Source organism: Myiozetetes cayanensis, unplaced genomic scaffold (genome assembly GCF_022539395.1).
Source record: "Myiozetetes cayanensis isolate MyiCay16 unplaced genomic scaffold, myiCay2020 scf31, whole genome shotgun sequence".
Lineage (NCBI taxonomy): Eukaryota > Metazoa > Chordata > Aves > Passeriformes > Tyrannidae > Myiozetetes > Myiozetetes cayanensis.
In genome coordinates, this window is record NW_026087533.1 from 3812135 (window position 1) to 3949716 (window position 137582).

General features: G+C 49.9%; 6 protein-coding genes and 1 long non-coding RNA gene across 14 annotated transcripts; 3 read left to right on the top strand and 4 right to left on the bottom strand.

The window, feature by feature from the left end:
- Positions 1-5559: 5559 nt before the first annotated feature.
- LDLRAP1 (low density lipoprotein receptor adaptor protein 1) lies at positions 5560-48180 on the bottom strand. 3 transcript variants are annotated; one of them, XM_050326572.1, is made up of 13 exons: positions 47247-48180; positions 46008-46187; positions 40658-40794; positions 29870-30761; positions 28495-28658; positions 20048-20190; positions 18429-18541; positions 15658-15772; positions 12932-13004; positions 12429-12512; positions 11068-11198; positions 9466-9500; positions 5560-7657 (listed from the first exon to the last, which is right to left on the bottom strand). In XM_050326572.1, exons 6-13 carry the CDS (start codon positions 20141-20143, stop codon positions 7513-7515), a joined length of 792 nt encoding a protein of 263 aa, XP_050182529.1. In that variant the 5' UTR covers positions 20144-20190; positions 28495-28658; positions 29870-30761; positions 40658-40794; positions 46008-46187; positions 47247-48180; the 3' UTR covers positions 5560-7512. The 3 variants fall into 3 exon arrangements, with proteins under 3 accessions (XP_050182529.1, XP_050182527.1, XP_050182526.1); XM_050326570.1 differs by lacking the exons at positions 28495-28658; positions 29870-30761; positions 40658-40794; positions 46008-46187; positions 47247-48180 and adding an exon at positions 22722-22857 and having other exon boundaries at positions 11068-11195; XM_050326569.1 differs by lacking the exons at positions 28495-28658; positions 29870-30761; positions 40658-40794; positions 46008-46187; positions 47247-48180 and adding an exon at positions 22722-22857.
- Positions 42037-51620, top strand: LOC126645788 (uncharacterized). The gene is made up of 3 exons (XR_007630159.1): positions 42037-42086; positions 48169-48317; positions 51503-51620. It is a non-coding gene; the product is annotated as an uncharacterized LOC126645788 (long non-coding RNA).
- MACO1 (macoilin 1) lies at positions 49220-76786 on the bottom strand. 2 transcript variants are annotated; one of them, XM_050326564.1, is made up of 11 exons: positions 76463-76786; positions 67926-68067; positions 67139-67265; positions 65280-65403; positions 63359-63537; positions 62365-62860; positions 54838-54996; positions 54003-54185; positions 53121-53241; positions 51524-51698; positions 49220-50462 (listed from the first exon to the last, which is right to left on the bottom strand). In XM_050326564.1, the coding sequence occupies exons 1-11, from the start codon at positions 76540-76542 to the stop codon at positions 50260-50262; spliced, it is 1989 nt and encodes a 662-aa protein (XP_050182521.1). In that variant the 5' UTR covers positions 76543-76786; the 3' UTR covers positions 49220-50259. The 2 variants fall into 2 exon arrangements, with proteins under 2 accessions (XP_050182521.1, XP_050182520.1); XM_050326563.1 differs by having other exon boundaries at positions 62365-62863; positions 76463-76785.
- Positions 76787-77744: 958 nt separating this feature from the next.
- RHCE (Rh blood group CcEe antigens) lies at positions 77745-87539 on the top strand. Of its 2 annotated transcripts, XM_050326566.1 has the most exons (11): positions 77745-78531; positions 78711-79185; positions 80338-80524; positions 80734-80884; positions 81266-81407; positions 82724-82881; positions 83319-83456; positions 83688-83818; positions 84456-84535; positions 85475-85548; positions 85854-87539. In XM_050326566.1, the coding sequence occupies exons 2-11, from the start codon at positions 79050-79052 to the stop codon at positions 85878-85880; spliced, it is 1224 nt and encodes a 407-aa protein (XP_050182523.1). In that variant the 5' UTR covers positions 77745-78531; positions 78711-79049; the 3' UTR covers positions 85881-87539. The 2 variants fall into 2 exon arrangements, with proteins under 2 accessions (XP_050182523.1, XP_050182522.1); XM_050326565.1 differs by having other exon boundaries at positions 77745-79185.
- Positions 87540-87640: 101 nt separating this feature from the next.
- On the bottom strand, positions 87641-90523 carry TMEM50A (transmembrane protein 50A). 3 transcript variants are annotated; one of them, XM_050326575.1, is made up of 7 exons: positions 90428-90523; positions 89868-89979; positions 89098-89210; positions 88933-89000; positions 88699-88791; positions 88229-88289; positions 87641-88126 (listed from the first exon to the last, which is right to left on the bottom strand). In XM_050326575.1, exons 2-7 carry the CDS (start codon positions 89958-89960, stop codon positions 88081-88083), a joined length of 474 nt encoding a protein of 157 aa, XP_050182532.1. In that variant the 5' UTR covers positions 89961-89979; positions 90428-90523; the 3' UTR covers positions 87641-88080. The 3 variants fall into 3 exon arrangements, with proteins under 3 accessions (XP_050182532.1, XP_050182533.1, XP_050182534.1); XM_050326576.1 differs by having other exon boundaries at positions 90412-90461; XM_050326577.1 differs by having other exon boundaries at positions 90419-90442.
- An 84-nt stretch (positions 90524-90607) lies between these two features.
- On the top strand, positions 90608-95522 carry RSRP1 (arginine and serine rich protein 1). Of its 2 annotated transcripts, none has more exons than XR_007630158.1 (6): positions 90608-90786; positions 90925-90980; positions 92115-92705; positions 93056-93210; positions 93999-94490; positions 94999-95063. XR_007630158.1 is itself a non-coding variant. In XM_050326568.1 (6 exons), exons 1-6 carry the CDS (start codon positions 90716-90718, stop codon positions 95182-95184), a joined length of 1143 nt encoding a protein of 380 aa, XP_050182525.1. In that variant the 5' UTR covers positions 90621-90715; the 3' UTR covers positions 95185-95522. The 2 variants fall into 2 exon arrangements, 1 of the variants encoding a protein (XP_050182525.1); XM_050326568.1 differs by having other exon boundaries at positions 90621-90786; positions 94407-94490; positions 94999-95522.
- Positions 95523-96305: 783 nt separating this feature from the next.
- On the bottom strand, positions 96306-98934 carry SYF2 (SYF2 pre-mRNA splicing factor). The gene is made up of 7 exons (XM_050326573.1): positions 98857-98934; positions 98664-98771; positions 97901-98026; positions 97540-97657; positions 97339-97429; positions 96803-96901; positions 96306-96696 (listed from the first exon to the last, which is right to left on the bottom strand). Exons 1-7 carry the CDS (start codon positions 98911-98913, stop codon positions 96531-96533), a joined length of 765 nt encoding a protein of 254 aa, XP_050182530.1. The 5' UTR covers positions 98914-98934; the 3' UTR covers positions 96306-96530.
- Between the last annotated feature and the right edge of the window lie 38648 nt (positions 98935-137582).

Below are 137582 nucleotides of genomic sequence, written 5' to 3' on the forward strand. Positions count from 1 at the left end.
TAAATGCTGAGAGGCTGCTAAAGTTATTTTCTGAGGGATCACAGAGTCCCAAACAGGTTTGGGTTGGAAGAGAAGTTAAAGATCACCCAGTTCCACCCCCTGCCATGGGCAGGGGCACCTTCCCCTAGCCCAGGGTGCTCCAACCTGGCCTTGGACACTTCCAGGGATGGGGCAGCCACAGCTTCTCTGGGCAACCTGTGCCAGGGCCTGCCCACCCTCACAATAAAGAATCTATTTCTAATATCTAATCTCAGTTTGAAATTTCAGTTTGAAGTCCTTCCCCCCTTGTCCTGTCAGCTGGGAGTTTGGAAAAGATAAAACACAAACAAGACTGAGGCCAGCTCAGGTTTCCTGCTGCTGCAGGCTCAGTGATCTTCCTCTTTCCCCTCCTGCTTTCCCCTGATCCAAGAGAATTTACATCAGCTGAACTCCATGGAAATTCTTCAGTTTCACATGGGATGACCAGGAGGCACAAAGAGCAAGCCTGAAAACCCCCTCTCTGGGCAGCCAAGTGTGCTGGCAGTGACTCAGTTTAGATCTTTCTGTAGGTAGTGTATTGATATACACTGTGTATACACTTGTTTGTTTGCAAAAAAGGTTAAAAAAAAAAAATCTATTAAAATCTTGCACCTCTGGGACTGCCTTTGAAAGGCATGTGATGTGACTCTAGGAGAGAAGTGATCAGCCTGCAATAATTTAGATGTTCCTGTTGCTATGGATACTTTCTTTAAGTGAAGCATACCATTATAATTTAAATTTCCAGTAACAAAAAGGGGGGGAAAAAAAAAAAAAAAAAAGAAGAGAGCATATTAAAAGTAATAAAAAATGCCAGAGACATAACTGTTTTATTCTTTGCTGTCAGTTTTACTTGTGCTGTGACAGCGTATAGAAGTGATAAAATTGCCGTGTCTGAGCAGATTTAGTGCTTTTACACATTTTATTACATTAATTAGACCTGAGGTTCATACGTACGAGCGTGTGATAGAGGCAATAGCCAAGTGACAGGCCGGGTGCTGGGATGTGACACTAAAAGCAGGGGAAGCAGGAGGGTTGGAGCTGAAACAAGAGCTGACAAGCAGCAAGTTTGAGGGTTTGAGGGGGATTGTTCCAGCGAGATCAGCGGAGGGAGATGGAAACACAAAGGTACAAGCCAAATAACTCCCTGCAAAGTATCATCATCGAGGCTTTTGAGCCAAAACTTCGCCTGGAGTGGTGTTGCCATCCGTGGGATTGTAAGAGTTGAGGCAGAAAGTGCCGCTGTGGTTTGCAGGGAAGGGCGGGAAAACCCCGGCGTGGAGGTTGGAGTTTTTTGCTGGGCGAGAGATTGCTGATGGTGATGGCTGGAAAAGGTGAAAAAAAAAACCAACCCCAAAACCTTGGAGGCAGAGAGTGAGGGATATGGAGTGGAATCTGGCTGGTTTGAAAGGAGAGGAATTAAAATCCCCTGGGTATCACCCGTGGGGCCGGAGAGATGATGGCTTGGTGATTCCAAAATGGAAACCGTGATGGCAAAAGTTTGGGGCAGGCAAGGTGCCTGGGGAATAAACTGGTACCCAAACACTGGTTTCCCTCACATCACAGCTCAAAAGATGCATGTGCCAAGGAAGAGCAGGCAGCAGAATCACTGCTTGGCCACGGCCTGACGTGGGTGGCTGTTTTATTCCAGTTGTGACCAGCAATGTTGTTCCCACCCTGTTCCCTCAGCCAGGACAGGAGCCTTGGCCTGAGCCCGTGGGCTTTCAAGCCAAGCTTTTAGAAAACCCATATTTTTCCCTCCTCACTTCTCTTTTCCCAGCCTCGAGCAGCAGCCGGGCGAGCGATAAATCACAGGAGTCGCGCGGGGATTTCAGAGCCAAACCTTGACGGGGTTGACGTTCCCAACCTGCCCCTCCTGATCCTTCCCTTCGCAGGGAGAGGAGCGCGGCGGCCCTGATGACGTGGGAGCAATGACGCTGGTGAGAATCACCCACCTGGCTCCCGGAGGGAGAAGTGGAAGAGAAGGGCTGGGAGGTGACGCGGTCCCTGCCCGTGGGCGCAGCCGGCACCGCTTTGCCCGCTGCTCCAACGTTGGGTTTGCTGGCACAGCCCGGCCCCCGCGACTCCCGGCTGCCAAAGACCCCGCCACGGGGAACAAGGAGCGAGCTCTCACTTGCAGAGACACGTCTGTGCTCACAGCCCAGGCCGACAGGAGAGGCTGGAGCTGCCAAAGGTGAGCGGTGCCAGCCGGGTGCTGGGCGGGAGGGAGAGCTCCAGGCTCCGGTGCCCTGCTCAGACACGCTGGCCACGGGCCAGCAGCGGCTGCTGGTGGCGCGTGGCCCCGATAGCAGAGCTCCTAATCCGCTTTCCAGCCAGGGCTGAAGGTCCCTCTGGCTCTGCTGGCCAAGAGCCACCACCCTGAGAGCTGCTTCAGAGCCAGGAGTGAGAAGGAGTTGCTCCCAGTGAAGACCAGAGCCCAGCAGGGATAGGACCAAGCGTGTGGTCAGCGTGAGAGGCCGGTGGCACTTAATTAACCAGGCCCTTGGTCACTAATTACCTTCTACCTGCACATTTCCCTGTGCAACTGCCTCTAGTCTTCCAGCTCTTGCTACATCTGCTTTCTTGGCTCCAGCTCTCTGGCCCCATTTCCACTCCCACCTCAGAAGACTTCCTCTTCCTGCAGCTTTTAATGACTTGACATCCCTCCTTTTTGTAAAGCCAATGTTCCTCCTCGGAGCCAAGAACCAGCTGGAGATGTCTGCTTTTAGCAGGGAAGAAAAATAACAACCAACTCCCAGCAATCCCCAGAGCTCTTTCCCATTGTCCTTCCCCTGAGCATCGGAGGAGAGGTGTTAAATAAATGAAGTAATGCAATATTAAGACTCCCTCTGTCATAAGCAGAATCCACTCACTCCTGATAAATTGCTCGCAGTCAGATGCTGACTTGCTGCTAAAAGAGCCCCTGAGCTGAGGGCCCCATTCTGCTCCAGGTTATTCCATCAGTCTTTGCTGCTGCTGTGTGGGATTCCAGGGTTCCCTCTGTGCTGTGGATGGGGAAAACCTCTGGGTCCTCCCAAGCCCATATTGCATCTTGCTTGGCTCCAGGTGTCCGACAGAACGTGGGCACCACTGACCACAAGTTACCAGTGACTTGATGAATCGATGCCCTGGCTTTCAGGGCATCACAGAATCATGGAATATCCTGAGCTGGCCGTGACCTGGGGAGCCTGGGATGGGTGGGACAGGATTTAGGGGCATAAAAGTTAAGGGAGGGGGCGTAAAAAAGTTAATTTTTGACCAGTTTCACAGATTTTTGGCACTGAAATTATGGCTTTTCTCAGAGGGAGATGCTTTCACATGCAGAAACACCCCTCATTCATGCAGAAACACCCCTCATTCATGCAGACTGAGGGTGGCTGTGCTGTGGGGTGACCCCTGCACCGAGCGCTGCAAACCTGGGGAGAAGTTCAAAAGCAGAGGCAGCGACACACTCCCAAAATACCCCCCCAGCACTGTGTGCTGACCCGTGGGGAGCTCCTCCTGAGCCAGCCCTGCCCTGGGCCGTTGGCAAACACTGCCTGTGTTTTCTGGTTCAGCTCCTCTTGGCTTGCACAGGACAAATCTCATCTTCACAGGCAGCCGTCACGCAAGGCTGACGCCTCAGAGGGGGGAGAGCAGCGCTCAACCAACCCCCTCCCCTTCCCACCCAGTCCCCCCTCCACCCCCAGCCAAAAGGCACTTGTGCTTCTCCACGAGGACTATTATCTCCTGCTTCAGAGCACAGGAAGCCTGGCAGGGCAGCCCAGGGCTGGCTGTAAAGGCCGTAACTCAGCATTCAGGTGTTCAGATGAAACGTGGCTCTATTTGTGCGTGGAAGAGAGAACAATCTGGGGGGAACCAAAAACAGCTCTGCAGCTTTCGCTCAAGCTTGGGCACGGAGCTACGAACCCTCTCGGTGCTGTGAGGAGAGGAGAGAGGTTCAGGGCTCGGTACCTGTCACACTGCACAGCCTCGTGCTCAGCAGCTCAGCACTCCCCCAAAGCAGCTGGTTTGTAACCTTCGAGCTGGGTTTGGCCTCGACTCACAGAACAGCAGCCATCGCTCAAGAGCCCTCGCTCGGCAGATGAAACAGCAGCGCTCCACAAACCGAACATCTCTGCCCTTAAACCCACCCCGCAACTTGGCAGCAACAAGCTGGGTCCGCTGCTGCACTTTTGGGGATGCTCTGGAGGAGTTTTAACGAGAGTTGCAGCACCAGCACTTAAAAACAGCGAGCCCTGAAGCAGCGCACGGCTCGTGCGAGCTGCAGGTTCTGCTCCTCTAGAGTTGAATTGAGAGGGAGGCTGGAGACGGGCTCTCCGTCAGCTCCCTCGCCCACGCCGGCTACCGGCTGTGGGATGGATGGAGCTGTTCCATCCCCCCGTGCCAGCGCAGGGTGACAGACCAGCATTTCGCAGCACAGCCCACGCTGACACCTCTGCTGCTGCTGCGGCTGCTCCGAGGGAGGGAACGGGCAGCAGAATCCCTGCCGTGTCCCCCCCGTGGAAAAACACAGGGCTGGGAGGAACCACCAGCTCCCCCAGCTGCCCTGAGCCCACCTTTCGTGCCAGAGTTGCCCCTCAACACAGAGAGCCCCCCCTGCCCCTCTCGCAGCCATCAGAGGGGAAGGAAACGGATGCTGGAAGTTCCTTAACCGGCAGTTAAAAAAAGGTCACATCCGAACCGAAAGATCAATTTGTTCCTCAGCGTCGCCATCAGTTATGCATGAGGGCGCAGGCTGCCAGTACTCAGCACTCGTAATCTGGGACAGCTCACCCTGGAACTGGCAATTTAAACTGAAAAATGAACTTTTAGTCCTTTTTTTTTTTTTTTTTTTTGTTAGCACCATGGGATGAGAGGTGTCTCTGCAAAGCCCCTCTGCTCCAAGACCCCAAAGGGAGTGGGTGGCACAGGCAGGTTAGACCTGTCAGCACCCCAGATGGGGCTCTCCATGCACTTCCCAGACAAGGTTGGCAGCGAGGGTGGCTGGGGAAGTGCAGGAGGCCAGGAAAGGCAGGAATTGCAAAGGGATGCTGAGCACACAGGGCCGTGCTGGGCTCTCCAGGGCTGTTTTTATTTAAAAAAGCAGCTGTACAAATTCAGCTCCCCCCTCGCCAACAGGGAGAAGCACTTTGTGACTCAGAAATTCTATAAATTAAAGAGGTTCTGGGATTTGATGCTACTGGCACCACCTTTCTCTGCAGATGAGCCTGAAGCACCGACCTCCCTCTCCTCACTCATCATCACCCCCTTACCTGAAGGCCAGTGCAGGGACAGACTGTACACCCCTCTGTGCATCCCATGGGGCCACATCCAGTCCTATAAGCATTTCTTGGAAGCAGCACCACGGACTAGTGTCTGACTGCAACCTTATTCCCACCTGGATGGCACTGGAATCAGCTGTCCAATGGACACAACCTCCCAAGGATGCTTCCAATCACTCCCTGCTGTGCATCAAGGGACAGGCAGAACTTAACCACAAATACAAAGACTTCTACACATTAAAAGGGCCCCTGTAAAAATAAAATCACTCGGCAGAGATGCTCCAAAAAAATGGTAGAACTTTTATTCCCCTCAGTACAGGTTTTTTTTACAGCATCAGGTTTTCTTAAAAATACTATATACACACATATATAGTGTTGTGCACTTCAGTATCTGCTCCTGGAGTCTCTAGAAAAAGGAGAAAGATCAATGTACAAAGAAATCCTCACAGTCCATCCTACAGCCCGGGCTGTTTTCTGGGAAGATCAGAACTCCTTGAGTCGGGACAAGGCACTGGCAACAACCCCTGCTCGTGCAGGAGGTTCATGTCTCTCCCCTGTGCCTCTGCAGCAGGGACAAGCTTTGATAGTTCCCTCAATCCCAAGAGGCTGGTGCTGCACACAGGATCAAGGAAGTCGCGGGCACAGCCATCTGAAGATGTAAAAGTGCTTTAAAGCCCACTTTGCAGGATACAGAGAGCACAGGTTTTATTAAGAGACATGATGAGTCAGCTCCACGAGTCCTCGACACCTTCTCACACTAACACTTAAGGGGGAAGAAGAAAAAAATCTCAAATCTAAGTCAGAGTCACTCAGCTGCTTCCTAATGAATTCTTTCAGCTGACAGAGAGGGTTTTTCTTCTTTCCTGCGAGCAGTTTTAAGAGAGTTATAAAGAGCTATCTGGGGAATGAATTAGTGCTTCAAACCCAAGTTACAAATCTATAAAACAGATTAGTATACTTCACATAAGGCCACAAACACTGCAAACTGTCAGTGTGACTATTTAGGATCATTAAACTTAATCTTTTAATTAGCATAAGCTTTATACCTCCATTACTTATTTTCAGTTCCAGGAGCAGATGAAGCAGCTTCCTGAGCCTCCTGGGAGCTGTGGCTGTCAGGGAGCAAGGGGATCCAAGTACCTGGAAGGGGCACCTCTTGCTAACTGAACATCCAGGTATTGGTCTTGCCTAATCCAATTCCACTGGAGTCTATCGAGTGAGCAACAACCAAATGGTTTTGAGGCAGTAAGAAGTCATGGACAGGCAAATCCACTCAGCCAGGGTGAGAACACAGATCTATCCTGCTGCTGGTCCACCCAAGCTGCCACTTCCAACACGCTTCAGCAGAACAAATCGTTCCTCCTTGGCGGTTTTGCTTTCAAAGCCAACAGTGCAACGGAGCTTTAGGATTTTCGAGTCGCATCAGAGATGGTGGACGTGAGGAATCAGCTTTGAAACAGAGCTGCAGCATTGCCAGGCTGGGTTATTTTTGGGTAAATAGCTTCTGAAGAGAAAATACAGGCACTGCTTAGCTTGACAACTCGGACCATTGCTTTCAGTTCAAGTTTTAAAGTGCAAAACTTCGTAGAGTCTTTGGGTTAAAAAAAGAAAAAAAAAAAAGTGTCAATTCCCACATGGAGCTGGTGAAGAAACAGCCAGAACCCGCAGGGGTGATTGACAACTGTGAGAGTGTCACAGACATTCATACAAAAGCAAGATCTCTGCTACCTCTTTGATTTAACACTGTCAGCAGCTGCTGCAAATCCCCTCCCCTCGCCCAGGCAGGTGACGTGTTGTTCAAGAATCAGTGGATTAGTAACACTTGTGCTTGGGTCTGCATTTGCATCTGCAGACCTTTGTCTAGAGGATCAACACAGAGGGACTTTGGTGGTGCACAGTCTGTTTTCAGAGAGCAACAGGCACTGCTGAAGGTTCTTCCACGGTATTATTGCCACGTAATCCTGTAGATGCTCTCCACACCTTCCAATAACACATGTAAACGGTAACGGCTGGGAATAAATATGTCCAAGAGCATCTCGTGGTTTAGATAAAAAGCAAGGTATAAAAATCTGCATCAGGTTTCTAAAGCTTTGGTCTAAACTGCGCTGTAACATCACCTCATCTGGCGAAGAGCCCTTAGAAGAGCCCCCTGGGTACAGCACCTGCAACAGCACGATCCAGCCCAGAGACTTTTAGTGGTTATTCTCCAGTCAGCTCTTCGATCCACTTGACCTCAAAACATGAACAGATCATCCTTCTCACCCGTGGTGGAATCTATTTTGTTCCAGTCTACAGGGGAGAGCGTTTCTGCACTCTGGATGTCCTGAGCTGTCAGCCCCGTGTCCAGGACGTGAGGGTTTGTTCTCGACTGAGCCAACCTAAGGAGGAGGTTGGGGGGGGCGGGTGGTGGAGAAAAACACAAAGTAAGAACCCAAATCCTGGTGGTTTATAGCCCTGATGCATCCATAACACTGCAGCTCCACATTTCAACACCCTCCAAAGGAATTAGGTGGTTCGGGAAGGGGGGAGCTGGCACAGAACATTTGCGACGCTCGAGTCCACTGCTGGTTTGTCCTGGCATTTCCCCTGCAGGCATCCAGGGAATTTGCAGCCTGGACATCCCATATCTTAAAGGCCTGGCTGTTTTCCTCCCCGGAGCTACGGCTGGGATCTGATCTCTGCTGCCCAAAGGAGCAGCCTCAGTGCAGTGACTCAGTCTCTGTGTCTGGACAGGCAGCGTGTGCCGTAGCTCTGCCCCAGCATTAACTCCTCAGGTTAAGACACAGAGGACTCAGCTGATGTTTAATAGCTCCCAGGATCAGCATTTAGGAGCTTTTCATCCCAGATGTTCCGCAAAACCTAACGAGCCCCAGTTTGTTGCTGTGTTATTAAACACCTCTGTGAAAAATGCAGCAGTGCAGCATCGACTCTCCCCGGGCTGAAGGTTAACTCAAATATTTGGTGCTTCATCCAGGGGAGGCACAGCGTCAAAAAAAGCCTCAGATGAAGCCATGCTTTTTAATAAAGAAGAAAAATGTCCAGTGATGATGATGATGATGTGGCAGGAATGCTTCTGGAAGCACCCGCCTTGGAGGATGAGCAGCCCAAACACTGAGTCACTGCCACAAGGCCGAGGGTGATGTGACAGCTCAGCACCCAGCAGCCCAAAAAAACAAAGCCCACAACCAGCAACATCTGCTTCATTAAGTAGGGCAAGGAGCAGGGGGTGAGGAAAACAGCCAACATCAGGACATAAATTGAAGCAGCCCCTTTTATCAGCCACATCTTGGGACAAGGCTGCTGTGGAAGTGGAAGCTGTAAATCATCCCCCAGAGCCAAACAAGACCCTGAGGGCTGTTTCCTTAGGGCTGAGCAGGCAGTTTTGCAGTGCTGCCAACCCTGGCACAGGGAAATGGTTCTCAGGGAAGGGACAGTGTTGGGTCAGCCCTGCTCCTCCTGCCCAGCTCCCTCCTCCAGCACCTCCCAGCCAGAGGAGGAGGAGGAGAGGAGGAGGAGGAGGAGGAGGAGGAGGAGACCTGGCAGCTCCCTGCTGCCTCTGGCATCTGCACCCAAGGCAGCTTTGCCCAAACTGGGGCCTCCACACCTCATGGTGGCTTCACACACTGACCTGGGGGATGAGACCCTCATAAACCACACCATTCCCACCGCCCCACAGGGTGGTCCCCACACCAGAACAAGCAGGAAAACCCACCTGAAAAGAAATGGATTTGTTTAACATTGCTGGATTGCTCGGCATGCACGTGCAGGGAAGCTTTTAATTTGGATTAGAAAGAGAACTAAACCCCTTGAATGGATGGCCACACGCTCTGAATCCCTGAGCAGAGGAAGAGTAAAGCCCCCAGTGCCAAAGCTGGGACCAGCATCACAGGCAGCCTGAGAAAGCCTTGGCAAGTGGGAGCAGACACACCAACTGCTCGGGGAATTAAATTCCCTATCACACACAGCCTCTCTCCACCCTTTAAAAGGTTGTCAAAATATTTGGCTTATCAGCCAACCTCAAAGCCTATCTTTCAATTACCAGCTGAGGCACTGATGGGGCAGCTGCCTAGGTCAGATCATGGCACTGATCAGATGAGGAGCATTATTAAAAGCCAGTCCCCAGTCAAGTCTCTGGGGCTGCTCCCCAGTGGTGGAGTGAACTGGTAAAGGGAGTTGTGAGAATTACCTTGAAAATGCCTCGTCGAGACCATCATCCATTTCCTTTGTTGAAGAGATAAAAAGAGAGACAAGTAATTGCTAAGAGAACACACAAAAGTGTTATTTAGAGGTCTGGCTCTGCACTTGAGCACGGCAGACAAAAAAATGTATGTATATATTGGCTTCTGAGAGCCCAAATCAACCTTCCCTCTGCAATCTGCCTCCTAGGGCAGGTTTTATCTCTCTCTTTCTCCCTCTCTGCACAAGTCCCAAGGTAAGAGGTGTAACTCTGGGTGGCCCAGGCTTCCTCAAGGCAGATCCCAGGCATCCCTGGAGCTCGTCTGGATCAGGAACTGGAAAGCAGCTCTGCACCAGCACAGGGTGGACCTTGAAAGCAGCCCTGGGACCCTTTATCTCTGATCTGCTCCTAAGGTGTTCCAGGGAAAGCACTGGAGTTGCTCGAGGGACAAATGCAGGACCGTGGGCTCTGTGTGAGGGCTTTGCTACAGACAGGCTGGACTGCTCCCAAAATCCCGTGATGCACTTACAGACTTAATGCAATTAATAAGTAAAGTATGAAAACTCTGTAAGCAGGGAAGGATTGGAGATTGCTGATAAGCCTCCAGGATTTGATTTAAGCTTCGAGCTGATCTTCAGGTTTAACCTGGAAAGCCTCAGGCTCAGGCCCGCCAGGCTCAAGAAACAGGCCCCAGGCAAAGGCATTTATTTATCCTTCAATTCTCCAAAATTCAGCAGACCAGGGGTTTCCAGAGAGGGCACAGGTTGGTGATCACAGAATGGTTTGGGTTGGAAGGGACCTTAAAGACCATCTTGTCCCAACACCTTCCACTATCCCAGGTTGCTCCAAGCCCCGTCCAACCTGGCCTTGGACACTTCCAGGGATGGGGCAGCCACAGCTTCTCTGGGTAAACCTGTGCCAGGGCCTCCCCACCCTCACAGGGAAGAATTTATGCCTAATATCCAACCCAAACCCACCCTCTTCCAGTGTGGAAAGGATGCTGGAGCACTTGGGCAGGGAGGAGGAGGAGGCTCCCTGGGGGATGCACACCCAGCACATGGGGCTGCATCACTATTTCTCTGTTAGTGGTCCATGACACAATTAAGCCAGATGACTGAGGACCTTTCCAGAAGCCATCCATGCTCCCAACAGCCAGATACAGCCACAAACAAGAGTGAGGGAAAAATAAGAGTAACAATGAACATAAATATAACCTGGTTTTAGTGAGCAGTAAACAAAAGCCATCAACATAATGATTTTTTCCCCTGAACAGAGCAGTTAGGTGGTCTCCCAATTAAGTGACAAACCACTGAGAAATGCTGCTCCAGAATAAGAAATATTCAATTACCTGACAGCAGCGTTTTTCCCAGCACCTCACAATCCTGTTCATTTATTTACCGAGCCTAAAAAGGGCAGCAGGTACTCGAACACTAAGTGATCATTTCAAGTAGGACACCGAGCCCCAGCTCACTTGGGCACCTCTGAAACCCTCCCTGAGCAGCTTGACCACCCCACAGCTCCCAGGGGGAAGGAGTTATCCAAGGAAAAGCCCTGTGGTGGGACCTGGAGCACACCCATGGAGGTGGCACCGCACCCCCAGCTCGCACTTACCCACACCACGTTGTTGTTTACAGAGGAGCTGGGCCCAAACACGCTGTTATCCAAGTGTGGGGGGTCTGGGCTGCTGCTCAGGGGTGATTTGGCAGGATCCTCAAAATCCAGCAAGTTCCCCGTGGCTGCTGCTGTGGACGGAGTGGAGAAGGAATGAGGAGAGGGGAAAAGAGACACACGACCAAAAACTTTTTGCAGCAGTAGCTTCCTATCAAGAGTGGAATCAAAGGGTTGCATCGAATTTCATCAGGATGGCCCCAAATTTGAGCATGGAGGAGCTGCATTCACCCCAGTGAGGGCTGTGATTTATCCATGATGTCCAGATCAGGCACCTGAGAACCTCTTAAGAGGGATTCAGGGGAGGACCAGCTCTGTCCCTCCAGCAGCCAGTGGGAAGGCTCCTGGGTGCCCACTTATGCTCAGGACAAATCAGGATCAGCCCAGGGTGGGAACAGGTCCTCAGCTCAGCCCATGGCACCAATTCAGCATCTTACAAACCTGCATCAGTATTTATAGAGCAAATCCTGCACTGGGCAGAGAACAGTTCAGAGCTTGGGGGTGTTCAGGGAAGCCTCAAATCCCTCCCATCAGCCTGCACTGGGGGGGGGATGCAGAAATGCCCCCAACTCCAGAGCATCCCCCAGGCAGACACTGGAGCCCATTCCTACACCCATGGCAGCCCCCAGGGCCACACTTGTTCCGATGTGCCACCGTCTGTGACAGATTCCTCCAGTTCTGAGCCTTCACAGGAAGAAGCAAGATGTGCCAGCCTGGAAGGAAGCCCAGTTTAATGCTATTTTCCTGTGTGCCAAATCCTCTTATCTCCGTGGCCAGCATGGAAGAGAGATTAGCCTTTTGTCCCACTTCTCCCTGTCTTTCGTCTCGGAGGCAGCAGAGGACCCACGGCCAGGCACTGAATTATGAGGGGATTTACTATTTAATTGTTTTATTTCACACACCTCTCCTTCCTCGGGGAGCTGGAGGCACAGGGGCTGCTGGACATGCCCCTCCCTCAGCCCGTGGGATGGCGAGTGCTTTGGGTTTGAGACAGACCCAGAATCAGGCTCGGGATGGGGAGATCCACACTAAGCTCTTAAGGACATTATGGCCAATTTGCCTGGGGCAGAAGTAACCAGATTTGGGGTGGTAGCAGCTGTGCATGAGGGGCTGCAGGAGGTATTTAAGGGGGAGAAGGAGCAGCTCAGCTGAGAACTCTGCCAGGGCAACATCTCTGCCACGACAAAAGTGTAGCTCCTTGTTGGTCTTCAGAGCCTTCTCAGGAGCTTTCCCTGTCCAGGGAAAATCCCCCAGCCCTCTCCCATCCCTGAGCCTGGAGCAAAGCTCTGCTGGGGGTGACTTACATGTGTCAGGGTGGGCAGGGGCTTCTGAGCTGGGGCTGCTCGTCCCTTCTCCTTCCAAGATGGACCTCTCCCGCTTTTCCTTCTCTGAAAAAGAAGGAAATCCCATCACTGCCCACAGAGTGCTCCCCCACAAGCTTTTAAGGAAGGGGAGGGATGTGGGACAGCTCGGATGGGCCACCTCTGCAGCAGCCCAGGCTCTGGGTGTGTTTCACAATCTCCTGGAAGGTGAAAGCAAAAATCCTGAGAGTGGCAGCAGAAATCCTGACAGTAGCAGGTCTCTGAGGCACCACAGCCCAGCACCAGGTCCTCCAGCGAGAAAGGAGCCCAGCCAAAACCTGGCTGGATTTACAAGGCTGTCGAGAGAAACCTGGACGATGCCTCGCGCCAGCCTTGGAAGCAGCCTGGAAATTCGGGAGGGCAAGGGGAAAAGGCACTTGAGAGCTGGAAAAAGCCCAAAGTCATCCCTTGAAAGTGAAGAGTGGGAAGAGGGGAATAAAACTCACCTTCCTTAGCTGCTTGCCAGAGCTCAAAGGCGATTTTGAAGGCCTGTGCCACGGTGAGGGTGACGGCCTGTGCCTGGAACGAGAGCGGTGAGGCGGGATGTTAATCCCCACGTAGATTTAAATCACTTGGAGGTTTTGCTTTCCAGACTCATGTTAAACCTGGATCCAACCAGTCCTCTGTTCCCACCTGGCTGGGGAGGGGAATCAAATATTGATGGAAGCAGAGCCTTGCTCCATGTAGGACACACAGCTCGTCGTAGATGCATCCTCAGGTGTAATGGGGAGAGGCAGGAGGCAGGGACACGGCTGTCACAGCCAGTGTGGTGATGGATGGGGAGACAGGAGCTGCTCCTGAGGGCAGGGAATGCACAGCTCCTCCTGCACCCCACACCTCAGCCCCCTGCAGGAGCTGCACGGACCCAGGCTCGTCCTCACAGCTCCCTGAGGGATGTGGCTCCCCCCACACTGCGGAGCATCACCCATGAGAACACCACCAGCTCACAGGGATCAGCGCCTGGGATGAGCCCCGGACCACAGCTGGCCACACAGGGCTGGGAGGGACAAGCAGAGCTGCATCCATCCTGTCCTGGCACGACTGGATGACCAGGATACCCTGAGAGCAACAGGAATTTGCTGCTCTCTCCACCTGGGAGCAACCTTAGAGGTTCTTCCCCAGGGTGTTCCCTTGGCTGGGGTCTCGCTGGCTTAGACCACCAGCACGGGTTTGTCCTGCTCCAGCCCTGCCCCAAGGCAGGAGCAGGGACACCATCCCTGAGCCTGAGCAGCACTAAACCCACCCACCACCACCTTCAACAGCACGAGCTGCTGGAGATGTATAAATAGTGACATAAATGCCAGTTTCATTAGGAGCAGGCACAGCTCAGGAGCAGCTTAAAGCACCAGGAGATAACGAGGAACACTCGGCACGGCGGGCGCTGCGGGAGCCTCCAGGCCCCAGTTTGTTTCACCAAGTTGCAAACCGAACAAGCCCAGATCCAGGTCAGGAACCTGCAGCCCTGGCAGCTCGGAGGATGGAGACGTGGAGGGACACAAATGGGGCACAGCATCCTGTGCAGGAGGGGCGAGGAGACCCCCAAACCCATCAGTGCCAATTAAGCCTGGAAAGCAGGAGAGCTCATTTGAATGTCGGAGCTATTTACATCTTTGATGGAAGTGCAAATGCTTTATGGCAAAAAAGCCTTAAATATGGTAATTAAGTATGAAACTCCTCACAGCTGTTTACAATTTAAGCTGTCACATCTGAATCAAGTTTAATAGACCCAGCTACCGTTGAGAATTACCCACGAACTAAAAATATGGACTAATTATATACCATGACTGGTAACTGTGGTACATGCAGGGACCCTGCCCTGGGGAGGGATGGTTCCCAATATGGGAGCAGGGATCACCTTACCAGCAGGATGTTTATGCATTTTATAGACTAGGAGGGGAAAAAAAAAAAAAAAATTATTTCTAGTTTTTGCCACAAAAGGCCTTGGAGAACTTTATTTGGAGGGAGACGCACTGAGCTGATGTACCACTGAGATAATTCTTTTAGCACTGGAAAAGATTTAAATTTTAATTTGCAGAGTGAGGCTTATCTTTGCCGTGCAAGGATGGGAGCACACGCCGTGGAACGGAGAGACAACTTGTAGCTTCCATTATTCCCTCCATGGAAAAAAAAAAACCAAAAAAAAAAAAAACGAGTTGGGAGAAGCACAGAATATTAACAAGAGCGAGGTGGCTGCACTCCAGGCACAGGAATGCTCCTGAGAACCCAGGAATCACCACGCTGGGACGCAGCGGGTGGGAACGGCTCTCAGCGGGTTTTTGTTTCCCTGTAGGTTTGGGAGATCCCATTCTCCACGTGGGCCCTGCAAGAGGCACTAGGGGAAGGATTTATGGGGGCAGAGAGGTCGGGCCTGCCTTTCCTCTGCCCTAAAGCCCCTTCCTGTCACAGGGAGGGGGCTCAACTGGCTCCAGGAGAGACCCCCAGGGCTCTCCTTGCCCCACTTGCAGCCGGTGCCCACTGACCCGCTTCCCTCCCTCACCAGCTCTGGGTCCCTGCCTGTCCTGGTGCACTGAATCAGCAGGAAAAAATCCCACAAGTAGGTTCAAAGCAAGAGCCAGAGACTCTTTTCTACACACAGGTGTCTGCTCTGAGCCCCATCCCTGGCACACAGCGGGGTGATCCTGCGGGAAGGACACGGCCCCGGCTACAAAGATGCCGCTAAACACTGGACACAGAACTTGGATGGCGAGAAATGGAAGGGAGCCAGGGAGGGCAGCGAGCCCAGAACAGCTGGGCTGAAAGCCTTCCCCATTGGGGTACCCCTGGGCACCTCAGTGGGAGCCTCCCTGGAGACCTCCCTGCCTGCCTAAGCCTCTCCACACACCGGGCTTGGACCGGCTCTGGCAGCCCAGGGAAGTGGATGTGGAGCAGGGAAGAGTCCCAGCAGCTGGGAATGCAGCATGGAAGGGCATTTCCAGGTGCTGGTGCAGGGTCAGGTCTTCTCACTCCCACCCCAGAGGGCAGAGATGCTTTTAGGTGCCAAGACAGCGGGCTGAATCCAGCCTGGAGTTAACGGATTAACGGCAGCAGGAGGGTGGGAGCTCTCCCGTGGCCGTTCCCCCCTCGCTCTAAGTGGGGGCAGAGCTGTTATCTCACCACTTCAGCCCCTCTCTGCTTCCTCCTCCTACATCCCCACTTCTTCCTCTGGACTGACCATTTTCCGTTTGGTACAGAGGAAGGCATGGCACTCCAGGTTCTCATTGAGCTGGTTCTGGGCAATGTAGGCAAACACTTTATCGTGGATCTTGTCTGCCGTGCAGTAGGATATCCTGAAAGACAGAACGAAACGTGTCTGGGGCACTGAGCACGAGGCAGAGCCACCAAACCCCTCCTGGGAGCTGCCAGCAGGCCGCCTGCCCCGGGGCTTTCCATCTCCAGGGCTGAGCAGGGAAGGCAGAGGGAGCACAGGAATGTTGCCAGGCCTCAGCACAGCTCCTTCCCAAAGTGGAGGAGTCGATGCCACGGGGCTGAGAGTAAGAGAAGCCACAGCATGACCCACGTGCACCACACGGGGAGGCAGGAGAGAAAAGAGAAGAGGCAGTGATTCACCTTGTGGGGAAGGACAGGTTAGAGAAGGTAAAGATTCCAGCAGGCCATCCTGGGACTACACCTGACAAAGGCTCTGCCTTCAGAAGAGAGACTCGCTCAGAAGGTTTTTCCCCGGAGGAAAGCTCGCAAGGAGAGAGGGGGTTGCTCTCAGCCCACGATTTAATCTGGAGGCTCAAACCAGAGGAAAGAAACCGATGCAGGAGTGCCCAAGAAAAGCTGTTGGAAAGGCTGAAATTCAGGCTGGGAGATCTGCAGTAGCAGATGCATGGGATGCCCTGAGCACACGGGATGTGGGGAGGGAGGCTCAGCCCCCTCAGTGGAGCACCCCCAGGATGGCAGAGTCTCTCCCAGCCCCTGGGCAGGTCCAGGCTGACTCTGAAATGCAAAACAAGGCCCTGGAAGAACAACAGGCTGGGGAGATCAGGCTGTGATTGAGGGCTCAGCTCCCTTCTGCAGGGCAGCAGGTCCCTCAGCATCAACCTCCACCACCTCCCATGGTCTGTCCCTGCCAGGAGCTGCAGGACTGAGTGTCTTGTCAAGCACAGGTTTAGTGCAAGGTGGCAGCCAGCAAAGCCTCTTCCCTGGGCACACAGCAGATCAAACAGGTGTTAAGGAAAGAGAAAACCCGAGGAAAAAGTGCGATGCTTCAGTGAAAGTTCTCCCATGGCCCCATTTTGCCCCTTCAGCTCCTGCTCTTGCTGCTCCTCAGAGTTTGCAGGGAGGGGACTGGAAGGTCCCAGTTCCCAGCAGATGCTGGGACTTAAAAAAGCCACATTCAAAATTTATTTACACTGCATTAGTTTCTTACATGTGAGGATGCCTCTGCTCAATGGCCTACATTTTGTTTTCCAGAGCTGAGCTGTGCTCTGGTCTTACCAAAGAGGCGCTTGGAAGTTCACTCTTTTCTCCCATTTCTCACAAAACTGCACAGTCACTCCTTTAATAATCATGACAAAGCCAAGCCAAGTCATCTGAGCTGGCACATGGCCCTTCCAGCACCCCCTGGCTCAATGCTGGATGGTCATTAATTTCCAGGGACAGGATAACTCACACCTGCCCCTGAAGTGAGCCAGTTTTAGCCTCTGGCAGCAGCACATCCAGTGACAGTGGCTGCGTTTTACCCACGGCCACCCCATCCTGCCCCAGCTCGTGATCCAGGGAAGAGCTCAGAGCCATCCCAGTGGACAGAGAAGCCAAGGAGAAGACAGCAGAGGTGTCAGAACAAAGCCCTGGGCCTGCCACTGGTGGGACACACTCCCAGAGTGGGTAGAAGATCCCCCCATGCACACAGATCCCACCTGTCACCAGTAACCCCCAGCACCAGCATCCCTGGGGAGCAGTGACAGCCCCCAAAACAGCCTGTCTGGGATGGGCTGGCTTCAGTCAATGAATCAGGGGCTGCTCACACTCTGGTGCTGACAGGAACAGCTTTATCGACAGCTGTTAAAGTGCCTGGGGAGAATTTAAGGCAGCATCTAAAATCCCTGATCCCACAGCTCTGCCTGCTCTTCCCCCAGCGCAGGGATCCCCATTTTGGCACGGCTGCTTTGCCCAGCTCTGCTTTAGCAGCAGGTTTATGTCCTGGGCAGGGCTGGGCTCTGCACCCCTGGCTGTGTGTGACTGCTGGGCTGTGGAACTGGAGAAGAGCAGGTGGGTTAGTGGTGTGGTCAGAGAGAACCCCGAGCCCCTGCTCCCACTCCCCAGGTCTAGCACAGAGCAGCAGGTGAAGGACAGAAGCAGAGTGGGAGGGGAGATGCAGAGGGAAAAGGGATGAAGGAGATGGAAAAGGCCAGATTCAAACTGAGCTCTGCTCCACCAGGCCTGTGCCCACCTCCTGCCACTCTGGAAGAAAATGCTTCCAAAAGAAGTATCTCCCAAAAGCCAGAGGAGGGGGTATGGGATAACCCACCCTTGCCCTCCCCATCCTGCTACCGTGTCCCAGCAGCTGCCCCAGCCCTGCTCCCTGTCAGAGCCTTTGAAACACAACAGAGACACAGAGCAGGCAGTGAGGGGATGCAGCCCCAGCTCAGGGGTGCTCTGACCACCCTCTATGGTGCCCTCACCCCAGATGCTTTGGCATTTCTGCTGCCACAAACAGGCAGCAAAGCCACACGTGGCCACGCAGTGCTTGGCTGTGGGCCTGCAGGTTTTTGCACACACCCCACACCTCCAGGCTCGTCACCTCTTTCCTTACCCCCAGCAGGACACATCACACCCCACGTAAATCTACCTTAAATTTATCACCCACCCTCCTTCTCCCAGCTTTGCTTTCCACCCAGACGTGGTGGCCAGTGAGGCAGCAGCTCAGACCAGGTGGGGATGGAGCAGAGGAGCAGCTCTGGCACAAACCCCCACGGAGGGCACCCCAAAACCCACCTGTATATGGAGATGTTCTCGATCAGCTCGTTCGTGCTGCTGTCGTTCAACACGATCCCCCGGGGAGACACTTTCAGAGTCACTTTCTGCAGCTTCTTTCCACTTGCTTTTGCCTTTGGAAGGGAAAGAGGGAGGGGGGAAGTTCCAGGCTTTTAAGGCTGATGCCTCCAAAGGCACGTGAGCAGAGACTCCAGAGACTCACATTAATATCACTCGTTACCCCTAGAGACTGATTTTACTACCAGGTGTGATAAAGCACTTGTTAAAACTTTTCCTGCCCTGAAGCCATGATTTTCACTGGCACCAACGAGACAAGGGCACACACCGCCCACTCCATGCTGTGCACAGGCACTTCCAGCCCAGCACCTCCACAGGGATTTCCCCGTGGCCACCGGCACGAACTGGCGGCTGCTCTGGCCGAGCCGTGTGAGCTCCTGGGGAAACTCTGGGGAGTTTTGCCTTTAGGGCCAGTTCTAGAGCAGAGGGGACACCAGCACGAGTGAGGGAGCTGTGCTGGGAGCAGGATGGTCCTGGACAAAGTGGGCTCCCAAGGAGCTGGCTCCAAGCTGTGCTGCTGGGCCCTGCTCCCGCGGCAAAGCATCCCTTGTGCGAGGTCACGATGCCAGCTTAAAAAGTAACTTGACTTTCATGTGCCACTTTCTCTTATTTACTAGTCTCATGCTTTCAGCCTTCAGGTTACACTCAGCTCACTGCCCAGCCTGCCTCCAAAAGAAAGAGTACACGTCCAGCCAGCTCCAGACTGCAGAGCTGGATCCTCAGCCCTGCTCCCTGGTGGCCTCATGAGCCACATCCAGAGCGGCCAGTCCTGCCCCTCTGAGGCTGCCTCAGCCCCAGGGCTTTATTTACAGGCTCAGTTCCCAGTGGATCAGAGCAGATGTGGAGGGCTCTGCCAGCAGCTCGCGCTTCACGCGAGCGCTTCCCTCCGTCCGGCTCGGCACATGCCAGGGAAGGATCCAGCACCACCCCACTGAGCTTTACAACAGCTCATGGCACAGCTGGGGCTTTGCCTCCTCCAGTTTTATAAGGGCTTAAAGAAGTGTGGATTTCACTGGGAGCTGGGGGCTCAGTGCTGGAGGGTGGCTGAAAACCAGGCCCTCTTGCCTCGGAGGTTACGGTGGGACAGCGGCTGCTCTGGCTGGGAGTTGGAGCAACCTGCCCTGCTCCCTTCCTCTCTTAACCCTCCCAATCCTGGGAAGGAAAAGCCAGAACTGCGCTGGCCACGCTCCAAACGCTGTCCCTGCCTTGTGAGAGGAGACACAGCGCCAGGGCAGGCTGATTGCACCAGGTCAGAGGCTTCTCACACACCCAGGGTCACCCAGGCTTATCAAGGGGATCCAGAGCTCAGACACTTAACACCAGCTTCCCACAGCCTGCCCCATCCCAGGGTCAGGGCTGGCCCCAAGGGCTTTCCAGTGCCGCTGCCTGCAGTTCTACCCACACCACCAGACACCTGCACGCCCCTGGAGGGGCTGGACCTGCAATCCTGACCCCCCCATAGCACACAGTTGCCTCCAGACCTGAGGGTTTTGGAACTCTCCCCAGTGACAGGTTCGTTTGAAGAGCAGGAGATGGGGCTCTGCTCCAACACAGACACTCACAGTGGCCACGATCCTTTTGACAGCAGCTGCAGAGAGCTCCTCTCCCTTGGGCTGCTCCACCAGTGTCATCCCCATGTACTTGAGGCTGAAGAGCATCCCCTCCAGCAGCGTCTCGCGGGTGTCAGTCCAGTTCTCCGGGAGCTCTAGAGAGACAACAAAGAGGCTCTTGGATTCCCAAACACACAAGGGTATCCCTGAGGGTTTAGGCACAGGCAGGGTGTTGGTTTAGCTGCTGCCTGGACTCCCAAGCCTGAGCATCTGGGAGCTCAGGGAAGGAGATGGGGCAGAGAGCCTGGCTCTTGGAGGAGGCAAGAGAACACTTCAACCACGCAGCACCCACGAGGTGCTCACGTGGGGAACCTCATCACCAGCCCCTGCAGCTCTCCAGCACAGCAAAAACAAATCCCAAAATGCTTTCCACAAGCCACAACAAACAGAAGCAACCTTTTAGTTTAACTGTGAGCAGCCAGGCCCACACCATAACCAAGGGGAGATCCTGAGCCCCAGCCCAGTGCAGGGCTCAGAGCCACCCCACGCACAGCAGTGGCCTTACCCTGTGCAAACCATCACCTACACACACACTCAGGCTAAGACAGGATTTACTGCTAAGCCCAGGCAGCTGCCAGGATCCAGGTGAGGTGCTGTGACCTGCTAAATCGGTCACCTACAGCCCTGAGGAGCCCTCACACAGGTGAAGCCTCGGCAAGGAGAGGTCTCTGCTCTCCCCTGGAAGCTGCCAAGGGGACTACTGGCCTCTTCCCTTAAGTGCAGGGAGGGTGGGAAGGAGTGTTCTAAACACAGAGCTAAGTTTGGGACCAAAGGGAAAGTCAGGTGGGTGTTTCTAAGCCTGAAATTACACCGCAGGAGCCAACTTGCAGCCATGGAGCTGGCAACCCAGGATGTGCTGCTCTTGTGTTTTAAGGAGGGTTTTGCTTTCAGCAGGAGGCAACAAACCACATCCCTGGGGAGCGAGGGGGCTCCCAGAGGCTAAACACGTCCCTGAGGCTTTGCTGCCTCGAGTTCAGCCTCCTCCAAGCAGTGGGGCCAAACTCCACAGCTCCCTGCACGCCTGCAGGGCAGGAGGGGCAGGCTACAGGGATGTGGGGGACCCGGATACACCCCTGGGAGAACCCCCAGTGACTCAGCCTCCCTGCAGAGGCAGGGCTGGAGATAAGCCATAAACCCCAGCACCACTCCCAGCGCCGGGCGGTGAGACACCGGCACCGGCTGGAGCGGGAGTGACGGAATCCAGGTGGGAGTGGTCCCATGGGGAGTGCAGGGCTTCTGTGCCCAGCACACAGCTCCTGGAGAGGGAAAGGGGGGTTAAAAACAAGGACAGGTGGGATGCTGTGTTAAGCTGGTATCCCAGAGGGTGCCAGCACAAAGCCTGGACTTCTCAAAAGCCAAAGGGAACTGCCACTGTCCTCCCGTGAGCACTCCAGGATGGTTTGTGTGCCATGGACAGGCAGCTCCCTGCCCCACACTCCCTGCCCCACCAGCCAGGCACTGGTCCCGTTATCACTGAGCCCAGGGACGCTCCAAACACCCCACAGTGCCTGGGGTGATGCCACCTGCAGCCAGGCCCTGGGCACCCACAGCCCCCGCGGGCCCGGGACGGAAACAGAGGTGGTTTAAGCAAAACCACTGAAGTGCTTTCAGAGAGGAAGGAGCAACCCGGCAGGACAGAGACACTTCTCCACACATCCTGTTCTGCACCCTCTGCCCTCACCCATCCTCCCGTTAGCACACAACCATCACCCAGCGAAGGGCACGGGGGGGGGTGGGCAGTTTTCAAGGTCACGGCATCTCGAGGGGCACATCCTCCCAGGGGCAGGTTGGGCAGCATCCCATCCCATCCCACCCCACCCCTCAAGCCCCGCGGCTGCACCCCCAGCCCTCCGTGTCACTTGGCGGCCGCTCATCCTTAATCCCAGGTGTAACGACGCCGGGTCAATCCCATCAGATTACCAACGGCAAGAAGTTTGATCTCGCCGCGGGTGCTGAGGGGTGAACCGGGGGCAAAGCTCCCCGTCCTGGCGCTGCCCCGCTCGGGGGGCAGCCGGGCCGGTCCCCCCTTCGCCAGGAGGGCGCCTGGCAGGGACCGAGTGGCCGCTCGCCACGGGGCCATCGATCGCGTGGGGAAACCAACCGCGGGACGAGGTCAGAAACTGCCCGCCGGGCTCCAGCCCTTGTCCCAGGATGGGGGACGGGGACAGACCCCCACCCACCACGGGGGGACGGGGACAGACCCCCACCCATCACCAGGGGACAGGGACAGACCCCCATCGCCCATCCGACCCCGCCGCTGCACAGGGGAGGAGATGCAGGGGGGGAGCGAAGTGCGGGGGCAAAAAAGGGAGCTAAAGAGAAAAGTTTAAAAAAAAAAAAAAAAAAAAAGGGGTGCGGGAGACAGAGAGGAGCAAAGCAGAACAGGGAGTACAGGGGGGGTGAGAAAAAGGGGGGAGAGAGGACGGGGCAAAGCCGCGTGAAAACGGGGCGCAAGAGGGAGAAAGAGGGGGAAGGGAGGGAAAGTGGGTGCAGAGGGGCACGAGAAGCGGGATAAAGCCGGGAAGGAAGAAAGGCGGGATGCAGGACAAGAGGGGGGGTGCAGGGAGAGCGCGCTGGACGGGGGGGTGGTGGGGGGGGGAGTAAAAAGAGGGGCGCCGGGTCTCACTCTTGTGCCGGCCGCCGGCCCAGGAGGGTTTGTGGACGCTGGGGCTCCGCAGCAGGGCACGACCCGCCGACTTCAGCGCGTCCATCCCGGCGCCTCCCGGCCCGGCCCCGCCGCAAACTTTGCTGCGGCGCCAGCGCTGACCGCGTCCGGGGGCGGGGCACATGCAAATTTTTGGATTATCGCGTCATTCTTGATCACGCCCCCACCGCCACGCCCTCGTCCCAAAATCGGCACGGTCCCCCAGAGGGATGCGCCACCCCCGAGTCTGCCGGGATGCTGAGATTCCTCACACATCCTCTGGTCCCTCCCCCGGGATTGCTCCCACTGGAGCTTCCCCCACTGGAGACCCCCGCCCCGAGCCCCCCAGGGCCGCCCTACAAACATCTATGTCCCAGCTCCACGGGGATCGCCTTCAGCCGGCATCGCCACTGTGATAAATATATAAATAATATATATCACACCGTGCTCAGTCACTTCTGCACAGCCCTGCTGCTCCTTCCTCTGGTTCCTCCGCAGCAATTCCACCTTTCCCAGGGGGATCCCACCTTCCCCACTCAAATTCCATCACCAGAGGCCAAATATATCACACCATGCTCAGCGACCTCTGCACTCGCACAGCCCTGCTGCTCCTTCCCGCTGGTTCCTCTGCAGCAGCTCCACCTTTCCCACTCAAATTCGGGGCAGGAAACCCCTACGACCCAAATCGTCCCAGTTCAGCATACTCAGTTTGCTGAACACCAAAAAATAAAAAAAGTTATGTTTGCCCCATGAGGTGTTCGACTGTCCCCATCCTGGGACGAGGAAATGCGATAGGAAATTTTAACAGCCTGTTTGATCAGGTCTGGTCTCAGCACACGCCGCCCCCTCCGTGTCACCACGGCCACCAACGTGCTCTAAACTCAGCCTGAGCATAATTGAATGGAAGATTAAGGCCTTCACAGGCTTTCCGAAATTAAAGGGATAATAATGAGGAGGTTAAACCCCATATTTAGGATTTGTAGAATAATGCCTCACAAAGCCTATTATTCACAGAAACATTTGTGTGATTGAAAATCCCTTTTTAGTTCAATTTTAGCATTCCCCTCTCACGTTTGTAGCCGGGAGCCTGAGGCACAGGAGCCACACCAAGTTCCTCTCCATGGGACACAAGAAGGTGGTGGAAGGGTTGAGCTGAATTTCTCACCCCAAAATCCCAGTCTAAAGCAGGATGGAGCCAGTGGTACATCCCCCCTTTAGTGCCTGGTTTGAGTCTGAGCACGTGGGGTTGAGCTGCCTCCCTGAAAGTCATCACTGGAGTTTAAAATACCCTTGTGGTGGTAAAAAACTACAAGTGTCATCCCCCTGAGGAAGGCAGAGCTCAAAATCGCCTCTCCACACCCATCTCCCTGAGTGGGATACCAGGCTTTCCTCCTGCAGGAGATGCCCAGGGGCAGGTGGGTCCTGGAGGCCAGACAAGCACAGTCCAACCTATTTATTAATTTCCGAGTGCTGAGCGCAGCAGAGCAGCGATTTTTTAAGGAAATCTACTTGTTTTTCTCCCTCTCGTGGTGAGCAGCACATGCCTGACCTCTCCACCTCTCCCTGCCTGGCCATCACCACCCATCCATCTCCCGGTAATTGTCCACCCTCCTGCCGAGCTGCCGGCTCCGCACGGACTCTCCTCTCAAGGTTATTTTCAGCTCTGCAGCGTCACTGGAACACACACGAGTTTGCAGCTCCAGTTTTGCAGCAGTGGGGCTGCACCCTCTCCACTGCTCCCAACATCCAGCATCGTCTCTTTAGTCTGGGAAACACAAACAAATCCTCGCCACTCTTCCTCGCTCTTCTTCCCCGCCACGGCATTTGCATCCACGGGTCGCAATTAAAGAAATGCAGCTTTTCAGGGAAACTTCTGTGGGGTTTTTTTTGTAGCAATCTTTACCATGAACGTGCAGCCCTGCAGGTAAGTCCAGTGACAAGCTTTGCTGGGAGGGTGGGTGCTCGTTCTCTCCCTGCTTTAATTATTGAAGGCAGCAAAGCTGTGCTGTCCCCCAGCCGTGGACACCCACGTTCCCGAGGCTTTGCTCGTTCCCTGCCTCTCCATGTTTACAGCACAGTGCATTTATAGCACATTAACATCTCTGGGGGTGGTTAAAAGGTGATCACTAATGGAAATCTGCGCTCCTTCCACTCTGTCAAACCCAGCCGCGTTTGCCTCCTAATAAATTGGCATCTCTGCTGAGAAGGCCCGTGTCTAACTGCCTGTGTGATAAAAAGACCAATTGCTGACATTTTCCGCTGTTTTCCCCTTCCTTTGACATTTCATTAAGGAGAAAATAACACCAGCAACTACAAATGTGCTCTCATTGACATTTGTTGGCCGTAACGTGGCGAGTTGCCCTGATTAAGAGAGGAGTTGACGAGCGGGACATTCCCTGTCTCCAGGACCACAGAACTCCCCCGAGTCCTCCCACGGCCCTGCAGAGCCTCAGAGGATCCTGAGCCTCTCCCCCCATCAGCTGCCCAGCTCAGGAATCACCTCAGCTCACCCCACTGCCACGAGGCTGAGCTGTAACCAACCCAGGCCTCAGACCCTGTCAGTAAATCTAATTTATAGGCATGCTTAGGACTTCAATTACCACAGTCATTAACAATTTGTTAATGAGTCGATTAACATGCTTTGGGGATCTATGGAGAAAGGGCATTATAAATATGATAGCATCAAATATTGCAGAAATAAGCATCTGGCTGTACCAGGACTGGGCCAGGAGCTGCTGTTGGTTGCAGGGTGTGTGTTCCCTGCCCCATCACAGCAGTTGTGGTGTCACCTGTTGCAAGGGGCTCTCTGGAGATGGGATCAGCTCCAGCATCACCCTGATGCCAGGATGCCCAGGATTGGTGCTGGTTTAGGAAGCAGCACCAGGCTGGAGGTGGGAAACAAAGTTTGACAGGAAACACTCATTTTACCTGCAGCCAGGTGGGTGCTGTGAACCCCAGGGTGGGGCTGTGCCGCTCTCCTGAGGTTTTTCCCATACAAACCCCAAGAGCAAAGCCCCAGCTGCTGCCCCCCTGTACAGCCCCCCCCACACAGAGGGGCAGCAGTGATGCCAAATGAACACACTGAGTACCATCCCTGGTACTAAAACCATCCTCTCCTGCTCCCCCAAAACACCACGGCCCGAAGTTTCTGGTTTTTGTGACCTCTCATAGCACACTCGTGTTTCTCCCCCACCCCACAGCCCAGCTGCTTTCGCCTGGATCACGGGCACAGCCAGGCTGTGCAGGCTGAGCTGATGGAAAACAGGCCCAGGGCAACGAGCAGGAGCTACTTAATTACAATCAAAGCCCATCAGCCTGGTCAGTGTGTCCCATCAGCTGCAGGGACAGGGCAGGACTGAGCTGAACATGCAGCGGGGACGCTGGGGCTGGGGGGCCAGCACAGCACCACCTGCACAGCATCCTGCTCCCAGGGATGCTCAGTGCCAGACACTACAGAGGGTGGGGCAGATCATCTCCTAATCCTTAGCAGTTAAAGCCTGGCTTAAACTTGAAAGCGTAAGGTTTAACGTCTCTTAAAATTTCATATATTAATTAGCCCAGCTCTGCAGACTCCTGGGTACCAAGAGGTAAATCTCACTCTTCTTGGGAGATCTACACATTTTTTGGTCTGAACAGTGTCCTGCAGAGGAAAACCCACAGCACAGCTGCTCTCTATGGCCAGCACCAGTCTCCAAAAATCTGACGCCAAAGGAGCTCTCGTGTTTTGCCCTGGCAGCAAATTGTAAATGAGGCAGGAGCTCACGAGAAAAACAACCTCCCTCCCTGCTCTGCTGCTGGTGGAGGCAGGAGGTGCCTTGTACACCCTGTCACTGAGCCACAGCCCCTTCCTCGGAGGGAAGAAAGGCTCTTGTGACCGGAGGGAACCGAACTGAGGAGCTGAGTGTGACTGGAGGGATGGAAAATCCACATCAGCACTGCTGCCGTCCAGGGAAATTAGAAGCTGTGCTTGTTCCCAGTGTGTGTTTGTGGTTTGTTTCCCTGCAGACTCGCTTTCCCTCCCTCTGCAAACACAGTCTGCACACCCAGCACGCTGTTCCCGGCTCTCCAGGGGATGGCCCAGCCCAGCCCGGGCTGAGCTGAGTGTGCCCTGGGATGCTGGGAAGCAATCCCGACCCAGCAGGCAGCAGTTGGGGGAGCAGATATCCTGGGCATCCCTTCCAGCTCCACCTCACCTGTGGCTGGGAGCAGCTTCAGGAGAGGCTGGAGTGGTCCTTTCCCATCCAGGGTCACGTTATTCCTCATGTGGCATCTCCAGTGGCTTCACCAGTTCCAAGTTTTTGGGAGGCTAAACCACAGGGTGCAAACTCTCCTGGCATACACCAAGGATGTGGCAGAGAGTGAAAATTCCCTCGTGCTGATTGGAATTAATTTTCCAATTAATTGGAAAACCAAAGGGTACTCTTTGAGGAGTCCAGTCATTTATTTGGGTTAATTCTGCTTTTTTATCACAAGGAGTTCAACCCTCATCTAAGGCTTGTGTTAAACTGGATTAGCTTTACTGACAGTGCTGGAGCTTCCAGATTGACACCAGCATAACTTCTTATATAATGCAGCCAAGATAAAAATACAGCAGGTTAAAATATCAACTGTTAGAGGAAATAACTGGAGCACCCACACATTTAATGCATTCTGAAGAAACAGGGAGAGAAATCACGGTGCTGTAACCCACAGTGTTCTGGGCATCTTTTATCAGAGGGTATCAAAGCACGTTACAAATCATTACTTATTTAAGCCTTGTCACATGCTGGTCACAGAGAGAGCAATCCTGGAGCAGGGCACGAGCCCAGGAAGCATCAGCAGAGACAAGGAAATACTTAAACCAAAGAGGTTTCCAGTGGGAAATGCTGTTCCAGGGCGATTGAAACATTTTGGCAGAGCGTTTTGGTGTCGAGAAAGTTTTTAGCAGGACAATTTCCAAGCAATCCAGCATCAAAATGGGACCTGGTGGGAGAGGGGCTGGGGGTTTATTTTCAGAGCAAGTTCTACTGTGTCATGTGTACACCCCTTGTAAATAGTCGTGGCTGACCTTTGCTGTAAATGTTTCTTCTCAGTCTGGTGTTTCTGAGCCTGGTCCAAGTATTTAATTCCATGAACTGCAGGAAGTTGCTGCGAGTTTTCAACTCGATCTGGGAAAATAAACATCCTTTGCAGTACCAGGCTGCCCCTTGCAGCTTCAGTAAATGCTCCTTCCTCAACCTTCCTCAGCTCCTGTGTCACCCACAGCCCCTCTCCGTGCCCTGAGCAGGAAAGGTCCCTTTCTTCCACAGTTAAAACTGGGCACCTGGAGCTGCCAGGGCACCCAAACGTGCCCCTGTGCCAGCACTGCCACTCACCAAACCCATCACAGCCCCCTGTGCAGCAGCTCCTGAGGGATCTGCCCCTGAGCTGCTGCAGATGACACATCCCTGCCTCGGGGGTGCCACATCCATCAACAGGACAGGGATAACCAGCAGGCTGCTTTTAATCCACCAGCACATGTCTTACCAGGGACCTCTGTGAGGCCAACATAAATCAGCAGAGTTCTGGGGGAGGGAGAGTGGTGCTGTGCTGATTTACAGCTGCTGAAAGCACCCCCTGGTCCTGTGGGCTGGTGACATCTCCCTGCAATCAGCAGCGAGGCTGGTTTTGGCCTTGCCACAGAGACAACCTTTGTGGTGGTGTGATTAAAGAGAGAAAGGGCTCAGCAGAGAGCCAGGACAGAAGACAGGGATGTATTTCCATCTCTGCCCCTCACCTGCAAGGTGATCTTGCCCTTGTCACTTGAACTGCTCATTTTGCTTCCACCTGTCAAGCCTGTGGTTATTTCACACCAGGAGCAGCTTTCCAGGTCAGACTGAGCCCAAGCATCAGACCCACTTCCCGATGTACTCAAGGTTCACTCAAGGTTTTCAGTGACTTCTGGGAGAGAGAAAAAGACAACAGTCATCTTAGAACGGTCTTGTCTTAGGGCTATTTCAGCTTTTTAAACCTCTTAAATTATTCACCAGGAGCAAAACAAAACAAAACGTTCTGTTTTGAGACAACTCTTTGAAATGTTCTGCTTGGAGAGGGGAAAAAAAAAAACCAGCATCCAAAAAACTCATCTCTGCACTGACAGTCCCCCCTCCTTTCCAGCTGAAATTTCTCCCCCTGTTCAACCCCAGAGGGGGGAGATTTGCAGGGACATCCTGGACTGTTGGGATTTTGGGCTGCTCGTGCTCTCATCCCCCGAAGTGTCAATGTGTTTTGAAAGAGTTGAATATTGTGAGATGAAAAACAGTGAGTTTGTGAGGCAGGAGTGGTTTAGACACATAACCCCCCACACAAACAACCCTCTGAGACTGCACTGAGCCCAGCATCCTTCCCTTTCAGAGGCAATATTTCCCCTTCAAAACAGTCTCACTGCTGAGGTGAGAATTATTTTGGAAAGAGCCTGCAAAGTCCATCTCTTGATTTTCCTGTATTTCCTTTGAAAAAGGTTTCATCCTCTTCCCATCCCCTAAAGGAAGCTCCTGGCAGATTCTCCATCCCTCTCCTCTCCCATCCTCGGCTGCTGTGGCAGCCCTGAGCAACATTTCCCCGTCAGAAGGGAGCAGATGTGGATGAGGGAATTTATGACACAGATGCCAAGGGAGTCAATTTGACCTGTGTGAAGAGCCGTGACCTCCTGGTGTAATATCACCACTCAGCTCAATTAAATGTGCTCTTAATTCTAACCATTTTTCAGTGTTCTCCTTAAGAAAACCCTCTGGGCTGCCTGTTTTCCTTGCCCAGCAGTGCTGTCTCCTCTCTCCTGTTACATTACTGCATTTCTGAAGCTATTTCTCTCTTTGCAAGCTTGTTTGTTTGTTTGTTTTAGGGCCCTTCTTCCCCAGCCAGGCAGCTCCACTCCACTCCCTCCAGCACTGCATCACCAGGGTCAGGTTTTGCTGTGGCTGGTGTTGCTTTACATTCAGGTTGCACCAGAATATCACATTTAAGGTGCAGGCAGGAGCAAAACCACCGGGGCCCTGCAGACCTAAAACAACAGATGGGCAGTGCCTCGCTGTTTTCTGGCTGGGCAGATTTTGAAGCTAATAATAATTGTAAACATCTCTCTCCATCGTGTTTAATCCTTCTAATCTCCTTACCCTGCAGTCTGGATTGTTGTTTTCTTTGTGTGCTGAGGTTGTTCCTCCTAGCTGGGACATCTCTTGGTGAGGTTCAACCAACCATCCATCCAGCCACGACTTCCTCGGGGATTTCTTCCCCAAACACAACATCCTTCCCGTGAAGAAGAGGCAGGCAGGGCTGTGGCAGTGAAGGATTGCCAGCAGGCTAAAATAGGAAGTAAACATTTCATGCTGAGTGCATCCAGAGAGCAGGGGTCACGTTTTATTCCTGGTTTTGCTCTGGGTGTGCTTTAAGCTGTTGGAATGGCCTGCTCGGACGAGCCTCGTCGTTTTTATACCTATCAGATTACGAGTCTCCCTTTCCATTAAAACATGAGGCTTCTGGATTTTTGTGGTTGAAAATATGAAGAGCAGAAATTCAAAAACCCAGATATCAAGCAGAGAAATTGGACTTTTTTTTCCTTTTTTTTTTCTTTTTTAGTCTTTAGACTTGGGGGAGGAGCTGACTCTGGGGTTTTGAGCTTTTAATAGTAATCCTGGAATCTGCTCACGTGGCTGAGGAGCCCTCCCAGAGCTGAGTGCTCAGGTCTCAGCTGACCACAGAGAGAAGGGCAGGCAATGACCACTCTAAAACTTGGTCACTGAACCCTTCTCTGGCAGTCTTGGCTTTTGGTGGCTTCTCTTTTTTGCAAAGCAAAATAATTTTTATTTTAAAGCAGTTTGAGGTGGCTGTGTGAGGGTGCAGCACTCAGTGGTGATGAGGAACCTCGTTCTCTTCTTCTCTCACCCTCAAGCAGAGCCAGTGATGGGAGGCAGCTCCATGGACTTGGCCAACAGCAAATCCATCCACTGCATATCCAAAATACAGCATCACAGGAGCAGCTGCTTGACCAAAAAGAGGCTCTGCAACCTGGGAGACAAAGATCACATCCAATTACTGAAGGATGAAGCAGGATAAATTCAACTCAGAGTAGACTGAGGTTTTCAGGAATGAGGGTAATTGGAGCAATTTATCAAGAATTGGGTTGGATCCCCCAGCAGTGGAAATATTTAAGCTGAGCCTGGATGCCTTGCTTGAAAGGGAGAATTAAGTCCTGTGGCTTCTGCTGTTCAGGAACTCAGAGTGGCAATCCCAAACTCCTCCCCTGACCTTTAATTCACCGATCTGGCTGCACACTGGGTTTCAGGCTGTTCCATGCTAGGTGTGTCAGATAATCAGTTTGTCCCGAACCCATCCTCCTTTTCCTGCAGCTGCTGGTCTCCTGACTGTGTGTCAGAGCTACACATCCACCCATGCCCCTGAACTGCCCCTCCAAGGGCTGCTGGTACCCCCACCATCCTTATCCCTGTGCCTCAGATGGTGCTGATTCCTCCTCTGCCTCAGTGCTGGGCATCAATCTGCTCCTGTTTGTACTGAATCCTTTGGAAATCCACGTGCTGTGAACCCTGCTAGGAGATAACAACAAACCAGATGAGGGGCATTGATAATTCCATGTTAATAACTTAAAAGGAGGAAGAGAACTGTCCTTGAGCAAAGAGAGGTGTTACAACAACCACCTCCCCAGGGCAGGGATTATCGAGTTCCTCACGAGCATCTTTGGCACAGGGAGGGGTCCCTGCTCTGCCTCTGCCACAATGATCCAGCTGGATACTCCAGGCCTTTTCCTCCAGCCCTGGGATCAACAGGAGCTTTACTAACCCCAAAGGAAGCCAGACTGGTGCCCTTTGCAGCTTTGAGCACCACACTGAGGCAGCAGCCGCCCTGTGTGAGTCCCATCCCGGGGCTCAGCCTGGTCCCTGCAGCCCTGGGGGATTTGCCACCCTGGGACAGGTCCTGGTTCTCCAGGGACTGCCTCTCCCACACTGGGAGCAGTTTGGGGCAGTGGCTGCCTGTGTTAAGCCCTGCTGCTATTTCTGGTGCTGTTTCCAGGACAGACAACAATAATAATCTCACCCGAGGAGTGCGTGACCACCCCAACCACAGATCTGGGGGTTGAGCCGGGACTGGCTCGTGCCAAATGCTGGCTCAGGCTGCCTGACTTGGATGTCCAGGGATGCCTGAGAGAACAGGGATGGACTAATGTGAACCCTCTGGTCCTGTCCCCCCACCCAAAAAAACCCAGTTCCCTTCTGCTGCCTCTCTTGTGGGAAGTTCCTCCGGCAGCCTCGGTCCGATTGCGTGTTCCTGATCCACCAAAAGCAGATTATTTCTGCTGTACCATATGCAAAAGCTGCCTGCGTGTTTGCAAAAGTCCATTATTTCCTCTTTACAAGCTCCAGCTCCCCCTTCCCACCTCCCTCCCCAGTTCCAGCTTTTCTGAGCAGGGAAAATAAAAGAACGGAGAGCAGATACCTGGAAAACAAACAAACAAACGAGGTGAGAGCCGAGGGAGAGGGAAGGAGATGTCAGTCCCATAGCAACAAGAGGTTTCAATTAACCACGTGGAAACTGGGATGTGGTGGGATGTGCAGGGAAGGCACCTGGTAGGGTGCTTGGTGGCACTTGGAGAGGAGAGAACTGGTGTGGAGCTGTGCCCTGGCTCTGCCCTCTCTCTCTGGCCACCAGCTCTGGGTTGCAGGTGGTCACTTTATCCCCCAAATGTTTGACTGCCTCAGGTGCTGCTGGGAACCAGTCCCTCAGCTGGAGCAGGACATGAAATGTTCACCCCACAGCTACAGTGGCCAAAGTGCTGAGCACAAGTCACACCCTGGAGCCCCCAGGCAGTGGAGAAACCCCCAAAGTCATGCAGCCACACTAGGGGATCTCCATTTCCCTGCTGACCCTGGGGATGGGGGTCCTGGTGGGTTTTCCCATCCAGGAAGGAGGGAGTTCCTTTCGCTGGTGCCACATGGAAACCAAAGCAAGTCCCTCTGTCTCAGGAGAAAACATCTTCACTGTTCAATCAGCATTCTGGAGGAAGCCTGAGCTGCCCAGCAGGTGACAGGAGTGCCTGACTCCCTTTTGCCAAAGCCCCACGGGGTTTGGTTGTTCCCAAAGGTGGCGTTTCCCTTTGCCAGGGGCTGCAGGTCGGGCGGTGCATCTCCCTCCGGGCTGCCTGGGAAGGGATCATCAAATATTGATTATTCTCAGCGCTCTCTTGTCCTCCAGACATTTAGCAGCTCACTCTTCCTGCCACCCTGAGCAAACCCTTGCTGGGTGAACGGCAGTGCAGGGACAGGTGAGTCGGTGAATCCAAGAACAGGAAGGGCTTTGAAACACGCGGGGCTGGGTGGTTTAATTTTTAATGAGGGAAGAAATCCAGCAGCTGAGAGGGTTGTAGGGGCTTGGACAGCTGAGTGTGACTGCATCCCTTTCCTCACAGCTTCCCTGGGGCACTGAGCAGCTGCCTGTGGAGACAGGAGCACTGAAGGGACTTGTCCTGGCCTGCCAGCCACCAGCACAGACCTCCTGGATCACATCCCTTGCTCTTGCCCTTGGGCCTTCCTGCCTTCCACAGATCCTCTCTCAGTAAATCCTCTAGGAAGTCAGACTAATCCTTTCAGGAGAGCCCAGCTTTGGTGGAAAACTTTGCTGAGGTGCAAAGCAGCCGTCCCTGAGCCATCTTTGCAGCTGAGTGCCCCGATCCCTCCAGCTTGTGGGTCCTGATGCAGCTTCTTCTCCTCCACACCCTGCAGTCCTGCTGCTGAGCAGCAGCACTGTCCCCCTGGGGAACTTTGGAGCAAAGTGCTTGTTCAAGCCCTTTTCAGCAGTGCTTCAGGTGCTTCCCAGAACACTTCCCAGCTGCGTTTGTAGCATCTGGTTCTACCTGGCTGGGCAGGACAAACCCCTGCCCATCTGCTGCCACCTGAAACATCCCCCTCAGTCACTTTGGGAATGGAACACAACAACATGGAAGGGAGAGAGAGGCTGCAAGGGATGGGGAAGGGACCAGGCCAGCAGCCCTGGGTTAGGTTTGTGGGCTGCAGGGGACACAGAGCCTGCCCCAAAACGCTCCCATCTAATCCTGACACGTGATCATGACTAATGAATGATGAAGTGATGAAGAAAAGACATAAAAAAGATGAGGAAAGACCAAAGGAGGCAGCAGTAACCCCGACAACTCACTCAGCTCTGATCCAAGCTCCTTTTGACAATTCAATTATAACACGGTGCTAATTACTGAGTTGATGGCATCGAGTGCCAAGGCAGAAGGGGCACTGCAAGAAAGGGATGTTGACAGGGGAAGGTGGCAGCAGTAGCACTTCTCACCCAGAGAGATGCCAAACTGCATCAAGGGAGCCCTGAAAAGGAGCCAAGATCCGGGGTGGAGTGTGGCAGGGAGCTGTAAGGCTGGATGACAGCTCGGAGCTGGAACGATAACGAATGTGATGGTTGCCTCAAACAGAGGCTGATGGTGCACAGGAAGAAGGCAATTAACCGGGAGAGGTTTGGGATCCAGGCTGACGGGGATGTTTCTCTGCTGTCAGCCCTTTCAAACCTGCACTTGCACTTCCCCTTTCCAGTCTGGTGCTCCCGACTGAGCACAGGCACCACACTGGGGTCAGGGAGCAAACCCAGACCTCTGATGGGATGGAAAAGAGCTGAGGAGCTTGTCCTTAACCTGAGAAAAACCACTGAAGGGGTTAAAGTCTCTCCACTGTGCCTCAAGTCCCATTGCTCACTGCAACATGCACAGCAGTGCCTTCCCTGGAAACAGGGTCACCAACACGCTCACTTTCACTAATTCCATATTTAAAACACGACCTCTCAATCAAAGAGATGCTATTACCCACAAAGCAGCTTAAATTGTCCCTTAGATTTAAATACAGCCTGTTGCATAAAACATCTTTTTTATCAATTTCACTTAGGGCTGACAAGTGCTCCCTCCCTCCCCCCATCCTTTAATAACATCCTGAGCTTCCCAGAGCAGTTAAGTGCATTCCTTTGGGAAGCAAATACCCTTAAGGGCATTTTTTTTGGTCATTGTTCCTTTTCTCCAGCTGCTGACGAGGGATGGTGGTGAGAAACCTGAGCTGCTGTTGCATCATGTCCTGGGAACTCTCCCTGCAACTTCCAGGTGGGAGGAGCGTGCCATGCTGGGAGAAACGTCCGGGATATTGGGATTCTCCTCCAGCCCAGCATCGTCCCACTGAGAAATCCACGCTCTGGCTGTGTCTGGTGTGAGCGAGGAGGAATTCAGAGCATTGTCACGGCGAGGACAGACCCTCTGCCTCAAGGGTGTTCTCATCAGCAGCAATCCTGACACCGGGACAAACCATTTCAGCCCCAGCTGCCCGTTCCATTCTTGTCACAGGAGCATCAAAAACAGCCACTGTGGCTCTGCTAGTGCTGTGTTGCTTATTTACCCCAAGCGTTGTGCTCTTTGACAGAGCAAGAGGCCCAAAGTTTTGGGGTGGGTTGGGGGAATCATTTGGGAGTCAGGTGAGTGTAGCACTCTGCCACCTGAAGAAGAATCAAAGGGAGAAATAAGGCTAATTTTATCAAATTTTAGAGGGAGAACAGGATGGAGGCAGTGTTGCCTCGTGGTTAGTGCACTGGCCTGGCACGTGGGGGAAATCTGGTTTATTTTGGCTTGTGCTGATGGGCTCCATGGACCACAAATGATGCCCTCTGAGTTTCACCTCCTCCATCTGCCAAGTGAAGAGAACAAGACAAACGAGCTGATGGAGAGCACCGTGTAAGAGAGACATTATGTGGTTAATTAGCGGTGGCAGGAGTTCAAGGTACAGCCTTTCATGACATTTTCTCTCAGGCCACAGCACTCTCCTCACTGCAGGGTGGAGGGGGCTGGCTCAGTCGGCAGCTCAGCTGCTTCCCCCGTGGATCATCCATCCCTGCACCCAGCCCAGCCTGGCTCTGGGCACAGGCTTGATTACAGCATCACAGGCACTGCCAGCAACAGGGGACCAGACAGAAAAGGCATTGACTGCTCAGGCTGTCAAAAACTGCTCACTGCTGGCACAGCAACCTTGAACAGCACCCGGACACGGGGCTGGACTTCTCAGCAGCTGCTGTGCAGGAAGGTTGGGGATGGAAGGGGTAGGGAACACAAAACCAGTTTTTAAATGCAAATGAAAGGAGGCTTTTTATTTTTTTTTTTTTTTTAAAGACAAAAGACCACCCCAAACCAAACCAAACAAACACAAACCTCAACTCATTATTATTTTCAAAAATTCCATCAGGAACGCAGTGGAAAATCTGTTTTGTCTGCTGTGTAGTTAAACAGCTCCCAACTTGTCATTAGCTGCTGGAACTTGGTTTATCAGAAGAGCTGAGCATCTGTAGAACAATTGTTTTCAGATTAACACCCACAGGCTCACTGCCAGGCAGTTGTGCTCTCCATCAGTTTTTGACCATCTGTGTGCCCTTTGGGGTTTTTTTTTCCCCCCTCCCTTTCCTGAGCCTCAGGCTGACATTTGCTCTCTAGGATGAGGAGGTTGCCACCTTCATCACTCTGGAAGAGAGGTTTTCACCCCAGAGCCTCCAAGCCCAGCTGCCAAAAGCAGTAAAATTGCTTGTGAGGGGCTGCTGGGGAGCTTTTAAATCTCCCTGCAGTTGAGGGGGTGTGAGGATGCCCCTCTGCAGGATGTGAGCACGGGCAACCATCACTGCCTGCCTTGCACTCCACTATTCTGGCACTAAACTTGGTATTGGATTTGGGAATGAAGCAGAAAAGGGAGCGTGAACAGACCCTGGAGAGGGAAGCTGAGGGATGGGAGGGGAAGATCTGGGGTGTGAGAGGAGGAGGATGAGCTGATGGTCTGTGGAGCTGCAGCCAGGCAAGGTTTCAGGTGATTCCTGCAGAGCCCCGTGGCTGTTTCAGGTATCAGACATCTGGTCATCGTCTCAGCTGTGAGCCCTCTTACTCCCTTTCCAGAGGGAAAACCAGTGTCCTCAACTGCAAGGCTTTGGTCAGTTCTGCAAAGACAAAAGCTTTTTGTGGTGGTGATGAGAAAACCCAGCAAATTCTTGTTTTACTTGGGAGGAATTCTTGCCATTATTTTAACCTTGCTGTGTTTGAACTTAAAATATTGCTGTGATGGTGGGGCTCGATGATCTTGGAGATCTTTTCCAGCCTTAATTGGTTCTGTGGCTCTAATTGTCCTCTGTGTTGATAACATATGTTAAGCAGAGGTTGCTGATGAGGGTTAGCACTGAGCTGTGACAAATTCCTCTCTTTGGGATGTGAGTCCTTGGCTTTTTTGGTCCCATAGCTCAGGATTGCAGCTGCAACCCTGTGAACCAGCGGTTTCCCTGCAAACTGCTCATTTCTTGAAATGAACAGCGGGCCTTGTGTTGCTTGGGATTTAAAAAAAAAAAAAAAAAAGTCCCCAAATCTCTCTCTCTCCTCCAAATATTCATTATCTCAGCAGTGCCAGGGACTCCTTGAAACCATCTCACCAACAGCCCAGGTACTGATGCAAACAAAGCTTGTTCACAGCGAGCAGTGTCACAGCTCTCTCTTGGATGGAGGCTCAGGCTTGGCAGGGCCAAACCTTTGAGAAATCAATTTTCTACTTTTCTTTTTGCTTCCCCTTTCCTTTACAAAGAGAACTCCAAAGCCTCTGTGTGTCTTCCTCTGCTTCCTGGCACGTCCAAATGTCCTTCCCACCCTCCTGCCACTGCAGAGGGGCAGAGTCCACCGGGCAGGGCATGACCCAGGCAGGTTTGGGTTGGCACTGGAGTGGTTAAGTGGGCTGATGGATGCTTTTAATAAGCCCAAATGCTCTTCCTGATGCCTTTCAGCCAGGAATCAAACCCACCATCACTTCATTTGACAGCTGGGATACTGCAGTGGGCACGTGGGCATCCAAGGGCACTGGAAAGCATTGCAGAGGTTTATGTCTTGACTTTTTTGTTTTGGCCTAAGGCTCAGTTGTGTCATTAGTTTATTGGTTAAAATGCTTTTTTCTTTTTTAATTAGTAACTCTGTTTAAGGTTGTGTTTTTCAAACACTGGGTGGGTTGGAGTATTCCTTGTTAGTCCAAGAGAGATTTTAAGGCCAGTCATGGATGTTGGAGTAGCCCCTCTCCAGGTTTGGGTGAAAACCAGAGGGACACAATCCCCTCTGTGCCTGCAGCCTCCAGATGGGATATCTGAGGTCAGACAAGTCAACCTGTGGCTACAGCTGATTATTCCTTTAGATTTACCACTACTGGCTACAGGCTCTAAAACTACAAGTTTCTGGGGCAAGTCAGGCAACAAAAGGTTCCTTAAAATAAAGTGGGTTAAAAGGTCACCTTTTGCTTTGCATAGATGACTGAGAGGGGCAGGGAGAACTCAGCTTCCAGGCATTTATTATTGTAGTTTTTCACTGCTCTGCGACAATTTAAATTTTTGCATTCATTAAATCAGCATTGCCAATTCCCAGCGTTACTGCTTGCCCGTTTCCTCTCTCACGGAAGAGCTCGATTTATTCCAGTCAAATCCTCAGGGACAGCTTCCTCTGTCCCCTCTTCAATGTTTAACTCTTCTCCTGGTACCCCCCAAACCTCCCAAGGACCAGGGGTCACCAGACTCGCTGCCCTGTGGATCTCCCAGCCCTTCCATCTCTGGATGGGGAAGGAACAGCCTGTTCCCTGATCTCCAGCCCCTGCCTTCCTTTGCCTCCTGGGTCAACTTCTCCACCTGCAGCCCCCTCTGTGCCCTTTCTCCGTGGCTTAGGCATGAAGTTGGTCTCTCAGCTGTGATAAGGGGGCATCAAGTTTGGCACAGCCCACGGGCACGGCCCCATCTCCCCTCCACCGGGAGATTTTCCCACTGTCTGCTTTGGAAAAGAGGGAAATCGCGTTTGGAACATCGAAAGCATCTTAAAAATGAGGTGACATTGTCGCTGCTGGTGCTTCCATGGCAACCTGCATTTGTTTCTCAGAGCTGTTTCATAATAATTAATACAGCCCTTCCACTCACGTGGCCCCCGCTCCGAGTGCATGGACTGGGAAATATTTATGCCAAAGAATCAGAAGAAAGAACTTTTTCTGGCATGTTCTGGTCGCTGGGACAAAGCAGTGACACACAGACATCTGACCAGCCCCCTGCAGGACCGTATTTGCTGACAGCAGCTGGGCAGAGCCCGCCAGGACATCCCTCCCACGCCATTCCAGGGCAGCCAGAGAGCCCCATCCTGCTGATGACACCAGCAGGGAACAAGGCAGGGCTTGTTACACGCTCACAGGAGCGAATCCAGCACTCTTCTTCATGCCCTGGCAAAAACAGGAGCTTCCCAAACCTCGCCACGCCGTGCTGAGGAGCCTGGATGAGGCCAAAAGAGCGGGGATTTGGGGATTTTTGCACCAGCAAAATCCTCAGGTGTGGAGTAACTGGCGTGTCTCTCATTCCCCCCGTGCTCTGGGGGGGTTCAGGGGAAATGTGGATCAAAAAAGGCAGATCTGAGCAGAGCCTGTGATCCTGCCAGATTCCACGTGGGAAGGAGCAGGGTCTCAGCTGGCAGCACCTGGATGGGGATTTAAAGGACTCCAGTAAGAGGTCTCTCCCTTTCACCACCCTAATTTACACTTGTTGTTGATCACTTAATATTCCCCATTTCCAGGGGAAGTTCTGGTGCACCAGCTGTGGTTTGGAAATCCAGAGGAGCTGTGACACAGGGGGTTTGCTGCTCCAGCAACTCCAGCCTTTCAGGGGATCCATAAAACCCAGTGGCTGGGCCCAATATAGCTATCAAATATCCAGTGGCACTTCCACAGGAATAGGAGGAGGGTTGAGCCCCAGGGTCCTGGCTGAACTCCAGTTTAGATAATTATGTTCTGCCAACCTCCATTCTTTCTGCAGCTTCAATTGGATATGGGAGTTGGAGGCTTTTCTCTGCTGAGATGTGTTTCTGGCTCTTTTTCCTGCTGACTAGACTCTTAAAATAAAAAAAAAAATTAAAAACCCCCAACCAAACCCCCAAATCCCCCCCACCTCCCTGTGAAGCCTGTCCTGCACTCTACCAGCATTCAGTCTGGGAAGAAACCAGACATCATCCAAGGCTCTGAAAGGCACTCACAGGTGAGGTCTGTGTCACTCTCTGTCACTTGGTGTCCACATCCTGCCACGAATAAGAAGCTCTGCCCACAGGCACGTTACAAACACTGAACCCACTCCACAGCTGAAGCACTGACGCTCTTCACCAGGCACTGCGAAGATCCACAAGTGTCAGCCACTTCCCAAAGAGCCTGGCACAGCAGATGTGCGAGCCAGGAACTCTGCTCCTCCTCGTTGACCTCCCTTCTGCCGAGCAAAGCGCCGGAATGGGGAATATTAAGTGATCAACAGCAAGCGTAAATTAGGGTAGTGAAAGGGAGAGACCTCTTGCTGGAGCTGTGCCCTGGTGTCATTTAAACAGGCTGGGAGAGGCTTAATTGCAGGCTCTGGCAGGGAGCACAGGCTGCTTCACCCCCTGCTCGTGTAGCCACAGCTACGAGCAGGAGCTGCCCCAGCTCCCGGAGCCACACAGACATTCCCATGTTCCTGGGAGTTACAGTGAAGAAAGGGCTGAGAAGTCTCAACTGGCTGAACACACAAACCCCTCGAGTGGCAGACAGTGCAGGTTTGTTCTCTCGTGGCTCCTGTGGTCGGGGCCTGTCAGGAGTTTCCCGCTGGATTTCCCTGCCACGGGAGCACGTGGAGCCTGGAGTCGCCTCAATCCCCTTTCATCGGCCGGGTTGAGGCTGCAAAGCAAGGGGCCAAAATCCCAGGGGACAGAACTGGTCCTCTGAGCCTGCCTGTGAACACCTGAGAGGGTGATGAAGAGATCCCCAGGTTGCCACGGTCGCGTGGACAGTCCGTGAAGCTCTTGCACTTCACGGCGTCAAAAGGTCGGAATTATTTCACTTCTCTCCCACCTGATGGGTTCGCCACGATCCTTTGACAGGCTGACAGGGCTTCTCCTGGTGCCTCGTGTCACAGGAGAGACATCTCATCCTTTTCCTCCCGGGAAACAATGCTCTCAGATCAGACGCTTCCAAAGCCTTTGTCAGTTCTGAAAGATAAAGCGGCGGCTTTTATTTCTTCGTGTCATCAACAACGCCTTTCCGGCTGTTTTTACACAATGCCTGCCTTGTTTACTGTAAAGAACATTCTTGTGTTGTGTCCCTTGTTTCACTCGAGGTGCAGCTGCACCAGAGAGCGTTTGGCTGCTCCCCTCCTTTTTGTTTCTGCCTCTTCACCTCTGGCAGATTCTCACCTCTTGCTGTTCCCCTCTCCCGGCTTCCCTTTGCAAAACACACAACTCTCATCCCTCTGACGAAGCAACGAACTGGAGAGCCTCTACAGGGACTTGCAACATTTATTAATGCCTAAAACCCAGCAGCTACATGCAAGGCTTTCCTCAAAGAGAGGTTTGTTTTAATTTGTAAAGTCAAACATCCGTTCCTCTAACAACTACAGGACTTGGCAGAGCTGTGACAACGCCCTTCCTACGAGGCTCTCGAGGGTTTTATGTTATCATCTTCATTTTAAATGGGGGAAAAAACCCAGTTCAAAGCAAAGACAGGTTAAATGCTTTGCCTGAAACCACGAAGAGAGTGAGTGGCAGGGCTGGGAGAAGCTGAGGTCTCTTCCCACCCTTAGTACTGCAAACCATCATTTCAGGAAAATCACAGTGATAAAGCTGGATTCTTGCTGCCCTTTCCCAATTAACTTTCAGCAGAGGAAAACACTGGAAATGCAGGATTCAGCATGGAAACACCCCCACGGGCTCTGGCAGCCTGCAGCTGGCTTGTCCCCATGAGGCTGGACCAGAAAGGCTCAACCTTAGACCTGGGACTGGGAGAGAAGCTCCTTTTCCAGCTGGAGCACTGGGATGCCCATCTGTGCAGGTGCCATTCAGCCCAGTTACACCTGAATACTGGCACACAGGCAGGGGTTTGGGGATGACACAGCCCCACTGCAGGGTGAGCTCTTGCAGCACAGATAAATGTTAGGCATTTCTGTCTCGTTCCAGCACAGATTGGGGGCACAAACCCAGCATCCACTCGTTTCCTCTGCACCTGTGCCACGTGATAATCGAGCTCTCAGGAAGCTGTGCAGTGCAGCAAAAGCCCTCCCAGTCCACGCCGAGCCCAAGGCAGAGTTTCAGGCAGGGTTACAGGATGAGGTGCCCGTTGCCTCGTCCCAGGAAGAGCAGAAGCAGATGGGATTTCTCCCACTTCATTAAAAACCGTGACCTCTGGGGGTTGTGACCGTCCCGTGGCAGGTCACGGAAGCCTTCCTCCAGGCTCGTTGTTTGGGTGGAGTGCAGTGGAGAGCACCAGTGCATGGCATGAAGAGGAGGTAATTGTGCTTTCACCTGCTATTACAGAGACAGGTTTTCTACTCAGGCTTGCAGATGACCTTCTCCAATCAAACATTAACTTTGCAGCAAACAATCATTAGGGAGCATTTGCTGGCTTTAATAATTAACGCTTTTATTAATCCACTGACTCCACTCCAAGCAACAGGTCTCTCCAGAATTAATTCTGTTGTCATTTAGAGGAGAAAGAAATGAACACCATTTCAAGGCAGGGAAGGAAGAAGGTATTTAGATTCCCCTGCACTTGCTGAAGGTACTGGATCTGCTCCTAGAACTGTAATTATGCAGCTTATTAACTGCCAAACATAAGGCTAAGTAATTTTCAAAGCCTGGGCTTTGAGAAATAGTATTACTGGCAGCCGTGCAATCCAAAATGCAATCAAGAAAGACTACAAACTTTCAACAGACTGAAACTCCATCAGCTGCTCGTTGGCTGCAAAAAATGAAGAGGTCCAGCCAGGCAAATGAACTCCTTGAAATAAGGGAGCAGCTCCTCTCAAGAGCCAGGCAGTGAGTGGAGGGAGCTGTGCATCTTCAGAGCTCTGCTGCACGGAAAGCCCACCTGGGAGGGAATAACTTCTACCTGTCAAGCGAGATATCTCAGCTCAGTGGTTGTTTTGGCTTGTGGGACTTGGTAGTTGTGCTGAGAGCCCCAGGAATTAAAAAAGGATTGGGGGAAAAAAAAAAAAAAAGTGCCAGAGGGACCCCAAAACATGCTGTTGGTGAGTTGCCAGGGATGATTTCGATTCCCTGGCCAGTAGCTCTTTGAAGTGCTGTGACAGAACAAATAAAGTTGCTGTTTCACAAGCTCATTAGAGAGTCAAGCAGATCAGCCACTCAAGCTGGGAAGAGCTCAGTGGTGGTTGTTGCCCTTCCTTTATTCTGCTTCCCTGAATCATCAGCTGTTTCAGGGCAGGCACGAGGGAAGAACAGAAGAATTGAGAGGCAAACCCTGCTAAGGGCAGGAGGGGATCGATACGTGTTGGTTCATGTAACACCTATTAAACATCAGCTCTGAGAAAAACGGGGAGGAAGTGCTGAGAAAATCCTGCTGTTTAATCCTTCCCCCTCCTATGTCTCCCCAGATCAGTTTCTGTGGAGCAAGAAGCATTTCCCAGCTAAAAAAAAACCTTTTTTTTTTTTGTTTTTTGCAGCAAATCCCAGTGCCAGAGCTGGGGGCAGAACCCAGCCTTGCCCTGGGCTTTGCAGAGCTCTGCTTGAACCACCAGGTAGTGCTGCCTTTTGAGGGCTGAGGTACCTGTGGGCTGATTGAACAGGCTCCCTCTCCAGTGAATAACTCTTGCCTTTGTGTCTGAACACTTGAGGGTCATTTTGACTTCCTAAGTGTTGGTGCCATTTAGCAGCACAGCACGAGGATCAGGCTGTCAGTGCATTATCTGGGGCTGTAAATGGAGTAAAACTGCCGGGTTCAGTTCCTCCAGCCTCTCCCCTGGCCAGGCCTGAGCTGCTCCTACATTTCCTTCCTTATTTTCCTTCAGCTCTGCCAAGTCAGAAACGAATTAAAAAGACGGGGATCAGAAGATACCAGACTATTTCATTTAAAATATATGCATAATTTAAGCATTCCTTTTATTGTTACTAACGTTTTGCTGCTGTGGGCAAGATAAGACCCAGGAGGAAGCCAAATATTTTACAAAATATCTGCCAGAGAAATTCCTACCTGTGAACTATTCCTGTATGTCGGGGCCCAGCAAAGCTGGCTGTAGAAACCTCAGCATTACTGATTTGGAGTCTGGTTTTAATGGAAGCCAACAAATGGAATTGAAATTATTAATTTGAAGTAATAGAATTAAAGTCAGATGAACGGAGCAAAAAAATAAATTAATAAACTCAAAATTAAATGGCTAAAATGAAAATCAAATGAATAATTTAAGCGGAATTGAAATTTAATTGACGGTAACAAACCGGTTTGAAAATTGAGCTGAAGGGGACAAAACCATCCAGCCATTTACTTAAACTCTGGAGAATCCCATTTAGATTAGGAAGCCAAAGGAATGAGCTGAAGAAGGTCAGATCCACAACAACAGGGTGTTAACAGGACGTCTGACAGCACTGGGCTGTGGTTTCCACTGCTGGGGCTTGGTTAAAATTTAGAGTAAAGTGTTAATTTGTCTAAAGTTGAAAGAGGATTTGTAAACATGGAGTAGTTTTAGTGTAGTGACTGTTGATGCTGGGCAGCATTTACCATAAACTGAACTTTATAGGAAGAATTATTCTCAGCAGAAATCTCAACCAGCTCCTCCACAAGATCCACCCTCCGTCCCTCCACAAACAATTCCAGCTGCTTGTTTTTAGCCCTAAGAAGTCAGGCACTGGATCATAAACTAAACGACTAAATGCGTTTCACCTGCTTTTCTAAATGCCTAGATAATAGAAATGACAATTTCCACTTCTGGATGGCAAAGGCCTCATGACCTGTAGGATCTTTCAAGGTATTTAAGCTGCAATATTGGTGTTCCCGAGGGGAAGGTTGGAGAGACCAAAATAAAAATTTCCTGCATTTACATCTGACTTCAATCAAGGATCTACGCTGCTTCAGATTCTGGATGTGGAGAGTAAGACAAAGGTTTCTTGCTTCCCTGTTTTTGGATCTCCATAAAATATCCCGTGGAATGTTTACACATTGATGATGCTTTTGTTATGGCACAAAATCCACGTATTTCTGAGCTCTCCGGGCTTCCCAGGATGAACCCCCCGTTTCTTCCCTGGGAAATTACATTCACACTTCTGCTTAAGGAAAAATGGAATATTTTTTTTTCTCCCCCTCCCAAGCCTGTCGGGCTGAGGAATTTGCTTCTCCGAGCAGGGCCGGGCTCATCCAGGCATCCTGGGCCCTCTCGTGGCTGTTGGGGAGAGGACACGAAGGAATTTTCCTCCCTGCAAGTTCTCACTTGCAGAAAAACTCCGGCACTTTTCTCAGCGGGTCCTCCGGACCTGAAATACTTGAACTTCAAACCGCTCTGAACCACAACATTTAGTTTCAGATCCAAATTTACTTGGAATTTTTTGGGGTATTTTAATTATTTTATTTTTTTTTTCCAAGCTAATCACCAATAAGAGACTAATTCATGTCTAATATTTTTTCCCCCGTTAAAACAGTTCAATATTTTAAAAGCTAAGCCTCCACAAGCAGATGAAGCACAAATCCTCCCGTGATAAAAATTGCTGGTAATTATTCTAACGTGGCAGTTAATTCAGAGAGAGGTCAAAAAAAAAACCCAAAAAAACCCCACCCCGAGCCTAATTAAGGAAAAGAAATTACAGATAAACAGATGGTTCTGTGCCACAATACACCCAAAGAGGTTACAAAAAAATCATGGTGAAAGCAAATTGTTTAGTCAAGGTTAATGAAAGTTGGGACGTCGTGGCAAACACGCGAGGAGGCAGATCAGATTAAGCGAGCACTTACGGAGATAAAGGTTGTAAAATGCTGGTTATTTCAATCTTGCAAGAATCCCTCGGGTTCAGCACCGTCTTAAATCGGCTTTAAAATGCTTGTCGTGCATTCTGGGCAGGGAACGTTTCAATCAGACCCAGAATGGAACGGCTTGAAAGGGGAGGGTGTGAGAAAATCCACCTGAAGCTGCCGCTGCGTTTGTGATCAGGGAACTGCTTTCCTTCCCCCCACAAAAAAAAAAGTATTTCTGGAGCATCTGTAAAGAGAGAAGCCCCTCTTTCCCTCACTGTCACTATTATTTTATTACAATCCAACCATTATTGTTCGTCCCAGCTCCATTTTGATGGGAAATTTCACGTTAATTATGCAAGACAATATAAAGACTTTCACTGCCAGCAGTAAACCCCCAGTATTTTCTGAGCCTGACAACATGGGCTAGAACGGCATAATCACCACTCAGATTGTAGGTAAATGAGCCACTTACATCTGAACTTGATTAAAATGGATTTTTCCTGCCTCTTCTCCTTTATTGGGAATGCTTCAGTCACAGGGATGGGGGTTATTTCAGTGATTCACTGAAGATAGTGTGGCATCTCAGCTTTCATTGTTGTAATTTATGATGTATTAACTTGCTGAGGGTTCGTTTCTGACCTTGACTTCCAAACTGTAAGAAAAGGAAGTGTCCAGAAAGAAAGAAACACATCCCCACTGCCCCCCAAATCCTGGGGGAGTGTTCAATAACCACTGAGCTTATGTCTAAAACCTGTAAGCTTAAAAAAAACCCCACCAAAACCTAAAACTGCAACAATTTGCTGCTGCAGGTGATCAATTTGCTGTAGTACAGCAGTGCACAAACCCTGTTTGGGTGAGTTCAAGTGCAGATTTTGGGTTAAATTCTCTTTGTGCTCTCAGCTATTAATCTTGGGACCGGTTTTATTCTCAATACCAGGCCCTATTGGAAAAGGAAAAGGGTTAAGCTGTTTAATAGAGCATTTTTCTATCAAATGTTTATTTCTAGCTATTGGGAGGAGACAGATTTTGATTTTGAAGTGCAAAAGAAAAGGAAAAAATCCATCTGTTTCACAGAAATGTCATCAATAATAACATATTTGGAGCAGGCAGCTCCTGGACACAGGAATGGCAGGACCAGGAAATGCCAAAAGGCACATTTTTCTTGGCCTAAGAAACTGTCTTGGAGCCAGTTCCTCCAGGGGGTAATTCCAGAGTGCTCAAGGCAACGTGTGGAGGGGGAAGGAACGACTTCCAAACCTGATTTAACAGTTTAGGAAGAGAAAGCAAAAACAAAGCACAGGTTTGTGCTGCTTGAGCCCTTCAGAGGGAACAGGGCCTGGAAGGGAGGGGGGAGCTCACTGCTCTCCTGCTCCAAGGTGGGATCTCCAGCTCCATTTCCAGAGGACATTCCAGTCCAAGCAGGTTTTTCTGTGTTTGTTTTTTTCCCTTTCTGGAAGTTGTTTGCTGAAGGCAGACTGAGTTCAATTCAACCCATGCTTTTAAAGCCTTCCCTTCCCCACCACCACAAAATATGCTAAGGAAGAGGAGCCAGTTCAGCTTGGCACAGTTACAGAATAAATTCTGTGAGTAAAGGAGCTTTTTTGTTAAATATTAAAATGACACACTGCTTTCCGCTCTACTTAGACCTTTTAGTGAGGATAAACCCAGAGGTACCCAAAGCCATCACACACAAGCCCTGCCCCTCCCTTACCTTTGCTCCCCAGACTTAATGCTGGCTGGAAAAACTCCTGGATATTTAAGTTTTATTTTGGCAGAGCTCTCCAGAGTATTTATTCCTCAGTCACGTCTCAGAATTGACTGTAAAAAAAAAAACAATTGGAAAAAAAACCCCAAAATACCCTGGGTGACCCTTCTGCACAGTTATGTGCTTGAATTCCCCATACACTGCTCCTGCAACTACAATTTATGACGAGTCATTAAAACATTTCCCATTTCTGGCATTTCAATATTTAAACACCCAAGGGCTTGGCTGGGGGGAGATTTGATGCTTGAATTATCTCCCTGCCCCGGTCCTGGTGCCTGCAAATCCCTGCACCCTTTCCTGGAGGAGCATTTCCATTTGGAGCTGAGAGGAGGGGCCCCAGAGGGTCTGTTCAAACTGTCAGCTCATCTCTGATGGGTTTTGATTGGGAAGGGAGCTCTGTGTGCCACAGAACAGCCATAAAATAATCAAGTGACCTCAGGGGAACTGGGAGGTTCAAGGCAGTGCCTGCAGCAGGATCATGGGATAGCTGAGGCTGGAATTTCTTGGTACCTGGAAAATGCCACCTGCAGGTTTAGTGCAGGCTGAGAACAATCCCCTGTCAGGAGCCAAAGCAAGGAGGGGAAAACCCAGCTCATTTACACCAAAATCAGATTCCCAATAAGACATTTGCCAACAGGAGCTGTGGCTGCTGAGAGAATTGGGCAGAAACACTGAAAACAAGGGAATAGTTGGGGTTTTTTTTGTTTGTTTGTTTTTATCTAGGCAAGGACAAGGCATAAACCTCTAAACTGCCCAATCCTGGCCTTGCTTTTGCAGGAAGGATGGCTGGAAAGAAACAGGCTAAGCTTACAGGCTTCTGCAATCCTCAAGAAATTCAAATTTACCTATTTCTCCTCTCTTTTTTTAGAGCCCACGGACAGGGGAACGTGCTCAGTTTCTACATGAACACAGAAAAACATCTGTTCTTCCTTCTGTTTGGCTGAACTGCAGAAGGGACTTACCTGGAATAACAGGGTGCTCTTTAAACAAAACCTGTTCTTTATACTTCTAAATCAGGTCAGTTAAAAAGGCCAAAAAAAAAAATTTTTATATATATATATATAAAAAAAATAATTATCTCTTTTTATCTGCAAGAAAATGTTTATTCTTTGTAAACCCCACAGAAAAAAAAAAAGAATGCAGCCAAGACCAAGTATTGAACGAAAACTGTGCCCGAGTGGGCAGCAAAATGGGGGAAACCTCAACACAAAAAAGTCAGTGACAATATTTCATGTTTTGCACAAAGATGGAAAACCTATGACATTTCTGAGTAACACTTTCATGGTGACAATTACACAAGATGATTCAAAAATGCAAATGACAGCAACATGCACACCTGGCTAAAGCTAGAAATTGTATCCCAAAGGAATTATCTGTGATTAAAAGGATGTAACTTTAATGCTTCTATTGACTTGCTTGTCCTACTTCTTTTTGCTTTTCCCCATGAGGCAACATGCCAATTAACACCATAATTTAAAAAAAACAAAAACAAAAACCACAAAAATCTTTTCTTTTCAGAAGAACTTTGTCCTTCCAGAGTCCACTGCACATTTGCAAAATCCTAATGTTGGGGTTGTTTTTCTGCTTGTTTCCCCCACACAATTTGGCTTCCCACCCCTCCAACCCCCCCCAAAAGCTCTGAAACACTTCAGAATTTGCCAGTGCAAACACTTTCTATCAATGTATAATATACATTTTTTAACTTAAACCTTTGTGCGATTTATGAGTTTCCTTTAAAACTCATTAGAAAAAAAAAACCAAACAAAAAAACAAACACCCCTCCCAAAAAAACCAACTCCTTGGCACCACAGCTGAAAAACATTCAGCTCCATTGAAACTGTCCAACACAAGGTGATATAATAAAGTGTAAATCACAGCTGAATAAAATAAAATAATAATTAAAAAAAAAAAAAAAAGGAAAAAAAAAAAAAACAACCCAGAACTGCAGGTTTTATTAGCCAGCTTTACAGTCTCTTGTATACAGTACATTGCACAGCTCCACCTTCACGTTAACGCTTCTGGATTAATATTTGTGCCTTCCACGATGCAGAATAATCAAGGCAAGTTACAGAACACTGCTGAGTTTATATCAAAATAAACAGAAGATGTAACCTTGGTTTACCATGAACATCCAAATTACCATGTACAATTTGCAGTAGACTCTGTAATGAGCTTGATATATAAGATAGATGACAGTGAAGGGGGAAAAAATAGTTTAAACTATCAAGTTTCCTCTTGAAATGTCTTTTCCCAAGGCACTGTGAACAAGACTGTCAGCAATTCTCAATGACTAAAAACACCAATGGGAATATAAATATTTCACACAACAACCACCGTCACATCATCATCTATTCTCTTACTCTTTCCCTTAAACAACGCCCCTGAAATTTGTTTGGTCCTTTGAGGGGGGGTAAATCAAATTATCTTCTGCAACATCACGTATTTGCATTTAATACATCTATAAATCAAAGCTTTGTTAGATTATTTAACCCTTTCACTGGAAGAACTAAAGATTTATTTTTTTTTTCCCCTCACTATTTCTGAACGAATCTGCAAATTCATTTTGATTATCAAACCAAAAAGAAAAAAGAAGAAAGGGTTCAAAATCAAGCAAAGCCCTGTATTTTTTCAAGAGGAAACCATGCAAGAGTACATAAAAAGGCAAAATTGGCTACTTGAAAACCAAGAATTGTTTTTAATGCATTGGCCAAGGAAAATAAAATTGCAAAGTTCTGTGAGGTTCTCTAAAAATTTACAAGAAAAAACTGATGGGCAGTTCTAGTCAATCCAGATGTTCTTTTATCCTGTTTTAAATGACAACAAATACAGTCTCACACAATACAATTTCATCTTGACTGCAAGAGACACTCCTGTGTGATGCCTTCAGCATGACAAAAATCACTGGGAAAAAAAAAAAAAAAAAAAGAAAAAAAAAAAGAAAAAAAGGAAAAATTGGCATTCATTTCTTCAAGGGCTGATAAACAGAGGCATTGGGATCGAGTCCAGAAGGGCTGGTCTCCACAAATTTGGAAGAGTAATGTGGGGAAACAGGACTCAGAGTGCTGGTGGCTGCAGTGTATGTTATGCTGGGCATTACTGCCATGACTTCTGCAATCTTCTGTTTTAGGTCCTTGATTTCCTGATCTTTTTGAATGATTTGCCCTGGAAACAGCAAAATGACATCACTTTAGAACCAGCAGCGTTTGCCACGTCCCTCCCCCACCTCCACCAGCAGAAGGGGGAGCTGGTGAAGTGCAACACTCCCAAGGCAGCCAGTTCTTTATCCTGCCATCAGTAAAAGCACAACCTGTGTAACTCCTGCTCGTGCTGAGGAGCTGTGTTTAATTCATTACCCCTAATTAGCCCACACCATAACTAAAGGCAGCTCTTCCACGATAATCTCACGCTGTTGGCGCTCACAGCTGCACCACATCCAAAGATTGTTTCTACGGCTCAACAATTGCCTGCACTTTTCCATTCCAGATTTTCCAAAGTCCTCACAAAAACAGAAGTATTTGTTTATTGGATGTGTTGTTTATTTTCAGAACTGTCCCGATTCCCGTCATTTTTCTAACCCCCCTTCTGTGCACGCTCACAACCATCACTGCAGCAATTTAGGAAACCGGGGAAAGAATGACGCCAGGGAGACGAAACAAAACAATTTCTCACCCTAATCAAATTTTTTCCTGCAATCAAACAAACTTCTGCAGGGAAATTAAACGGGTGTTAAATCCAAAGGTTATTTAATTTTGCTCCGAGGTTTGCCCAGCTGCGCAAAGGCCGGGCTGGGCAGGGTTTTTTCTGCTGGTTTCCTGCTCCCCCTGGTGGCATCACCACGTTTGAAACAGGTTGGGTGTATTCCCCCTCCAATTTGGGTTTTATTTACTTCACGAGTCATAAAATATTATTATTATTACGAGGATTCAAAAAGACAACACCTTCATAGACGGCAGCTATTATTTCAGCTCTTAAAAGAGAGAGCTCTTCTAGCTCTTTAGAAGACCTCCAGCTTTATGTAATGGTTTATAAAACATGTAGAAAACAATCATAAATTAACCCAAAACACCCATCTTGATGTTTATTGTCAGTTTGGTAGCAGGGGGGGAAGGAGGTCAGATGGTTTAGGCTCACACTCACCCCCTCATTGGGGCCATATCCCACCCACCCAGCCACATTTCCATGCCTTTTATTTTTTTCCTCAGGATTTAACCCTCCACTGGTACCTTGGGCAATCTCCAGCTGCCTTTTTGCATCTCCTAATGCAGAGAACAGATCCAGCTTGATCCTGGTCTCTGCACTCAGGCTGTTCTCTAAGTGCTGTGTTTTATCCTGCATGGCTGAAAGTGCTGACATTAACACCTCCGTATCCTTCTCGTTTTCCTTGTACTTCCGCAGCTCCTGCAGGAATAATTAGGACAAATGTTATCCTCGCTCCCTTTACACAGGAGAGAGAGGCTGAGAAGCCTTCTGCCTTCCCCACAGTGGGCCTGCTATTACCACTGTAAAATTAAAACGCTGGTTAATTAAGGACACTGTAATATTACCTCCAGTAATTACACGCGGCCATCAAACAAGTGATTAAAGCCGTAACGAACGAGGCGTAATTACAGTGCAGTCAGCACCATTTACTCTGTGCCTCAGCCCCTCCATCATTCACAGCAAGACCCTCCACCCAAAACCCCAAAATCGCTTCCAAGTGCCAGCTGAGCCTGCCACACACAGCCAAGGGATGTGGGATGTGGGAACACTTCCCACCAGCAAAATGGCTGGAATCACAGACTCAGAAATTCAACAACATCCAGCCCAACTGCCAGCCCAGCAACCACCACGTTCACCGTGAAATCACGTCCCCAAGTGCCACGTCCACGTGGTTTTCGAGCACTTCCAGGGATGGTGACTCGACTACACACGAAAATTATCCGTGCTTTTAAGTGAAGAAACAACAACGCAAAGGGGAAAATATTCATGCCTGCAACAAAAAGCTTCTCTAACAGTTTGAAGGTGCTAATAAGATTTAAGAGCTTAATTACAGCTGGTTTTAATTGTTTGAAAGCCACGCTGCTCGTCCTTCTCCACAGATAAACCACCCTTGTTCTCAAGGGTTTGGTAAACCCGGGAACAACAAGGCTGCGTGTGTTGTTTGGAAACAAGCTGACAATAACACCAGGTGGGTTTGGAAGAGACATTAAAAATACACATTCATGCAAATCGTCAGTTGACAGTCCGAGCACATCTTTAGGAGCAGACATTTGAAAGGAATAAGGTCAACTCCGACTGGCACATTGGAGCTGTTACACTGTTAACATGCCAGACACTGTGTCTGCCACAAAGTATTTTCAATATTGAAGCACTTTTCTCCCCCAAATAAAAAAAAAATGCCTGGCCAGTGCTTCAGACTGCACTGAGTAAGCAACCTGTGTGAATTATATAATGATAGATAAATAAAGTGGTGAATTACATAAATCACGTGAGTGAAACAGATCTGTGCCAGTAAATTCGTGAATGTCTAATGACAGAGACCAGCAGCAAGCTCCTTGTATCAGGTACAAAAATGTTGTTGTTGAGGGGGATTATATCCTCAGTCTACACACACCAGCGGGTTCGGGGAGGAAAGCTGTCATTTAACCAACTGAATGGTGTGGAGCTGAGAAGATTAACACACTGTCTGATAAACCCTGGTGCAAGACATGCCAGACAAACATCTGAACAGCACAATTACTGACGGTGCCGACTGCCACTTGTGTAGATCCTTGGATTTTTTCGGAGGGCTGAAAGCTCTCCCTGTGATGCTGATCTGAGCCCCTGGTGCTTTGTGATTACCTGAACTTTCATTTCTAGCTCTCGTATCTGATCTTCTTTCAGCTTTATGTCAATTGTTAACTTCTTGCACTCTGTCTCCAGCTCCCGGATGCGATTCCGTAGAGTTTCAGTGCACTCTCCCCTGCAGGAAAAAAGAAAGGAAACATGAAAAGAGGAGAAGATGAAATAAGAATAAGGCTGTCATTCCTCCACTGTTTATACCATGAAAATTAATATAAAAATTGAAGGATAAAAAAGAGGAAGCTAACTTTGTTCTTTGCAGCAAAATGGTAGCAAGAGCAGAGCAGAGAGTTATACACCATGTCTTAGGAAATTTAGAATATTTATGAAATAGGGAGAACAGAAGAGCAGAAATAATTCTTTTTAGACATTTGGAGCACCCACATTTGTGCTGTGCTCCCATCTCTACACCTGGGGGACTGCTGAAAATCCCAGTGCTCAGCACTGGCAGCCACTGGCCAGAGCAGGGAAATTCCAGAATGGGGGATCTAAACTTGGTATTTTGGCCAATGCCACTGCACAAATCCTCCACTCACAGTCCCCACGTGCAAGGAAGATGTTCCTTTTCTCAAAGCAGACTTGACCCAAGCAGGTACAACACCTCTGTCAGCACAGTCAAGGCACAGCAGATAATTCAGAGCACCGTGTTCTAAATATGCTCTTCAGAGCTTTTTCACCCATGTAATTCATATTCCATGGGCAAATGTAATATATTTATATTTATTAATATATTTATATATATGAGCAGTGAGGCTCAGAGATCTCCCAGTCCTCCCTCTGCCTTCACACAAATAAAGCCTAATTTTTTTTTAAAAAGGCATAAAATAAACCACTCCTTTAGGTACACAAGAGTGAGAAAGGCCTCCCCAAAGCACAAAGCACCTCGTGGCAGCAGCAAAGGCCACAGCACGTGCAGCAGTTGCTTCTTCCAACTTCTTCCTCTTCTTCTCTTCCATTAATTGCTTTTCTACAAAGGTTCGTGCCTCCTGCTCTGCCTTTAGTTTCTTCTCCAACTGGCTGATCATCTGTTTGTCCTTTTGTTTCATTTGTACAGCGTTGTGCAATCTGGAGGGGAGCAGGGATGGGATTCAATGGGGGATTTTATTTTACTACAAATGAATTGGTCAGTGGTCCCAAATGGGCCTTGGTGGATTTGCAGGCAAGACTTGCCTCGAATTTGGTAAATAATAATAATAACAACAGTTAAACAGTAATTAAATATAAATATTGAATATGAAAATATAAATATTGACAATATAGAATATGATACTTACACATTATACAATATAAACATATAGAAAATATAATTGTTAAAGAAAAACATTAAATATAAATAATACAAATAATGATAATAGCCAAAGAATTAAATATAAATACAGGACAAATATAAAAATTTAAATATTTAATAAATATACGATGGATATACAATACCTAATATATAAGTAGACGTAATGAAGACGATATAAATATAAAATAAACTATAAATTCTATAAATTACTACTAGATGCATATTATTAATATTAATAACACCAGGTAGTATTTTTATTAATATTTATATTGATAATTATAGTGGTTATTATAATGATTATTATAATAATAAATATAACCATTATTATAATTTCTTCCCCCTATTCAGACCTCGGTCATTATGATGATGATGATGATTATTATGATTATTCCCCTCTTCCCAGGCCCCCCCAGGTGCCTCCACACGTACTTGTTCTGCAGCAGCTCGTTTTCCTGCCGGAGCTGCCCCATTTCCGAGCGGATCCCCCGCTCTGTGTTGGTCAGGGAACTGATCTGACTGCGCAGCTCCTGCTCGATCTGCCTGCTGGCCTGCAGGTCAGCCTTTAGCTTCTTAATGTCCTGTTCCAACCTAAAAAAAAAAAAAAAAAAAAGAGAGATTTTTAAAAAGACAATTTCGACTTTGATTTCCGCTCGCCCGACGGTTCGAGCGCGTTACGTAAACTCCGCACCATCTGCCACCCGCTCCCCCCACCCCGAACCTTCAGACTTCAAACAATCAGCTCTCAGAAATGATGTGCATCCTGGCTAAAGAATTGGGTTTTATATAACCACACATATATATTTAGCTCCATGTATATACACACACACACACACACCTCAGAACCTCCCACAGCAATTCGCTTTCCCCTCCAGGCGCCGCGAAAGTTGTAAAACAAACCCCATGGGATTAGATTTTCTCTCAGGCCTGGGAAGTTCTAATCGAGGGCAGATCCACAGATGGACAGATTTCACTTCTCTCCATGAATTCTGAGTTTCATTTATTAGCTGGAGCTGAGCTCTGGGCCATACTGCTGAATTCTCACCTAAACATGTTGGTATTTTCTTGCAGCACATGATGTGAATGTTGAATAATGAGAACGTGGTAAGTCATCCACAGTTCAGGAGTCAGTAAATTTAGTTTTAATTGCTCCTGAGCGGAGACCATCTGCTATCCACTCGAATTGTAGCTTTGGAAAGTTCTTGAAGATTCATGTAATCTCGTTAATTAAAGTATTTCCAACAAAAAAAATGGTTAAATAAAATACACGGTTCAGAAGAGAGGCACTCAGCTCATTTTAATTTCCCCCTACATTTTCAAAATAAGGTTATTGATTTTTAGAATAAAAAACACATCACAGGTGACTAATCAACCTTTTTTTAACTGTGTTATGTACTTATTTAAAGCCAATACACCTCAGCCATTCTCACATAATCCTCGTTTGCTCTGCCAGTTATTGATTTGAAAGTTTTTAAACGTTCATAAAGAAGACAGAGATGGTTTTATTTCCTAGGACTTGCACAGAATTAGTGCCAGTTGAACATTAACACTCGAGGAGAATATTCACAAAAGCCAAAAAGAACTGCCCTTATTGACACTCAGTAGTACAGATAAATGGTTACAGCTTTTTGCCTTCCTAAAGAAACACTTTTGGGCTTCACTGCAGGAAAACCTCAGCCTAAAAGGCTACTGAGAGATGGAACAGCACGAGGCACGAGAGCATCCTGTGCCAGTGAATCCAGAGTTCAAGTGTGGAATCATCAAAGTTATGGAAATGCATAAAAAGGATGTCTGTAATGGGCTAAAACTGCACCAAAGAGGTAAATGAACAGCAAGGAACAGCCTATAAAGAACGTGGCTGGGCTGCACTGAGCTGGCTTTCTACTTAGACTTGAACTGCCCTCCTGGTAAGACCAACTCCTTTTAGTGTAGTACAAACCATGGTCAAATGCACCCTTAAAAAGAAAGAAAAAATAATAATAATAATAATAAAAAAAATCAACTCATACCTGTAGGCAAATAGCAATAGTACAAAGCAAACACACATTTCAAATGCGAGTCCAAAAATAATTCCAACACCTCGGACTGTGTTGCTGAAAGGAAAGAATTTGCAAACCCAACCAAATATTCCTTCAGCCACACAATCCAAAAATGCCAGCAGGTGTTGTAGGTGTTATCAGGCGTGTGTTGTCACCCTGTTCAGGGTGTTGGGTGAGAGATTGGACAGTGGTTGGGCAAAGCTGTGAGAGTTCAACCTCATCTTCCAGTAAGCAGCAGCTCAGTGTGTCAGAAAGAGTAAACTTCTTAATTAAAGAGAGTAGTAATTAAAGAAGATGTAAGAACCACTCACAGACTGTTGTGTGCCAACAGCTGATTGGTTTTAATACAGGTTTTCATAAATAGGTGAAAAAATGGCTGGCAGGACAATGCAAGGGAAAGGACATAAATCCCATTTTCCACTGACAAGTACGCATACATAACTTCAATATCCATGTCTACAATAAAGTGATAACTGCAAATAAGACAGCTGTAAACAGCCTTTTCCCTGTGGCTCAGACCATGTCAAACTCGCTCAAATAAGATAAACCAGGATTTATTTTGGGTATTTAGTATTCCAGGAAAAGAAGCCCCGATCAGATAAAGCCTGAATAAATCAGAGGTGCTGGCACAGGACAGGCTGAATTTGTATTTTTGGCAACAGAGTACTGACATTGGTTCAAGTTTCTGAAGCCATCTGGTTGGTGGCATTCCTGCACCTGAGTGCTCATGGGGCTGCTCCAGACTGTGCTGGAAGAAGAAACCTGCAGGACCCATGGAGTGCATTCAAGTGGGAGCAGACAGGATGCCAGCTTTCCAAACCAGGGGCAAACAGGTGAGGCCACAGAGCCACAGCTTCCCTTCTCACTCAGCACGGCCTGCAGGGGCCAACCAGAGCCGTGGAGATTAAATTTGTGAGGCTCAGGCTCGGGGAGGGGTTGCACCTTCAGGAGAAATCAGATAACAAATCTTTTCCAAGTCAGCACCAGACAAAACCATTGGAAATTGGTCTATCGATGGCCTTGTTTAGAAAGGAGCTTTAAAGAAAAGATTTTAGCAGGTTTTAATTACCCCTTCTCATTATGCTGTAGGTTTTGCTACAGCTTTAAAATACCAGAGCAGACGTTTTCTGCAAATTATAGAGCAAATGAATGCTCCTCACTACCCAAAAGGAGGGAGGAAGATCATAATCCATCATAATGCAGGGACCAAATGTTTCCTACGTGGTTTCTCTCCCAGCCCTGCCACAATTGGATAGAGATACAACTTCATTAAAAAAAAGACATGAATTTAGTTTCCCCTCAAAACCACATGGACTACTTTCATCCTCTATCAGGCCACTCAACAGTAAGAGAGGACATTTTCTCTAAAATAAAAGCACATCATCAGGATAACCCAATGCAATGCCATAAAAGAAAGTTTCACTGCTGCCAGCACAGACCAGTGCATGGAGTTTTCTCTCCTCCCCTCTGGTATAGTCTGTATTGCTGTTGCAATGATAAATGACCAGCATTTTTCAAATTACTGTTATTCTTACTATGATTTCATTTTCTGCTTACACCTCTTATTTCCAGGCTTATTGGAAAAAGTTATTTACAAAGGAGGGGGGAGTAAAGAATACCTGAGTTCTAGAAGATGCTTCTCTCTATTGCTGCACACACTACAAGTCATTCTGACACAGAACCATTTTTAAAATGAGGTTTTTTTGGTTGCAAATTATGATGTTTATACAACTAAGGTCCATTCTTTCAGTTTGTCATTACTCTAAATGCAGATTTATCCATTTTCGTCTCTCAGCACGACCTCATACCATTCCTAATCTCACTGATGAAGAGAATTAATCAGGAATCACCTCACAGACCGAGTATTTTTCCAAATGCTTCAGGGAAGATTGATGGATCAACTTAAAGACAACTCAATTCAGCTTAATGCTCCTAAGTATTGATGTCTGGAGAATAACACACCCCTGTGGCTCAGTTTACTCACCCAGTTAACTCCATCCCACAACCACCTGGCAATGGTTCAGGAATTAAACACAATTTATACCGAAATTAAAATTTTAAAAGACCCAGGAGGCACTCAGATGCTTTTCCAAAGCCACATTTTTTTCCCCTCTTTGTTCTGTTCCTGCTCCTTTGAAGTGGCCAGCGTGATCCTGCAGCACTGAGGTTCTGCCGGAATGAACACGCTGGTACTTGCAGCCCCTCAGAGCATTTTTCATTACCAAAAAAAAAAAAAAAAAAAGAAAAAAAGCCAGTAATCCACAGAGAGAAAGCCAAGATACTTATTTTTCTCCTGCACAGCATCGATCTAAGCAGCTGGCATTTCAAAAGGTTACTCTGCTTCAGAACAGTCCAAGCAACTGTGTTGATGGTGGCTTGAAAACGGTCTGGAAGAAGGATTGTCTCCCAGATTTCTAATTTACATCCTCAGTTCTTTCACTTTTCTGTTCTGTACTTGCTTTCACCCTCATCCTATTGCAGGAAATCCTGACCATCACCCCACTGCATCAGACAGCAGGAATCCCTCTGGCACATTAATGCCATTTCAGGCACGGGGTGGGGATGAGGAAGAAGCAGCAGCACACCTTGGCCACCAACAATGCCACGAAAATGTGCAATAATTACCATCAAATGGCCATACATTTACATTAAAACTTTCAAAGCCTGTCTCTGCGGGTAAGAAAATTTTAGGAAAGCAAAATAAGATGTGGTAGGCCAGCTCTTGCTTCACAAATACCTTCCTTGGTCCAACTGCCAGAAGGTGTCATTGTTATCTCTGAGAATAATTAGTACATAAGACAGCTTGTTTCATCACCTCATGTGCCAAAGGCAAGACCTCTGTGGATACAGAAACTTCTGCCAAGATGCACTGCCAGGTTTTTGTGTGTGTTTTTTTTTTTTTTAAGGGTGTAAAAAGGCAGAGGCAGGTCATGATTATTGCTGGGTAATAAGCAACACATAAAAATATAAATTCTGCAGCAACTGCAGCTCAGGCTTGTTCCATACACTGAGCCCCTAAACCATGAACACAGCCTGTTTCACCTCAGAAATTACAGTGGAATTGTAAAAAAAGTGAACCTGTTCTGTACCTGCTGACAAACAACAGCAAGTGCAAAGGGATACCAAGTTTATCCATGCACTGGATACCAAATGGATCCCTCCATTGGCCCAATTACCACAGTGCTGGGAAAATAAGCAGCTCAGATCACAGAGACTCAATTATTAAGTGCTTGACAAACAAACAGCAGGTTTCAGCATCCCTCAGAAGGAGATATTCATTTCAAATGTAGGAACAGCAAAACCCCTGAGATTACTGGCAAGGCTGATCAGTAGGGACAGAGCTTCTCCAATCCCTCAGCTCTCGCCATCAGGATGACAGTAACACAACATAATATTCACTGAGACACCCTCTCCAGAAAACAAAACACACTCAGGCACCAACCATCTACCAGGCAGAACAAAAATAAAACCTCAGCTTCGAGTAAGAGCAACATTGTATATATAAAATATATATAAAACCTAATTAGTGGCACCCTTCTCACATATAAATGTCACATCAAGTATTTAGAAGTTAACAACCCTGCAAGACTCTTGTTCTCAATACCCCCATTTTTTTACTGTCTTCAGCCCTGTTATTCCCAACTGCCCAGCAGCCATAAGGCATATTTCACATTTAATACTGGTTAGTCAGCTCGGGGAAATCATTTGTGAACACAAAAGGAAAGCAGCTTGGTTTTGACATCCTGCTGCGAGTCTGCTGGACACGAGGTTATAAAAAGCATCTTTATTTGGAAGCTGAGCAGATCTGATCTGAAAGTCGGGCACAAATGCAGGACTTCACTCAGCCCTTTTCAGGGTACAGAACTGATGCAGCCTGAAAGTTTAATAACAGGAACGAGTAGTACTGCTGGAAGCTGGAAAAGATGATGAACAAATGCCTCACGCTCCGGGGACAGGATAATTGACAGGGTTCAAAGGAAAACAACCATGAATTTTTAAATTTAAGTGCATTCCATCCCATCCAATTTGCCAGTTAAGTTTCTACTTCCATTGGTGCAGGAGCTACACGCTCAATCTGAACAGAAACAAGATTTCATCAATGCTTTTCAGCCATCCTTGTTTGGAACAAACTGGGAACACAGGCTGCTGGTGTTCCCAGTGCTCCTGGCTCGCCTGCTCGGGGAAATGAGGGTACAATAAGCAGGGACACGAATTTGTAGCACAACAGCCACATCACACCCACACATCCCATAAAAACACTCCACAAACAAAAGACTGGAGTAGTTTAATTCACTGTCAGGGTGAGGCTACGCTGTACAAAGGCAATTGTGTGCTCTGTCCTTACCCAGGGAGTTACAGGAGCTGGAATTCTCTACAAGGACACCATCTAGTTTATTGTATCCTCACTCCTGCATTAGAAAACCCACTCTGGACAAGGAGTGACCACCTGGTCTAAGCTCACGTTGGAGCACATCAGGATTTCGATGTGCAATTTAAAATTTAAACATACAAGGTTTAAATCTCCTTCCTTGTCACAGCTAGATGGGACAAAATTCTTAGTGTGGCAGGTCATCCTTCTCTTTTCTCAAGACTTAGGAATGTTTTGAGCTGCAGCAAACTGAACTGACCTGTTCTCTTCTTCAGTGAGCAAACAAGCCATATAAAGAGTACTGAGATGCCCAGCTGAAAAATGGGAACACACAAACCCAGCAGCCCTGTACAGGGGTATTTAGGTGGAGCCTTGCTGAAGGCAGAGCCATCTGCATCCCATTAATCTTGGCTGAATTTGATTCACAGATTAGCTGCTTTCTTATCTGCTGCATACAAGTTTCTCTACAGACACTAGGTATCAATTAGTCTGGATATTTAATTGGCAGTGACATGTCAATCAATGGCAGTGTGATTATCAAAGGGGAATACAACATTTGCACTGAAGTGATTGTATTCCCATGGCACAAATCTTCAGGGACAGATCAGAGGCAGATGCCCAATTATCAAAAGGTACCTGCAGGGAAAACAAACCTGGATCTGCCAATGAGCACCAAGGATTTGTTGGCCAAGGAGTGTTTGAAAGGAATTAAGAGAGACCTAAACCAGGTGGAAAATGGTGGGAAAGGGCATGATTGTGCAACAGTTTTGTTCTAGACATCTCCCCATCCCATTGTGAACAGTCACACCCCACCTCTTTCTTACCAGCACTGTTCTGGTAACATATGACAACACCATATGTCTCAGGATATGCTGCAAACACTGAGCTGCACCTCAGAAATTCATCTGCCTTTAAACTTCAGATGAGCAGATGTAAAGATGTGACTTTTTCCATGTTTACAAGTTTACAAGGCAGCTAAATTAAATCCCTGTGACCTGTTCCTAAAGCAACCAAGGCAGCAGGAGCCTGAGCTCAGCACCACAAGGAGTTACCCCGTGACTGAGCCTTTGCCTCTCCACTCGTGAATTAAAGATGAAAACAAAAGCCAAGCATTTCCAAAGGAAAAACAAAACAAAACAAACCCTAAGACAAAACACCATCAAACCCCACTGAATTCTCTAGAGAGTTAAAGGTCACTCCATGGAAGAGCTGTTGGGAACAGATGATTTTCCATGTTTCTCTCATGTCTTCTATCAACAAATCAGAGCTATTTCTTGTGCCCCACAACACCCCTGCGAGGAAGAAGAGCATCCTGTTCTGAGGTAGAAAGGGAGCCACTTGCTCAAGGCTGCCTATCAAACAAAAAATTAGGAGCAGAACCCAAAAGGCCCAAAAGCTTTTAGGGATCTTAATCCATCTGTTTTGTGACATCATGAATTACATTTTTCTAAGGCAAAAAAAAAAAAAAATTTAAAAAATCTACTGATTAAAAATGTACTGAAACGCAGGGAGGATAAACCAGGCATTACACAATGCTCAGATCAAACTTACCTTACCAGTGCATCTGGTTTGCTTAGCTGGTTATTAGGAATACAATTTTCCATTAAGTCCTTATGTGTGCTCGGGCTCTTGCTGGCACATTTCTGTTTTTTCTCATTTTTAGTGGATGAGGAGGGGATGCTCCCATTGGTTGCACTGTGGCTGCGAGGTGAGGAGTTCACAACTCCACTGACATTTTTGTAATTTTTGGACGAGGCAGTGCATGAGTCCTCTTTTAAGAGGTTTTCTGTACTTCCTACGAGATCATTATTTAATCTTTTACTATTGATATGGTTTTCCATATATTCAATTTCTTGTATTTTAGAGTCTACAGGTTGCAAAATATTGTTATTTATTCCAAGGTTGTGTTTCTTCGCATCCTTGTCCTTTTCTTTCCCTTTTTCTCTATATTCTAGCTCTGGCAACGTTGAGGATATTTTTTTATTGGCTGGAATGCCTCCATTGTGCTGCAGGAGTATTGAGGAATCCATATCGGATAATCCTTTGGCTGCTGCAACACCAAAAAGTGAGAAATAAATAAATAAATAAAAAAAGACTTAGTTCATTAGATCAATCAATACTGTGACACAGAAAGAAAAATCATTATGTACATGTCAATCACTCCTGCAGAAAACAATAATTACTGGAGACTATCTAGGAAAGAAAATCTGAAGCCACGTGGTGCTTTAAGACTTTTTTTTTTTCCTTCATTACAGGCAGGAAACAGTAACCAAGGGATTTAATAATAAATATTAGTGCCTCCCAGAACACTGCCTGACCAGATTAATGCAGTTGCTAATAAAGAACTAGGCAGAGGGCACATAATTCACTCCTCCTGTCATATTAACCACTGCCAAAGTTCTTTTATTTTTGGCTCTTTCTGAGTTCGCTGCACTTCCAGCCAAGCACCAGGGGCTGGAGCAGCTCTTCCTTAGCACGTTTGGTGTTTGTCTTTTCTTTAAAGAGCAGAAAATAGAAAACACATTAAATAAGGAGTGTAACTTGCCTTCCTCTGCCTCCCTCTCTTGCCTTTGCAGCATCTGCTGCTCTGGGGGCAGTGCTTGCTGCAGGAGCTGCATGTAGAACTCATTCTCCTTCTGCACTTCTTTCTGTTTTCTTAAACGCATTTTGTAGCTGACGTAACTTTTAAAGCCAAAGCCCAAAGTCACAACAGGGTAGCCAATACTAAAGAAACAACAACAACAACAAAAAAGGCAATTATTACTCAAACTGTAGCCAAGTAAGTGGATACCTGTGGATTTACAACTTTTCAGGGACAATGATACATAAAATGGTTTCTGAGGTACTACAGTAAAGCTGCAGTTCACAAATGCAGGCAGCTCTTTATCGAGACAAAATGACAGTTCATTACAGACAGCAATTAACTGCAGCATAGATTAAAGGATTACAACAATGCAATTGCACCAGGCATAGCAAAGGCAGCTTTGAGACCAGCACCAGCCTAGAATCCCACATCTTTTAAGGAAATAACAGCAAACACAGCAGAGGATCCCAAGTTTTGTTTCTAAAGGGCTGGGGAATGGAGATTCCTCATTTAGGAGACTGACCTTGAGGCAGGAGGCAAAAAACATCTAATCTCTAAACTTAGCTCTTCCACTTCTCTCACTGACAGGTAAGACATGAAGGATTTCGCTTCCAGCCAGGCTTGGCTGTTCTGTTTGTTGATGGGAATGACAGAACTTTGGAATCGTATTTTTTGCATATCAGCTTCATCACAGAGAATTTAAACGTTCTTATTAGCTTGTGCCAACTGCACCAACACAGAACGCTAACAAATCATGCAGGGGTGTTCCATCCAGGAGCAAACATCAATAAATAAAAATAAATACACGTCTGACACTGAAGGTGTCCTAAATCGCAGGAAAACTCAAGATACAGATGACTGTTAACCATTAAAACCTTCTCACTCTTTGCTCAGTCACAGCCCTGTGCAAATCGTATTTCTAAGTGAGCTGCCAGGATCGTTTGCATCTGCATCTGCCATTATCTCTGCCAATGCCTCTTTTGTGCTGCCCTGTCAGACCAGCTGTGGCTGCAGCTCCCAAACTCCTGATGACAAGCTCGGATGTTTGCATCCAATTCAGCAGCAGAAAGCCCTTCCTTCACAGCTCCTAAAGTGCTTTTGTAACCTATTGTGGAGCGTAATTGGTGTTTAAGGGATCCCTTGCACAGTGTAGACAATATAAATTAAAATGACTGATGTCTAATTTACAGGAGGAAAATCACAGGGAACGGGACCAAAGGATTCCAGGAGAAACAGGACACTTTTTAAACGTGGATCAGTGCATGCTACACCAAACACTGTGGAATAAAAGTGCATTCCTTCCAGAGGTGGATACTCTGCAGTTAAGGCTTTTTCCTGATATCACTCTTCTCACTTTCAAAGAAGAGTTGTGATAAATAGTGTTTGTTTGTTTGTTGGGTTTTTTTCCTGTTTTATTTTCTGTCAGGTTTTTCAACATGAAGCTTATTCACAGCCTGTGGTGCATTATTAAATCAGACACTCATGAGAACCCTTCTCAGGGAAAAAGCAGAGTGCTTTGTCACAGAGGAAGAAGATTTCCATAACAATTTCATAAATTATCAGGGAAACCTATTTCTTTTGTAACTTTTATCATGTATTCACTAGGTGAACACAAACTAATGGCAGGAATTTTCAAGAAATGCTTGGAATATCCATGCTACAAATTTCCTCCAGCTCACAAACACTGTATCCTCAGAAGGGCGACCCTGGGTTCATGTTTACCTACATTTCTCATGGAATATTTAATGGCAGTTGTGTGAGGGGAGAACTGAACAGCCAAACCCTGAACTGAAATAGAAATAACTTAATATTAAATTATTAATTTTCCTGGTGAAATAAAGGTTCATAAGAAAAGGAGAAAAAAAAAGAAAGACCCACTTACCAGTGTGCTGCAAATGGACGACAAAGGTCTACATGGAAATTTTTTAAATCTTTAAATCTAATGGCTGCTTCAATATAAACAAAAAGTATCCACAGTGATACTGTTGGTAAGCACACCCCCCTCTCTATTAGAAGGAAAAAAAAAAGAGAGAGAAACAATTCAGTAACACATTAAAATATTTGCTGCTTATAAAGTTGTTTTTAAAACATTCCAAAAGTAAAGGGAAATTTTCAGACAGATATATAGGGAACTTTAAGAGGTTTTCCCTTCAGAATAAAGTATCTAGGCCATCTCTGTTTTAAACCAATGTAAACTTATCACTCCTTATCTTGGTTTATTATTCTTCACTGAGGCCTTACAAAAGTAACAGATGCACAGCTAATGAAATAGGTTGGCACAGGGAACACAAGTGGAAGAAACTGCACAGGATGAGGTAATGGTACAGCTTATGATCTTTGAGTCAGAAGTGGTGAGCTTGGACTACTTTCTCACTCCAAGTTGGGTATATCTGAGTAGCAGCAGTGAGCAAATCAGCTGAGAAAACAGTGAGTAAGCCCAGCACTGGTTACTCCATATAGAGTCATGCAGAGAACACTCTGCAACTCAGAACTCTCCATCAGGGAACACTTGGGACGCTGGAGTCACTTAATACCCCCAGCACTGGTGGGGAGAGTGTAAAAGAGGGGTCAAGCAAAACCGAGGTCTTAAAGCTCTTGGCCAATGGAAAATGCCACTGGTGGTGAAGATTTCCACAAATCAACACCAGTCAGGAGCTTCAGAAAAATAATCCCAGCATGGTTTGGGTTGGAAGGGACCTTAAAGGTTCCACCTAAAAAGATCACAACTTAAAAAAAGAGCAAGTTCTCATCGACTTAAATGAGCATTTAAAAAGAATAATTCCTAACACTGTCATGAATTAGCATATTGAACTATCTCAGTAGCAATAGATAAAACTGGCCCATCAGGTCTTACCTTTGGGGTTTCTAAAGCATCAACCCTGAGCAACTTCAGATAACGCTTTAACACATTAATACAATTCTAAAAATAACTCCACATTCTCTGTGTATTTGAAATTGGGCAGCAACTGGTTCACAGTATCTCCCATTAGCTCCCACACTGCCATTATTAGAAATGACTAAGTTGTCAGAAAGCTGACTGAGAAACGATCCACACCACCCTGCAAGCTCCTGGGATCTCCTGGCAAGTCTAACAGGAAATATTACAAAAGCCTCAAATCCCAAGAATTTGGGTAGTGAAAAGCTACCTTAAAAAAAAATTTTAAAAAAATCAAGTTTTATTCCCTTTTTTTTTTTTTATTTAGGGAAAGATATACATGTAATCCATACAACAGTGCTCCTGCAAACTAAACCATCTCCCCCCAGCTCAGTTGCTTCATCCAAACCCAAGGATTTATTAGAACAAACCCAAAACAACTAAGGAAAAAAAAAGAGCAGTAGAAGAGTGGGAAAAGAATTCTTCATATATGTCTGAAACTGTCAGGGCAGGCACTGGTATTGCCAAGCCTTTTTCTCAGAAACTCAGTCTGGTTGACACAAAGATTTGGTTAATACAAATTTAAGCTAGGACAACTAAAACAACTAATATTTGAATATTAATAACTAAATAGCCCACTCATTGGCTAGTAGGAAGAACATAACACTGTGCTCTGGAATTCCTGTTTATACCCCTTTCAGTTACTGATTATTTAAAATGCACCCAGACGTGCAACAGGTGCAAACCTAAAAGCAAAAAAGAACATTTTTAACTGTAACAAAACAGGATTAAAACAGATGTGGACTAAAAGGCACGTTCCTAAAAGCTGTGAGTCAGGAAGTTGTAAATAAAGAACAGTGACCTACCTGTGTGCCAGACATACTGTACCCAAACATAGGTGCTGGCAGCAAAAAACAGCCATTGTATGGGTATGAAGAGCAGACAGATTATATTGGATGTGAATGCTACACAAACAAAAAATACTGAAAAGGCCTAAAAGAAAAGAGGGGTGGGGGAAAGAAGAGTGGGTGGGTTTATTCCAGGAAAAATAACCGGTTTGTTAATGGTGAAACAATGATTTCCATGTAGAAACACTAGTGCTGGTTATAATCAAGGACAAAAACCCCGAGCAGTTTGACCAAGGAAAGGAGAAATTGGAGCAATTAAGAGAGAACAGGTACAAATTTGTGCCCATCCACTCTTCCAACAAGTCTCCAAACAGTTAAATTTATCCCTTCTTATTTTGTTTGAAGACTTTAATTCACACTGTTGATATAGAGTAGAATCACAGGTGTATTCTCCTTCTATAAAAGAAACCATCCACCCACCCCACTATCAGGGCCATTTACTCTCTGAAAAAGCAGTAAATATCTATAAACTGGCAAGTTTCTGTTTCATTTTAAAGAAAACCCAACTTAGGAATTTAAACAATATTTTTCTATGGTGAAAATTTGATTAATATTTAACATTTCACCTGCACTTGGCACAGATCAAATCTGCAGCCAGAGAGGAGAGACCTGAGCCCAGGGCACCCAGTCACTTAAAAATCTTGTCAAGGGGATCATCAGTGCCATTAAAAGTCACTTGTAAAACAAGGGATATCCCCTGAAACCTCGGAGGTTTCCCCTCACAGCGACTTTGTGTTGTACTCACCAAACCCTGGTATCGGAAGGAGTCGTAAACGCTCCTGATGAAGAGCCAGAAGGGCCACAGGTACTCAAATCTGAACTCCAGGACAAAATCTGCCAGCAGCACAAGGGCCCACACCACCAGGAACTTCAGGTACAGGAAAGTACTGGGGGAAAAAAAGGAAAAAGGGATTTTCAGGTCAGTATTTTCAACAGAGAATTTTTTTTTTTTTTTTAAATTTTTTTTAAAATTACACATTCAGGAATAAAACCTGTAATACATAAAGAGAAATTTCATCCAAAATAATTTTGTAAAATAAGTGGGTTTATTATTAAATATAAAAATATTTTAATTTAGTATCTTATTTTTATTTAATATTAAATTATTAAAATCAGGTCTGGTCTAATGAAGTCGAATATTTAACTGCAATTATTCTTCAAGCAGCAAATAAACAGAAGGCTCACTGCTCTTACAAGACATCCAGCACCAATCTCCCTTTAGCTTTATAGAGCATTTTTTACACAGTGAGGTCTTGCCAACAAGCATGGGATCAGCTGAAACGTTTCCCTTCTTGCACTTGGGAGCTCAGAAACTTCTGTGTTCCCTCTCCTCACCAGACTGCAGATGTTCACTCCTTTTCCACATTTAACACCAATAAATTGAGATGTATTTTAAGGCTATAACTATAGCAATTAGGAAGCCTGTTTTGATGCTGAGTTGTCAGTGTTACGTTTGAAAACACCTGTATTAATGTCAATAGATCCATTAAAACAAACAAATAACAAAAGAACAATTAAGAGACTTGAGACAGTCTAACTTCTATGTTTTTAATTATTATTATTTCAAAGCCACATTTCCATATTCTTAGTCCTGCATTTGGAATGTTTTGAGCTCATACCCCACTAACACTTGAGGGATCAGCCCAATCCGTTCTCCTAAAAAGAGGAAGCAAAAACCCCTTTTCCCCCAAAACCCAGAGACCCAGCACATCACTCAATCCCTCATTGCATTCAACTGGGTTATAACAAAAACAAAACAAAACAAAACAAAAAAGGTATTTTTATTTTGTAGTTTTTCCTTTTAGCAACTTCTTCTGCCAACCAAACCAGGAGAACTTTGCCCTGGAATGTTCACTGATGAGCTGCCAAGGGTTTGCACTCCCAGTGCCAGGTAGGGTCAAGTTTCTGGGCTGTTCATGGACACGGGGCTTTTTTAGGAAGTTGTTCAGAGCTCGGGATAAGATAGAAAATAGAAAACTTCCATGGAAAGTGTTGGTGAGCAGCAGAGCTTTAGGAACAACTGAACTCCTTGTGCAGTTATCGCTCACGTTACTTTGTCACACAAGGTCAGGTTTGCAGATCCCATGACTGGGAGAACACTTTGATTTCTTGGGAATCAAAGATTAATTGCATGTGCCTGAAAGCGACCCTTATCAACGTAATGGCACTGAGAAAACAAAGCAAGAGGCTACAGGAAGCACTTTAATTTAATGGAAACAAAATTAATGACACGGACACACATTTGGAAAAGTTAAGGTGCTGCTTTTTTTTTTCAGTTTTTTTGGAACCATTCCCAGCCACTTAGTTAAAACTTACTCTTTGAGAAGAACAGAACTACAGCAGAAGTGCTAAAAAAACCCTTCAAACCCAGCAAAGGGACCCACAACAAAACCCAACCAACCAAAACCCACCAAAGAAACCTTAAATGGTCAAGCCCTGGCAGATAAAGCCTGATATGCTGCTGTTCTCTGTTTATCTGAAGTTCAGATCTTCAACAGAAATCTATAAAAAGCAGCTGCATCCAGAGCACACTTTGACATTACAGGTGATTTATTAATTAAATTTTAGCATTAAATTAAAGCATTTGGGTACAGAGGCACCACTGTGCTCACACCGACCACGCTGGGGGATTGTGCATGTGCAGCTCTGAAGATCTGTGGAAATACCTAAAAGCATCACAGCCAGGCAATCCTCATTCTGTCTGTTCTGCTGCAAAAGCAGTTGTGTTCTGCAGGCACCTTTTTCCTGGGTTAAACTGATGGCCATTGTTTATTTTCCTGCCACTGAAATCCATGAGGAGACTACACGTTTCCAAGCAAATTAGGGCTGTCAGAACTAACGCTTCTCCACTGTTAAGTGCCACTCTAAGTCAAAGCACTTGCTGAATAAGAGTTCTGTAACACAGCCATTAAAGTGATTTCTAATATTAAATTCATATCCATCCAGGGGCCACGGTGACATTTACCACCTTTTTAAAGTGGAACTGTAACAACCCAACGTTTGCAACAAGGTTTTGCCAACAACATTAAAGAGGTTACTTCTCAGTCATCTGAAGGACTCCAGAGCAATTCAGAATTCCATGAGCACAAAGACACAGGAAAGTTACTCCTTTTTTTATAAAACAGTTCGTCCACTTACGCTGGCCTCGGCAACAAATTCACTGCTGTGTAATATATTCTACACATACATTGAACTCTCTGAGTCCACACGCAGACATTCACAGAAATCAATTTACAGGTACTACACTCCACGAATTGTTGGGTTTTTTTTACATCAGCCCACTCCAGTTAAAGCCACAGCACCGCAGGGTCACAACTCGACACTCCAGCCCAGCTTCAAAATCTGACATTGGTGGCATCCTGAGGGCATCAGGACCCTCCAAAGGGGTTGGAGTTCCAAACTGCAGAGCTCCCCCCCTCCCGGTGCCACCGGCAGCCAGGTGACATCCAGCTCGGTGCCTCTGCTGCACTCTGCAGTCTGCAGAGGGAATGAGCCCTGGGAGAGGAGGAAAGCTCACAAATCTCGGCATCCCTGCATCCCTAAAGGGGTGCTGCACGCCGAGGTTGGCCGTGCTGGCAAGCAACGAGGCCCAGCTCTTCATTTACAAGTGAACTGACACCTCGCCAGTGAAGGCTTAAATCAGTGAGAGCTGAAACACATCCAGCAGGAATTAAACCCCAAGAGAAGCAGGCACAGGGCCCTGGTTTGACAGGCTGATCCTCTGCTGCTGTTCTGCCTCACACAGCACCATTCAAACAGCATCACATGAATGAAACAGCTCACAAAATTTAGCAACAGCCTCCTCCCTTCCTCTGCTTTGTACCAGCCACTCATACTGCATTTTGTTCTTGAGTGCCTTGACTCTTTCCAGACACGGGCATTCCCGTTGATATCCATCTCCTTTGGAATCCAGCACCAGCCATTTGGTGCCTGGGAACCTCTGACAGTCATCGATCTCTCTGGGCACATCACACATTTCTCCAGTTGCGATCACTGCCCTGTCTGCCCCCACTCCCAGATGACACTCCCCAGGCTGAAATGCTTCCTAACCTCTGGAACCTTTTTTATTAGAGAGGCTCAAATATATTCTATGATGCCAATTATAATTCTGACTTGGTTCTTAATACAGGCAAAGATTCTTGCAGATAAACACCTAAAATCTGGGTTATCCAATTTTCTGACACATGTCAAAAAAATCTGGCCTCAGTGACCTGGCAGAGGTTTAAGGACAGGGCTCTCCCTGTAAACCAGCATATGGCATCTAATCCTGCAGGGTAATAAAAGAGGGAAGGATGGACACATCCATGAGAGGAGCAGGGCACAGAACGGGGAGGAGCAGAGTGATTACAGTGCTGCAAATTCTCTGAAAGGTCAATTGATTGCTAATGTACACTGAATATAAAGATTTATTCATAACCCAACAGTGGTTGTGCTCCCCCTTTTGCATTTTCAAACAAATAATTTTCCTCCTTCTTCTTCCTCCCCCTTCAAGTGCCAGATGCCATTTCCCTTCTTTTTTTTTTTCCTCCTTTTTTCCCCCCCCTCTCTTGTTCTTTGTTCTCTTTTTACTGCCCCCGAAACAGATCACTGTGCTCGCTGCAAGGTAAAAATACTGCAAAAAATCACTAGAAAAGGCACCAGTCGTGCACCCCAAACCCAAACTGGTGGCAAATTAATTCTATCCCACTATTATCAGCAAGGCCCAAGGGCTGGAAAGGGAATGCTGGCAGAACTGCTGGCATGTTTCATTTTGCAGCCTGACTCATCCAAGACAATGGAGTGGGTGCCAAAACACACAGGTAGTCTTTAGAAATGTAGCATTTGTGTGGAATTACCAAACAGGCAACAACCCCCACCTGCAGGTTACCCATCCAACACCAGCCACAGCACTGAGAACGCTGGAGACGTGCAAATAAAAAAAAGCTTTATATTTGCAAACACACAAATACATCTACACAAGATTATTACTGGTGGACAAAAGAAGCAGGACAGAATGAGCACAGCAAGGGAGAAAACAGGACTGCTGGGATGTGGTATGTGCACTGGAAACTATCCTGGGAAATCCTTGCCAACTGAATATTTGGAAAGGAGGAGAAATGTAAAGAATCCCAGGAAACCTCCCTGACTACTTACCCAGTGTCTTGGCATGGAATATACCCATTACTGAACTATGGAGATGTAAGGAAAGGAAGACAAACCAGAAAATTCTTACAGCAGTTCTGGAAGCTGAAGCACAGGGATATATAATCAGCAATCAGCATTGTGGTGCTGAAAGAAGGGGCACTGTCAGCCTGGAAGCACCAGTGTCCAGAACACAAAATAAAGCTGAAGGAGCCACATGTACCACGGGGGTTGACACAGTAGAACACATTTAAATGTAGGCTAAATTAGACTTGAGACCTGGATTTTAAGTTCAAGTCATAAAAGGCAGCTCTGCTGCTTTGTTACACACAGACCTCCAGGGCAGCTGCAGAAGAAAATGTTTTATCCTGTATAGGAAGCTTATAAAAAAAAAAAAAAAAAGAAAAAAGTGCCAGAATAAATCAGCAGGAAGAATCATTATGGATTTTTAAGAAAAGCCTAAAAAAAAGCCACATTCCTGGACGTAGTAATGAACTGCTACAGTTTATTTGGCTGTCAGCAGAGTCAAAAAAAAAATCGAGTCCCTGGAAATCAGCTCTGTCAGGATTTTGGTGGCAGAGGGGAACCAGGAGGATTTTAGGGGTTGTGGGACTCAGAAATTCTGCCCTTGTGCCACTGGTGGGTATCTCAGGAGCACTTGTAGATTAAACACACACACAAACCCCTCCTCCCTGGTACCCTCTTGGCTGCCAGCCCAGGTACTGCCTGGTGATAAAGAGCAATTTACATCCAAAAAAAAATCCTGATTCTAAAGGAACATGCAGTGTTTAAGGGCCATTGTCAGGGAATCCATGAGGCAGCATCCATCAGCTGATGTGACAGCACAAGTTAAAGCAAATCACATGTGGAATTCATCTTGAAACTTCACCAGCTACAAAACTGGTACCAAGTGCCAATGTGACTCAGTAGAGCCAAAACAAGCAGCATCAGCAATAAAGCTGAAGGATTTTAAATAGACGAAGGATGAGGACTGGGAAGAGTTGGGAACAAGCAGTAACAAGTAAACTTTAATTGCCTAACTGATGACGAGCTGCAGCGAACACTTTAATTAACAATTAAGGTTTTAATGTGTGCACACTGCCAAAGGTGTAAGATGTTAATCGCTTCGGTGTTTTTCATCTATCCATTGCCATTGTCTTACAAATGAACAGGCAAAGTTTGGAACACACACTGTGGAAGCAATAAAAGATCTCGAGATTCCTACCGTTAGTGTGTTGAGCTTGGAGATCTATTGAAAGCACAGTTAATTTTGATTAAATTAATTTCCACTGATACTGCAATACTTCTAAACAGCAGAAGTAGCTGCACATAATATTAGAGTGGGATTCATCAGGTTTGTCACCCAGGCCTAAGTACCTTAGAGATGTAAACAGGGAGTAAAACCAAACTGAAAAGAAAAAAGGGGTAAAACAGGAAGAAAGGAGAAGGAAGACAAAACAGGTGAATGGAAGAAGAGGTCTAAAGAAGAATATGGAGGGCAGCTGTTAAATATTGGGTGGGAAAGGGGGGAAGATTGAGCAGGAGTAACTTTGAAAGCATTTATGAAGGGCTGAGGCCAGACAATCCACTTAATTTAGGTAGTGAATGTTGGGGAAAGTATTTTAAAGAACCCCACTGTAGGCTGGGAACCCTCAGACCAACTTGTTAAAAACAACACTGCACAAAGTGGCAAAAATTAACAGCCAGGGAGGCAGGTTATTCACATTTTCAAAGCAGGCCAGGATTCTGTATTTCTAACTCTGTTCTAGAAATTATTTTTTCTATCACTTCTTATAACCTGCTGCAGATTTACAGGTGCACCAGAGCTCCACTGCAGGACAGCTCCTCCTTTGCTTCGCCTGCTCCAAAACTCTTCCACTTTCCCAGCTCTCAGCTCCGCTCCCTCGTGTCTATTAAGTGACAGCTGCTTTCAAAGACTGCCCAGGGAGCAAGGATGGCAAGATTAGTCTTCATTTAAAAAGCAAACAAAAATCCTACAGGAGTTTAAGGATCCCAATCCTGCTGTTTGCTCAGCCTCATGCTTTGCTTAGAACACCACGATGGGACCTCCTGATAACTGTATTTACTGGGCTCCTGTAAGCTGATGGTGACAATTAAGATAGGCTGAGTAAATAGCTACAGTAATTACATGAATTTAGGCATCTGTGGTTCCATGAGAAGTTACCTGTATGTAATCTCTTCGAATTATGGGGGGGGCAAAGAGAAAAAAAGAAAGGATGAAAAAGAGAAGGAAAGCAAAAGGAAATAAGAGAAAGAGCCACAATCCATGGGGAAGTATCTCCCTCTGGTTAGACTGGCAGAGAAAAAGCCTTCACACTATTCCTCTTTTCTTTCTGTGTGATAATACTTTGAAGACACCGGTTATTTCTGTTTATCAAAATGCCACGTGAAACAAGGACTGAAAGATCCCATTTCTGAACTGCAACAGTCCAGGAGAAGTTCGTGCCAGAAGCCAGAGCTGTTCACACACCTCCAGCAGCTCTACCTGCTGCACACACTCATCACCTGCTGTTCTTCTCAGCTTCTTCTGGTTTGCTCTCCTTCCCTCACCCCACCTTCCCTGCCAGTCACCCCAAAGGCTCATCACTGTGAATGACTCCTGAAAACCAAGCAATTATAAGCAATTCTTGCATATCTGAATTATTCTCCCTAGACCAGTCATCCTGAATATGAATTTCTACACAAGGGATGCTCCTCTTCACAAGCAGCATTTTCTCAAACCCTGCAAGTCTAAAAATGAGGCCCCCCCTCTGCTCTCACGTAGAGATTCACTGCAAGCAGGAGAAGCAGCACACTGTGACAATTTTATTCCAGTCAGAGCTCCCTATCAGCTGTTTCCTTTATGCAAAGTTAACATCTGAATTGTATGAGCTCACTCAAGTTTCCAGGCTCTGCATACATCAACCTCACTGAACTAGAAACAGAAATGGGCCACCACACTTACTACAACTTCCACAAGGCAGCTTCAAAGCCTCTTCTGACCCAAACTCCTCTTTATTGACAAACACATAATTGTTGTATTTCATATAAAATTTCGCATACTCGGGAGGGCAGAGTTGTAAAAAACCTTTCAAAACAGACTCACAACCGTGCTGGAACTGCAGGAATCAGTGCTTTGGTGTACTCTGCATGCAAACACCTGGAAAGCATTCCCAGACACATCCCACGTGGGTCTCACTTCACTACTGCTCCTCTTCTCATCCCACAGGTCAGAGGTGAGCCGGGTACCTGCTGTGGTCCCACCACCACCACCCGACCACCCAGCCCTGCTCCAGGCATCTCCCACCCAAATTCCTGCTCACGTCCCTCCCTGCTACAACCCCCGGCTCTCATGTGCTCCCACTGCAGACCCTGCCCCACGGGCACCTCCATCACCACGTGAAAAGCAACTTTCTTAACCTTCACACGAGAAGCTGAGCCCCCAGCCCAGATGTTCTCCAGCTCCGCCAGCTGCTGAACCCACTGCAACGCGGGCTCTGAGCTTTGGCACCTCTGGGAATGCCCAGACACGAGACCCCGCCGGGAAACCTCCCAGGGGGGAGATAGAGGCGACTCTGCAGCGAGTGGCACCTGTGGGAACACCCAGCTGTGAGACCCCGCTGGGAAAACCTCGCCACGGGGAAGCTGCGGGAGAGCTCTGGCACCCCTAGGAAGCCTCAAACACGAGACCCCGCCGGGGGAAACCTCCCTGGGGGGAGATGGTGGCTCTGAGCTTTGGGCACCTCTGAGAGATGCCCAGCTGGTGAAATCCTGCCAGGAAAACCTTCCCTCCCCTCCTCCCCACCATGTGAAGCCGCAGCGAAGGGCTCGGAGCTCTGGCACAACCAGGAACCCCCCCATACTACAACACCGCGGGCCGTGCAGGTGAAGCCGCAGGGAGCGGCACCTGCGGGACCCTCCAGCTGCGAGACCCCTCCGAAAACCACCCCTTGGGGGGGGGAAAGGGGAAGGTGAGGGGTGGGGGGACAAACACACAGAGACACAAACACACCACAAAGACCCCCAAGGGCGGCTCCCTCCCCCCCGGCAGCACCTTGGCCAGCAGCTCCCCCGCCCTGAGGGGCCCGTGGGGGTGTCTGTGTGTGCGGGGGTTGTCTGTGTGTGCCGGGGGGTGCCGGGCCCGCCGTCCCCGCTCGGTACCTGCCGTAGATGCCCTCGGTGATGCGGTTCCGCTTCAGCGGCCGCCGCAGTTTGCTGCAGTCCGCGCTCCGCCGCTTCATCCCGCCGGCCCCGGCGCGGCCCGGCCCGCCCCGCTTCACGGCAGCACCATCCGCCCCCGCCGGGGGTTCGCGACGCGGCTTCTCCTTCTGTTTATTTTTTTGGTTAAATTAATTTATTTTTTTTTCCTCTTTTCCCGGGTCTGTAATTTTTATTATTTTATTTCGTCTTCCTCGCCCCCCCTCCTTTTTCTTTTTTTTTTTCCGCGCCGGGTTTTTTTTTTTTTCTCCCCGGGAAACAAAGAAATAAAAATAATTCCTGGTCCGTCCCCTCCCCGCCGCGTCTCCCCCCCCTTCCCTTGCGCAGCCGCCGCGCAGCGCCCCGCCTCCGCCGGCGCTGGCCAATCAAAGAGCTGATCCCGCCTGAGTGACAACGTTTCTAACCAATGAGCAGCAGAAAAACGCAGACAGACGGCTCAGTAAGCCAATCGCGACGCCGGAAAGTTAGTTCCGCCTTGTGCAATCGCGAGGAGCGCCCACCCCCTGATTGACAGCCGCGTGAGCCAATCAAAGAGAACGGTTTGTGATTGACAGCTTTGAAAGCCAATCGTTGTGCGCGTTTTGGTCTCCGCCCGCTCACTGTCCTACCGGGCTGGCTCCCGCCCCGCGTGCTGACCGACAGCGAAGCTGCCCAATGGAAGAGGAGCACAAAAATAAAAGGACAGCTCAGCCATCCACTCGGAAACGGAAGAAGGAGGGCCCAATTTCCTCTGTCACCGTAGCCCCGAGGCACCGCCCCTCACGCTTGATTGACAACTCCCCGGCAAATGGGCTGCTGGGGAAAGGAACGCCAAGTCGCAGGTGCAAAGGCGAGCGGCGGCAGTTTGTGCCACCCGCGCAGCGCGGCCTGTGCCAACGGCCCGCCGGGGGCGAAATAACCCCGCGGGGTGACGGACGGGCCGCTCCAGCCACTAAGCAGCGCAGGCAGCTGAGTGACAGGCGAGCGCACCAATCGCAGCGCAGAACGCGAGGCCCGAGGACGGGGATAGGCCAATCAAAGGCCGGGAGGAGCCGGCGCTCGGCCAATGAGAGGACAGTTCCTAAGGGCGGCCTCTGGGGAGGGGGCGGGCGCTCGGCGAGGGGCGGGGCCGGGCGGGTCCCGCTGCTGCCGAGTCACGGCCGGGCAGCGGCGCCGCCCCCGGGGCCGCGGGTTCGAAACCCGGTGGGGGCTTCTCCGCGTCCGCCTTACAGCCCATGCAGAGGCCTCTCCCCGCGACCCCTTCGGTCTTTGCGGGCTGTGAGGCGGCCCCGCGCCTGAGGGAGGCTGGAGCGCCGGCTGGGCCCCTCCCGGCCCTGCTGGTGGCGGTGCCCCGGGGCTGCGCTGGGCCGTGGGCCTGCCGGGCCTCCCTGCGGCTGATGGGCCGCTGGGCCGGGTCTGAGCATTGCGGGGCTCAGGACAGCGTTAAAACTGGCCCAGGAGGCTGCCCGGCCCTTGGCTGAGTCATGGGGGTGTTGTCCTGGTGCTGGAGCTCTAATTTACAAACGCAGAGTCCCCGGGATGGTTTGGGTTGGAAGGGACCTTAAAGCCCATCCCCTGCCCTGGGCAGGGACACCTCCCACCAGCCCAGATTGCTCCAAGAGGCTTTCTCTCCTGGGTGGAACGGCAGTCGTTCTTTGGCAGGTTGGAACGTCCTAAAGTTTAGGTGTACTGGGATTTTCCTGCTTGTGTTTTTGTCTGGTAGTTGTTTCTGTCACCAGCAGGTGGCTTTGTACCCATTTCTGGGCACATTTGTACCCATTTCTGGGCACATTTGTACCCATTTCTGGGCACATTTGTACCCATTTCTGGGCACATTTGTACCCCTTTCTGGGCACATTTATACCCATTTCTGGGTGCTGTTGGTGTCTCAGCTCAGCACTCGGGTTGTAATGGCCCCAAAGCAGAAAGTCTGAGATGTGGTTAAAATCCTTTGGTCTGAACAGCCTGAACAAAGAGAGTTCAGTTCTTCTGCAGAGATTCCTGATTCTCTGGCAAGGAGTTGGATTCCTCAGGTATGAGCAGCCCTGTCTTGGGATGTGGCTGCAGAGCTCACACTGAGCATCTCAGCAGGACCTTCCCCACCTTTCCACGAAGGGAATTGGGTCCAGGGTGGACACCAGCAACATAAATAAAGAATGGTTTTGCATAAATTACAACATCCTGCTCTTGGGAGTCCTTTCTTGCCTTTTAGCTGAGCTGCAAGGCCCACCAGCAGCTGGAGCCCTGGATGGAAGGTGTCCTGGAGCATGGAAGGTGTCCTGGAGCCTGGCAGCACTGGCAGCTGGATATGTCCCCGTTCACAAGCACTTCTTGAGTTCAGTTCATGTCGGTTGTGGCAAATTGGGGTGCCTGACGTGCCACAGATAAGGAACTGCCCCTTGCCGACGCCTCCTGGGCTTTTTATCTCCCTTTGAGTTTTTATTCCTGCCCCCCAAAAACCTCCTTCGCTATCTGTTTGAGGTTACTGGAACATTTTTATAGGGAAAAAGCGAATATCAAAGTGTTTGTGGCCGATGTAGCCGAGTGCACGATGTCTTCCAAGTACCTCAACTTCCGAAACAGCGTTCCCTGGGTGATCCTGCTGCTGGAAGCTCTTTTCCTCGTCCGCTCTTACTTCCTCTTCTTAAGGCTTGATGGTCTGGACTCGCTGCTCAGCTCCTACCCAGGTAAGACTTGGAAAAGGAAGGATAATCCCTGCTCCTGCTGTGCCGTGCAGCACAGCTGGGACTCAGTGAGGAGCAGAGCGTTTTTACCGCCCTTTGAACACCCCACCTCGCCTGGTACGCTGGGAATTTATTTATATCAAAGCAGTGGCTGTAAACCAAGACGCAGGTGATGCTAAATTGCATATATTTTGGTCTGTTTTCTGCTGCCTGCTCGGGGCAATCTTGACCCCGTGGAGGTGACTCCGCTCCGTGGCGAAGGCGTCGTAGCGTTACAGAGCAGGGGGTTCAGGGTGGCACCACTTCCCATTTGAGTGCTTGATGTCAATAAATGCAATTAATACAGTGGAATGAAGGCTTTAAGCATAATCTGGAGGTGTGGGTTTTTTGTGCCTCGGTCGAAGGGATGTGCTGTTGGATTGTGCCGAGGTGCGTGATGGGGTTATGGTGGTGTGCAAATACGAGCTGATCCCTCGGGATGTTCCTGTGGGGCCCTCCCTGGTTTGGAGCTGGAAAATTGGGACCCACTTCACCAGCAGTTTGGTGTTTTGCTGGAGGAACCAGCCAGCCCAACCATGTGAGAATATGACTGTTAGCAGGGACGATTCCAGGCTTACCGATCCAAGAGCTTCCATCTGGGACAGCCTTTCCCTTCAATGCAATAGTGCTGGTTTCCAGATTAAACTGTTCCTGCAATTTCTGTTCTTTCTACGAGGGCATTGTACAGGTTTCTCTTTGTAACTCTTTTCTCCCCTAGTGCCCTCAAGGAATGGATCAGCACTCATTCACAGCCACTCTCCCTGAAAAATTGCAACTTAAGCTCTTTAAATTCACCTCAGGAAAAAGGAATGTCCGAATTTCCTTGTTAAATGTCCTTCATTTCTGTTGGGTTTTTTTTTACTCCTCAGCCCCCATCCTATGGCATCCATTCAGATCACTGTAAAACAAAATTCAGGATCAAGGGTATTGGTTTTTTGATTACTTATGGATTGGGAAGAAAGCTCTGGAATTCTTTGCAAGTACTAAATGGCACTTGGAATTTTTACCTGAAGGCTTCTTGGTTAATTGTGATTTTTAATTGATTTTTTTTTTTAAACCAGAAATCCAGCCTGCATTAATAATTTCACCGCTGTCTCCATCTTTTCTGTCATGCAGAATTTCAAGATGTCAACCACATGGTGATTTTTGGATTTGGCTTTTTCCTGATGGTTCTGAGAAGATATGGGTTTAGCAGCACTGGATTCAACCTCCTGATCATTGTGCTTGGTGTCCAATGCTCTGTGTTGGTAGAAGATTTATTAGTTTTCTTTTATCTAGAGGCAAACGAAGGTATTCTGAAAAGGTAATTAGTGCATGTTAGAATGGGAATAATCCAGAACTGCTGATTGCTCTTTATGGAGGTTAATGCCTATTTGGGAATAACATAGTCATATTTGCAGGCATTTTAGAAGGCTTTGGGTTTTTAATACATTTTGCTGTGTGTCATTCTTTATTGGCCCTGCTGCCATCCTGATACAGAGTTATTTTTCCCTTTTCTTTCTTGTCTCGCAGCATAGCAAAGGCTCTTATCAGCATGACAGCTGTGGCCATCTCCACTGGAGCTGTTCTTGGGAAGACTAACCTCCTGCAGTTAATTGTGATGACTCTTGTGGAATTAATAGTCTTCTGTGTGAGCAGATGGATCAACAGGAGATACCTGGAGGTACTGTAGTGTGGTTTCCAAATACATGGGAAAAAATTCATTTGGAATTTTGGAACTGTTGCCTTTTCTTGTTGCTCTGCTGACAGGAATATCAGGGTGTTTTATCTCAGGTCATGGCTGTGTTTTCATTAAGAGATGAAGTCTGACTTTGGGATCACCCTTAAGGACATCACACTCCAAACCCTGCACACTCTGTATCTCTATGTCTGTATTTTTTGGCCTTGAAGGGTGAGGTGATCTCATGGATTGGGGTGCAGTGCATTTGGCCTTGAAAATAAGTTGCTTATAGGGAGGTTACGTGAACAGCTGTATCAGGAACTGCAATCAAAGGCTTTGTTTGGCCTCAAATAGACCACAAATTTGAATGTTCTGTTGATACAGGTGGGAGATCACCTCAGCCTGATGCACGTGTACCTTTTTGGAGCCTACTTTGGGCTGGCAGCCACCTCCTGTTTCCCTGAGCCCTCCCCAAAGCTGGACAAGAACAGGAGCACCCCAAAGTCAGACTTGTTCTCGATGCTGGGTAAGTCTTTGGGTTGGAAGAAGAGGTTGCAGTGAGGACATAAGGGAGGTTTCTGGGGGAGGGCTGGGCACAGCAGGCTGAAGGTTTTGAATCCCAAATGCAGGTGTGAATCAGCCAGGCAGAGAAAACTGCTGCTGTGGCTGGTGGTTTCTGACAATGGGTTGGTTTGGGTCTCAGCACTTTCCCTACCAGGCCACTCCTGCAACGGCTGGGGCTCAGTTTGCTTTTGTCAGCCTCAGCATAAAGGCTGTGCCAGGGTAACTGTTCCTCCTCCAGGTGAACCATTCCCTGTCACAGCCCAGTTGTCCCCTCTGGGCTGTGTGGAGGAGCCTGTGTGCCAAAGCTGAGGTCAGAGCTTGTATTTCAGCGGAGCTCACGGTTCCTGGCTGGGGCTCAGTTGTGTTTTCCAAGGTGGTGTGCAGAGATATAAAAAGGCAGTCCCTGCCTAGTAAAGTAAATGAAAAGATAAAGGCCTGGGGAAGGGTGGGGAGTGTGATACAGGCAGGCCCACGAGAAAGGATCTGAGTGAGGACAGGCTGAGGGTATGGGAGTCCCAGCTTTTTGGTTTCTTTATTACCTTGACTTCTGTTGTGTAACTGCCACCAGCTGAACTAAGATCTTCCTGCAGGGGTCCACAGAGTCTAATTCTTAGTCAGTCTTTGCCCAGTTGAGGCAAAATAATAAATGCTGCTCTTTTGTGTTCCTGGAGTTCCTGTTTGCTGGAGAATTCAGGATCAGTGTTTTCATCTAATTCATCAAGACATTGTTAAACCTTCATTATAATTTTAGTGCAGCTTGCTACAACCAAGTGCTTGCTATTTGGAGTAATTATGCTGTTGTTTCTTGAATGATTCCCGAGGTAACTTGGGTAGAAAGGAGCAACTGAGCAGGCAAATTCCTTGGGAAGAATCATCAAAGAGGTGGAGAGGATTCTGTTCTTATTATTCAGTTCATCCTCATTTCTCTTCAAACCCTGCCAGGAGACAAGACAGCCAGTACCAGCTGTACTGGCAGCCAAGGCAAAAGTCACACCAAAGTGCAACTTGGGGGTGTTTTTGCAGTGGTTTGTACCATGGGATCTGTTTCCCTTCCTCCCTGACTTTCACTCTCTCACAGCTGGTTTTGAGCAGGAACTCTACAGTTCCACGAAAAGGAGCAGAACTTCCAGCTGAGGAGCAGGTGCCTCTCAGGGCTTCCTGCTTTCCTTCCTTTGCAGTTTGGGAATTACAGTGAGTGCAAACTGTGGGCCCTCCACGTGTGATGGATTCACTGTGGTTTAGAGCAGGTAATGAGAGTTTCTTGTCTTTGTCCCCAAGGCTCTGTCTTCCTCTGGGTGTTCTGGCCAAGCTTCAACTCCCTGCTCGCTCAGTCCAGGAGCCAGGCAGTCCTCAACACCTACTTTGCCCTTGCAGTGAGTGCTGTAACTGCCTTCATGTTGTCTGCTCTGACCTCAAAGGATGGGAAATTCAGAATGGTAAGGCACGAGAGAAAACCTCTGCATGGAGAAGATTTTTCTGTTTCATCTCAGGAATACACTGATAGTAGAACAGCTGTTAACTAAAAACAAGTCCAGGCTTTCAGCCTGACAGTCATCAGAGAGTAACAGAGTGCTTTGGGTTGGAAGGAATTTTAAAGCCCATCTTGTTCCACCCCTGCCACGGGCAGGGACACCTTCCACCAGCCCAGGTGGCTCCAAGCCCCCTCCAACCTGGCCTTGGACACTTCCAGGGATGGGGCAGTCACAGCTTCTCTGGGCAACCTGTGCCAGGGCCTGCCCACCCTCACAGGGAAGGATTTCTTCCTAATATTTAATCTAAACCTTCCCTCTTCCAGTTCAAAGCCATTCCCTCTTGTTTTATGACTAAATAAAAAATCCCTTAACTCCATCCATGTTCTGGTTTTATTTTGCAGACTCATATCCACAGTGCAGCGCTGGCTGGGGGGGTCACCATCAGTTTTACAGCACAGATGATCAGCCATCCTTGGATTGCCATGATTTTGGGGCTGCTTGGCAGTGCCATCACCGTATTAGGATCTCACTGTTTACAGGTACTACTCAAAACCTGAACTTGTTTTTGGGTAAGTGCTGTATAAACTTCTTTTCCAATGTAGGATACCTCAAGGGAAACCTCCTTTTCAAAGAGATTAAAACTAAGAAGCCCGAGGTGTTTTGAGCAGAGTGCAGGGTTGCAACTTGCAGATTCTCTAGGTCTGCAACAGACAACGTGCAATTACCAACTTGTGTTCCTGTGCATCAATTAAATCTTTCCTTTTCCCCAGAGATGCTTGAATCCTCCTCTCAAAATTCATGATACCTCTGGAGTTCATTTCACCTTTGGCCTGCCTGCTGTGCTTGGAGCTCTTGCCCAGGTTGTTCTCTTAGTCATAAGAGAATGGACTAATTCATCAAGGTATGTAAATTCTTGCTGTTAAATAATAATAATAAGCTTAAATGATCATTATTGCAGTGTGCCCTGAGAAGAGTTCTCATACACACAGAGAGCCTGAGTGGCATCACAGATAAATGGTTTTATACCAGATAACCCAAGATAAGTTCAAAAGGTCAGTATAAAAAAGCTTTGAGAGTTGAGCAGACTTTGGATCAAAACTTTTGTATCAGTTTTGGGTCCTCTTTTCTGTCTGCCTTTTTATTTGATATTAAATACAGCAGAAATGGGAGATGAAAGCTGGGAATGTGCCTCCTTCCAGGACTCTTTTGAGGTGTTTTGAGGAGCTTTGTGTGCAAATAGAGGGGAGGCAGAAATCAGGGTGCAGCATGGGGGCCTCACGTTCTTACTGAAACAAATGTAATGAAGTTTTAGTACCACAATGATGGCTTCTAAGGACAAAATGTGTCCCCTGAAGTCTGTATTAGTTTTCTGGTAGGATCTCCTAAAACATCCAACTGCAGCTGCAGAGACATTTGAGACTTTACAGAGTTTTGATGAGAGGTTTTGATATAAAATATTATTTAGATACAGGCTCATTCACAGTCCTGATGCTGAATTCAGCAACTGTAAAACGTGAAACACTTGCTTTGCTTTTCAGTCTGGGTTATTTGGTCCTCCTTCACGTTGGTGCCTTCTGCCAGACCATCAGCCTTGCCTTGATAACAGGTTTTATCACAGGTCAGTATTGAAACACGGGCTCCAGCAACTTCTTCCATGTTTCCTCAGGGCAAGTTTCTCTGGGTAAATTATTTTTAAGAAATAAATTCTGCCGTAGAAACATGAATGGCAGGGACTCTTCACAGCCAGCCTTTTGAAGAAGAGATGCATTGCACATCAATAACCCAAGCAGCACCATTCTTTCAGTGCTCAGGTTTATTTTAACCCAGGCTCAACAGCTGCCCTCACACCTCACACGGGAGAGATGCGGGAAGATGAAAATATTTTCACATTTGGGTATTGTCTTAGTGACAGAAAAGGCTATTTAAGGGCCTGTCACTTCTTGTGCTGGTTGGTGTGCATGTGCAGAGATGCACTAACGTCAGTGGCTGCATCATTCCAGCACCAGGCCTTTGATCAGGAGGGGTTTGGGACCAGCAGGGCTCACGTGGCTCCCACGTGATGTTCTGTTTTGTGGCAGCTGCTGCTTTTCTAGAGCTGTTAATTCTGTCCTGGCTAAACCAGAAATGGCTGATGAAAACTGCTGTGAAATGCACTCTAAAATGATTCGGCTAAAAGAACCAAACATTCAGTGCTTAACCAACTGTTTAAAAATCGAGATGTATCCATCTGAAACCCCAAGCAACAATGCTGACAAGCCAGAATTGTTTTGAACACAGAGGCCTTTTTCATGCAAGAAGTTAATATTTTGGATGTATTTTTAGAATCTAGCAGGCTGTTTACTTTAGGTAAAACCCAAGTAATTAATTTTTAAATATCACAGGCCTTGATCCTGGCAAGCTTCTCTGTTTGTATTAAAGGTCAGAGTAAAGGGCTCTGCTGAAACATTTAGTTCTGAACTTATATTTTGATCTGTGTTGCATTTGGATACCTCCATTTACACACAATCTTCCCCTTTCCCTGATGTTTATATTGGATATATCTGTTTTTTTCAAATAGGTTTTATCTTAAACACCAGACTGCTTAAGATCATCCCTGTATCCAAGTACTTCGAAGACCAGTTTTATTGGGAGGTAAGTTTAAATGTAAAATTACCTGTGTGAGAGTAGATTTAGCACCTTGATGAAGAACTTCAGGTATTTGAATTAAACATATGGAAAAAAAAGGGGATATTCCATTTCACAGCAGATTTTGTTTGATGCACTAATACAGACAGGCCTTGGGCACTTTTAGGTGCTCATTGAGATGCTTGTATCTGAATTACAGAAAAAAGAAATGGATGAAAATAATCTTCTAATCAGGTTTTCCAGTGGGGTTTTTTTTTGTACAATGATTTCAAGCAAAAAATGTTCTGATACAAGAATGTTTGTCTTCACAGTTTCCCCATTTGGCTGTGGAATTTTGAGTGGAAGATCCCAGCTGAACCAAGATAAGGTTTTCCTCTTTGTCAATAGAGAAAATGAGTAGTTATGATGGGTTGAAAGAGCACTGAAATACCAGTTCCCAGGCCCACAAAAGCCATCCCAATGGAGACACAAAAAATTAGTATTAAACTAGTTATTCTCACAAGGTACTGAGTGTAAATTCACAGATGCAAAATGCAAACTTGCATTTAGCTTTTCTGCTTTGTTGGTCTTACCTTAAATAAGATATGTACAAAAAAGTTGACTGCAGTCATGGCTGTAATGGCTTGTCAATCCAAATGCTTGAAAACTTTAAACTCTTTTCAGCTCCCAAGTTTTAAAAAAAAGCCAAAACGATGTATTTCAAAGAGTAATTTTTCAAGAAGCACTTCTTATCTAGAAAAGTACTCAAGTATGTGTTTTTAAGCTAAATTGATTCTCTTGAAGGCCTTGTTAAGCAAGGATTTGATGAGAGAGCTGGATCTGGGCCAAACTCTGCATCCTGCCAGACTGAACTCCTTGAGTTCCCTGACTGCTTAGAGACAAATCTGTCATTACTTGGCTCGGGCTACTTGGAAGTTCAGATGGCAAGAAGTTTAATTGTTCTGCTTGTGGATTTCAGGTGCCCCTGAAATCAATTTGGCATTTGCTGCCAAATCTAAAATAAGAGTAGACCTCAGTGTCTGTGCAGGGACAGCCTGTACCACCACAGGGTCAGCTGCCACCTGAGGGGACTGAGGGAATAATCCTCAGAGCTGCCTGAAACCAGTGCCAAGACCCAATTTTGGAAGAGTCTCATTCCAAGACAAGCAGGGGACTCTGGGGCCTAATCACACAGAGGATTCTCTGTGCAAGTGAACCCTTGTTTATGGGTGGATTGTGGATCCTCGGTGTTTTTCCTTCATTTCCAAAATAGCTGACACAGAAAAAAAACCTCTTTCCAAAATGCTTACCTAATAAAGAAGTGAAAATGTGCTTGTTTTTGTTTATTGAGCAGGCTTGTTAAAAATGAATGAGGAAACACGTGACAGTGAGGACCAGGCTGCTCTTTGATGCTCACTGACCTCATTCATTCGTGAGGTGTTGAGCAAAGCAGATCACTGCAGTTACAGAAGGGAGACAGGTCCCAAGCCATGACAAATTACTTGCAGAGGAAGGGCCAGTTTTATTTCTAGGTCACAAAAGAGGCAGTGATGTGCTGAGTTAATGAGCTGCCCACAGCTTCCACCAGCCTGGACACACAGAGTGTTACCTCACAGTTAACCCACCATGTGAGTAGCATCTGATCCAGGCCCAGCTTGTGTTCTTCCCTTTCTCAACCTCCCAGGAACCAACCAAACATAACCTGTGCAACACAAACGGCTGTTTTCTGTCTGTAAATGACTAATATTTTATTCCTCCTCATTGATTTCCTGAGCAACCAGCCTGGGTGAATGCACAGGAAGGGGCAGGCACAGGATCAGAACTCTCCCTGTCCAAGCAGTACTTTTTTCCAGGGAATTCCATCTGAAGAGTGCTCTTCCTTTTCTCCCACAGTGGTTAGAAAACAGCTGAGCACAAGCTTTGTGGGTGAGCTACTTCCATCTCGAGCCACTATTTAATTTGTGCCTCTCCAGTGTCACCCACAGCAACAGGAAGTTATGACTTACCAGAGATTTCCTTATTATCACCACAGGATAAGTTAAATATTCAGGGAGGGGTAAAAAAAAAAAAATCCCAAAGCAACATAGTTCTATATTATGCAAGAAAAGCCACACACCAGTAAGCTTTGAAATTGAAGAAATGGTTATATTGTCCAGATATAGGAAATATTTAATAAATATACGTTAAAAAGTTGTTTTAAAGCATTTTAGTAAGTTTTTCTTTGTAAATAACGTCATAGAAACAGCTGGTTAAATACATCCATATTCCACTATCTTGTTTATTTGTAGCAAACACATCAGAAAAGTGACTCCACTATTACTTGTAGCAATTTTACATTTTGTCAAAAAAAAAAAATCACGACATTTAAGTGGACGTACAAGAGTAAAAAACAACAAAAAAAAATCCAAACAGTACAGAGCTGGAATTTTGAGTGCTTTCAGCTTTCCTTGATTTCTCTTTCGACATAATGGAAGGTCATGGTTTACAAAACTGGTTTTACAAAATGTTGGGAGTGTGCAGTTAAAACCCAGGCTGGCCAGGGCCCTTGCAGAGGGGACTTCACTGCCACAAATCTTCCGTGCGACCAAACTTGAAGACCAGTCCTCTGTTTAAAACAGAATAAAAGGCACAGAGTGGAACAAATCAGGCCCCTCTTATTTTAAAAAATGTGATTTCAGGGAGCAAACTGGAAGGAAGATGGGCTTACCCAAAGAAGATGAATGCATTCTGGAAAAACACAGCTATTCCTGGGTATACCACTGGTTTTTCTAACAAAAGAAAAAAAGAATCCCTGTAAATTTTTTGGGGAGTGATTTTCAAGCACATCCCATTCCTGACACCTTTTGCTAGTTTAGCATATATTGCTCTGGGAGCAGTCTTCACAAACTCAGTAATTTTGGTTCTGGGAATAAATGCTCACCCAGGGAATTATTCCCATAAAGCTGCAGCAGTTTAATTATATTTATCCAGTTCCCAGTTGAGTAAGGCCTGCTGTTTCTAGAGGGTAGTTAGATGTTTGTGACTTAGAAGTAGATAAAACCCTTCCCAATATTAATAATGCTATGGAATAGTGGTGTGTAGGGAACCAATATATTCAAACTGTGACTGCCTACAAACTGTCTAAAAACAACAGTCATTTAAAACACTTTGAACTTCCAAAACTGGGTCAGGCCTTACCTTTAACAACGTAGCCTCCAAAAAGGATCCACATGGAAGCAATGAGAGATCCAAAAGCCATCATAAAGCCGATGAACAGCCAGATCCGAGCTCCTGGAATGAGACAAGAGGGATGTTTGGTGCCTGTGGCCGAGCGTGGCCACCCTGGCTCTTGTCTCAGAGCACCTCTGGGACACAGCAGGCACACAAAGTACAGCCTGGCACAGCATTCCCAGTGGATTCCCAGATCCGTACCTGTCTGCCCCAGGCAGCCCTCGCTGTAACTGTCCCCCCGCACCTGCCCGTTGGACACCGCGTTGATCCTGAGGGAAGAAAACAGGAGAAAACAGGATAAATCCCCTCTGTTTCAAGCCTTTTATTAACTGCACAAAGTGAGTGTAGCTCTGACCAAGCCCTTACATCAGGAATGCAATGGTGGCTATAACCCCACAGGCATGGTAGGAGTGGTTGAAGTCTTCCACTTTGGGGTATTTCACAGCTGCATCTATGATTATCCACCAGCCTGTAAAAAACTAGGGGAAAAAAGAAGGAATATGGCTTAAAGTACAGACACAAACCTTTTTACAGTATCTAAGATTGCTCTAGAAAGAAAATAACATGAATATACAAAATCATTGTTACAATCTCCAACATAAAGTGATGCTATAACTAGTTTTGCTGTTGGCTGGGGAACAAGGTTGAATGCAAAGCCAGAGATTTCCCTAATCCAGCAGTTACCCTGTGAAGCTTTAGAGACACCTGGATGCAGGAAGCCAGAACAGATTTTGTTCTTCACTTTGCTGCCACGTACACGAACAATGTATCCCTGCTCTTCCTTTTCACAGAAGCGTCCAGGTTGGAAAAGCCCTCCACAGTGGTGGAGCCCAACCACTAACACAACCACATTCACCACTAACCCCTGTCCCCAAGTGCCACATCCACACATTTTTTTGAACACTTCCAGGGACAGTGACTCCACCACGGCCCAGGGCAGCCTGTTCCAACGCTTTCAGCCAAGAAATTTTCGCAGAAATCCAACCTAAACCTGCCCCGGCACAACTCGAGGCTGTTTTCCTCTCATCCTGCCACTTTGTTACCTGGAAGAGGAGCCTTCCAAGCTCTAATAATCTTTAGCTCCTGACAGCTGACTACACCTACGAGGCCCGACAGCAGGGCAAGCACAGCAGTACCAGCACTCCCGCGGCCACGGAGGCGATGGTGTTCCGCTTCTCCCCCCAGTCCACGCACTCCGAGCACCTCAAGCTCTCCAGAAATCCGGACATTTTTCAGCACTTGGAGGAACTGGAGGACAAAAAAAAAATCAAAACAAAACAAACAAAAAAGGGTGATGTTTATTTCCGAGAGGAAACCGTCGAGCGCCAGCCGTGCAGGGGAGGTTCAAGCACCACCCACGCCGCGCATCACCCACCAAAAAACCCGAGCCCCTCGGACCGCCGCATCCCCGAATCTCGCACACCGTGCAACCCCCGCATCCCCGATCCACATCCCGCCGGTCCCGCATCCCGCACCCCCTCACCCCGCGCAATCTGCGCACCCCCAACCCGCGCATCCCCCCCGCTCCCCAAACTGCGCATCCCCCCATCCAGCACCGCGACCCGCGCATCACCCCCCGCTTCCAAACCGCGCACTCCCGGTCCCGCACCCCCCCTTCAAACCGCACACCCGCTCACTGTCCACCCCCTCCATCCCCACGCGTGTCCCGCATCCCCTCACCCCGCACCCCTCGCACCGTCACGGGACGCGGAGAGGACCCCGCGCATGCGCCACGCGCGCGGTGGGAAGGGGCGTGTCCCGCGCGCGGTGGGCGGGGCGGGTACCCCGGGAGAGGCGGGGGAGGGAGAGGCGATGCCCGCGCGTGCGCCCTGCGCGCGTAGGTTACGTAAGGCGAGGGCCGTTCTGGAAGGTTCTGGGCCGGCCCTCAGTCGCTGCCGGGCGGCGGGAGCGAGCGGAGCGTCTCTCTCTCTCTCGGGGCTCTATCGCGACTCTCTGTGCGGGTGGAGCGGCGTGGCCCGGCGCTATGGGGGTGACTCACGAAGCGGGGCTCTCCCCTCAGGACCCGTGCGGGGGCAGCCCGGGCGGCTGGAGCCGGTGAGGCGGCGGAGCGGGGCGTTGGGGGAGGCAGGGACGGGAGGGGCCGTTCGCGGTCGCCGTTCGCGGTCGTTTGCGCGGGGTGTGAGGGACACGCATCGCTCAAGGGTGGTTTTGTAATTTTTTTTTTCCTTACAGGAGCGCCCAGGTGCCTCAGGACAACCAGCACCAGGGGGGGCCGGCCGCGCCCAGCGGTGAGTGCTGGGGACACAGCCCTGGGACACGGCCCTGAGGGCTCGGGGTGGGGCTGGGGGGGGCCCTATGCGGTACCCGCGATGTGTCCCATAGGTTGTAACATGCTGGGGAGGGGGATTATCGCTGGGAAGGGGCACATCGAAATTTATCTTACTGTGCCGCGTACGGCGCGGGTGACCTTGGCCCTGGCGTAGAGGTGAAGTAGTGAAACTTTAGCTGTAGTAGTATCGAGGGAGGTGGCGTCTGGCAAACCCTGACAGAACTTAAATTACAGATTCCAGTAAGGGTTTTATATTTATTTGCGAACTTTGCGTTGAGCAGCGGGTAGGAATTTTTGGCTTAAAGCAAGCTTCCTCAAGCTGTACAGTGGTTACGTAACTCAGGGCTTAAGTCCTGTGATAAGATCCTTACACTCGAGTAACCTTTGTAGCTATGAAATGGCTGCCGCTAGAGGGACAGCCATTTTAATTATTAATATATAACCACGACAAGTGTTCTGTGCGTGTCGTGTCTGGTGAGTCATTACCTGTATTTTTTGCTACCTGTGTAGAACATTTTTAATAGCAGTTTGCTGTATGCACTGCTGGGTTGTGAGGAGCTCTGTGCAGGGAGTTTTTTTAAGATGATATGGTTAATATCTTGGAGTGGCTGCTTTGTAATTTGAAGGTGCTTTTATTTCCTCCCTCTTGGAGTAAATCAGTTTGTACTGATCTGGAAGGCAAATGGTCATTTTGCATCATAGGTGCAATAGCCTGCCTTTAGAGTGAAAATAAAACACCTTGAAAATTCTGTTTGGAGGAAAAGGGTATTAAGTTGTACCTTTTACATAAAAGGAATTACACTTAAAACCTTCTCAAACCTACCTCTCTCGAAAATTCCGTACAGAATTATTCGTGGATTAAACTAAAGCTTTTTTTCCCCCTATAATTTCATATTTCAGTCTTTTGGCTGACTACAGGAAATTATGAAACAAAACTGTCATCTGTAAAACACGCTGGTAAACTGGCTGAGGACTGTTGGTGTGTTTAATTGTCCTTGAACTTTCTGCCTGTGTGTCATCGCTGTTTGTTGTTGCTGTGTAAACAGCTTGATGCCCATGAATAATTAACTTCCCCCTCCCCACCCAACAACAGGAACAGAAACTGGGCATTGCAGAACAGCAGTGAAAACAGAACCAGCTTCCGAGAGCACCTGTGTGCAGAAAACAGAAGACATGACGGGTTTCATGGATGACTTGACCCTCAGCTCTCCAAAGAAGAGAGAGACATCCGTGAGATCCAAGAGGAGCTGTGACAGGTCGTCAACAAGGTCCTCCAGCAGATCCTCGTGCAGCTCACGCTCCAGCTCCAGCAGCTCCTCTTCAGCCTCCTCGCGGAGCTGGAGCCGCTCCAGGTCGAGGTCCCGGGCCAGGAGGAACGGTTCCCGCCGGTACAGGAGATACTCGCGCTCCTACTCGCGCAGCCGGTCGCGGTCCCGCGGGTACCGGCGGTACCGGGGCAGGTACCACGCCAGGCACTACCGGAGGTACCGCCGCTCCCCGCCGCGCTACCGATCCCGCGGCAGGTCCTACTACAGAAGGTCCTACTCGAGGAGCAGGTCACGCTCCAGAGGCCGGAGATATTATGGATTTGGGCGAACCATATACCCCGAGGCGTACAGGGGCTGGAGGAGCCGGTCACGGACACGGTCCCGCAGCAGGTCACCTCTCCATCTCAGCGAGAAAGGTACTTTCTGAGACTTTAACTGTGTGAGAACATCAAAATGTATGACTTTCTTTAACCAGTCCAGTTCTGCTTTGTGTAGTTGCTTTATAGAGCATGATTGATAATGGCACTGTGGAAGAAAATCTCTGTGTGGTTATGAAAATGCTCTGAACTACTCTGTTTGTTAAATGCACATTCTTTGCACTGGAACTGAAACTAAATCTCTCAAGGTCTGATAAAATTCATCACAGTTGATGCTTACATAGATGCAGGGATATTAAACCTGCAGTTTTTAGGCTTGTATGAGTAGGTAAATGTGGATTTAAATATAACACAAGACGCTTTTTTTTTTTTCTTCCTTCCTCTTTCAGACAAGAGGGAACTCCTGGAAATTGCGAAAGCCAATGCTGCCAAAGCTCTGGGAACAGATAACATTGTCTTGCCAGCGAGCTTGAAGATCCCTGCTCCTGCCAAAGAGATAAAAAATGAAAAACAGAAACAGGAAGAACCTGGAGAGTCAGCTGAGGTAAGTATGGACTGGAGTGTTCTCACTGAAAAGGTAAACACTTCTTAAAACTTGTCTGCATGGATGTGTTCTAGTTTAACTGTGGAGTTTGTGGTTAAGAATTCAAACTCTTGAACAAAAACTGCTCTAGAAAACCTCTAGACTTTGCCTTAAGCTGGAAGCACAGTGGACCTGTGAGAGGTGGTTGATCCACTGAGCCTGTGCAGGCTGTCCAGTAGTGACAGGTGGGGAAGGAGAGGAGAATGTAGCTTGTCCTTTTGACTTGCTCTTTTAATGGGATATTGCCCATTAATCCAACTAGTTTATGTCTTTCTGACCTAAAGCAGGACTCTCCTTGCCAAACCTAGTGAATAGTGTGGGGTTTTTTGTTTTGGTTTTTTTTTTTTTTAGTTTAAATCTTTCTGCCTTTTTTTGAACTGTTAAAAGCTTTTCATGTGCAACAAACTTGTTTCCCAGAAAATCCATACGCAAGCACACAATGCATTTTACATACTTTATTTCTGTCTTATAGAAATCATGACTATGGTTCCAGACATGATGAAGAAAATCTGGTGGTAATTAAGGGACTTGTGGGCTGTAGCTGCTGTGAATTTAAGGGAGGGAGAAACTTGAGCAGCTTGAAGTGAATTTTAGCCTGGTTGTGTTGTAGTGTGTTAATCTGAGTCAACGGTAAATACGAAACCTGCACGCGAGTCAGATACTGCTGTTACAAATGGAAGTAAATTTACTGAGGGTTTTACACAAATGGTACAGGCATCCCTTTCATAAATATATGCAATATATTCCAGATGTTGAGAGAGTACAGAAGAAGAGGCCTGCATCACTTGCAGATAAGTTTATTGTCATTATCCAAAGCTCTGCAGGATGGTTGTGCAGAACTTAATTCCACTTGCTCTGTCACTGCACACTGTGACATTGATGCTGTGACTGTTTGAATCCTTATAAACTGTAACTGGGATGTGGATATCACGTCCATTCACACCTGAGCTGGCACAGCCACGTTGGTAAAAATACTGAATGCATTTCCAGTTGGGCTCAGCATTGCTCTGTTTGCATATCCAGTAGCTTTACAGCTACTTTTTGATGTAAATACCCGAAACAACTCTATACCAGAAAAGTTCATGCTCTGTAGTAACTGCCTGACCTTGCATGGGGTGACGTGTCCTCCCACTTAGGCTGTGTGTGCTCTTCTCTAGCAACCCAGAAGCGCAGCAGAAGACATGACCAAGAGTGGGATGGAGAGAGCAACCATACAGAGGAGCATTTCCTTCAGTCCTAATGTAAGTGACTTCCCACGATGCAATTCCAGCACTGCAGCCCCTCCTGCCTTAGGCTTTTCCCAGCTCTGGTTTCCAAATGAGTGATCTTGATAGTGGTAACAAAATGAATGTAATGGTTTGATAATGACTTTTCATGGAGGAGTTAGATCAGTCCTTCAGCAGCGGATTTAAAATAGGTATTTACCTCTACAACTACTAACAATGAACATCTGTACTGTGCAATACACTTGAAAGGGCTAGAACTAGATGAAACTAAGACTTAACAACTTGAACTAGTTTAAACCAGAACTTATTTCAAGTTCTATATTTTAGTAATACAAACTTAGTAACTTCCTGAATCCTCTGTCAGTTAAGTGTACGGAGTTGATACTCAATAAGCATCAGGGATTCCAAGAGCTGGAGAGAAAACATTTCTATAAATCAGTCCAGACAAATGTACTGGATTTGTGCCCCTTGAGGAGTGACAGGTTTTAATACCTCTTCTTACATGAAATTTTCTCTTTTCCAGAACACAATGGCAAAGCCAGCCCTGCAGAAGCCAGTGAGCCATGTTGTTAAGGAGCCAGTAGTTTCTCCAGCCAGAGAAGAGGACAGGAAGGGAAGTCCCTATGGGCAGTGGGTTCCTGTCAAGAAGGAGGAGAAGAAAACATTCTTAAACTTCTCACCCAAAAGCACCCTGTTCCGGGCACGCTGATGGGAGTCACTGCCTGACTGCAGCACTTCACATCCTTCAGTAGAGAGATTGCAAACTTTCTGATGGGGTTGAAGATTTGTTAATACTGAGTATTTATTTTGAGATCTTTTAATTTTTGGAATCTAAGGTTTCTCTTTCAGATAGAGAGCACACTGATCCCGAAGCCACAGGTGGGAATCTTGTGTATATTTGTAAATATTTTGTATTGCTTTATCGGACTAGAACTTGCAGGTGGGTAACTTTTTCTAAACAATAGTTGGGTAGCTGTTCTTTGGACACTTGGATTTACATTGTGTAACTGTTTACTTCAAGTGAATAAAGTTTAGTTTTGCACTGGCTTAATGTGTGAAGTGTTAGACCTGTGTTATGAGTATGTCCTGTCTGATTTAGCTTTCACTTACCTGGCTGTTACTTAAGGTGCAAGAGAAGGCAGTAGTTGCATCATTAAAGTGGATCTTTATGCTGGAATAGTTCCTGCCCAGGCTGTGCCTAGTTCAGAGCCTTGAGCACCTTCCCTGGATATCCCTCTGGAAGTGAAAGCTTGTGTAGATGTTTATGTGACTGCCGTAGGTGAAGTCACCGCCCTTGCACTGTGAGCAGCTTGTCCCTTCTGCTCCTTCTGATGCTCAAGTTACTGCAGGCTTGTGTTTTACTTGGCTTTAAAAAGCCTCTAGGGTCGCTGTGAGGCAGGAAGGGGCAGGTGCAGTGAGTGCAGGAGGGTTTGTGCTACAGGGTACAGGTTGTGCTGCCTGTGATGACTCCACGGCTCAGCCAGACCTCTGCTCCGGGAGAGGAGGATGGGAGAAGTCAACAGGCTGTTGCATGGACTTGGTGCAATGGGTTAAACCTGGGTTTTGTATAAATAAATTACAAGTGAAATAAACTGAATTTGACTACTCGTGGCTGGAAGCTTCTTTGAGGAACTATGACATGGCCGAGCCGAGGCTGGCAGTGCTCGAGGGCTCGTGTTTCTCTTGGCCCTGGGGGAGGGTGGGCAGCTCCAGCCCTGGCATGTGACAGCTGGGGAAGCTGTTTCTTCATGGGAATGTTACTTCACCTTCCTCACCTTTCATCTTGTTGATAAACTCCAGCAACTGAAGAAACAAATACCAACTCTTAAATTAGACTAAAACTGGTCTTTATTTAGAACACAAGATTGAACAAGCTGGCTCCTCCTGCAATCAAAGCTGTGTACAGCTGCAAATCACTTCTACTCCATTAAACCCACCATGGATTTCAGGAAGCAACAGCTATAATGCTTTTTATTTTTTTTAATAAAACTGCCTGTAAACCCTGCACTGCCCTTGCCCAGCCCCAGGGCTGTGCACTGTGCCCCGGGAGCTGCCTCAGACGGCCGTCCCTCTCTCCAGGTTCTGTTTGATCTCGGCCGTGTACTTCCCGTAGAACCTCTCTGCCTTCTGGTTGAACTTGGCGTTCCTCTCGTTGATGTAGTCGATGTCGGCGTCATCATTGTAGGGTCTCCTCCGGCTGTACTTCTCCCGCTTCTCGATCCTGGAAGGCAGCGATGGCACCCGTGGGGCATCCCCCCTGGGCCGGGCCTGGGCGTCCCCCTGCCCAGAGCTGCTCTGTCACCCGCCTGGCCCCGGGGGTTACTCACTGTTTCTCGAGATCCGCGACCATCCTGTCCACCCCGTCCTTGGACGGCACGTGAGTCCCGTGGAGGAGGCTGTCGGAGGTGGGGTACAGCGCTTCCCCGCTGGGAGAGGGGCAGAGGGGCAGCAGGTTACACAACCATTGACTGCTTTGGGATTTCATAGAAGCCCAGAATGGTTTGGGAGGGAAGGGACCTCAAACACCATCTTTTTCCACCTTCCACTAGCCCAGGTTGCTCCAAGCCCTGTCCAACCTGGCCTTGAGCACTTCCAGGGATGGGGCAGCCACAGCTTCCCTGGGCAACCTGTGCCAGGGCCTCCCCACCCTCGCAGAGAAGAACTTTGAAGAAATGACCCTCATTAATTACTCCCCTACCCATCAGCCCCCCAAAGCAGGGATGGCCAAGTCGATTACCAGGCCGTACTTTAATACCACGCTAAAGACTAATTAACATCACAGGGCACACGAGATCATGCATGTGCTGGAAGGATTTTAAGTCTCCAGAGTTTGCTCATGGCTTAGAAATACCACAGAACTTACTATTGCTCCTTCAGCTTCTCGTACTGCTCCAGGTCGGGTTTGATCTGCCGTGTCAGCCTCTGGTACTGGCGCAGCTGCGCCGCCGCGTAATCTGGGAACAGACGGTGCCAGGGTGAGGGGCTTTACCCCATGGCCCAGTTCTCACCCGAAATACCATCACAGGTGTCCACTGCAAACACAGCTGCCTGGTTAAGCTGTTACCTGAAAAGCCCAGGTCGGGATTTTTCTTCTTCTTTTTCCTCTCCCACCTCTCGGCGTCCTCGGCGCTGATCTCCAGCAGCTTGACCCGCTCGTAGTCCTCTCCTCTCGCTGCACACTCCTGACACAGCACAAGGAACACTTCAGTCTCAACAGGGAGCCAGTGGCCAAGCCTAAAACTTGGCTGCAGCTCCCTCTGGTGCAGGACAATAATTTAGACAATCAGTAGCTTAATTAGGACGTGGATTTTGGGAGGGCAACATCAGCGTAAGCTCCCAAGACTGATGAGCCACCATGAAGTGCCACTGCAGGCACCTGGGCTGTGGCTCCACGGGGTCATGGGGAGCTGTAATTATGTATTTACCTTCTTCTTTTCCTGCACCTTCAGCTCCCACTCCAGCCGAGCTTTTTTAGCTTCCCAGTTTGGTGGCAATTTAAGTCTTTTGTCTTCCTCCACCACCTCCTGGCTGTTCAGCTTGCAAGCCTCGTACTGGGAACGAAACAGGGCATCACCTGAGCACAGGAACAACAAAACCAGAACCCTGGGGGGGTGAAGGGGGCCCTGTTGGGACGGGGCCTGGCCACTGCTTCCTGAAAGCACCCTGTAAACCAGAATCACAGGGCAGCTGGGGTTGGAAGGGTCCTCTGGAGATCACCCAGTCCAAGGCAGGGTCACCTGGAGCAGGTGACACGGGAATGTGTCCAGGTGGGTCTGGAATGTCTGCAGAGAAGGAGACTCCACACCCTCCCTGGGCAGCTGTTCCGGGCTCTGCCACCTCCACAGAAAGAAGTTCTGCCTCGTGCTGAGGTGGACTTTGTGGTGTTTAGTTTATGGCCACTGCTCCTTGTCCTGTCACTGGGAGCCACTGGGAAGAACCTGGGACCATCCTCTGACATCCCTTGGAGATGTTGGCATGGATTTATGGATCTCCTCTCAACCTTCCCTCCTCCTGACTGACCATGCCCAGCTCCCGCGGTGTCTCCTCATCCCAGGGATGCTCCAGACCCCAAATCACCTCCGCGGCCTCCCCTGGCCCCTCCCCACCAGCTCCTCCTCTTTCCTGCACCGAGGAGCCCAGAACTGCACACGAACAACCGCAGGGGGGGGCTCCGGGACCGACCCGTACCCGCTTCATGTGGAGCTCCCGGAACCGGCGCAGCCGCTCCTCCCGCCGCTGCTCCGCCGCCGCCGCCGCCGCCGCGCTGGGGCCCGCCTCCTCCTCCTCCGAGGAGCTCTGAAACAACGCGCACTCAGCCCCGGGATGGAGCCGGACCCTCCCCCGTCCCTCCCCGCCCGGTGCCGCCCCGTCCCCCTCTCACCCCTCCGTCGCCATCGGGGACCCCCAAACTGCTCAGCGACGACACGGCCGCCGCCATCGCCGCCCGCCCGCGCTTCCGCCTCCCCGCTTCCGGCTTCCGGCGCGCCCCGCAGGGCGCCCCCCAGCGGGCCGGAGGTGTCGCCGCCAGCCCTCCGGATCTTCGGCTCATCCCGGTGTTTTCGGGATCGTCCCGAGGATCCCAGAGCCACGGGAATAACTGAGGTTGGAAAAGAGCTCATGATCAAACATCCCTGAGGTCATGATCACCCGCTTGTCACCCAGGCCGGGGCGCTGAGTGCCACGGACGCCTCCAGGGGTGGGGACTCCACCACCCCCTGGGCAGCCCCTTCCATTCCTGACCGCCCTTTCCAGGGAGAAATTCCTGCCGATGTCCAACCTGAGCCTCCCCTGGCACATCTGGAGGCCGTTCCCTCTCCTCCTGTCCCTTGTTCCCTGGGAGCAGAGCCCGATTTCCCCCCAGGCTCCCCGCTCCTGTCGGGGAGTTGCAGAGAGCAGAGAACAATTTCGCTGCAGCTTCTGGGAAGGGAAAGTCAAAATTTCCATCACATCGCTGCAGTGGCCGGGATCTTCCAGCCATAAAAACAAACAAATGTAGACTTACTATAAACGTTTATCGGTAACATTGATATATAAACAAACATAAAACGAGTCTGTGTGTAAGGTCTCTGTATCTGTACAGCAAAGGCAGAAGGGCTCGGGACTTCTGTTTTTCTTTGAAGCAAGGCTTCAAAACCTGCAGGTTTGCGAGTGCTGATGATCAGATGGTTTTTAAGTCAGCTGTGGCTCGTGACTTCCCAGCAGAGGGAATCGCAGCCCAAGCGATTGAGGGGCTGTGGCCGTGGCAGGCGGCCCTGGCAAACCCAACCCCGTCTCTGTTCCCTTTTAACTTCACTTTCTTCTGCTGCCAAGCTCTGATGCATGCTGAGTGATTAAAAATATCAAATACAGCCTTACCCAGCGAGGAGTCAAGTCAAGGAGGGGGGAAAGAAAGAAACCCAGCGCCGGAAAACAGAGCAGAGGAAAGAACGGGGGGCAGAAGGTTTTTGTAAGGTCCTATTGGCAATGTCCTGAGGAAAAGGAGAGCATTGTACCCATGTGGTTTGGGGTTTTTGGGTGTCTCCCCCTCACCTGCTCTCTCCACATCCTTGCTGAGAGAGTTCCATGCACTGGAACTGCCACCACCCTGGGGACAGGGGCCACTGGTGCTGGAATTCTGAAGAAGATTCCAGGGAAGGGGTTGATGTTGCTGCACAGTGAATTGGACAGTGTTTTTGTGCTGTCAAAATCCCAGATATGTGCTTCATCCCTCTGGAGCTCCCGGCCCCTGTGCCATGAGGTTGGAGTTTTGGGAGCAGGGAGAGATGCTGGCCTGGCTCTCAGGTGCATGAAATAAAGCACCAGCTCCCTCTGCAGGTCCCACCTGCGGTCCCTTGGCTGGCTTTTATTTTCTGGAGTCTCCAGACCGTCTCCTGTGCCACCCACACACCCTGTGTCTGCTCCAGGCACAGCTCAGCAGCAGGGAGGGCAGCAGGGTGGGCTCGGGGCTGCCCCAGGGATCTGCTCTGCCCAGTGACACCAGGGTGGCAGGGGGGCCCTCAACTGCCTCGCCCTCCCTACCCTTTCATTCAATCAGGAGAAGCTGGATGGGGTTTATGGTTTGTCAGTGCCGAGTCCCGAGCTCGGTGGAGCCTCTTTCCCCCTCTCAGAGCTGTAACGCAGCTGGAAAACAAACCCAGGAGGTTTCCCTGCCTTCTGGGGGTTTGCTGCTGGCTCTGATGCCAGCTCAGGAAGCTCAGTTCCTGGGGCAGGTGCTGAGTGTCTCCCTGGCTCTGTGGCACAGCTGTGAATCCCAACCTGGCCTGAAAAGAGCAGGGAATTCTCCCAAATCCTTGTGCCAAGGAGCAGGGGCTGGTCCTGCGCGGGCTGACAGTGAGTACATGCAGATCTGCTCTCGTTGTCACTTACAGTTAATTTATTTTTAGATTAAAAAATGTTTTTATTTCTCAGGCACACAGAGTTGGCACCGCTTTTTTTTGGGTCGGAGCTGACTCCATTGTCTTCTCCAGTTATGCCTCCCCTGCAGTGCCGAAATGAGAAATTCCAGTTCCATATTGTACAGGGGCCGGGAGCTCGGAGGAACTGACTCATCTCGGTTATATTTGTCCCTTTTCAAAGGGGAAGGTCCTGGTCGAGGGGTGGGGGGGTGGGGAGCAGCACTGGTTATCTCCCACCCCCTGCAGCAAAGTGCTGCTATCAGGGATCTGCAGGGCTGAGGCAGAGGGGTCCTGGCAGGGTGCAGCTCCTCAGGCTGCTCCAGCCGTGGGGCAGAGGGGAAGGGAGGGGTTGGGGACGTTTCTCAGAAAAACAGTGGTGTTTCCAGCGTGACAGAGGCCACGGTGCATTCACAGGATGGGCCAAGTGCCTGCAGGTGAATCCCAGCCCCTGGGGACGTTTCCCACCGCGAGGGACGGTGATTTGAACACGCAGTGCCACGGCCTGGGCGTGCAATGCTACAGTTTGAGTGTGCAGTGCCGTGGTGGGGTGTGTAGTTCCACAGTTTGAGTGTGCAGTGCCGTGATTTGGGTGTGAAAGTGCCACGATCCAGACCTGCAGTGCCGTGATTTGGGTGTGCAGTGCCGTGATTTGGGTGTGCAGTGCCATGATTTGGGTGTGAAAGTGCCACGATCTAGACCTGCAGTGCCACAACCTGGACCTGCACCATGGTGGGGTCAGAGCTGTGTCCCTGCAGGTCCCTGGGCCATAGTGGGTGATATTGGTGGCCCTGCAGGTCCCTGAGCTCTGGTGGGTCAGAGCTGTGTCCCTGCAGGTCCCTGGGCCATAGTGGGTGATATTGGTGGCCCTGCAGGTCCCTGAGCTCTGGTGGGTCAGAACTGTGTCCCCGCAGGTCCCTGGGCCATAGTGGGTGATATTGGTGGCTCTGCAGGTCTCTGAGCTCTGGTGGGTCAGAGCTGTGTCCCCGCAGGTCCCTGGGCCACGCTGGGCCGCGGTCACAGGACCTGCGACCCCACAGGTCCCTGTGCTGGAGCAGGTGCTGCCGGAGCAGCAGGAGGGCCCAGGACATCCATCCCTCCTCCTCTCATTCCCTCGGTGGATGTCACATCATGGCTCTCTCCCACGTGTCCCCAGCGGTGCCATCCCTCGGGAGCGGCCACGCGGGCCCCTGGCGTGCCGGGGGGATGCGCGCGCGTGCCGGGGGGATGCGATAAGGCCCCGGAATGCCGCGGTGGGTGCGTGAGTGCAGCTCTCCTGCCTGCTCCCAGCAGCTGCGGGAGCCGCTTCCACTTCCTGCCCGTCCCTGCCTGCGCTCCGTGCTGTTGAGCAGCTGCCTCGCTCCATCCTGGTTCGTGATGAAAGGTGCTTTAGGAGCGGAAGAAAGCCGTGACGGCCGGGGGGGAATCACGCGCAAGGCAGGGCTGGAGGCAAGGCGAGGCCCCAGCCCCTGGGGTGGGTGGGTGGGTGGTGGTGGTGGTGGCAGGGGGGATGGATGTTCTCAGCTGGGCCCTTCCCCACCCCTGATTTTCGGGTGGCACATCCAGGGTGGGTTTGCTGTGCTCCTGCCGGGCTGGCTCGCTGCAGCGCCATCCCGGCGGCGTGGAATCAGAGAGCCATGGAGTGGTTTGGGTTGGAAGGGAACCTTTGGGTTGGAAAACCATCTCTTTCCACTCCCACCACCTCTCACTATCCTAGGTGGCTCCAAGCCCCGTCCAGCCTGGCCTTGGGCACTTCCAGGGATCCAGGGGCAGCCACAGCTTCTCTGGGCAACCTGTGCCAGGGCCTCCCCACCCTCACAGGGAAGAATGCATCCCTAATATCTAGTATAAATCTCTCCTCTTCTGCTTGGAAACCATTCCCCCCTGGAGCTCCCATTTCCCACATCGGGGGGATCTCACACCCATGGGAAAATCCCCTTTGTCACTGGGATGAAAACTGGGGGCAGGAAAAGAGGCAGGACCAGGGGTGCCCACAAGGCTGGGAGCCCTGGGGCTGTGTCTGGTGAGGTGCTGGGATTGACCACTCTGGGAAGTCCTTTGCAAGGCAGAAGCTCTGATTTGGGCAAAGAAGAGAAGAAAACCAGTCCAGCAACTTGGGATCAAACCAAACCAAACTTGCAGTAAGAATATTAATTCACCAAAATGGGAGACACAGTAGTGTATTGGAAGGTCAACCAGAGTGAATTTACTTACTGAGGCAGATCTTGCTGTGTGTAGCTGTTAAAAAATGGAGAAATTTGGAGAGAGGGGAAGTGGTTTGGTTTTTAGGTAGAAGAGAAGCTGGTTTTCTTTCAGGCCGGTTCCTTTCAATCACAGACTCCTGTTTGTGTCCTGTTGGGTTGCAATTATAATCTTTCAGATCAGACACATAATCATTGGGCTGGAGAGCAAAAAGTACCTGGGTAATGTGCTTAACAGAAATTAACCTGGTTACGTTCGGACTCCATTGAAAATGAGAAAGTGCTGATGGTCAAAATCAATTCCTCCCCAGCCAAATTACTGCAGGGCTGGCTTAGGGTTTCAGCTAAATGCTCAACCCTCAACAATGAGCCAGATTGGATTGAATTAGGCTCCTGATCACACAGTTCAGATGATGGCAACGGTTTGTCTTTAATGCCAGCAGTGAGCCGGTGGGCAAAATGGAAAATCCACCCTCTTTTCTCCCTGGGATTGCACAGGGAGTCCCACTTGGGGTCCATCGTGGTGGCCAAAATGGAATATCCACCCTGTTTTCCCCCTGGGACCGTGTGGAGGGTCCTGCTGGATGTCCCTGGTGCCGGCCAAACGAGGGGCTGCCTCGCCCAAGCCTTCCCTGTCCATGTTCCATCCCATCAGTCCGGGATGGTAGCTGGAATTGGGATGATGGGCTGGGAGGTGTGGGGCAGGATGGTTTGGGATCCACGGCCCTAAGTGCTGATAAACCCTGCTGAAAAACAAAATTTCGGAGACCCTAAGTGCCTGGAGAGCGGGGCAGCTCCCCACAGAGCCCGTCAGCTCCCGCCTGGTTACATCTTTTCCCTTAAAAGCCGGAACCTCGCGGAGTTTCCTGGATGAGAGCACCTCAGTCATTACTGTGCATTGGAAATGAAGCAGATTTACAGTACAAGATCACAGGAACAGGGTGGAGGGAGCAGCAGGACAGCGGCCTGGGGCACTTGCCTCTGCCTTTGCCCCCTCTCCAGGCTCCAACTGGGAATGTCGTGGCTCATGTGCCACCCTGGAGCATCACCTGCCGGCACAGCCACCCTTGTGCCACGGTGCAGGGCCGTGCTGGGAGGTGCCAGCCTGGTTCTCCCTCATCCCTCGTGGGATGGGGATGCCTTTGAGCTCCCCAAACCCAGCAGCAGCAGGGATTGAGAGCTGGGGGTGGCCACTTCCCCAGGGGAAGGTGACAAGTGGCAATTAATTAGCTGCCCATAAAGGGGAGGGAGGGAGCCTGTGGTCCCGCTGTCACAATTAGGAGGGAGAAGGAGGCTGGAGGAAGGGAGGGACACTATGACCTGGGCATTGTGGAGAGGGACAATCCTGCTGTCCATCCTGCCATGAACCTACAGCACCACAGGAGAGCCAGGGGGCTGCCCTGGACACTGGGGGTTTGCTCCCTGCCTGCTGTGGGACACAGGGCTTGGGCACGGCCGTACCAGTGGGTGCTCCCCAGGGATGTGCCGGGATGGAGCCATCCCTGGCAGGCAGAAGGGCAGGGGGTGGCTGAGGGGAGCAGCCTCTCCCGGTGCAGAGGGAGGATAACGTAACGTTTCCCCCCGATCAATGGAGATTTGGGTTCGGGAGTTATTAGCCCGGTGTCATAAACTATCTCAAAACCACAAAAGTAAAATAATAAATCTCCCTGTTTACCTCCTGTGCGTTGTTTTTAAGTGCCCAGGTCCCTCCAGGCAGCAGTTCGATATTGCATTGGCCGAATGTGAACACAAATCACGGAGACAAAGCCGGATTTGGGGGAATGTTAGTCAGTCTTTGCTGTTTTCCAGCACTTGGCCGTGTGCAGGGAAGCTCCCACGGGCTTGTTGGGCACCACAGGCAAGTGCCAACCTCGTGGAGAGTGGTGAAGGGCTGGAGCTGAGTGGAGATGCTGCCGTGGCTCCTGGGGACACGTCCCTGTCCCACACGGGCCCCATCAAACATTTTGGATGTGTGGAAAACACAACTTAACCATCCTTAATATTGAAAGGCAGCTGGTGCTGGTAAAGCAGCAGATCTCACTCCTGAGCTGGGGTTCACCTGCAGTGCTGGGGGGACAGGGCCCAGCTCCCCCCAGTGCTCCCACTGCTCCCAGTGCAATCCCAGACGTGCTGGGGATCCAAGGGGCATCCATGCCAGCAGTGGGGCTGTGCCTCCCTCATCCCCTCTGTTCAGTTCTCCCATGATCCTGGAGGTGTTGGGGTGTCCCCTGACAACCCCCCAGCCTCCCTTCCCCTCCCTCCAGCCGCAGGTTTTCTTTTTCAAAGATGCTTCTGGTGGCTTTTCCCAGTATTTTTGTCTCCTGGCCGTGGCCGCTGCATCCTCCCTCATTATTAACTGCCTGGCTTGGGTTGCTCCGTGGTTTTCCCTTATCCCAGCGGTCTCCCCTCCTCATTACCCAGCAGAACAAACCTCTCAGAGAAGAAAAAAAAAAGAATGGTAAAGGCTATTTCAGGCAGGTCCAGGGCCGGCAGGTTCCCCTCTGCAGCACTGGGAGCCGGATGGGGGAAAAACTTCCAGCTGCAAAGGGAAACCTGGCCTGGCCACAGCGAGACCTGGGTGGGCGGGGGGAAAAGTGGATTCCAGAGGCAGGGAGGATGGTCTGGGACGCTGGATGCTGAAAGCCCAGCCTGCATTCCAGGTGTGGAGCAATTAGTGTTGGGGTTTGATGGCTTTGATGAGAGGAGCTCCAAGAAGAGAGAGAGGAGGCCAGGACGTCTCTTTTCCCGGGGGGGAGATGGGAGATGTGTTTGCTGCTCCCCGTGGAGCTTTGGGCACGGGGAAGGAGCTCCCTCGGGACACCCCGAGCCCCACACGCAGCCTGTCCCTCGGCAGCGCCGGGAATCACGTCCTTCCCGCCCGGACACCTGGATTTCAGGATCCCCCACGCTGTTCAAAGCCGGAGAGGAGAGGAAACCGCCCCTTCCCTGTCCACGGGGAGCCAGAGCAGGGTCCTGCTCCCTCCGTGCCCCACCAACCGCCCCGCAGCTGACACAGGGTTCGGGTTCACGGGGCTGGAACACCAAAAGGAGCCGAGGGGGAGCGTTTTGGGAGCGCAGAGCCGAGCTCCCCGGCCCCATGCGCTCTCCAGCCGCTGGCAGCAGGATGTTCCCAGCCAGGCTCGTGTCTGACACACCATAGCAAAGCTCTGCTGCAACACAAGGGTGTTTTTTGGTTTTGTTTTGTTTTTTCTTTTTTTTTTTGTGGTCTTGGAGTTGGATTCTGCCAGGATGTAAACAGGTGCAGCTTCCTGGGTTTTCTTCAGGGGCCTGATTTTGGTCCCTAAAGTGTTAAGTGAGTGCTAAGCCCTATAAAATTACCCTTTCAGCTACTATTTCTGCACAAAAGGCTTTCAGATATGCCAAAGCATCTGATGAAGTAATATGTCTATTCTCATTTGTGACATTTATTATTAACAGGGAAAAAGGAAAAAAAAAAAAAACCAACAAAACCAACAACCCCAGTCAGAAAGAACTCTTAATTGAAGGACTATTGTGCCGTGGTAACTGCTATTAAATTAATCTGCTGCATTCCTTTCCACCCACACACTTTAAAACTTCCTGGTTATAATTAGAACCATTTAAAACCAATTTGACACTCCTTGGATGATGCAGTTCAGCTGCTTAATATGGTGAAACTTTGGTGAAAGGAGCAGAGAGGGGGCTGTGAGCAAGCTGGGGCTGCTCAGCTCCTGGGGAGGGTCAAACCCAGGAGCTGGTGCTCGTGCACAGGGATGTTCAGTCCCGTGGGGAAATTCAAGCTCAGTTCTGCTCTCCTCTGGTGCTGTAAGTCCTCCTGAGCCGTGGTCCACCTTGGTTGTCCCACAGGAGATGCTCAAAGCATCCTTCACCCCCCGTGGGTGATAAAGGGCTTGTGATGCTGCTCTTTGCTGGGCAGGGGGGGTGGTGCAAATGCCTTGCCCCTGTTTTGGGAGGCACCTTGAGCACTGTTTCCTCCTTGGTGCGAGGTGAGAAATGCACCAAAGCAAGTGATGCACCGATGCAAAAGCGTTTGGGTGTTTAAGTGTGAGGAAGAGGCACCTGACTGCAGGACTGAAAAGGGATTTTTTGGCAGTGGGAGACTTTTGAGGTGTGTTAATCCCACTGCACCAAAGCTCTGCCTGCCTCAGAATCTCGCCAGGGTGAGGAAACCCTTGGAGGACGACAGTGCAGAGCTGGAATCGGGAAAGGTCCTCTGGCTGTGTGGGAGCTGGGGTGTAGCTGCTCCCGGGGGGGGGTAAACAGAGAAACCACCAGGCCTGGCCGAAAACTGGTGCTGAGCCTCGGTGGGTGTCACTTCTGCAATCGTGTTCCTGCTCGGCCCCTTTATCTGTCATTCTCGGAACCACCTGGGTGGCATTTCCGTGGTGTCCGTGGCGCCACACGGAGCTCTCCAGCACATCCCCGACCACCTCAAGGCACAGCCAGTTCCTCTAACGGGCCCTGGAAGATCCCTTTAGTCACGGTATCTTTACTGTCACCTTCTGTTTCCTTCTCCATTTGGCTTTCAGTTTTGAGACATGTGTTAACCAGGACTGCGCGCCGGATCCAGACCCGACCCCGCAGCTTCCTCACCCTCCGCTGGGACGATTTCCTCCCAGGGCCCACCTTGTGCCTGTCCACCCAGCAGCCAGGGGTGTTGTTGGCTTCAGCTCCAAGGCTTTAAAGGAAAACACGGTGGTTTGGGCTCTAAGCCCTCTGTTCCAGGTGTTCTTCCCTCAGGGGAAGGGCTGCAGTGAAAACCTCGAGCGCTGTCCCTGCTTCCCTCTGTCTCAGTGCAGTTTCAGGTTCCAGCCTGGCCCTGGGGGCCGTGGCTTTTCGGATGTGCAGTGCACAGAAATTTGGGCTGCAGTGGCCCCAGTGGCTCCTTGATGTGTTTATTCACCCTCTTAGCAGTGGGCAGTGGCAGCTCTTGGTCCTGCTCGCTGCTGACACCAGCTCCCCCCTGCCTGCCCTGTGCACAGCTCCCAGCACGAATCGAGCCATTCTGACCTGGGCTGTTTCCCTCCTTTTTGGGGCCAGACCCCTTCCTTCCATGCCAGCACCTTCCCTTTTCTTTGCCCTGCCCTCTCTGCCTCTTGCTGATGTTTCACATCTCTCCCAGCTCCCCTTAATCCCCCTCAGCTCATCCCTGTCTCCCTCCCTCGTGTGCTCAGTGCACAGAGGTGGGGACACGCTCTGGTGCCCCATCCAGCTGAGTGCCAGGGTAGATCTGCCAGGAGTGGCAAGAAGAAGGAAATGTGGATTTTTCCCTCAAACAGGCCCCTGCTGTGGGACAGGGACCCCCAGCTGAGGCTGGTGATGGGGAGCCGCAGCCGGCGGGTCGTCTCGGCAGGGATGGAGCACGACGGGCTGGCTGGGCCTGGCGTCACTCTGCGTGCACATTTTGGTTGTTTGGGGTTATTTTTTAATACACAAACTCCAATTTTTAAGTTTTTGAATTTTTTTTTTCCCCCCTCCATCTGTCCTCCCCCTTCTTCCGCTCTGGACCACGATCAACCCCCAGAGAACAGAGGCTGTTTATGCATTTGTCTAATCTGTGTTGGTTCGGTTTGGGTTGGGTTCTTTTTATTATTTTCTTCTCCCCCCTCACCCCACCCCCACCCCTTTGCTACTTCGTAATTTTTTTCCCAACTTTGGAAGCGCGACAGAGAGGCCAAAGGAAAAAACAAAACAGGGATATTTCTGCTACCCTGTAACTTTGCAAAAATGCTGCGTGCCTGCGCTGGAGCGCGGCGGGGGGCGTAACGAGAACCAGGGGCTGCGAGCTCCGGCCAGACGGAGTAAAATTAGCCCCGGAGGCGGGAGAAGGGGAAACATCTTCATCCCGGGAAGCCTCCACAGCCCAGATGGGTTTGTAGGGAGCGAGCGGGATGCGGACTGAGCTCGCCCCAAGCGTTGATCCACGAGTCCCCTCTGAGCGTTTAGCCCTGCTCGTTACAACCTCCTTCCCAATCCAAACCAAGTTACAACCTCCCTTCCCAATCCAAACCAAGTTACAACCTCCATTCCCAATCCAATCCAGGGCTAGTTGTCCTTTGCTTCCCCCTGAGCTGTGGCAGCTCCCTGGATGCTCCCCCAGAATGGATGGCTCGGTCTCATCCCCGATGGTCTCACAGAGTGGAGCTCCTGGAAGGAGCTGTGTGCTCCCTCTCCCGGACCCCCATCCCTCAGGGAGCCCGTGCAGGGGGGGCTGGGACACCAAGTCCTCCCTGGGGCAGTTATTCCATAGCTATTCCACTTGTTGTTTACAAGCAGTGCCTTGGCAGGAGGCGTCAGCTCAGCGTGGTGGCTCTTCCAGGGTTTGTCACGGCGCCCGCTGCTCTGCGGTGCCATCGGTCCCGCTCCATCCCCACCACCCCTGGGCTGCAGGAGAGCTGGGCTTTGCCAGGGGGTGCCTGGAAAAGGTGCAGATGCAGCTCAGGTTTGTATCCTCAGGAAAAAAAAAAAATAAAAAAGAAATTAAAAAAAAAAGAAACCACAGAATAATCCAGGCTGTGGGGTTTTAGGAGTAGAAACCCCGCTGGGTCCCCGACGCCCCAGTGTGGGTCTTGCTGCCTGCATGTGGCACTTGCTGGGGGTTCTCTGAGTGTTTCTGAGAAACACCATGGGCTGCCCTATCATTTATATGCATAAATGTCCATTAAAGACATGTAGGGAGGAGGACTTGGACAAATATGATTAGGGAATTGATGCTGCTGGATCAGAGGTCTGGGCAGAGAACTCTACTGGAACTGGGTTTTGGCAGCACAGAGGACAATTGGTGAGGGTGATTAGCCCATGCTTCTTAGTAGGGGGTGCTAAAGGAGTGCCCAGGGTGGCACCGAAGTGCTGAAGGTGCAGGGTGGTGGTGGAAGCAGGGCAGGTATAACACAGCATTTGCTTCCTAACTGGGAGTGAAAAAGAGGGATCGGTTGAAATCAAGGGGGACAAGGGACAAAACAAGCACGTCCAGAAGCTGATTCCCTATGACAAGGCCTTCTGAGCTCTGTGAGTGGCACTTACTGCTAATGACCATGGCAAAGCGAATTGATCTCCTGGGTGTGACAATTGGCTGTAATTAACACCAGAATGGAGTCCGTGGCCGAGCAGGAGGGAGGGACCCGGCGCTGGAGGTTCCAGGGCAATGTGGGAGCAGAGGGTTTGCCAGCCCTGCTGCTGGGGGAACACAGAAAAAAGGGAAAAAGGTAAGAGAGCAACAAGTGGACCCTTGAGATGAGAGGCACAAAGGGGGTGGGTCCAGAGCGTTTTAAGCAGAAATTAAAACCTTTTCCCTCAGAGAGTGGGAATGCTCTATTTTGAAACACACTGGGTTTGATTTTGAGACAATAGTTCAGGAAATGCAGAGAAAACCTGGCAGAGTATTGGGATGTCACTGTGCAGGTTCAGTGCAGCAGCTCCTGCTGGAGCATCCCTGGCAGCTGGAGAGGGGGGAATCAGCTCCTCCCTGGCTCTGCTGAACCTCCAGAATGAGGAAGGGGAAATCTCAAGGAAGCCATTTACTTGCCTGAAGGAGGTTCTTTGATGGGAGCAGCTCCATGACATGCTTGGCCTGGAGAAACTTTCCCCCTCACCGCCCAAGCCTGGTCGGTCCCAAAGGTTGTCACCCAGCGTGGTGACACTGGAGCACTTAGTGGCCTCCTGTCAGTCCCCAGATGAATTAATTCTCTTTACTTTTCTTGAGTCTGATTCTCTCCATTTGGGCTATTGATTTGAATTTTAAAGCGAGGGGGATAATGTTGTTTTTATTGTGCCTGGTGGGGGGCTGAGGATGCTGGTGGGGGACGCTGGCACTGCAGGAATAAATGGAATTATTGCTGTGTTGCAGTGAGGGTGGAGCTGCCACGGTGTGGGGTGGAGGGGCTTTATGGGGGTTCAGCCTTGAGGCACTTTGGGGTGGTGGGATGAGCTTTGCCCTGCTGGGATGTCCATAAATCCCTTCCACCCCTCCGTGAGGACAGGAGCAAACCCAACACAACCAAACCTTGAGCCCCCTTCGGTGGCTTCAGCATTAAATATATATAGGGAAAAAATTAGCTTAATCAAGGCAGAACAGAACTGATTAATATTTTAGTAAAAATGTCACACTCGGGTTTAACAGACTGGTTAAATCTCAGCTGGAAAAACCACTGTGGTTCCCCACCATCTTCTTTTTTTTCTTAAACCCAGACTGGTTTCCACGGCCCCATCTCTGCCTACAGGACCTGCAGTGGGGTTGCTGGAGAGCATTAAAGCAGCTCACCGAGCTGTTTGCCCTTTAGCTGAACAAATAATTAGCAGCGGTTTAAGAAAGGGCCCTTTCTTCCCCCTCCCCTCTCCCTTTTATAGGTACAATAATCAGATAAAATATTTCTGGAAGACTATTTACAAAATTCCCCATCCCCATCAATCTTACGGTTAAGAAGGAGCGGAGGAAGATCTCTAACCTCAAGAAGCTGCTAATGCAACCGAGCTATTTAATGGTGGGGTGGATATTTTCTTTTTTTTCCTGCTGCCATTACTATGGAATACATAATAACATCAATAATTAAATATAAATTGGATTTAATATTTTATGCTGGCGACATGTAATTTACACTCTACCCGAGAAATCAAAAGGTCATGTCTGAAGCAGAGGCAAGAAGTAAAGGGAGATGGGCTTGTCCGTGAAGTGATGGGGAGGCTCAAAAAGCTGCTGCAGGGAGGGGGAGAAGGGCTTTGTTTGGGGTAAAAAGGGAGAGTTTTGTGGTCGCACTGCAGGTCAGATGATTCTTCCCACCGTACCCAGCCCTGGATCTGCTGGTTCTCGGTGCAGCAACGCTCTGATCTTGGTTTTAACCCTCCTCCAGCAGCAGTGGCTGCAGGGCTGGGCTGAGGGCGAGTGTGTGTGTGTGTTTGTGCTCCCCCACTGCTGGTGTCCTGAGCATCCTGGAAGAAACACAGCCCAGGAGGCCGAGGAGGTGCTGCTGCTCTGGCAGAGCTCTGCCTGCATCGATTTTTGTGGGATCGCGGCAGATTTCGGTGCCTTGCCAGCGGTGCAGTCTCCATTAAGGCCGTGGTAATTCAGGAACCGCCTGTGTTATTTCTGGAATGTTTGAATTTTCATTTTTTTATCCCCCCCCCCCCCAATCAGGCCATCGAACACCTTGTCACATTCTCGTGTTCATACGTGGGGTTTTGTGTCCTTGTTGGGTTCCGACAGCCCCAGCTCTCTTTGCCCTTCACTTTGCACCTTTAACTAATTAAAAATAGGACAAACCAAACATCTCTAAGGCAGGTGTGGGCTCTTCCAGCTTTCCAGCCCTTGGTTTGCACCTCCTCCTTCCTTTCCCTGCTGTAGGAGTGAGCAGCACCATGCCCTGGTTGCAGGGTGAAGATCCCCTTGGAAAGACCGGGATAGTCGGATGCACATGCAAACCTTGAGCCTTCCTGGGCTCACTGTGGGGTGGAGAGAGAACATCCCCATCCTGGCTGGGATGAATTATTGCTCAACACTGTGGGCAGAGAGGTTTGGGGGCTCGTCGGGGCTGCCCAGGCCAGGTTTCTTCGCAAGTGAGGCTTCTGCTTTTCTAAAGGTTGTGCAACACATCTGGGCAAAGCCATTCCTGATTCTTCTTCTTCTTCTCCCTGGAGTGGGTTTAAACACTGGGGTGAGACGAGGAAGTCGGGGAAGTGGTTGGTTTTGGGGTCTCACCTGGCACGAACGTGGTGGGGGCAGGTGGAGGCTGCACGAAGAGAGGCAGAGCTGCTTGAGATGCGGATGTGAAAGGTTTTGAGCCTGAAAAAATAAAAGCTGAGCGCTGGGATGAGGGAATAAATCCATTTTGTGAGTCGGGGGTGGGGGTGGGGGTGGCTGCCTAGAGCTGCTGGCTGGGATTTGGCTGCTGCCTTGTGCAGGACGGGGTTTGGCTGCTGTTAAAAGGTGGGAATGACCAAAAGTGCGAGGGCAGGCTTTGAGGGATGGGATTTGGGGAGACTGGGGACGGGTAAGAGAAACCCACGGATGCACCAGCACCGTTGGGAGGTCCTTGCAGGATGGACAAGGGTGACATGTCACCCACCACCCACTTGGCTTTCCTCACTGGGGAGCCTGGGGTGCAACCCTGGGAGTGCCTGGATCTTCTCTGGGGTCTGTTTTGTCCAGGTTTAGTTGTTACCACCACACCAGTGAGCAGAACCCAGCCAGGGGGGTTTGCTGCCCGTGTGGAAAAATCCTCACCCATCCTTGGCTTAATTGAACATCTTATTTGTTTTCTTTGGTCTCCACGGCCAAGTTAAATAAAAACCCCACAACAGCCGACTTTCCACACCCTCCAGGAGTTATAAACCCATGTTACAGTCGCTCAGAAGTGGGCAGAAAGTGCCCTGTTTAATTTGGCAAGCCACAGATGTGGCCAAAATGTCTCTGTGTGGCTTTTCCCAGATCCCTGCTGGCCAAGGGGGCCTCAGGGGAGCCCAGCCCTGGCGGAGGCATTTGGGGAAGTGTCCAAGGCCAGGTTGGACAGGGCTTGGAGCAAGCTGGGCTAGTGGAAGGTGTCCCTGCCCATGGCAGGGGGTGGAACTGGATGTGCTTTAAGGTCCCTCCCAACCCAAATCATTCCATGATTCCATGAAAACGAGCTGGCTGGGAGGGCTGGATCTGCCTCTGCACCTGGATCCCTGCTGGGGTTAAGCCTGGTGTGGCTTTTTGCATCCCTGGAAGGTGGCACTGGCTGTCTTTTAGGGGCAAAGCTCCTCCAGGTCCCTCCTTGGAAGACACAGCCCTAGCTGAGCTGCCCCAAAAGGACTCAGAGCCGAGGTTTATAAGGTCATTTATAAGGTCATTACGCTCTCGGTGCCCTTTTACGAGGCTTTGGAATCCACTTGCAAAAAGAGCTACTTGTTTTTCTGTCGAGGTTAAATGGTTTTGATCAGCAGTGAGGCACTTTTTTATACCTCCTGCCCCTTCCCTTGATCAGCACCTGCCCCCGGAGGAGGAAGGATCTAATGAATTGCAAAAGGATGCCACTGTACCTGCCTTCTCGGGGCTACACTTTAGTGGGCTCCTTCTATTTATTTAGTTAGTTTTTTTCAAGCCAGCTACGGAAAATCTACATAAACCCCTCATTCTCGCAACTTACGGTGCCCCTGAAAGTGGAAACACCTGGTTTCAAAGGGCGATCCTGGCTCTTAATTGCTCTTAATAGCATATTTTGATTTTATGGGTGGGATAATGCGACTTGGGGGCTGGCTTGCTTGGCAAAAGGAAACACTGGGGGCTTTCTGGTGCTTTGAAGCTTGGAAGGTTTTGGTGGAGGAGGAAGGTTTTCAGTGGAGAGTCAGGGCCCTTCTCTGCATGTCTCTGTCCCCTGAACAGTCACCTCAGACTCCACCTTCTTCCCCTTCTAATGCGCCAAAACCCAGAGGCATCCCAGCGCCACTCCTGTTTCGAGAGGGCCGAGCAACTTTAATCCTTAAAAGATTAATACAGCAGAGCCTCAACACCATTGATACACTATTATTTTCCATCTTCATTCATCCCCAGATGCAGCAGGAATGGCTCCCTTCAGGCCACTCATAATTGGCAAATGCTTTTAAGCCCTTCAAGGGTCTCACGCTGCGCCTCGCAAGGTGCCTGGTTTACGGCCCCGAAAGAGTCGCTCTGAGAAATTGCTTCACTAATGCTTTGCAAGGGACCAAAGTGAGTGATTGATGGCCAGGGTTGCAGCTGATCACCAGTGGCTCCACCTGCCCTGATCAATCTGAGAGGCAGCAGCGCAGCGAGGAGGAGCAGCTGAGAGGGTTTAACCTTTGTATCGAGAGGTTATTGTGCCCGGACCAGCCCAAAACCAGGTCTGTGGGAATTGGTGAGGTTAAATCCCAGCTGAGGGATTGGATTTTTGGCTTTTATATTATGATCCAAGGGTGCAAATAGTATAGAATGGGACCTTAAAGATCACTTTGTTCCACACCCCCTCCACCTTCCACTATCCCAGGTTGCCCCAAGCCCCGTCCAACCTGGCCTTGGATGCTTCCAGGGATGGGGCAGCCACAGCTGCTCTGGAAAACCTGTGCCAGGGCCTCCCCACCCCCTGAGTAACGATTTTTTCCCAAATATCTAATCTAAATTTCTCATCTGGGACAAATTCTTTATTGTCTAACTGATCCTCCAAATTCAATTTGCCCCAACTTAAAGGCAGCTCCAGAGGGAGACACGTGTGTGTCCATCCCGAAACCTGCTGCAGGAGGGACTTAATGCCTTGTCCTTATTGCAGTGCCAGAGCCTTTCTGCTGGTGTTTGACCCCTCTTTCCCCCCTGCAAAAAGACAAAGTCCCTGGCTGGGATTACTCCCCAAGAAAAGTTCAGCAGCTCTTTTGTTTCACCGCCACAGTCTTCAGTAACAGAAAGCAATTACAGCCAACGGCTCGAAGGCTTTGCCTACCCAACTTGATTTGCCTTGTCACGTCCCATTAACTTCGAATTCAGCACTAATCCCTGCCCTGAAATATATAATGAAAGACATTCAAAATATATCAAAATGGCATTGGTATTGATTTATTAATGCTAGGGAATGCTGCCCTAATTGAATTTAGGTCCAGGAAGTAAGTTAATGCAGCTGACAGTGATACAGGAATCCAATCTCCCCAGCGCACAGAGTTAGGACTGTTTTTTTCTCTCTTTGTTGTCAGTTGGATAAATAACAAATCAATTTAAATTTCAACGAGGTTGCTAAAAACAAGGCAGCAACTGCCCGGGGCCGATTGCTCGTCCCGGGGTTTGGCTGCTGGCGAAGGTCGGGAGGTTCAGCGGGGGATGAAGGACATCCCCGGGCACCGCTGAGGGTCTCCCGGTGCCCACCCCTCCCTGGAGGCTTCTCACTGGGGTACAGATTAGTGACAAACGCTGCTGTGGTTGTTTTCCAAACCTGGAGGGCTCAGAAGCTTCTCCTCCAAACCCCACCTGGGCTCGGACCTGCAGGCGCTGCTGGTGGGGGCGGCAGTTCTGGGGGCTGCGCTGGGGTCGCACAGGTCCCTTCCCTGGGATGCAGGGTTATCCCTCTGCCCAGAAACTCCAGCATTCCCTGTTTTTTTGGGGGGGTACAATCGGAGGTCTCCTGCAAAGCAGCAGGGGCTGCTGCCTGGTGCTGCCTCTGGGAGCTGCCGCAGCATCCCCGTGGTGGTGCCTCGACTTTTACTGTTGAATACGGTCATTAACACTTCGTTCAAGCTTAGGCAGAACAAGTCACAAATGTTTGCGGCTAATCGGGTTTAGGATTAAGCAACCAGTGCTGCTACCCTGGAATTGCGGAGCCCAGTCGTTCCAAGTCGTCATTTTTAATTTCTCCGGGCTTATTTTATTTTTTTTTTTTTTTGAGTTTAAGCTTAAAAACACGAGCTTAATCTTGTGTTTGAAATCCAGCCCTGCTGGGGTTGGTATGGTCAAGAAGGCAGAGGAGCCTGAGTTAATTAAATCAACAGCTAACAGTGGAGGTTACCCACAAAAGTGAACCTTGGTGCCCCTAAAACCACTGACCAGAGAATGGCTGGAAAAAAACAAAACCACAGTTGGAGTGAAATGGAAAAAGAAATCTTCAGCTCTATATCACTTCAGCTAGCCACAGGTATCAGAATATTAATTGCTCTTTGACTTGATTTTGTTGTGGGATTAAGGGCACATTGTGGCTTATGAAGATATTCTAGGAGCCACAAGGATGGATGCAAAATCCATCCGTTAAGCATTTCTTTGCCTGCTGAAATCCAGGATGCTGCTGCAGTAGCTCCAGCTGTCCCAGCACGGCTGAGGGCACCGAGCAGCCACTTTGGCTCTCCCAAACCAGGTGTTCCCCTCTGGCAGCTCGAAACTCCTTGTCCCTGTGAGGGAATATCGGGTACTGAGTGTAACTCTCCCCGAGGTTTCGGATGTGGTGTTGAATTCCTTGCTTTGCGGTGCAAACTCTTGGTTGGTGCAAACTCTGGACCCTCCTGTTCCCAAATGCTCAAACTGCTGATGGACGACCCAGCACGGAAGTTTGCAGGGAGATACACCCGGGTTGGGAGGCTTAAAAATGCATGGAAGAGTTTGAGACGGGTGAGCTACACCTTGGGTTTGCCTCTCTGCTGCAACGGGCTGTCGCTGCCTCCGGTGCTGGAGGACTTCTCCCTTCTCCCCAGACATCTCCATCCCTTCTCCTGGGCATTTCCAAACCCATAAATCCGAGAGATCAGAGCAGGAGGGGGCGGGGGGGAGGGATCCAGTCCAGCCCATAAGTCACGGGACGTCAAATAAAACCGCGGACGTTAAAACTTTACTGCAGTGAGTAGTTTTAATTTCCTGGGTAGAACAGCTGGGCTGACGCTGACGGCAGATGAAAGCGGAGATTTCCCGGCCGGTCCAGCCCCAGCCTGGATGGACACGGCCAGGAGCGAGGGCTGCTAACAATGCAGCTATTTATCCCCCCTGAAAGTCGGATCCATTAGCCCCAGAGATGTTAATTACAGCAGAAATTACCTATGAAAGGCCTTGCTCAGGAGCCTGAATGTTCGCAGCCAGGAATAACTTTATTTCTTTCCATCATGCTGTTGCCATTTTGGGGGGTGGTGGTGTTGAGGTTGTTTTAATTTTTGGTTAAGGGTTCTTTTGGGTTTATTTTGTTGGGTTTGGTTTCAATGTGTTTTACTAATGTAATAATTAACATTTTCTGCCTGGCCCAGAGGCTTTCTGCCTGCTGTGGGGCGTTCTCTGTGGCAGCCTTCAACCCCTTCAGCGGCCTTGGAGGAGGAGGATGAATGGATATTTGGAGGATAAAACAAAGAAAAGAGGCTTTTTAGGATTGCAGTAGCTGTGAGCTGCCATCAAAGTGCCACTGGTTGTGCCGTGGTGAGCCCTGGGGATGCTCTGCAGCAGCATGGCCTGGTCCATGGCCCAGCTCAGTGGGCAGTCAGGGCTGGGGTTGGGATGCAGCCTCTGGGGGAGAGCTTGGTGCCCCCAGAAAGCCTTTAGGGTCAAGCACCCGCTCCAAACCCCATCTCTGACCCCTCCTGGGCCCTTTGTGCTGTGAAGGACTCGCCCTTTGCAGAGGTTCCACATCCATTTAGCAGCTGGGAGGAAAGGGAGTCGCTTCCTGGCTCTTACCCAGGCGCTTCTTTCTCTCTTTGGGATTTTATCACTTTGTTCCAGCCCAAAAGCCCATGGGCTCAGGGGAGAGTGTGTCAGGGGGCTGCCCCCAGGCACTGGGGATGCTCAGAGGTGACCTGCTCTCCTGGAAGATGGGTTGATGGTGGGTTGAGGCGCTCGCCAAGCCTGTTCCCCGCTGCTTGTGGAAGTGGGAGAAGAGCCGAGACACCGAAGAAGAAGTAGGATGCTGGTGAACCACCTGGTCTGGCTTTGTCCCAAAGCACAGCCCCCAGAGGCAGCTGCATGGCGGGCCATGGTGACCCTGCTCAGCTGCTGGGGCTGAGGGAAGTCGTGTCGGTGCTCAAGGACAGGTTCTGGGTGGCCCCGCTGTGCCCTTGCCCTGCTGAGCAGCCTTGGGGGGTGCTTGGGGTGGTTCCCAGGGGTGAGGGACAGTCAGCTGTGCAAAAGCAGCTGCTGGCAGCAGGGTTGTGACCCCTGCAGAGCCAGGACTGGTGTCACCTCAGGCCAGGAGCAAAGGGGGAAGCGGGGAAAGGCCACCTGTGGGGTGGCCACTGCTGGGAACAGGAAAACAGAAGCGAGGGGCCATCACACAGCTGTGAGGGCTGCCAGGACCCCATCCCTGCTCTGGGGCTCTCCCTGCCCCTGCAGATAGTGGCAGTGTGGTGGCAAGGTCTGGGCTGGTGCCTGGTGGGCACTGACTCACTCTCCTGGGGTTTCCCAGGGCTGAGGTCACTCTTTGGCCCAGCTCTGTGGTCCAGGTGACTTCTCCTGGCTCTGGGGAAGGGATCCTCCTGTCCCTGTGCCGTTGGTGTTCCCTGGCACTGTCTGGATCCTGCTGGTTCAGGGCAGCAGAGCCTGGCATGTCACTTATTTTTAGGCATCAACATCTACCATTGCAGAGGCCCCGGGGAGCTCGGAGTGGAAAATGTTGCGGTCCTCATCCCAGCCCACCCCTCGCTTAATGAGCACATTAACAAGCCCTTGTTTATTTGTATCAATCTCAAAATCTCCGAAGACACTCCTATCCATGAGCAGGGCAGCAGATCCCAGCCCTGTAATGGGTCATTAATGTATTTTAAGCGGGAGAGACAAGTTCACATTGGCAGAGGAGGAGGATCAAAAATGCTTTTATAGCAAAATGACCAAGAGTGCCTTTCTGATTGCCTCTAAATTCCCAGTGAATAAATGAATAATAGAAAAATAAATGAATAATAGATATATCAGTGGATACAGCTATTTCCATGCAAGGATGATCAGTCACCCTGTGCCCCTGCCAGGATGTTTGTTTAACAGGACAAACCGGGAAAGTCAATACAGAAGGTGTGTGGGGACACCATAAAACTCCCGGTTGCATCACTGTAACGATCAAACTCCCTGGTGCTGCTGCAGGGGGTGGTTTCCTGGGGTCCTGTGTCCAAACTGTGCCCTAAGAAGGTGGCTTGGACGCTTTTCCCGGTGCCAGGACCAGCTGGACACGCCGGATGACGTGTGAGTGGTGCTGTTATGCTGCTGCAGGCTTTGCTGTGGGGCGGGGGCGTTGCTGGTGGGTGCCAGGGGGTGGCCATCGGGTGGGCACTCCCCGAGTCTTGGGGCTCCAGCCGCATCCAGGGGTGCCCTGACCAGTCCATCCCATGGCCCAGCGGCTCTGGAGCAACGTGCACTAGAGGGAGACAAAGCCCCACGCTCGGCCGGTGGGTGCAGGGTGTGCGGGAGAGCGGGAATGGGTGCCCCATGGGGATGGGACCCCCGTGGGGTGGCACCCCCCCGGTCTTGATGCTGCAGACACGGCAAGCACTGCCGGGACTTTTCCCAACACAGGGTCCAGCCAGGTGTGCTGAGGGTGGTCCCAGATGGGACCAGGAGCTACTGGAGGGCTCAGGTCTGGCTTGGCAGGACAGCTGAGCTCGGGGATGGTGTGACACCCAGTGCAGTGACAGGAGGGGGGGCTGGAGCTGCACCCCATGAAACTGGGACCATGCCTCTGCTCTGGGTTCTCCGTGTGGATCTCGTTGGGGTTGAGGGCTGTTTTCCTGCTCTCGGTGCTGGGTTAGGTCTGAGCCTGTGCCAGGCCAGGTACTCTGTGTCAGCGGGGTTTGTTTGTTTGTTTTCTTACTTTTCCCTCTATTTCTGCTCCATAGAAAACCCACCTTTCTCTTCCTGAGGCCGCAGCATTTATCACCCTGCACGCTGAGCCACCCGGGGTGGCCTTAAAGAACAAAAACCCACCCAGAAAAAGAAAATAAATAAATTCAATAAATTAACTGAGCAGAAGCTGTTCTCCTCAGCACACCCGAGGCTTTCCCCCTCCTTTTTCCACTCTTAGCCCGTGACCACAGGGCCAGGACCTTCCTCTCGTTTCTGAACCACTGCTGAGGTGCTCAGGGGATGCTCTGCCGGTGGGGTCACAGCAAAACCCCTCCCTGGGCGGCGGCAGCTCAGCCCGGCACGGTGCAGAGCCAGCACTGCTGGCCGTGCCTCACTCCACCAAATAATAATTAAAGAAACGAGCGCGTCCTCTCCGTGCCGCGGCATCGGGGTGGAAACGGCCCCGGGCGGGATTTCTGGGGAGGGTTTTTGGGTGTTTGGGGCGCGGGGTGCCCTGACAGCGGGGTTCAGTCCAGGTGTGAGACGCTGCCTCTGCGTGTCAGCCCAGAATATCCTCTGTGGTTGGTTTGAGGGCTGAGGGATGCAAACGAGCCCTTGCTTCACTTTGTTTATTTGTTTGGAGCCACGGTTTGTCTTTCTTTTTTTGGCTTCTGATTTGGACTCGGCCGAGCAGCCTCATTTGTTTAGGCAGCTCATCTGGACCATGTCTTTTTCTAGGACTTGGGGTTTTTTGTGTGTGTGGGTGCTGAGATCACCCAGTGAAGCCACCAGCTCCTGTGGGCTTGGTGCTGGTCCGGGAGGGCACTGGCTACAGTGGCTCCTCCAATACCCCAGGGCCTGGGGTCAACTGGGAGTATTTAGGACACTTCAAAAAGCCCCATGAAACCCCCAAATCCCTGTGACACACGCAGGTGGTTCCCCCCAGCAACTATCTGAGGTGGTGGGGATAAGGGCCTCATTAAAGACCCCTCATTAGTCACAGCCAAGGTCCCCAAAGCAGCCCTTACTGACTACCCCATGTCCTTGTGCCCTTCTAGCCTTGTTCTACAGGACTGGCAACCGGTGACATCCACGGGTGGCATCCTGGAGCCTTTCCCATCACTGACGGGAGGGGGTTTGCAGCCACCTTGGGTAAGTCGTGGTGATGCTCCCCTCAGCCTGTCTGCAGGAGTGAGCTCCTCCGCTGTGGGACCTCGGAATTCGCATTTCGAGGGGAAAATCCTTGTGTTGAGCCGAGGCAGAGGGGGGAGAAGGCTCCGTCTTTCCGTCTTCTCGGCAGTTTGTCCGTGCACTTGCTGAGAACGGCCGTGTCATTAGAAACCACAGGTTCCCCGCTGTTGACATCTCCATTAATGAAGGAATCGTTTCCACTCGCAGGTCAAGAGCTGTGGTTTGCAGCCAGTTACACTAATGAAGACTGTGGCGTGCCCAGCCCCACCTGGCTCCGCGCCAGCGCCCGTGGAGGGTTTGACCCGTGCCACTGAGTGCTTTCCCCAATTAACCAGCGGGGCTGGAGCTTCCCCGTTGCCTCCCAGCAGGAAGGCTGTGGGTCACAGGCGGGTTTCTTGTGGCACCTGAGACCTCCGTCGCGTCCCGGGCCACGCCGGGCTGGTTTCGTGGCCGGGGGCTGGCAGGGAGCGGCCGTCCCCACGCTGGCCTCAGCCCTCAGTCAAGGGAACCGAGGAAATAGTGGAGTGATGCTGCAAAGTCGGCTTTTAAAGGGTTTCCCTGGGGTTTGGCAGCTGGGGAGTGGATGGAGAGGAGCGTGGCTGGTGCTGCCCAGATCCTGGCCCTGCAGCGGCTCCGCTCGTCCCCCGTGCCAGGGGCTCTGCAGAGGCCCTGGCACTGCTCCTGCTCTGCCTGCAGGGATGCCCAGGCTGGCTGGGGCCCTGGATGTCCCTCTACAGCTGGGCTTGGTGGGAGGTTTCCTTTAAACCATCCCATCCAACCTGTGTGTGCTGGTGGCACAGGAAACATCCCTCCCTCCCTCCATCCTTCCCTCCCTCCATCCTTCCCTCCCTCCATCCTTCCCTCCCTCCATCCTCCAGGTAGCAATGGATGTCAGACTCGCCCCAGAGGTTTTAAAACTTCCTTTCAGTCCACTGAGGACCTCTGCACTTCTCATCTCTCTCTCACTGTTCCAGCCATGCTTGGAGACCAGTGGAACAAGCTGGGACACATCTCCCTCCGTGGACTCCGGCAGGTCCTGTCCTCACACGGTGTGATGCTCCCCCAAACTGCCAGGTACCTGCGTGGGAGGCAGACCAAGCCCTGGGCTTTGGCATCTTAATATTTGAGATTAAACACCAGCCATGGGGTGTCCTGTGGGCAGGGGTACAGCTGGGGAAGTGGCAGCTCTTTATGTCCTCTGTGAGTGATGTCCCCGCTGAGCCAACAGTCCCTGGGCAGCGTCCTGAATGCCAAAATCCACCAGGTCCTGACTCCTTGTGGCTCCCTTCTGGACCTCCAGACCCTGCATTTCTGCCTCGGTGAGTGATTTGGGGCAGATCACCAGCCCCTGATGGGAAAGTTCCTTCTCACAGTGGGTTTATGTTGGTGGGGGGGGAAGTCCAGGACAAATCAGAGGGAGGACCAGCTTTCTGCCCTTTATCAGGGAATATAATTATGCACTTTCCATCCCTGTTCCTTAACACAAGGGAGGAATGTGCAGTTATGTGATCACAGTTTCGCTGCAGTGAATTATTTAGTCAGTCTGTCCTGCAGCATGTTGTTGAGGCTAATGCTGCTTGTACTAATGTAGGAAATCATTAAAGATCAATAAAGAAATCATTAGCAGTGTGACGCCCTCACCGAACCGCCCGAGCTACAGATACACCACTTAATCCGGCCATAAAAACGGCACCATGAGCTCATTTTAATGGGTGTCAGCAAGATGGATTGGCTGGGGGCAAAGGTTACAACAGCAATTTGGGAGCAGGGCCACTAATGCACTTGTAAACTCTTCGGTTCGCTTTAATGCAAGTTAAACAGAAAATGCCCTGGAAACCGCAGCGAGTCCTCCTGTGCAGACGGCTCGAAAGGCCTTCGACGTAATGCAAGATTTAGGAAGAGAAACAGCACCACAGAGCAGATGGATTCGACTTGGTTAAAGCAAAACAAGCCCTAAGGCAGCTCGAGGGAGGCGACTCCCAGCAGCCTTTCCTGGGGCTGGGGCTTGGGTTTGGACCCTGATTCTGCTGCCCCTGTCTGGTCTTTGCCTGGTTCACTCGGTGGGGATGCCTTGGGATGTTCAGCTCCACTCACCTGAAAGGCATTTGTTGTTCTGTGAGTGCTGTGAGCGAGCCAGGACATGCCCCACTTTTTGGTGTGTTTCCACAGCTTTTTGTGTTTTCCCAGAGAGGTTGTGGGGGTGACCTTGGGCAGTTCCCCGCTGGCACCTCAGTGACACGTGTGTGAAATGGGCTGGGTGACACGTGGCCACGGGTTGTGCTGCTGTGTGGTGTCACCAGCTGGTCACTGATGGAGCTGGAGGTCCTCCAGGCTCAGATGTTCCCTGGCACCAAGATGTTTCCAGAGCAGGGCTGTCTCCTCCTCAATGCTGAAGGAACACCGAAGGCTCAGGAAAAGCCACATTTGCATAACGAGGCCACATCTCCCAGCAATCCCAACGAAGGGCATTGGAGTAAGCAGACAAATCCCAAGACCGAGGAGGGGAAGTTGTGGTGGTACCAGAAGCACACTAAAGCAATTAGTGGGCAGTGTTGCCGGGCTCCTCCGTTAAATTCTGTGGTCACTCCCATTTAATGAAACCCCATCCCAAGGAAGACACATCAGCTGTGACCTCCTCATACTTCACGCTGGCCACAGGCACACCACAGTGGTATCAAGAGTGATTCGAGGCATTAAGGAAAATTACTGATTGCAGGGAGGGAGTCTAATGAAAAAGCTCAACCCCACCGACCAAACTTAGCGGGGCTGAAATAATGGGAGTGTGGTTTCTCTTTCCTTTCTCCTTGGGTTTAAATTACTGGCACAGGGAGAAAGTCTTCTGTTAATTAGCCTTTCCCTTAGAGGTTTCTCCTTTGGGGTGAGTGGCTGATCTGGGAGGTGTTGCCCCAGTCCCAGTGCTCTGGGACAGGTCTGGGTTTGGTTTGGGTTCATTTCCACACTGTGGTGAGTGCTCACAGGCCACAGCTCTGTTTCCATCAGGGAAGCATTCCTTCCCTTCCCTGCCTGAAAACCCATCACAAAATCCCCTTTGTCCTCACATATCCTCTTTCCTGACCGGACCGAAATCTCGGAGCCATGAAACAAATTGAGCATCAATTTGGACTTAATTCACTCAGCTGAAATTTATGATATCAGAATCATATAATGGAGGCATGGAATACCAGAATGGTTTGAACTGGAAGGGACTTTAAAGCCCATCCCATGCCATGGGCAGGGACACCTTCCACTAGCCCAGATTGCTCCAAGCCCCATCCAGCCTGGCCTTGGACACTTCCAGGATGGGGCAGCCACAGCTTCTCTGGGCAAACCTGTGCCAGGACCTCCCCACCCTCACAATAAAGTATTTTTTCCTTCTGGGTCAAACTAACAGTGTGGGGGCTTGGCAAAAATCTGGAGTGGGATGAGCCATCCCTAAAGTTTGCCTTTCTGTGGTGGGGCAGAGGAGGCTGGCCTTTCCCTGAAAAAAACAAAAGAGTGCTTCCAGTTAGATCAGAAATGAGACGTTTCTTTTGGGTTAGAATCAAGTGAAACCATCAGGCTGCTCTGGGCTGTGCTGCTGCTGTAAAATTATGGCAGCAGTGCTGCTGGAGAGCGGCTGCTCTGTGGGTTTGTCCATGAAGATCCTGGGCACACTGGACAAGGAAGGCTGGGGTTTGGCTCGTGCTGTCTCACCCAGAGGGGATTTTGCTGCTGAGTTCATGTCCATGGCCTTCAGAGAAGCCTGTGGGTGTCGTGTCTTCCCTGCCTGGAGACCCCCAGGCCACTCAGGAAGAAAAAGCTGGAGAAACCGGAGATTTCTGGTCAAATTTTCCAGGAGCCCAAACCGTGGGAAGGCGTTTCCAGCAGTGTGGCACACACTGACTGCAGGAGCCTCCCCCCATCCCCTCTGCTGCTCGGTGACTGCCTGTGCTGTTTGCTGGGCTGTGTTTTAAAGCACTGAACGTTTAATTATAAATGGCACAACAATCCATGGCTAATGAAGTACCGGGCCCTGCGGATGCAGCGGATGCAGCTCGCATTATCTGCCTGGTGAATGGCTTCATGAAACCCTCCTTACCCACCTCCAGCCGGGAGAGAGGTTTGATCCCTGTTTAATAAGTAATTTCTAATGAAAAGTTGGGGGCTGGTAATCAAGGAAATGCACTGGCCGTGGTTGCAAGTGTTTATGAGGTTCCCGGGGAGCGATTCCTGCGGGGCCGGTGCTGCTGCGACCGCAGCCGCCGCTCGGGGTGGGCTGGGGAAGAGAAACCTCCACACCCCACCATCCACAGATGGATCTGTTGGGATCCATCCTGACAGAGGAGATGGGGCTGGCTGGGACGTGCTTTGGGCTAAGGAAGCTGCAGTTTTGTGCCCGCTGTGATGATGTGGCTGGGGTGTGGTGAGGGGAGTGGCGGCAGAGGCAGCCCCAAGCACCCTATCCTGATCGTCCCCCTGATCTCCAGGGGTGGGATGCAGCACTGGGATGCTTGTGGGTACCATGGGAGGAGCAAAGAGTCCAGGCTTGGTGAGCCTCTTGGGTTTGGAAACCATCAAAACCTCTTTTTTTTTTTTTTTTTCCTTTCTATTTTATTGGCTGATCTGTGGGATTTTTTTGTTTGTTTGTTTATCTGGTTTTGTTTTGGGTATATTTTTTTTAAATTATTATTTTTGGTGGTTTTTTTCCTTTTATTTTTCCCTGCAAAACCAGCGCTGATTTGGGGTTTGTTCCTCCCTCTCTTCCTCTAGGCCAGTCCAACACCCTGGACCTGCAGTCTTGAGTGGGGGGCTCTGCAATGGTCGGGAAGGGCCACCCCAAATTCCATGGGGGTCTGGCACTGCATCCATGGGGATCCAGCACCGTGTCCACCTGGGAAACGAGGGCAAAGCACTGGGCTGGCATCCCCCTCCCTGCAACCACCACGTGCAGGAGAAGAGAGAAGTGGAGCACTAAAAGACAGTCATTCAGCACAAATCCTCCCTAGAAAGAAAAAAAAAAAAAATCCCCGGTGGGGTTTGCAAACTCTGGTTTTCCTTCCAGCTCCAGAGAGCTGCAGGTTGAGGAGGAGGTTGAGGGGGGAGCCCACATCTCCTTCCCTCCCACCAGCCTCCCCCAGCGTGCTGGGGGGCTGCAAACCATCCCGGGGGCACCGGTGACTTCCCCAGTGTGGCTCAGACTTCTCCTCCATCGCCGCACCCATCCCCTGCCCCGGCGGCGGAAGCCGCTGCGTGTTGTGTCTGCAGCATCGCTGAGAAAAAAAAAAAAAACCCGGCGATTTCGTGATTTCGCGATTTCACGCGGCGGCTCCGTCTGCTCGAGGCTGGGGGGAGAATCGCCCTCCTCCACTTCCTCCCGGTGGCAGCGACGGTGGTGACAGAGCAGGGGGTGCTTGGGGGTGAGGGTGCGGGGGGATGCTGAGCCCCCAGTGCAGCCTGGCCCCGTTCTGGGGGTGCTCCCCCCTCCCTGTGGTGCCCAGAGCAAACCCCCAGTGGTTTAGGGGGCAAAAAAGGTGCAAAGCCGTGCCCACACTGGCCCGGTTCTCTGGCACCGGTGTCACCCCGGAGGGACACCCCACAGGAGGGCTGGGGCTCCCCGCAGCCCTGTGCTCCTGCAGGGACCGTGTCTGCAGCTGGCAGGGGGACAGGTTGTCCCGTGGGGTGACCCAGGTCCTGGCCAGCCCCCGTGCAGGGCAGGTTTCACATCACTTATCTGGGTCACAGATAAGGTGACTCTCAGCCCGTGTCTGTCACCGCAGGGTTCCTGCCGAGTTCAGCAGCGCCTGTGGCCACCGGGTTTCGAGTCCTTCCGAGCAGCACAGGACCAGAGCCACCATCCCTGTCCCCTCACGTCACCCACTGTCCCCAGTGTCCTCCGTCAGAGCACCCTGTGGCGCCCCAGGGTGGCTCTGCTGCCCACCCCGAGGGGGATGTGCAGGTCCAGCCTCAGGGGCTTGTGGTGATGGTTTGGATTTCCCTTTAGCCAGGCGGGACAGCTGGGGGGAAGTAGCTTCAGCACTAAAAGTTGTTACTTTCTACACTGAAACCTTAGAAAAATGGGTGCCTGAAACGAAGCATTTCCTCCCAAGCCAAAGCCAAACCTTGCTGTAATGTTTTTTTTTTTCTACCTTTCTGATCTGCTTTTTAGGTTTGGATCCTTGATGTTTACTCTTGCAGTTCTCAAAACTGCTCAGGAACTGGGAGAAAGTGTATCTTGGGTGGATTCTTGCACCCAGAGGAGCTGGGGAAAGCCACAGGGCCTGTTTGCTGCCCTGGCCCTGACTCTGTGCTGGGGTCACCCATCTCTGGTCACCATCAGCAACACAACACCCCATGTGCCCTGACCTGTCCTGGTAGCTCCCAAACGTGAATGAATTGTGGCCTTGTGGTTTATTTTTAGGTTGGTTTTTTTTTCCCCCAGCTGCAGAGGCTCCAAACTGATTCAGGGCAGATTACAAGAATTCAACACTTCAATCTCGGAGCGGTTTCATTTCAGGAGGAGATTTGGCGTCACCCATGGTGAGGTGTGAGCCCCCCCTCCCTCAGCACCTACTGGAGGCCCCATGACCTCGTGGGTGTCTTTGTGCTGACGTTTTCCCCAGGAAAAGCCACCTCCCAGCTCCTGCTGTGGCTCCTTGCTGGCCAAAGCCACCTGCCTGAGCCACCTCCTGGGCTCCAGGGCTTGAAGGGTCTCACATCTCACACAGGACGGCTTGGAGAGAACCAGAAATGTGTGTTTGCACCGACTCCAGCAGCCTGAGTCGCTCCAGCTTAGAGACACTTCATGGTTTTTAAAGGTGCTGCTGACCCAGGGTGAGCTGGGAAGGCACAGCGGGTTGTGCCTCAGTTTCCCTCCTGCCAAGCCAGGAGTTGAATCCCTCTGCTGGAAAGTGGAGTGACTCCTGAAGGGAAAAGCCCTTTAGAAATCCCGGGTGTTCATTCCCCCTGGTCCAACCCTGCACTTCCAGGCTGGGGGAGGTGACCCAGCCCCTCGCTGGTGGCTGGGACCTGCAGGATCCCTCCCTGGGGATGGGATGATGCTCGACCTCTGCAGCTACTCGAGGGTCCTGGAGCCACCCAGTCCCCTCGAGGGTCCCCGAGGTGCCCTGAGCATCCCTCCTGCTCCTCCCGTGTGATACCATTTGAGATAAGAGGTTTGCAGTTTCTTTCTTTGGGTGTTTTGTTTGTGTTTTTTTTTTTTGAGGCAGGGGACAGTTTTAGTGTTCGACAAGGAGAAAAATAAAACAAAACAAAAAACCAAAAAAACAACCAACCAAACCAAAAAAAAAACCAATAAAAAAAACTTCTTTGGAGCTTTATCCTCTTAAAAGATCTTGGCCTTGATCTTGAGATAATTGCGCCGCGGGTCCGGGGAAGGGAGGAGGGGACAGCGGCACCAATTGCTCTGCTGAGGGCTAGGGTTGGGCTTTTTTTTTTTTTTTTTTTTTTTAATTTTTTTTTTTGGTTTTTTTTTTTCCCCACACCCCCCCCTTCTCTCTTACTCTGACTGTGACTCACCCGGGGCAGCGAAGACACGAGTCCCTCCGTTCAGAGAAACCGCACGTCTGAAGAAGTTTCCCACGGTCTGCTCTTTAAATAGCGCCGCGAGCCGTGGCTGGACCGCGCCGGTGCTCGAGCATCGCTTCCCCCCATCCTCTTCCTCTCCCGCACGCCTTCCCCTTTCCCTCCACCACCACCCCCCACCAAAAAAAAAAAAAAAAAAAAAAAAAAGGAAAAAAAAAAAAAAAGCACCCCGTGGAGGAACTCAGGGGTGAAGAAGGGTGATGCCCAGAAGGTTTCCTGCCCGGCCAAGCCCCTGGCTCCTTCACAGCCAAACCCTGCCTGCTTTGTCACCTGCCACCGCCTTCGTGACAAGCGCCCCGCGGTGCTGCTGCTGCTGCTGCTGCTGCTTCCGCCCGGGGGCTCACTCGTGACGCTGCTGAGCTTCGGCTCGAAAAGTTAAATTAACAAAAAAAAAAAAAAAAAAAGAAAAGAAAAAAAAAAAAGAAAGTAAGAAAAAAATAAATAATAAAAAAAATAACGGTGAGAAAGGAAGGAGCGTGCCAGGGGCCCCTGTGCACCCTTCCAGTAAACGAGTCGTCGGGGAGGGGGGGATGATGGGCCCTTCTGAGAAGCCCGAAGTGCCGCGGCAGGAGGAGGGCACCGGGAGGGGGGAGTTTCTGTGAAAGCGGCCGCTTGGGGGGGAAATGGAGCGAGGGCAGCTGGGGGAGGACGTGCTCACCCCTGCACAGGAGTCTCCTCCCTCGCTGTTTCTCACTTTGGGCATGAAAGGTAGAACTTGGATGTGACCCCAGCGCTATCAGAGAGTCCTTCAGAGGGACCCCCAGACCTTCCAGACCATTCCAGGGACCCTCAGCCCTTCCCGTGGTGTGGATGAGAAGCCCTGTGTCTCACTGGGCCAGGCTGGGGCCTTGTCACCTCTGATCACATCTTGGAGTGGAATCAGGGAATCCTTAGGGATGGAAAAGCCCTCTGAGATCGAGTCCAACCATTAACCCAGAGCTACAAGGCCATCACTAAACCCAAGTGCCACGTGCATTTTCAGGGCTAACCCCCCCTGGCACTGGCTACAGTGAGATCCTGACAATAATAATAATAATAATAATAATAATAATAACAATTTGAACCATAAAGTAAGTTATGTACACTTACAGAGGGTGAAATTTCTCAGAACTTGGCAGGCAGTGGCAAAGTGCCCCCGTCCTGCTGTGAGCAGGTCTCTCTGCTCCTGACATTGCCCTGTCCTGGCTCCTCCCTGGCAGGGATGCTCCTGGCTCCGGGCAGATCCCTGGGGCTGGAAGGAGCTGGCCAAATTCCCAGTGCTCCAGCACCCACCAGTGGCTCCACCCGCTGCAGCTCCTGCTCCCCTTGCAACCCTCCCCTCCCTCCCTGCCACATCCCGGGAGCTGGGATCAGCCCTCCCATTTTTCCACCCTCTTCTGCACTGTCAGTGAGGGATTAAGTGCAGATTTGCTGCAGATGTGATCAAGAGAAACAGCTGCCTGTGAGGGGAGGGGGGAAAAAAGGACAAGAAAAGGGGAAAAAGGAGCGGGGGCAATGTTATTTAGTTTAGCAAAAGGGGTGTTGTGTGAACAGGGAACAGGACACCACGAGTTGAATCCTTTAAAATTCATCCCTGGTCTTTAAGCCAGCAGTTCTTCTGGTTTGGATCTCTTCCTTCTGGAGGGAAGAAGTAGCTGGGTAGTAATCCTAATAAAGATTTTTGCCTCTGAAATGTAAAACATAAAACTTGCAATACGGATGGCAGGAGACAACCGGTGACCAGATGGTGATGAATTGTGTGTATTGTTGGCCTTACAGCAGCTCTTACCTCCCACTCAGGAGGGATCAGGGTCCTTTTCCTAGACCTGGCAGCTCTGGGCTCAGGGGCTTTGTCCCCATCCCACTCCCCACCCACTGTGGCTCTCAGGGATGTCTCTGCAGGGTGGATTGGAAAGGGATCTTCTTTCTGGGAGGAGATGCCCAAGGTCAAGGCTGGGCTGGGTGTCAGATCCCAGTTTCTGGAATGCCACCCCACCACCCCTAACCTAGTTTGCTGCATGGCTGGCACTTTGGAATCAGGAAAATGTCCAAAATCCCTGATTTTTCCCTTAAAAAGGGATCACCTCACTCTTGACCAGTGGGTTAAGGACTTTCCTGGCTGGTGGCTCCTTTCACCAGCCATGGCTGTGCTTTCACTCCTCGGCATCACCAGGCTGAGCATTATTTTGGAAGGCAAAACAGGAGCAACATCTGGTCAACAACTCCTTTGATGAGCCAAAAACGTGATGTGTGAGTCAGAACCAAAATGATCACCGTGGCTCAGCCCAGGAGGCTCTCCCAGCACTCCTGTGGCCTGTACTGGTTTTACTGGTCTTAGAGGAGAAACCCCAAGTTAAATTAAGACAACGCCAAATCCACTGGGTTTGGTGTCTTGAAGGCAGAAATAACTTCAGTTTTCAGTTTAAAAACAAAGGTGAAGCTTTCTATTTAAAAGTGAAAGAAATGGGTGGGAAAAATGAGGGTTTGTGGAAAAAACCCCATAATCTCAGCCAAGCTACAACTTGGGGTTTTGTTTTTTAAAAATGAGCCAAAGTTTTTAAACTGGTGAAAAAAAGATGTGAATCTTCTCAATGGAGACACATTCAACTGGATCAGTTACAAATTCTGTGGAATTGCAAATACATGTATAATATATGTGCATGCTGGTGTATAAATATAAACTATAAGAAGGGACTGGGTGACTCCTGAAGGTCTCTCTTCCACAATCCCATGACTATATGAATATACCAATATTTTCTACCACCTTGTGGCTGTACATCAAAAATTTTCCCAGCACATCTTTGCCTTTTGATTCAGTGATAGGTTTTAAAACTGAAAAGAACAATGAGCCGAAGGGATCAGATCCTTAAAGCAGGAGCGTGGAGGGCACTGGGATGAAAATCTCGTGTTCAGGACCCGCAATTTCCACCTTGCCTCTGAAATCCAGACTAATTACTTTTGTGTTTGGCACAAATCCTCCTCTCTCCAAGCAGTGCAGGGTGTGAGGGAGGGTTTCTGTCACCCGTGGGTGGATGCTGGGTACCCACCCGCTCTGCCGAGCTCCCCCGTGGGGTGGGGATGTCTCTGCATCTTGATTTGCCTTTTCTTCTCTTTTCTTTTCATTGAATTTATTTTATTTTATTTCTTCAAGGTGGAAAATGTCTCCAAATCCTCCTCTTGCCACAGGCTGTGGGGATAACGCTCATGTTTCTAACCACTTCAAAAGGCTCCCTGATAACGAGCTGCAGCCCACACGTGCCCTCATGTGCTGCTGCTCTCCAGCACAGCCAACCCAGCGTGCCCTCCCAACCCTAGCAGGCCCTTTATGGGGGGGGAAAGTTGGGATCCTGACCCTGCTGAGATCCCACATCTTCATCATTGGCCCAAAATATGCCCTGGCTGAACCCCAGATGTACTTAAACCCAAAAAGGGAAGCAGATTTCCTCGTGCTCTGTGGATTGGATTGAGGTTTGAGGGATTTTTTAGACTTTCTCTCCCTCTGTGGGGCTGGGGAGTGGTTTTGGCCCCACCGCTGTTACGCTCATCCCGCTTGGAAATGCAACAAACCCCTGCTGGTGGCAGAAAGGACAGGGGGACAGTCAAGGTCACACCCCAGGTCACTGCCAGCCCTCTCTGCTCCTGCTTGTGACCCTGAGTTCAGGCAAAGGGCAGGGGTGTGACCACACTTGGCCAGCGTGTGACTGTGGCGTGACCCGGCGCTGGTGCAGCCCCAGCCCCTGGGGGTTCTCCCTTCGGGTGGTCCCGGATGAAATATCCCTGTTTGGCTGCAGGAAGGAGCATGGCCAGCCCATCCTGTCCCTCTGTCCAGGCTCTGGAGATGTCCAGGCAGGAGCTGAGTCTGTGCCCAAAAGCACCACCAATTTGTCTCAAATGCTTTGTCCCCTCCTAAACTTGTTTGATTTTTTTTTTTCATTTGTACCTTTTTTCCCCCCTCATCCATGGCTGTGGTCACCCCTGTGGACAATCCTCCAGCCCCACTGCAGAGTCACTGCTCCCCAGCCACTCCTGCAGGCACTGGATGGCCACTCCACCAGAATTCCAGTTCCCATTGCACCACCTTCCATCTCCCCCCAGCTCCGACACCACCAGCAGCTCCCCCTTGGATCTCCACAGAGGCACCCTCAGCTCCCAGCCTTGGGTGCTCTCCCCTTCCCTGGGGAAAACAAGGCAGCGGTGATGGGAGCGATCCCGTGGCCGATCCCAGCTCCAGGGTCAGGAGGCCACGCTCCAGGGGGGGGTCACAAGGCCGGCATTGTCCCCTCCGCACGGCCCGGCACAGGGCACCGGCCACCGGCATTCCCAGAGCGCCCTGGCGCCGGCCGGGAAGCCTTGGACACAGCCAGGAGTTGTTCCTGGGTCGTGACCGTTTCCCTGGAGCGCATCACATGCCTCCTTTCCCATGGCTCGGGGATGGGTTGGTGCTGGGGCAGGGAAAAGGCTGCGCTGCCGGGCTGTCCGTGTGGCTCCGGGCCTCGGATTGCTCCGGAGCCTCCTGGGGCTCTGGGCAGGAATTCTGGATCTTGAGAATTCTGGGGATGTCCGTGACTCTCACTGAGTTATAAGCCTGACTACATTGATCTCATGGAATACCCAGGAGGTTGGGTTTGTGACAGCCCTTACACCTGAGGGTGTAACTGGAGTGCAGGAGTGATGGGAGCATTTTGATTTAAAACTCAACATGAGGGAAAAAAACTACTATATGAACAGGCAGAAGGAGAAATTTATGATAAATGTTGATTTTGTGGCTCACATGAGGATGATGACCAGGACCAGAAGCCCTGGCTGTGCCAAAGGGGCTCAGGACCATGTCCATGGGGTGGTGTAGGCAAGAGAAGGGATGGTGGGAGACTGATGGAGAAGAAAAGCCCCATCCAGAGCCTCCCCAGATGGTGGGGCCACTGTGTAAATCAGCACAGTTGAATCAGAGTCCCCACCTGGCACCTATGTGAGAAGAGTGGGAAGATACCTTAAAAACACCTTATAAAAGCGCCTCCCTTTCCTCTTCCTTCTCTTCTCCATCCTGACTTTTCTCCTCATCAAACCCCGTGGGACCTAAACCAGGTGAGGGCTAAAACTCCCACTCTTTCTTTTCCATGGCAGGGAAGGAGCCATGAAATCCAAAACTAGCCTGAAAAACTTGCACGTTGCCCAGGAAGTTTGGAATGCTGAAGCAAGCAGGAGTGCTCCTGGTCTGAGCTTCCCTGCTCCCCTCTGGACCACGATGGGGACAGGGGAATGGAACCCCCCGAGGGTGGGGCAGGAGGGGAGCAATGCCACCACTGTGGTAGAAATAATTTTGCTGCCTGCAGCCTCCCAGGCCGGGGCTGGGGCTGTGGTGGGTGTCTGGCAGGCGAGACAAGGCCATGCTGTTCGGTGCCACAGACCCCTCTCTGTGCAGCTCCGGGTGTTTTCCAGGCTGGGTTGCTTTTCCCTTTCCTTTTGTGCCAGCATTTGCACAACCTCTGCCCCCTTCATTGCTCTGAAACCACTTTTCCTCCCCTTCTTCGCTTTAAGGCAGCAAACAAGGAGTTTTCAGCTGCAGTAAATGTGAGCAGCTCTTTTTTTTTTCTTTTTTTTAACCCAGTCTCCAACAACTCTGCAGGAATCTGTAACGTTTTGGCCAATAACATCTTGATGCACCCAAGCACCATCATCCATCAGATGAAAAACTCAATGGAGAATGACAGTTATGAACACCAAACCCTCCAAATACCCTGTAATCATATTTGTGTGCCCCAATGTCCAGTGTCTTCTGCCTTGGGCCCAATTTTACTGTGGGTTTGAGTTGCTCAAGCTCAGTTTGTGTGTGTTTTATTCCATCAGAGAACTCCCTTTGCTCTTTCCTACAAGGAGAAAAAAAAAGAAAAGGACAAATATCGGCTCATGTTTCAATTCTACATTTCTTCCTATTTAGGGAAAATTCATCTCTAAGGGTGATAACAGGAATTTTCTGGGAGAAAACCCACCAGCCCCAGGCAAGGCAGTGTCTGATGGCATCTCCTTTTCCTGGTGTGAGCACCCACTGGGTGCCAGCAGAAAGAGCATTTTAGGCGCCCCTGGAAATCTGCTGTGACATGGCTTTAATACTTTATTACAGAATGGCTTTACTACTTAAAAAAAACTACATAAGAGTTGTCTTCTGTCATTTGGGCAGAGCAGGAGATCAGCTGTACCTGTTACCTTCCTCCTCCTTCTCCTCCTCTCCAGCCCTCTCCACCTTCCCTGGTCCCCTCTCTGCAGCCAGAGCTGTTCATTCTGCTCCAATGTGCTTCATGTTTTTGCTTAGTACTAATTCACATAAAATGCTCGTGAAGAACCACCCATCCACACATATGGAAGCAGTCCCGGCACACAGGCCCCGTCCCCGGCTGGGAGGCAGAAAGCCCAAAATTGGGATCCAGACAAGTGGTGAATGTGGGAGAAAAAGGCAGTTAAAAGGAGAAAACCACGGCATGTAAATGGGTTATTACTTCAATCACCCAATTAGGGATCTACGGGCCCTCTTCTTCCTTCGTTCTAGGGCGACAATATAATTAATTAAAGAGGGATGTCTCCTCCGCTCCCGTCTGTCGCTCAGCCGCGAGTCCGAGCGAGCCTCCCACGAGCCACCAACGACTACAAACCATAAAATTATTAGTTTGAAGAAAAAAAAAAAAATAAAAAAAAAAAGGCATATATGGGAAAAAAAAAGAACCCCGGACCCCAGCACCCCAAAGCCACAGCGGTGTCATCGGCCCCTTGACGCCACGGGTCAGGTGACGCCGCTCTCCCACCCGGCGGATGCCGAGCCGGCGGCTCTGCCGTGCCGACCACAGAACCACCAGCCAGCCAGAGGCTACCTGTGCCGCCGGCAGGGTTTTCCTCTTCCTCCTCCTCCTCCTCCTCACCGCCGCCTCTCCCGTCCTTCCCCTTCCTCCTCCAGGGGCGAGGAGCATGGGATCCAACAGCATCTTCGACTCCTTCGCCGCCTACTCCTCCGCTTTCCTGCGCGGTGAGTACGGGCGGGCTCTTTCGTTCCTCGGCAGCAGGAAGCACCGGTGGGGTTTGTATTTATGTCATTTAATTAATTTTTGGGGGTGAAGCACCAAGCCAGTAGTGGCTCCAATGTGTCTTTGCTGGCACCTCGCTCCCCGCCGCTGCCCGCCGGGGTTTCTGCCGGCTCCGCGTTGCCGCCGTGTTTGGCCAGGTTCGGTGTGGTTTTGCTCCCCTTCAGTCCTTCCCTTTTCCTGTGCAACTGCGGTGCTGGAAAGGGTCAGGGCTGAGCTGTGCTGGGATGGATTTGGTGTGTTTGTGTAATTTGTTGGTTGGATGCTGGTGGGCCCAGCGTGCTGGGGAAAACTGGTTTGGAAGGGGAGGAGAGCTGGGGGAGATCAGGGCTGCCCTCGAGCTTACTGTTTTATATATTCCCTTATTTATAACATCCTAAATATGAAAACACACCACTGTGTATTTTTACTGAATTTGTAACCACACTGGGTGATGAATCTGTTCAACCTGGTGTCTCTGCACACCCCACACGACGCTCCCGTCCCTCACGGCTGCCTCGGGATGGGCGAGCTGCCTGTCAGAGCAGGTCGCTTCTCCCCAAACTTCTCCTCTGCTCAGGCCCAGCTCCCAGCAGGATCTCACATCCCCAAAATCGAGCCTGTCTTCGTTTCACAACCGCCGTCCTCTTGTGGAACTGCTCCGTGGCCGGGTGGCTTGGGGGGAACCGGGCGGGCTGGCGTGGGCTGAGCTGCCGGCACCACAGTGTGTGCCAAAACCTCCTTGGGAAGGAACTGGGAGCCTGCCAAGTCATTGGGAAGAGCTCTTCAAACCTCTGCCTTTTCCCTTCCCGATGCAGTTCATGAGCTGGTCACTGAGGATCCAGGGGCCAGGTGGTAACTAGGAATGCCACGCTGAGCCCCAGCAGGTCAGGGGACGGGGGTAATAAACCCCCCCAAAGAGAAAAGTGCAGCTGATCATCCTGAAATGGGTCATTGCAGACCAGATCTTGGCCTATCTTTGAGAGTGTAAAAGGTTACGTGTCCTTTTGAGGTGGCTCTGTGGTGTCAGCCAGCGGCACGATGCTTCCCTTGAGTTTTCTACTGAGCAGAAGGTGCTGGAGAGGCAGCAGAAGGAGACAGGGATGCAGTGAGATCACAGAACCATGGAATGGTTTGGGTTGGAAGGGACCTTAAAGATCATCTAATCCCAATCCCCTGCCGTGGGCAGGGACACCTTCCACTAGATCAGGTTGCTCCAAGCCCCATCCACCCAACACTTCCAGGGATGGGGATGAGTTGGATATGAGATGAGAGGGGGAGTAACCCCAGACTGGCTTTCCCAATCCCATCCTGGATACCCCACAGCAGAGCCCAGGCAGAATAACCACGTTCATCTTCCTGCCCTCGGCTCGGAGATGGTGGCATTACAAATGTGTCCTTTGTACTCCGTGCAGCTAATTAAAGGCAGTCCCATGGCAAGGAAAGAAGAGAAGTTTATAAAAAACATTTGCATGGTTCTTTTTAATCTATACTTCTCCCTCCCCAAGCCAGATGAAGAA

What these genes read in the sequence shown, in the direction of transcription:
- LDLRAP1 (XM_050326569.1), bottom strand. Translation starts at nt 22,806, where the DNA reads ATGGACGCGCTGAAGTCGGCGGGTCGTGCCCTGCTGCGGAGCCCCAGC. An exon ending in GGCCGGCGGCCGGCACAAGA is followed by an intron (nt 20,191 to 22,721) that starts GTGAGACCCGGC and finishes TTGTCTCTCTAG; the next exon opens with AGCTCCCGGAGAACTGGACT. An exon ending in CTGGCAAGCAGCTAAGGAAG is followed by an intron (nt 12,513 to 12,931) that starts GTGAGTTTTATT and finishes CTTCTTTTTCAG; the next exon opens with AGAAGGAAAAGCGGGAGAGG.
- MACO1 (XM_050326563.1), bottom strand. Translation starts at nt 76,542, where the DNA reads ATGAAGCGGCGGAGCGCGGACTGCAGCAAACTGCGGCGGCCGCTGAAG. An exon ending in GCCTTTGCTGCTGCCACGAG is followed by an intron (nt 53,242 to 54,002) that starts GTGCTTTGTGCT and finishes TTTTTCCTGCAG; the next exon opens with GGGAGAGTGCACTGAAACTC. An exon ending in GCAGCTGGAGATTGCCCAAG is followed by an intron (nt 50,463 to 51,523) that starts GTACCAGTGGAG and finishes TGCTGTTTCCAG; the next exon opens with GGCAAATCATTCAAAAAGAT.
- RHCE (XM_050326565.1), top strand. Translation starts at nt 79,050, where the DNA reads ATGTCTTCCAAGTACCTCAACTTCCGAAACAGCGTTCCCTGGGTGATC. An exon ending in GCTGCTCAGCTCCTACCCAG is followed by an intron (nt 79,186 to 80,337) that starts GTAAGACTTGGA and finishes TCTGTCATGCAG; the next exon opens with AATTTCAAGATGTCAACCAC. An exon ending in GATAACAGGTTTTATCACAG is followed by an intron (nt 84,536 to 85,474) that starts GTCAGTATTGAA and finishes TTTTTCAAATAG; the next exon opens with GTTTTATCTTAAACACCAGA.
- TMEM50A (XM_050326575.1), bottom strand. Translation starts at nt 89,960, where the DNA reads ATGTCCGGATTTCTGGAGAGCTTGAGGTGCTCGGAGTGCGTGGACTGG. An exon ending in GGGCTGCCTGGGGCAGACAG is followed by an intron (nt 88,792 to 88,932) that starts GTACGGATCTGG and finishes GTCTCATTCCAG; the next exon opens with GAGCTCGGATCTGGCTGTTC. An exon ending in TGGAGGCTACGTTGTTAAAG is followed by an intron (nt 88,290 to 88,698) that starts GTAAGGCCTGAC and finishes TTCTTTTGTTAG; the next exon opens with AAAAACCAGTGGTATACCCA.
- RSRP1 (XM_050326568.1), top strand. Translation starts at nt 90,716, where the DNA reads ATGGGGGTGACTCACGAAGCGGGGCTCTCCCCTCAGGACCCGTGCGGG. An exon ending in GGGGCCGGCCGCGCCCAGCG is followed by an intron (nt 90,981 to 92,114) that starts GTGAGTGCTGGG and finishes ACCCAACAACAG; the next exon opens with GAACAGAAACTGGGCATTGC. An exon ending in GCATTTCCTTCAGTCCTAAT is followed by an intron (nt 94,491 to 94,998) that starts GTAAGTGACTTC and finishes TCTCTTTTCCAG; the next exon opens with AACACAATGGCAAAGCCAGC.
- SYF2 (XM_050326573.1), bottom strand. Translation starts at nt 98,913, where the DNA reads ATGGCGGCGGCCGTGTCGTCGCTGAGCAGTTTGGGGGTCCCCGATGGC. An exon ending in GGGAGCTCCACATGAAGCGG is followed by an intron (nt 98,027 to 98,663) that starts GTACGGGTCGGT and finishes TTTCGTTCCCAG; the next exon opens with TACGAGGCTTGCAAGCTGAA. An exon ending in TCCCGACCTGGGCTTTTCAG is followed by an intron (nt 97,430 to 97,539) that starts GTAACAGCTTAA and finishes GTCTGTTCCCAG; the next exon opens with ATTACGCGGCGGCGCAGCTG.